Source organism: Oenanthe melanoleuca, chromosome Z, assembly GCF_029582105.1.
Source record: "Oenanthe melanoleuca isolate GR-GAL-2019-014 chromosome Z, OMel1.0, whole genome shotgun sequence".
NCBI lineage: Eukaryota > Metazoa > Chordata > Aves > Passeriformes > Muscicapidae > Oenanthe > Oenanthe melanoleuca.
The window spans coordinates 120,789-262,630 of record NC_079362.1 but is presented as its reverse complement, the minus strand read 5'-3'; the positions used below and the strand labels follow the sequence as shown (position 1 = coordinate 262,630).

The 141,842-nt window shown below is 45.6% G+C and overlaps 5 protein-coding genes across 5 annotated transcripts; 3 read left to right on the top strand and 2 right to left on the bottom strand.

Annotated features, from left to right (window-relative positions):
- Window positions 1-5,289: 5,289 nt before the first annotated feature.
- Window positions 5,290-16,909, bottom strand: LOC130265556 (uncharacterized). Its single transcript, XM_056514708.1, has 11 exons — window positions 16,808-16,909; window positions 15,531-15,610; window positions 12,636-12,768; window positions 11,266-11,440; window positions 9,376-9,423; window positions 9,059-9,121; window positions 7,519-7,629; window positions 7,339-7,401; window positions 6,702-6,812; window positions 6,502-6,564; window positions 5,290-5,979 (listed from the first exon to the last, which is right to left on the bottom strand). The coding sequence occupies exons 2-11, from the start codon at window positions 15,575-15,577 to the stop codon at window positions 5,402-5,404; spliced, it is 1,392 nt and encodes a 463-aa protein (XP_056370683.1). The 5' UTR covers window positions 15,578-15,610; window positions 16,808-16,909; the 3' UTR covers window positions 5,290-5,401.
- Window positions 16,910-23,067: 6,158 nt separating this feature from the next.
- On the top strand, window positions 23,068-34,354 carry LOC130265560 (uncharacterized). The gene is made up of 9 exons (XM_056514715.1): window positions 23,068-23,193; window positions 24,587-24,666; window positions 27,461-27,599; window positions 28,843-29,017; window positions 30,725-30,772; window positions 31,027-31,089; window positions 32,542-32,652; window positions 32,789-32,845; window positions 33,374-34,354. The coding sequence occupies exons 2-9, from the start codon at window positions 24,620-24,622 to the stop codon at window positions 33,499-33,501; spliced, it is 768 nt and encodes a 255-aa protein (XP_056370690.1). The 5' UTR covers window positions 23,068-23,193; window positions 24,587-24,619; the 3' UTR covers window positions 33,502-34,354.
- Window positions 34,355-50,777: 16,423 nt separating this feature from the next.
- LOC130265557 (uncharacterized) lies at window positions 50,778-63,319 on the top strand. The gene is made up of 16 exons (XM_056514709.1): window positions 50,778-50,954; window positions 51,325-51,362; window positions 51,799-51,924; window positions 54,563-54,697; window positions 54,975-55,313; window positions 55,594-55,756; window positions 57,290-57,353; window positions 57,923-57,971; window positions 58,721-58,833; window positions 59,492-59,609; window positions 60,065-60,164; window positions 60,599-60,694; window positions 61,541-61,635; window positions 62,070-62,177; window positions 62,586-62,684; window positions 63,054-63,319. Exons 1-11 carry the CDS (start codon window positions 50,876-50,878, stop codon window positions 60,110-60,112), a joined length of 1,272 nt encoding a protein of 423 aa, XP_056370684.1. The 5' UTR covers window positions 50,778-50,875; the 3' UTR covers window positions 60,113-60,164; window positions 60,599-60,694; window positions 61,541-61,635; window positions 62,070-62,177; window positions 62,586-62,684; window positions 63,054-63,319.
- On the top strand, window positions 62,209-131,818 carry LOC130264894 (uncharacterized). Its single transcript, XM_056513517.1, has 3 exons — window positions 62,209-62,236; window positions 129,953-131,657; window positions 131,798-131,818. The coding sequence occupies exons 2-3, from the start codon at window positions 130,140-130,142 to the stop codon at window positions 131,816-131,818; spliced, it is 1,539 nt and encodes a 512-aa protein (XP_056369492.1). The 5' UTR covers window positions 62,209-62,236; window positions 129,953-130,139.
- Window positions 101,535-120,251, bottom strand: LOC130265562 (serine/threonine-protein kinase PAK 3-like). Its single transcript, XM_056514717.1, has 12 exons — window positions 120,069-120,251; window positions 119,644-119,681; window positions 119,082-119,207; window positions 116,431-116,565; window positions 115,815-116,153; window positions 112,330-112,408; window positions 105,504-105,549; window positions 104,733-104,850; window positions 104,179-104,278; window positions 103,548-103,744; window positions 102,163-102,300; window positions 101,535-101,720 (listed from the first exon to the last, which is right to left on the bottom strand). Exons 1-12 carry the CDS (start codon window positions 120,145-120,147, stop codon window positions 101,592-101,594), a joined length of 1,524 nt encoding a protein of 507 aa, XP_056370692.1. The 5' UTR covers window positions 120,148-120,251; the 3' UTR covers window positions 101,535-101,591.
- Window positions 131,819-141,842: the final 10,024 nt, after the last annotated feature.

Genomic DNA, 141,842 nt, shown 5'->3' with positions numbered 1-141,842 from the left:
AATATTTGGACAATTTTTCATTCTCCAGAAGGGGTTTATTCCTTTTTCAGCGCATTCATGTAGCCAGTACCCCTCGTGGTCAATGCACCCTTTTACTTTCCTTCCAATGGACCAATATTGATTTGGCTCTTGGGGAATCCACTTAGTGCCTACATCCTTTGTTATCAGATATCTTTTACAGGCCATTTTTCCTACTAGGGTCTTATACCTCTTCCCTGTCCTCATAATACATTCTTCACCAATGACCTTTGACTTCAAGTCCCATTGCTCTTTTGTTCTTTACCCTGGGATTTGAGGTTTTTGTTCTACTTGTTTCCATCTTAAAATCTCTAGTGGTCCTAGACTAATCCCTTCCCAAGGCCAAATTTCTGTCATTTGAGTATTTCCGCAAACCCAACAGTTGGTTAAATTTAACTCTTTACTGATTCTTCAACTAAATCTATGAATAGATTTTTCCCCAGGGGTATTTCTAAGTCATCTTTTTCTTTGGTTACTACTGTTAATTGCTTTTCTTTTACTAGGTCAGTTAATCCTTCTTGGTTGGATTCATGTTCGAAGCAGAACCAGGCCTCTCCTACAGGGAATTCCCCAAGCAAGTGCTGTCTAAATTAGGCTGATTTTTTGCAGTCCAATAAACTTTCCCGTCCTCTTGACAGGTGGCTAACTGGGAGTGATTAAAACAGCTTGAGTTTAAGTTGGTATGGACCCTTATTAGAAACCTGAGATTTTCCCCATCATAGAGAGGGTGATAACACTTAGTACATGCAGTTTCTCTATGGTGCTACTTATGAGCAGGGCTAACATTAGCCCTCCCAGGAGTCCAGTACAAGCCATTTTCAGTGTGGTGGACTTCACTCACTTACCTGGTATTGCCTCTTGGGACTGGGGAATTCTCCGGGGAGGGTAACAGTGTCTTTCCTTTACCCCACTTCTTCATTAATTTAGTGGCTCTTAGGAAATGTTCTGTAGGAGATTTAGTCTAAGTTGAAATTTAGGTTTTTAGAAGAGGTGTCTTAATTCTTAAGAACAGTACGACTTCTGTTAGCAGTAAGGACTTTGACTAACTTGAAAACTCCAGAAATATCTATCAAACTTGAACAACAATATCTATCAACTTGAACTTATAACAATAATTACAAATCTTAAGAATAATACCTAGAACTTTTTACTAGTATATCAATCTTTAACGTATTTAATAACTAGTTTGTTGGTTTGTAGTGATCTTTAGCCACCTTTGGCTTTCTTTTAAAAGTTACTTTGAGGTCTCCTGGAATTGCAACTCACTCAGGAGGATTTGTAGGTGACATTGCTGAGTCCAGTTCGCTGTCAGGGGGTAGCACTGGTCCTTTGACTCGGGTGATGTGGGTCCAGCCTCTTTCTTGTGTTTGCACTGTGGTGTGTGTGCTGAGTAACACCTGGAAGGGACCTTCAAATTTGGGGGTTAATGGGGTGGTATTCCATGATTTGACTATTATCCAATCCTCAGGGCTCATATGGTGTACGTCAGTGTGGAGGATACAACGGTCCCTGAAAATGGCCCTTGGGATCTTGTGCTCTGAGACAATGAAACCTTTCATAAGTGATGCCCTGCCAAATCCCCTGTTATCATTTAGGATTTCTATTGGTCTTTAACTTTACTAGATGATTGGTCTTTTCTCACCTAGAATCTTAAAGTAATTGGATAGTTTCTCAACTTGCAATTTTACTGGTTAGAAATTCAATCCCCCTGAAATCTATAAAGACCCCTTGCTGTGCTATGTAAGTGGATTTTGCTGGTAGAACCCTTTGAAGAGATAAAGATACCCTAGTCTCAGCAGCTACAGTTGGCACCTGAACTCTGCGTGAAGCTCTGATCACTGCAGGTGTGAGCGGCATTCGCTGAACAGTTCCGCCCTCGGAGACGCCGACACCTTGGCTGGCAGATCTCTGTTCTGTAAAGATCTGCCCCAACCAAGGACAGTGCAACAGCCTCAGGACCCGGCCCTGAGACTGGACCAAGCTAGCAGCAGCCAGCAGCCCTGACCCATTGGCTGAGATCTGGTGAGCATCTCGAGCCTCTCTCTAAGCGCACTTTTCATGTTAGGGTCACCAGTGGGTTTTTGGTTTTTTTCGGGTTTTTTTTCCTCGTTTTTCTGCTGGCCTGCCATAGGTTCCATGGGGAATCTGCTTTAGAATCTGCTTGTCAAACCCTTCCTTAACTCCATAGAAACAGACTTCTATTCCCAAACCTTAACTCTCCTATCTTCTAACAATTTCAAGTTTTCTACAGGAAATCTTTTGAAAACTAACCTTAAAAAATTCATAAAATGGCTTTTTACCCAATTTCCTGATATTAACCCCCAGTCTATCACTCTAACAGCCTTTTGGAACCAAGTTGGAACTCACATTTACTCTTTACAAACCCAGAGCAATTTCAAAGTTACCTCTTTCATTCCTTTATTTCAAGAAATAATCCGAGCACGTAGAAAACAAGTTTCTTCCTCCCCTAAACCACCTACACCCCCAGCGCGCACGGCACCCCCAGCACAGAGCCACCCACAGCCCTCAGGCTCTGTGCCTGCCTCTTCCTGCCCACAGCAGCAACACCAGCACGTCCAGCAACAGCTATGAATACAAACTCTCTGGCAATAGTAAAAAAAAGTCATTGCTAGAAAAGTTTTAGGAACTGTCAAATAGTTTGATATGAAAAATAGATATGGATTCATCACCTGGAATGATACCAAAGAAAATGTGCATGTCCATCAAACTGCAATAAAAAAAAAAATAACCCCAGAAAAAAAACGGCCCTGTCAATTGGCGGAACAAGGGCCTAAGGCCTACTGGAATCAACCTTTCTTAGACTTGCTGGAATTTCCTGAGGAATTATTTGTGCCCCTCATCTTTTTCAAGAGCTACAATATCCCATGTACATAGGAAAGAGGAACCTAAGCAAGTATCTAGAGTTTCCTGAAAAGAACAAACGTTTTGGACAGGAAGCAGCATTCGCACAGAAGTGGCAGGGTAAAAATCTCAGCAAACTGCAGACACCTTGATGAATGGATTAGTGGCATTATGGGCCACGTTTGCCCATGATGGCTATGTTGCCTTTTTCCCAATCTGAAAATGAAAGTTGAGATGCTTTTAGTAAGGAGGTAATATAAAAGTGGATCTTTATTTGAAGGTTTTCATGAGCAGTTTCATAAAGATGTCCACGAAAGTCCACTCCTTCCAGGGATGACTACATATTTATAGGTTTTAGGAAACTAGCATAATTGATAGAAGGCACCAGCTAGGAGAACAAGTGGTTATGCAATTCTCCCCCAGGTCAAGTTCCTTATCTGGACTCCCCCCTTCAGCACTGGCTTTGTCCATGGAAAGGTATCTGGAAGAATTGCTCTCAACCTTGGTTCCCAGGAAGAACCAAGATAGCACTGGGGCCTTGTACCCCTCCCAGCTTGGAGCACTGGAATTTGTCTTTCTGCTTAGGGAGACGCCTTGGAAAAGTACTGGGAAAACTGGTCACTAATACAATAGGCCACAGAGCTACAAATATATGCATGAAGAATAGAGAGAACGAAAGAATAGAGAGGGGAAAGCAAAAAAGGAAAAACCTAAACGGCATCAGCAAGATCCTGGGCATGAGCACATAGATTCAGATGGTCTTCTCAGCCAATCAGTTGAGCCTCTCTGCATCCTGATGCCTCTGTTTGCTGCAGCAAAACAGTTTATGGCAGGCAGAAGACACTGACACATCCAGTACCAGCTATGAGTGGGAATCAGAACAAAAACTCTCTTAAACACAATTCCATTGGAAGATTCCCTTCCTTTTCACTGTGTGAATAAGCTCTACATTCACTTCTGAATTGTCAATTGTTTGTTAAGTATGAGAAGTTTTTTTTTTATGATTTTTTAAATGTGGTTTGGAATTGGATAAGGGTCTCGTTCATTCACAAACTCCAGACCAAACTGCCTTTGGAATATGGCCCGGCCACGGTACTTGTAGATAAGAAAGCAAGGGCAATGGTATTTGCAGCCAAAATCCAATAAAGTGTGGGAAAGCCAAAACATGCTGTGGAGATAAAGGCCTCCAGCTCTTACTAGAAATCAACAGAGCTCCTGCCAAGTGATTATGTATTAGTAAGTGCAATCTGTTTGCCCGGATGAGAGTCTTGCTCAACTGAAAAAGCAGAAAGATCAGCAAAGGCAGCTTCCAAAAAGCAGAAAGATCAGCTTCCAAAGGCCCATCACATGGTTTTTATTTTGCTCATCTGTCTTAAGTTTGCAACTAAATGTGTGTCTGCAGCTGAGCTGATGAGAGCAGGGAAATAAAAAAAAAAAAAAAATAAAAAATAAAGCGACTCATGGCAGGGCCGTGACATTCCACAAGAGGAATCACTGGTGTACATTTCATGGACCCCTCTCAACCCTTTTAAAGTATTGTAGTCCTAGTTTAAAATAGACATGTATGAAAAAACTTTAAGAGACAGAGACTAAAAGGGCTTGTGGATTTTTTTTAAGAATGAGGAGAACTACCCAAAAGGTGTTTGTTTATAACATTTTAAAATGTTGTCCTGGGTTGGTGTTTTGTCTGCTCCTCTCCCGCCCCCACACCTTGCTGTCTGCATGGAGCTGCCGCCGGTGCCCTTTCCCCCCTCCCGGAGGGGGGTGGTGCCCCGGGGCTGTGCTTGCTTGGCTTGCCCTGCTGCCCCGGCTGCTGCTGCTCTTGCTGCTACCCCCAGCCACTGCTTCTGCCCCATTGCTTTTGCCCTATTGCTTCTGCCCCGCTGCTGCTGCTGCCCCGGCTCTGCCCTGGCTGCTGCTGCCTTCCCCTCTCCCTTTCTCTCCTTCAGCTCCAAGATCTGTACCAGCTCCGGACAGGACCTGAGCATCAGAGACTGCCTCCGGAGCCTGCCCAAGAAGCTTCTCGCCCTTCCCAGCAGCGACCGTCCCTCACTTCGGTGAAAACATTTCTTTTGTCATCTGGGATTGTACTTCTCTGTTGCTGGGAAGTGCTTTTTCTTGTGTTTGTTAATAAACAAGTTTTTTTCCACTTTTCCCCCTGAGTAAAATTCTCTCCGAGCCCAGTGGGGGGAGGAATTGTGAGGGGGGTTTATTCTGGGGGGCTCCTTTGGAGGCTTTCCCCCAGTGTTGTCCTAAACTGGGACAAATGTACTACATAAAAATTAACAACTGCAATAAATAAGAGTTTAAAAATTGTTTTGGTGTATGAATAATTAGAAACAGAATATATGGATGCACATTTTCATAAAAATATGAAATTACAGACAAATGATACACCGAACTACAATACAAAGGTAGGTAAAGCTGTACTTTATTTAGCTCTTTTTTAATTTCTAGGACTTTTTCCCTTCTGAAGCTGAGATATTCCTTAGGAAAACTGTCACAGCCAAGACTCCGACAATTAAATGTCCTGAGTACTTCTGGGGTTGGATGACGTATCCTGGCTGACAGATTTGAATGGAGGCAAAGAATGGGCTCTGCGTTGTCTGCCCCTGAAGGATGCATTAACTGGAGCAGGAGGATGAACTGGAGCACCAACTGGAGCTCTAATCCTTTCCCAGGAGGGAGTGGACATGGTGAAAGTACTTAATGGCCTAATACGGGAGGAATCATCCAGCCATGAGATAGTTTCGATTCTGCTTGGGCAAACTTGGACATACGTGGTCGTTGTTGGTCGTTGCAAACTGTAAGTCTTGCCACTCCTGCCACTGGGGAGGGGGATTTTAAGCAGACTTGGTTCACGAGTTATCCAGAGAACGTCATATAAGTCAGTGTCACTTCTTCGGTAGTGAATCAAATCTGTGGTTTCGTTGGTTGCAGGTCGCAGCAGTCCGAAATGTCGGCTGTAACTCGGGTCAAACTCACTTTCTGCCCCGCTGGTAAAAACTTCATCACTAAGCTCTCTCCCAGGGGTAAAAACTTCATCACTAAGCTCTCTCCCAGAGGTAAAGACTTCATCACTAAGCTCTCTCCAACATGCTAGAATGAAAAAAAAAACAAGTGAAGAGAGTATCTACATTTGCTGTTCAATATCTCTCACAGAGGTATGTATTTGAAGTACTTATAACTGTTTGCTTGTTTGAAGGGTACAGCAACAGGTTATAGATATTAATCTTTATTGGACAAAGGATAATAGTATAAGCAATCTGCCCTAGGAAGTGATGGGAAACAACAGCTCTTTATTTGAAGTGCTACAAATATGTGCTGACATCTTTTAATCCTTATCATTATAGTTGCTAGGTTGTGGTTTTTTATTCCAGTAAACAAACTTATTTTACAGTCGCCCTGACAAAAATTTTCATTCCTGTGTAAGCTTTCACCACCCCCTTTCTTTCCTGAAAAATGTCTCAGAACATTTTTGCTAGCATGAATTTTATTACTCCATTATCTTTACAAATAATTATTGTTGTTATTTGCCTAGAGAAACTGTGCAGCATGAAGGGAGATGCTGGCTCTGAACCCACATCTAAGTGACTAAAACTACTTCAAAAGCAGACTTACCATCAGGAGCAGGAGCAACAGGAGTACTGACTCCCCGGGGTATGAAGAAACTTGGAACAGAATCTGCCAGAGAAAATAAATTAACTTCAGAGAATGTCAATAATAAAGCCAGGGCAATACAACAGATCTGAAACAGTTATGGTTGGAAGGGAAGGCTGTGTTGGTTCCAGACACAGTATAGGTTTTGTAGGGTGACACACCAGTGGTTGTGTCGCTTCCAGTCGAAGAGGAGATTCCGTAGGATGCTCTACCAGAGGGTGTGCCACTTTCTGACAAATAATAAGTTATGTGTGTAGGCTGTCCCCAGTGTACTGGAATTAAAAAAGGAATAAAAACAAATCAAGACAGAATCTACAATTGCTGTTAAACACCTCCCACAAAGACACATTTTGCTTGTTTGCTTCTTGTCTTAAGTGCTCATTTGAAAAACACGGCACCTGATTAGAGATATTAATCTTTATAGGACAAAGGACATTAGCACATGTATCCTGCCCTAGGAAGTGTTGGAAAACAATAGCACTTTATTTTAAGTGAGACAAATATGTAAACACATCTTTTACTCCTCATCATTGCTAGCATGTGTTTTGGCAATCCAGTAAACGAACTAATTTAACAGTCGCCCTGACAAAAATTTTCATGCCTGTGTTAGCTTTCACCACCCCCTTTCTTCTCTGGAACAAGTCTCTCAAAGTTTCTTATAGTACTTACTTTATTGCTGCATTGTCTTTGCGCTTAACTACTTTTGTTAATTGCCTACAGAAGCTGTGCACCATGAAGGGAAATGCTGCCCAGGAGCCCATATACAAGTGACTGTAACTGCTTGAAAAATAAACTTACCATGACGAGCAGGAGCACGAGGTGAACTGATTCCTTGAGGTACAAATGGAGGCTGAAAGGATTCTGTTAAGAAGAAGCAAAATTTAAAAAGCAAGGAAATGCACATAATTGATATTATTATGGTTGGAAGGAATAGCTGTGTTAGTTCCAGACACAGTATAGGTCTGTAGAGTGACACACCAGAGGCTGTGCTGGTTCCAGGTGAAGGGCAGGTTACGTAGAGTGTCCCAGGAGAGGGTACGTCAGATCCTGAGAAAGTGCAGTGTCTCTGTCTAGGCTGCACCCTGTGTACTAGAATTAAAAAAAAAAAGAATAAAAACAAATCAAGACAGAATCTACATTTGCTGTTAAACACCTCTGACAAAGGCACATATGTGAAATACTTATAACAGTTTACTTCTTAAGTGCTTATTTGAAACACATGGCACCGGATTATAGATATTAATCTTCATTGCACAAAGGACATTAGCACAAGTATCCTGCCTTGGAAGTGCTGGGAAACAATAGCACTTTATTTTAAGAGAGATATTTGCACACATCTTTTACTCCTCATGATTGCTAGGGTGTGTTTCAGTAATCCAGTAAACAAACATATTTTAGCTTTCACCACCTCCTTTCTCCTCTGAAACAAGTCTCAGAACATTTCTGATAGTTCTTACTTGATTGCTGCAATATCTTTGCAATGAACTACTGTTGTTATTTGACTACAGAAGCTGTGCAGCATGAAGGGAGATACAGTCTAGGAACTCATATCCAAATGGCTCCAACTGCTTGAAAAGGAAACTTACCATCACGTGGAGAAGCAGAAGCAGGTAGAGGAAGTGAACGGGCTGCTTCAGGTTCAAAGTGAACCCGCAAATATTTTGTTCATAGAAAATAAATTTTAAAAAGCAAGAAAATGCACAAAACTGAAGTGGTTATGATTGCAAGGAAATGTTATTACAAAAATGTTGATGATTTATGACAGAAAGAAAAGCAAAAGTCTTCATGAAAAAAGAAAGAAATAAATAAGAAATTGCGGTAATGGTCAACAGCCAACAAAACATGAGCCAGCAGTGTGCCCAGGTGGCCAAGAAGATCACTGGCCCCTGGCCTGTATCAGGAATAGTGTGGCAAGCAGGAGCAGGGAGGTCATTCTTTCCCTGTACTTGGCACCAGTGAGGCCCCATCTTGAGTGCTGTGTCCAGCTGTGACCCCCCAGTGCAGGGAGGACGTTGAAACACTTGAGTGCATCCAGAGGAGAGCAACAAGGCTGGTGAGGGGCTTGGAGTCCTATGAGGAATGGCTGAGGGAGCTGGGGTTGTTTATCCTGGAGAAAAGGAGACTCAGGGGTGACCTTATCACTCTTTACAATTTTCTGAAATGTGGGTGTGGTCAGCTCAGGTTTGTTCTCTTTCTCCAGGTACCAACTGACAGATTGAAAGGACACGGTCTTAAGTTGCACCAAGTGAAATATAAAAGGGATCTTAGGAAAAATTATTTTTATGGAAAGCGTGATAAAGTACTGGAATGGTCTTCCCAGGGAGGTGGTGGAATCACCATGCCTGGATGTGTTTAAAAAAAGGCTGCATATGGCACTCGGTGCCAGAGTTCTGTTGAGCTGGTAGGGCATGGGTTGGACTTGATGATCTTGAAGGTCTCTTCCAAACTTGTGATTCTGTGATATGCTGGCTAGGAACCCACATTCAAGTGACTAGAATTTGTTGAAAAGCAGACTTACCATCAGGAGCAGGACCACGAGGTGTAACGTTTTCTTCGTGTGGAAACGAAAACCAAATGGATTCTGTCAGAGAAAGTAAATTTACTTCAGAGGAAGTAAACTTTTAAAATTTTAGAAATGCAAAGAACTGGCATAGTTATGGTTGGAAGGGAAGGCTATGTTGGTTCCAGACACAGTATAGGTTCTTTAGGGTGACACACCAGAGGGTAAATCCATCCCAGACCCAGAGTTGGTTCCGTGGCACAGTTCCTCAATGCTTAGGTCACCTTCAGCTAGCATTTGCAGGAAATATGGACTATAACTCTGGCCAAACTTACCTTCTGATCCATATGTAAGAGTGTGCTGTCTGGGCTCACTGCTGCGTGCTGGAATAAAATAGAAGAATAAAAAAACAAGTCAAGAGAGAATCTACATCTCCTGTTAAATCCCTCTCACAAAGGTACGTGTGTGAAGTACTCATGACTGTGTGGTTCTTGTCTTAAGTGCTTATTTGAAACACAGGGCACCTGACTACAGATATTAATCTTCAGTAGGCAGAGGACATTACAACAAGTATCCTGCCCTTGGAAATGGTGGAAAACAGCAGCACTTTATTTGAAGTGCTACAAATATTTACAGAGATCTTTTACCCGTCATCATTATAGTTACTAGGGTGTGTTTTTAAACAAATTTATTCTCCAATCTCCCTTTCACTGTTATTAGGAAACACATGCACTGTTAGCCACTGAAGGGAGTCCTTTCCATTTGGACATATTTCACCATCAACTGAAATCAACACTTCATACTCTTCAAATATTAGTCAGGTATAATGTTACAGACAACATTTAAATTAAATCACTGTAATATTGAAATATGTTACAGTAGTGTGACAAGTTAAAAGTTCCCATACCTAGAATACTGAGTACCAAACAATTTTTGCATAGAAAAGGCACTTTCTTTACCAAATAGCAAGTGTGGTGTTGAACGACTGTGTTTCTGAACACCTTGCGTTAAGATACATAATATGATTTTTAATATAATATAATTTTCAAATTGTTATTATTTTAATCTGTGTGATTTTTACAATTTGGTTACAAGTACAGCTTGTGTAAGGAAAGCTGCATGATAAGGAGAGCATTTGTACCAGGAGACCTGCATTCCTTGGCTATGCAATAATGTTGGCAAGTGACACCCAACTGATTAAAATCAGGTAAGAAGATTTTTATAATTTGTGTGCTCTCCAAATGAGTGAAAGTGCAGATATCTTATTATCTTTAAAAAAAATCTGGCAGTGTAAGAGCACTAACAAGTTTCAGAGTCTCCTTCCATCCTTGTGAGGTTACAAGCTCCAGGAGTGCTCCAGTCTTTTCAGTGGACACCAAAGGGTCACAAATACATATCCTATACTAAATTTAAAGAGTATTATATTTACATAGGTAATAAAAAATGCATTAGCCCAACCTTTAAGTGTGAGAAATCTCTCACTGCTTGAGAAGGATTAATAAAATTTGAATTTCTGAATGCAGAACTAGTAGGGGAAAAAATGCCTTGGTAAACCCCTTCATTTCAACATACTGCATGTATAATATATATATAATACATATACATATACATATACATATACATATACATATACATATACATATACATATACATATACATATACATATACAAATGTAATACACTACATGTATAACACACATTGTTTGTATAAAAAGAAAAGCAAAGATGACACGAAGAGGCCAGATAAAAAGAATTAAAAGCCAGAAATATGTGAAATAATAAAAGAAAAATGTGGTACAATGAGAACTCCTGCTGGGAAAGAAAGTTTTTGGAAAGAGTGTAAACAAATAAGCAGGACTGGATTTTATTTGTTTTCCCCCCTGAAATGGAAAAGGAAGAACTGCTGGACATAGTGATAAGCAGGGTGCAGAGAGGGACCCCTTAATTCCAATTCTGTACACACCGAAGGCAGGAGTAACAGAAGGTAAGGAGCAAGAGACAAAAGAGGGATTGATAGGTTTAGCAGGTTATAATTAATTCATATGAGACAGCAAGGGTTCTGTAAACTCTTAGGAGCTTGCAAAAGAAGATGAGTAAGACCTGGGAAAATAAGAGGCTTCCAAAAAACATAGTAGCCATGAAACTTTGTGCAATCTCTGCTTGTTTGAATGACTTGGGACTGATGTAGCCTCTGGTCCATGTGTTTATGTCTTTTTTAAACTTACCTTGCAGTTCCAAAAGCTTGGCTTTTGCATCACATATCTCATCCTCTGCAGAATACATCTGCACCTGAGCATCTTTTCTAGCCAAGGACATTTCACTCTCCAGAACTCGACGAAGAGCCTCTCCTCTCTCCAGTTCTAACCTTAATTTCATTAAATCTTTTTCATAGTGTGACATCTAGAAAATAAATATTTCAGAAATTACATTCACAGCTGTTGTCTTATCAGGTCTGAATTTGAAATACAATCTTGAAACTTTGCATTCTGGACACTTTTTTTAAAATGCAAAATGATCCTCTTCTTATATATTAAACATACCCTTCTATTCTCTGAAAGATACTTCTGCCTTAAGACAATAAAAGTTATAATTATATTCCACAGGCAATTCTCTGATAACTGTATTTAATAACTAGAAAAACTGTCATGTTGGATTCTAGATTATCAGACACCTAGGAACTCATTATGGAAACACAAACTTCAGTCCAATGAAGTTCAGCAGTCAAGCTATTAAACACTACAAACAAAACAAAGAAAACACTTCAAAAAAGGCTGCTATCTGGTATAAGGAAGAAAGTCTAGTCACTGCTGCCAGAAATTGCCACATTCAAGCCATTTGATTGCAAGAAGGTGGAAAGTAAAACATGCATTTCTTCAGAACATCTACAAAGCAGCAGCATCCTTATTAACAGGAGCACCATTATTGGCAAATAATTTAATCCCGTGGCAAACTAGTACCTAAATGAAGGAGCAGTAAGAAAATACTTTGTAGAAATTTTCTTTATTTTGAATTATGATTACTGCTACAAATAACAATACTGCCATTAGCAGTTTGTTAGGGGCAGCTGCTGTGGGTGCTCATTCATCTGCTTTAGCTTAAATGCAGCCAATAAACCAAGTTTTTTGTTCCATATCCATTTTTTAAAGTTCCTGCTTCTTACACAGTGATTTGCTCTTGTTGTGCTCCCGTTGCTCCATCAATGGTGGGGTGATTCTCTAAAATGGATCCCTGGAATTACCATGATTAAAACACTCAAACTAACAAACAATGTCTTACATGGAGAATTCCAAAGCTGGGGGTGAAAAATATTCTCCTGCATCACTTTGCTGTTGTGTAGTGCTGAAGTTACTTACACACACCTTCAAAAATTAGCAATGACACTAAAAGATGTACATCAGTTCCTGCAGACAGGCATGAGAGGTCTGTGCAGTGCTGCTGCTTTCTTATTTTCCAACAAGTGACTGTGAATTTGATTCACCCGATGAGAGGATTATTTCAAGGAAACACATTGCATTTAAGGAAATAAATTACATTTATTTCAAGGGTAAAAGCAAGCAAACAAGCAAGCAAGCAAGCAAGCAAACAAACTACTTACATCTTGATTGTGTTGTTTGGTTAATTCCAATTTTTTTTTCTCAAGTGCCTGGAGTTTCTTTCTCAGATCTTCAATGGTGTCCATTTCTGGTTGATTTCTGTCTTGAGGAGGTCCTTGTATATCACTGCCTGATCTGAAAAATGTATTTTCAAAATCACATGAATATTCCTTTAAAGTTTCAATGTTTCTTTACTTCAATTACCCAAGCATGGACCAGGAGTTTTCAACATTCACATAAGTAAAATTACTTTGTGCAGTTTTCATCTACCATTGCTCTTTGAAGAAAGGATTATATAGAATTGCTTATTTTGCAAGATATGAGAGATATAGCAGCAGGAACTTAAAAAAGAGATGCACTTTGAATTAACAAAGTTGATTTCAGCATAATGTGTTCATTATTCTTTTTCAGTATCTTAATTTTCGATAATGAACTTCCATGATTTTTGATATTTAATTTCCAAGTGGCTTAGAAATGTCATTCCAATCATGCAAGTTAAAATAAAATACCTGGCAAGCTTTTTGCCTCCACAGTAAGTCTCATTTTTTAACATGAGTTACCATCTCAAAACCATCTCTGTCGTGAAACAATTCACAGATGTAGAAATACCCTCTCTTTTACATACTATGTCTTCAGAGATACACACACTCAGACTACAGACATGCAACTGATCACAAACACAACAAAATTAAAGGTTTGGTCCTCCAATTACACTGTTTTATCTTAATTTCCACTACTATTTCAGCTATAAAAAATCTACCTGGAAATTAGCAGAATCAGCCCCTCAAGCACTCCAAGCAGTAATAAAAGATGTAAAACAAAGCTTCTGTATATTAAGTGAGAAATCTAAATGTAAAATATACAAATGTCTATATAAACACACATAAATATGTACAGATACACATAAATATATATACATACATGAATGTATGCATATTAAAACATTTCTTAACTACTTAAATAACTTTAAGTGAAATTATTATAACTTCAAACTTGTAAGTTATTTCAGTATTCAAAATCAGTGTTCACATTATTTGATATATGCTGGTTTTTACATTATTTTAAGTATATAAGAAAGACTGCAGTAACTGTTTCTTCCACACAAAACTGTAAGAGTTTATGGGCAATAAATGTGAAATACACCAATAAAAGGAATAGGATTAAATTAAGCACTAAATTGGTATCATATAATACAGAAATGTAAATACTAAAGTACTGTACCTTTGTCTACATGAAGCATTTTTTTATAGAAATTATATTGTACTGCCATTTATTAATAGATCTTTCTAAATACAAAAAGTGACCACTTTTCTTCTACATTTATGTATAGGCATAATAAACATTTTTCATGACCAAAATGACAGGTTAGCTCATGGTTTTTTTCTTTGGCTAAAAAGACACAAATGCCATCAAGGAGGGGATTGGTAACTTAGATTAAGTCTTGCCTTTAAAGACATTACTACTATTAAAGGATAAAATTTCAGATTTTTAGCTGCATATGATAAATATTTCAATATAAAAATTATATGACACCACAGGACTTAGCAAATTAAGGATGCTATGGCAATGAAAAACGCATATTAGAGCATTAAAACAGAGAATATTATATAATGTGCTAGAAAAAAAAGCATTAGACATCTTTTTGAAATAGCATATTATGAACAGCTCCTGAACACAAAATGCAATTGGTAGAAACTTTAAAACAACAAAAAAAACCCCAAAAACAAACCAAGAAAGAAAAAAAAAAAACCAAACAAACCAGGCAGCCAGTGACAGAACTACTGAACTACTGAACTACTGAACTACTGAACTACTGCTGAACTACTATTATGTAAACCACTTCATTTTGGTTGTCTACCTAAACATTTTCTAATAAAATAGAAACTAGACTTAAGAATTTTTATTTCTGCGATACTTTCCATAATTATCACAGCATGGCCCACAGATGCAGCACTTTATGAAATCTTCCTACTACCACTTGGAGATTTTTACTTTCATCTTCATGTAACAACTAGATGTGCTACAACCATAAAGCTCTCTGAAGATTCAAAGAAAAAACTACAATAAAGCACTGAAAGTTTCAAAACATGCACTGTTTAAAGTCTTACAAATTTCAGAAAATGTTTTCTACTTCCATTTTCATATATTACTAGTTCATCAACTCCTGGTTTTGAACTAAAACGTTTTTTACCAATTGTAGTTTTTATCTAAGACAACATTTTTAGCAAGACTTTAAGAATCTTCAAGAAAGCATATGAGCAGATGAAAGAGCTCTTGAGTCCTACACTCCAGAAGATATTTTGTAGTTCAAAACCTAAATTCTCAGTGTTCACAAGTCTGATGGTTACACTCAGCATTGACCATTGCACAAATCCAGCTTCTCACTGGCTTCAATTCCACAGCTGGCCGAAAATGCAGACTAATTTTGCAACAGAGAGAAATGTTCTTTCTCTTACTACCTAGCAGTGTCATTTTGCTAAATTTCTGCAGCTGAAGGAGCTGACTGCAGTCTGATTTTCTAACCAAAGTCCTTATCTGTGGAATTTGGCTCTTCCTATGTAACTGGCAGTTGTGTACAGACTAAAGACAGAAAAATAGTTTGTGCTAGAGATCAAACCCCTATTAAGTTATAAAACACAGGGGTCATGGGTAAGACTTAAAGCCAAGCTCTACCACCTCAATTAATGTGAAAACCCTCCTGTGCCTCCTGGGCAGGATTCCTATGTGCTGGCAGAAACTCTCTCTGCCTCCTGATGATTCTATGACAGCTTGCATGTATCACACCATATCTGGTTCCTCCTCAGCCTGAACTGCATCATTTCAGGCATCTAGAAAATAAAGAAGCCACAAAAGCAGGAAATGAACTGCTAAACTTAAAAATCCAGAACTGGGCTCACCGATTAGCTTCCCCAGAAGAGATGTTGACTGAAGTCTGTGAACTCATGGTGGTGAAAATACAGCTTTCAAAGTCTATAAACTGTGGGGAATTAAGAACATAGTTAACCATATATACTTTTACTTGATGAGCATCAAAGATTAGTCTGTTCTACATCATAAAACCATTAAGGCCTCTAGCAGAGACATGCTTTACTTTATTTGTCAACCCTCTAAAATATTAAGCTTTTAACCACTCATGAGCAATTTCACAGTGTCACTACCATGCCACTTGAGCAATCACCACAACTGCAATTTTACATGGGCTTTAGAAAACAGAATTGTACTGCTAGTCCTCCAAGCTTGAATATTGTAGACAAATAAATATATATATAGCAGAATATCCCATGTCAGAGTTTTCAGAACACCAATAAAAAACTGTTATGTTTGTGTCAATTGAGCAGCATTCTCCTAAGCAGATTGCAACTTCTGCTTCTCTTCAAACCAATTCTAAGGGAGATAAATGATAGTACTATGATTTTTAAGTAGATCAAATAGACAAGGTTGCCTGTCTAATAGAACAATTGCGAGATTAAAGGCTGCTATGTCTTTCACAAAGTGCACACAAGATTTGCATAAAGATGTAGGAAAATCAGGAAAAGCGAAAACCAAATCTGAATAGTATCAACTGGGAATGCTAAAGATTTTGAATATGCAATATTCCTCTGTTAAAATAGGTATCAATAGCTTACTAGCACACAAGGGGATAAATTTAAAACGCATGCTATTTCTCCTAAAAAACCAAGAAAAAAATTCAGTGCCATGGAATGGCTTAGAGGAGTTCCATAATTAAACAAAACAGCAAAGAAAGTTTTTTTGCTGGAGGAATGTGTTTGATGTGTCATTAAAAACTTGTGTCAGTTTCTTCTTGCAAATATCTGAATATATGCTGAATACTTCAGAACAGGCCACTGATTTAGAATAGATATGAGGAAGAAATTCTCCTCATTGAGGGTGCTCAGGCCCCGGCATAGGCTGTTCAGAGCAGCTGTGGCTGTCCCATCCCTGCAAGTGTCCAAGGTCAGGATGGACAGGGCTGGGAGCAGCAACCTGGGAGAGCAGAAGGTATCCCTGCCCATGGCAGGGCTGGAACAGGACATTTGAAGGTGCCAGAACATTGAAGGTGCCAGACACCACTCAAGGGTAAACCTGAACGTGATCTTAAAAACTCGAACGGCGCTGAGTTAAAGCAGGCAAAGCCTGGAGCAGCAACAAGCGGCAGTGGAAGCGCAGAACTCACCGGACAGGCTGCCGGCGGTGCCTGGAGCGGTGGCGATGCTGCTCCTCCTCCAGCACGACGAGCTGGACGGTCGGAGGGCAGCGGCTCCGGCACCGCAGGAACTGCAGGGCTGGGACCAGCTGCGACAAACGCGGAGCCGCAGCGGGAATTCCACGGTTGCCACGGACGCGCAGGTGATGCCACAATGCCCCGAACCGAGCCGGGCTCTGCCGGCTCCCGCTGCTCTCCCGCCCTCCCAAACTGTGCTAAGGATTAAGGGCTCCCGACGGAACAAGTAAAAGTGCAGGACATTGAAAGCACCGACTGACACCAAAGCCACACTGAGATGCTGCGAATCCTCAGGACAGCGCACTCTTCGGCCAGAGAGAGGAGCAAACAGCCAGAAAGTTCCGGATGTCTGTGCACAGAATTCAAAGCAGGGCGCTCTCTGGACCAGAGGAGCTCATTCCCTCCATGAGGAGGGAGTCGAGCATTAGGAAAGGTTCTCGTGGAACCTCCTTGAACCGAGAGATTTCGAGCCCCGATCTGAGCGTGTATGTCAAACAACAGCTGAATAAACGGCACCCTCCAGGATCCTGGAAAAGCACTTGCTTCTACCCTGAGCACTGCTCTACTTTCTGCAGCTCTGTTTTTAAAGTTCCTGATAAATTCTCTAGTCTGCACACCTAGCATGCAGATGATTTAACTCTTTGCTGGCACCAGCCACTGTATCCTGAGCTTCTTTCAGGTTTTGTCTTGCAGCCCACATCCATCCGGATACCTGGGATATATCCTTAAGACTGAAGGTTTGAATTGCAAAAAGATAAAAGCTCCATAGCATTTCACACTGTCTGGAATAAGTCTCAAAACTTCATTCCCATGTGTGACTTCATCTCTGTAACTGGCTTCCAGCTGAGGTTTTGCTTATTCTGCTTCATGTAGTTATTTAAAATATATTGTGCCAAATGAAAGAAGGGAGGATGGAGGGTATGTTGTGTGTTGTTTCTTTTTTTCATTATTATTTCTGTGAGACTTTAATGCACAAAGTTGTGATTTTAAAACAAATAAAATAATAAAGTAGAGAGTAAGACAACAACTAACTCCATGGACAAATCACAGAGAAGTGAAGTTTAAGTTTGGATTTCTGAAATAAAGATTGTGTTATAAAATGCAGACCTTCCCACAGTTGTCTTCTCTTTCCTTCTGTGAGGAGAAGAAGTTGTCAGGTCTAGTCCATGGCCAGATGTTCTCTATGTGTCTTCTTTTAAGAAGAGTTTCATGTAAGACTTGGCTTTCATCTGCTGCTTCACTGGGGAGCAACTCTAGTTTTTTGTTGGACTCCTGTGCTCTTGCTCCTGTTCATTCAAAGTGCTTGTGCTGATGCTTCTAACGTGTTCGTTATTTAATCCTCCTGCTGTCAAACCTCTCACGGGTGATGAATTTCTGCTGAAGCATGTTTAATTGCTCTCACGGACTCTGGGCTGTTTCAGGCTTCTTTTTTTTCATCTTACTCAGATTCCATTTAGGTGCAGTGAGTGGTGTTCCATCTGTGCTACATGAAGCCTCTCTGAAAATTGAAATATTGGCTTCTGCAATTGTTTTCCATACTGGACACTTTGTCACACAATCCATGCTCCAGACCAGGAGCACCTGCTGTGAGCCAGTGGAACTGCCTCCATTATTACATTCAGCTTGTCCATAATTCTGAAAAGAAGCTTCTGGCTGCACCTACTTGAAAGTGTTCACAAAGCCAGGACTTTAGTTTGTTAAAACCATTCTGCAGTTCAGTGTCCTAGTTTGAAGGACAGGTGTCTGCCGATGAAGGCAGAAATTTTCCTTTGAAACAGAGACTTTAATTCCACTCCCCCCCAAGTATTATAATTGTTTGAATCAAGGACTCTGAGGCAGAGATAAGGGGGTAGGAATAACAGCTCTTTTACTAATATATCTAACCGTACAAGCAGAAACAACAGCAGTTGTTAAAATTACCAACAAAACAGAACAGATGACTCGGTTCCAGTCCTTTCTTTAGCTGCAGGCACGCTCTCTCTCGGCGGGAGCGGAGGCGGGAGGGGGCGGGAGCTGCCGCGCCGGTCTCGGGTGGGAGCGGCTGGAGCGGCAGCTCCTCGCTCACCGTTCGTGTCCGGGTGATTCTCTGTGTCCGCAGAGGCAGGAGGCTGCAGCGGGGCAGGTGCAGGGCAGGGGATCGCAGAGGGTCTGGCTCTCCTGCCTTCGGCCGCGTGGCTGCAGACCGGGGATCCTCCTCCGAGCTCCCGGAAACACAAATCCCCCCTCTGGAAGCCCGAGAGCCCCTCCTGAAGCCGCTCCCACCTACCCCTTTTGTCCAGAGTTATCAAGGGTCCTGGGTGTAACCCGGCCAGCTCCATTGGCATGATAATGGGAAAAATTCTTTAAATTGACACAGCAATAGAAAAACACTCAACCCCCAACATTATGTCATGGAACTGGTTATTTCAACATGGAAATTAACTGGGAAACCAGCTGAGTGCTTCAAAGCAGTCAGTTTCTTCCTCTTCACAAACTGGCAGCTTATGCCTGTGTTTGGATTCTCCTACAAACACTCGAAATCCAGCACTTCTTTTTAAGCCCCTTGTCCAGGACAAAGAGGGAACAAGAAGACTGGACTAAAGCTTTAAGCCTTTTAGCTGCCAAAACTGCAATCACAGCTCCTCAGAATACATAAACCAGGCCTTTGATTCTTCTTTTCCTCAGTCTTGCTTCATCTTGATTGCTTTCCTTGTCACTAAGGAGAGCATTATTTAGGCTCCTGATTTTCTGTTTCATGGATTTGTGGATGTTGACCTGGTCCTGGAGAGAGTCTCTTTGGGAAGACATAAGCACACAGCTGGCAGTAGAAGGGACTCAGCCATACCACACTCCTTTTTGCCTGCTCCTATTCATTGCATTCTCTAAATCCTTTTTTAAATTGCCTGCTAATGTTCTGGAGATCGCCACAGGTTCATAAATAAGAAGAATTAGAAGCCTATGGAAGTTTTGTATACAGGAAGAGAAGAATGCCACTATTAAGTACAGGTACAAATAAGGAAGAATAAACTAAAGAGCAACTGCACAGCCACTCTTGCATACAAAATATGGAAGATTTTGTTTCCACAACAGGACCCAGCTACAGAGGATTTGGAAGTCAGCAGATCTGTTTGTGGCAGCTCACCATTACTCTAGAGCCCAGTAATCACAGGCCCTATCACACTGAGTATCTCCTTCAGAAGGAAAATATGCCAGAAAAAAATCATCTTCTTCCACAGGCCACTCTGAATTCTGCAGAAATAAAAATTATTTGTTTTTTTCTGAGGCACTTAGCTGGTGGGAAGTGAAATCCTCATGAAAGCATGATAGCTATAAATTGGACAAGTTAATATTCATCCTAGGAAGCTGAGTTTTGAAGTATTCATCAGTTTACTCTCCATTCATCAGCACCTGAGGCATGGACAGTGCAAAATTAGAGACAGGAGGAGAATTGGAATAGAGAGCCTGGAGATTTCAGCACAAAATGATGGGGAGGTTTTAGCCTTAAACCTTACTGCTGACAGCAAAACTACTTCCTTAATAATCACATTATTAATCTCTGGGGCAGCCAAGGATTTTAGCAACATTTAACCCTGACTTCAATCTCCCTGATCCATGAGAGGAAAGGACTAGTTTCTTTGCTAGAAAACATGCCCTGCTTGCTAGCCTGCTGTCATCACTGTCGCAGGTGCTGGTATGGGAGAAGATGCCTTTGGGTTTGATCTCATCAGCCAGATTTTCAGCTGCAAAAAGGCAGTTTAAACATCACTGACCACTGCTGAAATTCAAGATGCAATTTTTTTTTAAGATGTAAGCAAATGGTACAAGTGTTTTGCTAGAAATTAATTAATCTCTCTCTGACTTGTATATCCTGTAGGATAAAAGTATAGCTCTAAGAAACAAGAATGTTTCTAGGATACAATCTTCTGCTTCCTTGCCTTCCTTGCTCAGGGTCCCAAACAGCTGATTTTATTTTGCATTTCACCAGACGCTTTTTCATCCCTTTCCTTAGTCTTGTAGTTATGCTCTGAGCGTCTCTGGGCAATAAGAGGCTCCACTTTGTTCCTCAAAATGTTCCACCTGGTCCTGGACATCTGCAGGTGAGCCTACCTTGGTGTGGGTGATATCTAACTCCTCCCACCAAAACCATCCATGTCCATCAGGAGCTGCGTGCACCAAAAGCCAATGTCCAGCACTGCCTGAATCAGGTCCTTAAGGACCAGCTCTACTGATTCCAAAGGGCTGGGACTGGGGGCTCAAAGCCCACCTGCAAGGCCTGGGGCCACTGGAGAATTCCTCAGAGCAAATCTGGCTGGATCTGCCAGGACTGAGCCTTGCAGGTGACACAGGGACTGAGATTACCTGGAGTACAGCCCAGGGAAACACTGCAGCTGCAATCTTCCACTGCAGCAAGAAGGACAACTTCTGCCTCTCCTCAGCTGACATTGGAATGACATCAGCACTGCTGCCCTCTGCCAGAGCAGGAAAATGATGAAAACACTTTCCTGAACAAATGATCCCTTGCAAAGATGGATAAAATCATTCTGATGACTCATTTGCTCTCCAGTCCTCTAAACATACTGGGAGTTGTTTGTGCCAGGGCTGCAGGGAGGACATTGAACTTCATGCCCCAATTTATAGGAACTGGAGAATGGTAGAATTACCCCAGCATCTTCAGTAAACCCCTGGGAATTCTTCACCATGGTTCTTCCTGGGTCAGTCCCCATTCACTGTCATTACCAACCGAGTAGTCCACCAATAATCCCTGCCTTGCACAGCAGGACAATAGAGTGAAGCTGATCTGCTGTTCTTTATTCACAACTGAGCCCCACTCTCTGGTCAGACTTGAGGGTTGGTGTTTCTGACCAGCAGGGCCCATGGCTGGACGAGAGAGCAAATCAGAAAAGTCAGAGATGTAGATGGGAAAGAAAAATCTCAGACTGGCATTTGAAATCAGCACTCATTCTGTAAGAAAATGCATCACACACCCACAACTCCACAGTTCTGCAGAACAGAGGGAAGAAGGCAAAAAGCGAGTGCAAAACGAGCAGGAGGGATTGTGCTCACCCAGCTCATGGTCAAGCTCAGAGCTCCATCTCGTGGGTGCTGCCACCAGCAGCGGCCACTGGCCAAGGGGGCCGGAGGCCATCAAATCTCTTGGGGATCTGGAGTTCAGTGGGGCTGTCAGAGCCATGGATACACTTTCTGGTGGCCTTTTTACTACTGCTTTATAACACTGAGATATGCAGCATGGGTGCCATTGAGTCTCTCTTAAATGTCCACCTCGGAGTCGCTGATGGACAAACCTGCACGTCTGGCAGGGCTGTTTGTGAGCTCTTCCTGCTCTGCCGTGGCTCAGGGCTGCCTTATCTCAGCACAGTAGTGAATGGGAAAACATTTGTCATCTTTGAGCTGAGATGCTGCCCTCATCCTTCCAGAGGCACTGGGTCGGCTGACTCAGGCCTTCCAAAGTTGTTCATATGTGTGTGTCTGTATATCAGCTGCAAAGTACAGCCCACTATAAATGTATTGTAGCACATCAGCTACAGCCTTTGCTTCAGAGAGAACCAGGACAAAGCCGTGAGAGAGTGGGATGGAGCCTCTACCAGGTGTGTGCATCAGCAATAACAATGGGGCAGAGGTGAGTGGAAAGCTGCTGGAGAAACACAGTGTATCATGGATTGCTCAATGCACATTTCCTGCAGAAGAAATCTCTCCATGGAAAGAGATGTAAAAAGCTGAGTTGATGTTCAGTAACATGAAACTAGTGGTGAGCATTGCTGACTTGGAGGGATTATGGACAAAGTGTGGAAACCCTGCCCTGGAAAACAAAAGATGTAATTTAATCCTCTGGACAAAGAATATTTCACAGTGAGTATTTATTCTTAAGGCACAGCCAAGTAAAAATGGCTTTAATTCCTTAAGGATCTTTTAGACAGATCCATGCAAAACAATTTACAGAAAAAGAATTAAAAAAATTAAAAGCCATCCCTCTACAGCACCGATAAATGAGCAGAAGCTACAGTTTTGTAATTAAAACACAAGTTAATGGCAAACATCCAAGAAAGATTCAGCTGGCAGCATCTGGCAACATGTCCCTGGGTACAAGAGCCTTAGCACAGTTTGGGAGGGCGGGAGAGCAGCGGGAGCCGGCAGAGCCCGGCTCGGTTCGGGGCATTGTGGCATCACCTGCGCGTCCGTGGCAACCGTGGAATTCCCGCTGCGGCTCCGCGTTTGTCGCAGCTGGTCCCAGCCCTGCAGTTCCTGCGGTGCCGGAGCCGCTGCCCTCCGACCGTCCAGCTCGTCGTGCTGGAGGAGGAGCAGCATCGCCACCGCTCCAGGCACCGCCGGCAGCCTGTCCGGTGAGTTCTGCGCTTCCACTGCCGCTTGTTGCTGCTCCAGGCTTTGCCTGCTTTAACTCAGCGCCGTTCGAGTTTTTAAGATCACGTTTAGGTTTACCCTTGAGTGGTGTCTGTCACCTTCAAATGTCCTGTTCCAGCCCTGCCATGGCAGGGACACCTTCTGCTCTCCCAGGTTGCTGCTCCCAGCCCTGTCCATCCTGACCTTGGACACTTGCAGGGATGGAACAGCCACAGCTGCTCTGAACAACCTATGCCGGGGCCTCAGCACCCTCAATGAGGAGAATTTCTTCCTCATATCTGTTCTAAATCAGTGGCCTGTTCTAAAGTATTCAGCATATATTCAGAAATTTGCAAGAAGAAACTGACACAAGTTATTAAAGACACATCAAACATAATTCCGCAAACAGAAGCTTGGTCTGCTGTTTCGTTTAATTATAGAACTCCCACAAGCTGCTCTGTGGCACTGGAGTTTTCTTTTTTTCCTGGGTGAAACAGCATGCTTTTTGAAATTATCCCTTTGTGTGGTAGTGAGCTATTGATGCCTATTTGAACAGAGGAATATTGCATATTCAAAATTTTTGGCATTCCCAGGTGACACTATTCAGGGTTAGTTTTCTCTTTTCCTCTATGTGACTTCAGAGTAAATTTAAGAAGTTTTAAAACTTCAGAATGATGTGGATGTGACCAAAAACATTTTGATTCTGTAATGAAACTACAGTTTTGTTGGCTTTGTTTTGGTGGATTTTGTTTTTTGTGGGTTTTTTTTTTTTTTTTCTGTTCATTATGAGACTCTGGTGTAACTTGCAATAATAAAGGGGACTAGTGTTACAAAAATACCTAATTTCTTAGGTCTCAGGGCTACATCTGAATGGAAAACTTCTGTGCAATTTCTGACAGACTTAGCAGGCTTTAACATAGTGTTCTGTTAGACAGGCAACCTTGTCTATTTTGTCTACTTCAAAATCATAGTACTATCATTTATCTCCCTTAGAATTGGTTTGAAGAGAAGCAGAGGTTGCAATCTGCTTAGGAGAATGCAGCTCGATCTACACAAACAACAATTTTTTATTGGTGTTCTGAAAACTCTGATATGGGATATTCTGCTATACATATATGTTTATTTGTCTACAATATTCAGGTTTGGAGGACTAGCAGTACAATTCTGTTTTCTAAAGCCAACGTCCAACTGCACTTGTGGTGATTGCTCAAGTGGCATGGTAGTGACACTGTGAAATTGCTCATGAGTGGTTAAAAATTTAATATGTTAGAGGGTTGACAAATAAAGCACATCTCTGCTGGAGGCCTTAATGCTTTTATGATGTAGAATAGACTAATCTTTGATGCTCATCAAGTAAAAGTATATATGGTTAACTATGTTCTTAATTCCCCACAGTTTATAGACTTTGAAAGCTGTATTTTCACCACCATGAGCTCACAGACTTCAGTCAACATCTCTTCTGGGGAAGCTACTCGGTGAGCCCAGTTCTGGATTTTTAAGTCTAGCAGTTCATTTCCTGCTTTTGTGGCTTCTTTATTTTCTAGATGCCTGAAATGATGCAGTTCAGGCTGAGGAGGAACCAGATATGGTGTGATACATGCAAGCTGTCATAGAATCATCAGGAGGCAGAGAGAGTTTCTGCCAGCACATAGGAATCCTGCCCAGGAGGCACAGGAGGGTTTTCACATTAATTGAGGTGGTAGAGCTTGGCTTTAAGTCTTACCCATGACTCCTGTGTTTTATAACTTAATAGGGGTTTGATCTCTAGCACAAACTATTTTTCTGTCTTTCGTCTGTACACAACTGCCAGTTACATAGGAAGAGCCAAATTCCACAGATAAGGACTTTGGTTAGAAAATCAGACTGCAGTCTGCTCCTTCAGCTGCAGAAGTTTAGCAAAATGACACTGCTAGGTAGTAAGTGAAAGAACATTTCTCTCTGTTGCAAAATTTTCTGCCAGCTGTGGAATTGAAGCCAGTGAGAAGCTGGATTTGTGCAATGGTCAATGCTGAGTGTAACCATCAGACTTGTGAAGTGAACACTGAGAATTTAGGTTTTGAACTCCTGCAGTGTAGGACTCAAGAGCTATTTCACCTGCTCATATGCTTTCCTGAACATTTTAAAGTCCTGCTAAAAATGTTGTCTTAGATAAAAACTGTAGTTGGTAAAAAGCATGTTTTAGTTCAAAACCAGGAGTTGATGAACTAGTAATATATGAAAATGGAAGTAGAAAACATTCTCTGAAGTTTGTGAGGCTGTAAATTGTGCATTGTTTGAAACTTTCCACACTTTTATGTGATTTTTTTCTTTGAATCTTCAGAGAGCTTTATGGTTGTAGCACTTCTAGTTGTTCCATGAAGAATGAGGGAAAAATCTCCAAGTGGTAGTAGGAAGCTTTCATAAAGTACTGCATTTGTTGGCCACACTGTGATAATTAAATTAAGTATCAGAGAAACAAAAATTCTTAAGTCTAGTTTCTATTTTATTTGAAAATGTTTAGGTAGACAACCAAAATGAAGTGGCTAACACAATAATAGTTCAGCAATTCTGTCACTGGTTGGGTGGGGGGGCTTTTGTTTGTTTGTTTATTTGTTTGGTTGGTTGGTTGGTTTTGATTTGGGGTTTTTTTGGTTCTGTACAAAGAAAGAAATTAGGGTTTTCTAATATATATTTTTAAGTTTCCACCTATTGCCTTATGAGTTCAGAAGCTGTTCATAAAATGCTATTTCAAAGAGGTTTCTAATGCAATTTTAGTCCAGTACGTAATATAATATTCTCTGTTTCAATGCTCTAATGCACATTTTTCATTTCCATAGCATCCTTAATTTGCTAATGCTTGTGGTGCCATATAATTTTTATATTTAAATATTTATAGTTTGCACCTAAAAACCTGAAATTTTATCCCTTAATAGTATGAATGTCTTTAGAGGCAAGATTTAATCTAAATTACCAACCCCCTTCTTGGTGGCATTTGTGTCTTTTTTGCTAGTCAAAAAAAACCCAACAACATTAGAAAACATACATCATTTTGGTCATGAAATTGTTTATTGTGCCTATACAAAAATGTAGAAGAAAAGTGGTCATTTTTTATATAAATATATTTAATATCTCTTAATTAAATGGCAGTATAGTATCATTTCTCTGAAAAATGCTTCATGTAGACAAAGGTATGATACTTTAGTATTTACATTTCTGTATTATATGATACCAATTTAGTGCTTAATTTAATCATATTTCTTGTATCAGTGTATTTCATATTTCTTGCCCATAAACTTGCAGTTTTGCATGGAGAAAACAGTTACTGCAGTCTTTCTTACATACTTAAAGATTGTGAAAACCAACATACATCAAATAATGTGAACACTGATTTTCAAGTACTTAAACAACTTAAAAGTTTTCAAGTTTGAAGTTATAATAATTTCACTTCAAGTTATTTAACTAGTTAATTAATATTTTTAATATGTATACATATATGTGCATATATATATGTATCTGTACCTATTTATGTGTGTGTATATTCAGAAATTTGCATATTCTATGTTTAGATTTTTCACTTCATATACAGAAACTTGGTTTTGACTCTTTTATTACTGTTTGGGGTGCTTGAGGGCTGATTCTGCTGACTTCCAAGTAGATTTTGTTATAGCTGAAATAGTAGTGGAAATTAAGATAAAACAGAGTAGTTTGGAGGACTAAACCTTTCATTTGTGTTGTGTTTAGTGATCAGTTGCATGTCTGTAGGCTGAATGTGAGTCTCTGTGAAGACCAAGTATGTAAAAGAGAGGTTTTTTTCCACATCTGTGAGTTTGTTTCACGACAGAGATGGTTTTGAGATGGTAACTCAAAGAAAAGAAATAGAAAATAGAAAATAGACTTACTGTGGAGACAAAAAAGCTTGCCAGTTATTTTAACTTGCATGATTGGAATGCTGTCTTTAAACCACCTGGAAATTAATTATCAAAAATTATGGAAGTTCATTATCAAAAATAAAGATACTGAAAAAGAATAATGAACACATTATGCTTACATCAACGTTGTTAATCCAAAGTGCATCTCTCTTCAAGTTCCTGCTGCCATTTCTCTCATACACTGCAAAATAAACAATTTTATATAATTCTTTCTTCAAAGAGCAATAGCAGACAAAAACTGCACAAAGTAATTTTACTTATGTGAATGTTTAAATCCCAGGGTCCGCGCTTGGGTAATTGAAGTGAAGAAACATTGAATTTTTAAAGGAATACTCATTTTAAAGGAAAACACATTTTTCAGGTCAGGCACTGATATACAAGAACCACTGTTACCACAGGACAGAAATCAACCAGAAATAGACATCATTGAAGATATAAGAATGAAACTCCAGGCACTTGAGAAAAGAAACTTGGAATCAACCAGGCGATACAATCGAGATGTAAGGAGTTTGTTTGTTTGCTTGCTTGCTTGCTTGCTTGCTTTTATCCTTAAAATAAATGTAATTTGTTTCCTTAGATGCAATTATTTCAAGTTTCCTTGAAATAATCCTCTCATCAGGTGAATCAAATTCACAGTCACTAGTTGGAAAATAAGAAAGCAGCAGCACTGCACAGACCTCTCATGCCTGTCTGCAGGAACTGATGTAACTTTTAGTGTCATTGCTAATAGCTGAAGGTGTGTGTAAGAAACTGGAGCACTACACAACAGCAAAGTCATGCAGGAAAATATTTTACATCCCCAGCTTTGGAATTCTCAGTGTAAGACATGGTTTGTTGGTTTGAGTGTTTTAATCATGGTAATTCCAGGGATCAATTTTAGAGAATCACCCCACCATTGATGGAGCAACGGGAGCACGACAAGAGCAAATCACTGTGTAAGAAGCAGGAACTTTAAAAAATGGATATGGAACAACAAACTTGGTTTATTGGCTGCACTTAACCTAAAAGAGAGGAATGAGCACCCACAGCAGCTGCCCCTAACAAACTGCTAAGAGCAGAATTGTTACTTGTAGCAGTAATCATAATTCAAACTAAAGAAAATTTTAACAAAGTATTTTCTCACTGCTACTTGATTTAGGTACTAGTTTGCCACAAGAGCATCAGGGAGAACCTTTTTAATGGGGTTAAATTATTTGCCATTAATGGTGCTCCTGTTAATAAGGATGCTGCTGCTTTGTAGATGTTCTGAAGAAATGCATGTTTTACTTTCCACCTTCTTGAATTCAAATGGCTTGAATGGGGTAATTTCTGGCAGCAGTGACTAGACTTTCTTTCTTATACCAGATAACAGCCTTTTTTAGAAGTGTTTTCTTTGTTTTGTTTGTAGTGTTTAATAGCATTCTGCTTGACTGCTGAACATCATTGGACTGAAGTTTGTGTTTCCATAATGAGTTCCTAGGTGTCTGATAATCTAGAATCCAACATGACTGTTTTTCTAGTTGTTAAATACAGTTATTAGAAAATTGCCTGTGGAATATAATTATAACCTTATTGTCTTAAGGCAGAAGTATCTTTGGGAAAACAGAGAGATATGTTTAAGGTAAATGAAAAGGATATAAGAACAGGATCAGTTTGCATTTTAAAAAAAGTATCTAAAATATGAAGTTTCAAGACTGTATTTCAAATTCAGACTGTGATAAGACAACAGCTGTGAATGCAATTTCTGAAATATTTATTTTCTAGATGTCTTACTATAAAAAAGAATTAATGAAATTAAGGTTAGAACTGGAGAGAGGAGAGGCTCTTCGTCGAGTTCTGGAGAGTGAAATGTCCTTGGCTAGAAAAGATGCTCAGGTGCAGATGTATTCTGCAGAGGATGAGCTATGTGATGCAAAAGCCAAGCTTTTGGAACTGCAAGGTCAGTTTAAAAAAGACATAAACACATGGACCAGAGGCTACATCAGTCCCAAGTCATTCAAACAAGCAGAGATTGCACAAAGTTTCATGGCTACTATGTTTTTTGGAAGCCTCTTATTTTCCCATGTCTTACTCATCTGCTTTTGCAAGCTCCTAAGAGTTTACAGAGCCCTTGCTGTCTCATGTGAATTAAATATAACCTGCTAAACCTATCAATCCCTCTTTTGTCTCTTGCTCCTTACCTTCTGTTACTCCTGCCTTCGGTGTGTACAGAATTGCAATTAAGGGGTCCCTCTCTGCACCCTGCTTATCACTATGTCCAGCAGTTCTTCCTTTTCCATTTCAGGGGGGAAAACAAATAAAATTTAGTCCTGCTTATTTGTTTAAACTCTATAAAAACTTTTTTTCCCCAAGAGTTCTCATCATATTACTTTTTTCTTTTATCTTTTCACATATTTCTAGCTTTTCATCGTTTTTATCAGGCCTCTTTGTGTCATCTTTTCATATATATAATGTGTACTATGACAGTAGTATGTGGAAAGGAAGGGGTTTACCTAGACATTTCTTTCCCCTACTAGTTCTGCATTCAGAAATTCAAATTTTATGAATCCTTCTCAAGCAGTGAGAGATTTCTCACACTTAAAGCTTTGTTGATGCTTTTTTTTATTACTTATGTAAGTATAATACTCTTTAAATTTAGTATAGGAGGTGAATTTGTGAACCTTTAGTGTCCACTGAAAAGACTGAAGAACTCCTGGAGTTTGTAACCTTACAAGGATGGAAGGAGACTTTGAAACTTCCAAGTGCACTTACACTGCCAGATTTTTTTTAAAGATAATAAGAAATCTGCACTTTCACTCATTTGGAGAGCACACAAATTATAAAAATCTTCTTACCTGATTTTAATCAACTGGGTGTCACTTGCCAACATTATTGCATAGCCAAGGAATGCAGGTCTCCTGGTACAAATGCTCTCCTTATCCTGTGGCTTTCCTTACACAAGCAGTACTTGTAACCAAATTGTATAAATCACACAGTTTAAAATAATAACAATATGAAACTTATATTATAAATCATATTATGTAACTTAGGACAAGGTGTTCAGAAACACAGTCGTTCAACACCACACTTGCTATTTGGCAAACAAAGTGCCTTTTCTATGCAAAAATTGTTTGGTACTCAGTATTCTAGGTATGGGAACTTTTAACTTGTCAGATTATTGTAACATACTTGAATATTACAGTGATTTAATTTAAATGTTGTCTGTAACATTATACCTGACTAATATTTGAAGAGTATGAAGTGTTGATTTCAGTTGATGGTGAAATATGTCCAAATGTAAAGGACTCCCTTCGGTGGCTAACAGAGCATGTGCTCCCTAATTAGAGTGAAAGGGAGAATAAATTTGTTTAAAAACACACCCTAGCAACTCTAATGATAAGGGGTAAAAGATCTCTGTAAATATTTGTAGCACTTCAAATAAAGTGCTGCTGTTTTCCACCATTTCCAAGGGCAGGATACTTGTTGTAATGTCCTCTGCCTACTGAAGATTAATATCTGTAGTCAGGTGCCCTGTGTTTCAAATAAGCACTTAAGACAAGAACCACACAGTCATGAGTACTTCACACACGTACCTTTGTGAGAGGAATTTAACAGGAGATGTAGATTCTCTCTTGACTTGTTTTTTTATTCTTCTATTTTATTCCAGCACGCAGCAGTGAGCCCAGACAGCACACTCTTACATACGGATCAGAAGGTAAGTTTGGTCAGAGTTATAGTCCATATTTCCTGCAAATGCTAGCTGAAGGTGACCTAAGCATTGAGGAACTGTGCCACGGAACCAACTCTGGGTCTGGGATGGATTTACCCTCTGGTGTGTCACCCTAAAGAACCTATACTGTGTCTGGAACCAACATAGCCTTCCCTTCCAACCATAACTATGCCAGTTCTCTGCTATTCCATAGTTTTAAAAATTTGCTTCCTCTGAAGTAAATTTACTTTCTCTGACAGAATCCATTTGGTTTTCGTTTCCACACGAAGAAAACGTTACACCTCGTGGTCCTGCTCCTGATGGTAAGTCTGCTTTTCAACAGATTTTAGTCACTTGAATGTGGGTTCCTAGCCAGCATATCACAGAATCACAAGGTTGGAAGAGATCTTCAGCATCATCAAGTCCAACCCATGCCCTACCAGCTCAACAGAACTCTGGCACCGAGTGCCATATGCAGCCTTTTTTTAAACACATCCAGAGATGGTGACTCCACCACCTCCCTGGGAAGACCATTCCAGTACTTTCTCACTCTTTCCATAAAAAACCGTTTCCTAATATCCATTTTATATTTCCCTTGGTGCAACTTAAGACTGTATCCTCTTATTCTGTCACTTGGTGCCTGGAGAAAGAGACCAACCCCCACCTGATCACAACCTCCTTTCAGGAAGTTGTAAAGAGTTATAAGGTCACCCCTAAGTCTCCTTTTCTCCAGGATAAACAACCCCAGCTCCCTCAGCCACTCCTTACAGGGTTTGTGCTCCAAGCCCCTCACCAGCCTCATTGCTCTCCTCTGGACGTGCTCAAGCATCTCAACATCCTCCCTGAACTGGGGGGTCACAGCTGGACACAGCACTCAAGATGCAGCCCCACTGGTGCCAAGTACAGGGAAAGAATGACCTCCCTGCTCCTGCTGGCCACACTATTCCTGATACAGGCCAGGGGCCAGTGACCTTCTTGGCCATCTGGGCACACTGCTGGCTCATGTTTTGTTGCTGTTGACCATTACCCCAATTTCTTATTTCTTTCTTTTTTTTTCATGAAGACTTTTGCTTTTCTTTCTGTCATAAATCATTAACATTTTGTAATAACCTTTCCTTGCAATCATAACCACTTCGGTTCTGTGCATTTCTCTGCTTTTCAAAATTTACTTTCTATGAACTTTCTACTTTCTATGCGGGGTCACTTTGAATCTGAAGCAGCCCGTTCAATTTCTCTACCTGCTCCTGCTTCTCCACGTGAGAACCACTTGGATATGGGTTCCTAGGCAGTATCTCCCTTCATGCTGCACAGCTTCTGTAAGGCAAATAACAACAGTAGTAAGTGCAAAGATAATGCAGCAATAATGTAAGAACTATCAGAAACGTTCTGAGACTTGTTCCAGAGGAGAAAGGAGGTGGTGAAAGCTAACACAGGGATGAAAATTTTTGTCAGGATGACTGCAAAATTAGTTTGTTTTACTGGATTACCAAAACACACCCTAGCAATATTGAGCAGTAAAAGATATCTGTAAGCAATTGTAGCACTACAAATAAAGTACCACTGTTTTCCAACACTTCCTAGGGCAGTATATTTGTGCTAATGTCCTTTGTCCATTAAAGATTAATATCTATAATCAAGCACCCTGTGTTTCAAATAAGCACTTAAGACAAGAAGTCAACAGTTATAAGTTCTTCACATATGTGCCTTTGTGAGTGGTATTTAACAGCAAATGTAGATTCTGTCTTGATTTGGGTTTTATTCTTTTTTTATTCCAGTATGCTGGGGACCATCTAGACACAGATACTCCCCTTACCCACGACCTGCCATAACCTCTGGTGGGACACTCTATGTAACCTGCCCTACGCCTGGAACGGACACAACCTCTGGTGTGTCACCTTACAGACCCTATAGTGTGTCTGGAACCAGCACAGCCTTCCCTTCCAACCATAACTGTTCCAGTTCTGTGCATTTCCTTGGTTTTAATATTTACATTCTCTGAAGTTAATTTACTTTCTCTGGCAGAATCTGTTCCGAGTTACTTCATACCCCGAGGAATCAGCACTCCTCTTCGTCCTGATGGTAAGTCTGCTTTTCAGGCAGTTTTGGTCACTTAGATGTGGGTTCAGAGCCAGCATCTCCCTTCATGCTGCACAGCTGCTCTAGGCAAATAATAACAGTGGTTAAGTGCAAAGATAATGGAGTAATAAAGTAAGTACTATCAGAAACGTTCTGAGACTTGTTTCAGAGAAGAAGGGAGGTGATGAAAGCTAACACAGGCCTGAAAACTTTTGTCAGGTGACTGAGAAATTAGTTTGTTTACTGGATTAAAAAAATACACCCTAACAACAATAATGATGAGAAGTAGAAGATGTGCATAAATATTTGTAGCACTTCAATAGTGCTGTTGTTTTCCAACACTTCCTAAAGCAGAATGCTTGTGTTATTGTCCTTTATCAAATAAAAATTAATATCTATAATAAGTTGCCATTTGCTTCAAATAAGCACCTAGGACAAGAAGCAAACAGTTACAAGTACTTCACATACTTACCTCTGTGAGAGTTATTTAACAGCAAATGAAGATACTCTCTTGATTTGTTTGTTTTTCAGTTCCAGCAAGTTGGAGAGACCTTAGTGATGACGTTATTCCGTCAAGTTGGAGAAACCTAAGTGATGAAGTTTTTACTCCTGCAAGACCAATTAGTGATGAAGTTTTTACCCCATGGGAGACCAATTAGTGATGAAGTTTTTACCCCTGGGAGACCGATTAGTGATGAAGTTTTTACCCCTGGGAGACCGATTAGTGATGGAGTTTTTATCCCTGGGACACAGCTTAGTGATGAAGTTTTTACTCCTGGGAGACCGATTAGTGATGAAGTTTTTACTCCTGGGAGACCGATTAGTGATGAAGTTTTTACCCCTGGGAGACCGATTAGTGATGAAGTTTTTACCCCAGGAGGGAGAGAGCTCAGCGATAAAGTTTTTACCAGCGGGTCAAGAAGTGAGTTTGACTGGAATTACAGCCGACATTTCGGGCCGCTGCGACCTCTAGCGAACCGAACCGCCGATCGGATGTACTACACAAGAAGCGACTCTGACTTGCACTCAGACTCAGTCTGGGTATATCGCCAGCCTAGTGTGATTAGAATCCCCATCCCCTGTGGCAGGAGCAGCAAAGCTTACAGCTTTCGACGACCAATAACGAGCATGTATGTCCAAGTTAGCCCAACCGGAATCGGAAGTACCTCATGGGTGGATGATTCCTCCCGTATTAGGCCATTAAGTACTTTCACCATGTCCACTCCCTCCTGGGAAAGGATTAGAGCTCCAGTTGGTGCTCCAGTTCATCCTCCTGCTCCAGTCAATCGCACCCTTCGTTGTCACACGACGCAGAGCCCGTTCTTTGCCTCCGTTCAGATCTGCCAGCCGGGGTATCTCACCCAACACCAGAAGACTCCATGAAATTTAATTATTGGCTTCTTGGCTGCAACAGTTTTCTTAAGGAATATCCCAGCTTGTCTTGAGAGGGAAAAAGCTCTAGAAATGTAAAAAGAGCTAATTAAAGTACAGCTTTACCTACCTTTATATTGTAGTTCAGTGTGTCTTTTAGTCTGGAATTTCATATTTTTATGGAAATGTGCATTCATATCTTCACATTTCTCTGTTTCTAATTAATCATACACCAAAACAATTTTTAAACTCTTATTTATTGCAGTTGTTAATTTTTTATGTAGTATATTTTAAAATGTTATAAACCAACACCTTTTGGGTAGTTTTCTTAATTCTTAAAAAAAAAATCCACAAGCCCTTTTAGTCTCTGTCTCTCAAAGTTTTTTCATACGTGTCTATTTTAAACCAGGACTACAATACTTTAATAGGGTTGAGAGGGGTCCATGAAATGTACACCAGTGATTCCTCTTGTGGAATGTCACGGCCCTGCCATGAGTTGCTTTTTTTTTTTTTTTTTTTCCCTGCTCTCATCAGCTCAGCTGCAGACACACATTTAGTTGCAAACTTAAGACAGATGAGCAAAATAAAAACCATGTGATGGGCCTTTGGAAGCACCCTTGCTGATCTTTCTGTTTCTTCAGTTGAGCAAGACTCTCATCCAGGCAGACAGATTGCACTTACTAATACATAATCATTTGGCAGGAGCTCTGTTGATTTCTAGTAAGAGCTGGAGGCCTTTATCTCCTCAGGATGTTTTGGCTTTCCCACACTTTATTGGATTTTGGCTGCAAATACCATTGCCCTTGCTTTCTTATCTACAAGTACCGTGGCTGTGTTGCCGTGGAAAAGTTTCGGAGCGGCAAGAAAAAACAGCAACAAGACACTCTCTTGCTTGGTGCAAGAAAGAGCAAAAAAGAGCCATTTATTGAAGGAAGCCATAGCTTTAAATAAGGTTCTTCATGAAAAACAATACAGACAGTTCATTGGACAGAGAAAGAGACACCTCTTCTCCCTGGCTTTCCTATGGGTCTAGCAGGTGTTTATCTCTGTTATCATTCTTTGTCTTATGTTTACAGTAAAGAAAAAGTCTCCAGCCTGGGATAAATCCTGGCTGGAGCTGAGAAGGTTTCACAGCCTGAGAAAAAGACTCAGAACCTGAGAAAAAGGCCTGGCAGATTTTGCCTAGGCCTTCAGCAGTGTCCACATGTCTGGGCAAAAGCTGCTCAGTGGGCCATATTCCAAAGGCAGTTTGGTCTGGAATTTGTGAACAAAGGAGAATTATCCAATTCCAAACCATATTTAAAAAATCATAAAAGAGAACTTTCATACTTTAGAAACAACTGACAATTCAGAAGTGATCGTAGAGCTTATTTACACAGTGGAAAGGAAGGGAATCTTCCAATGGAGTTGTGTTTAAGAGAGTTTTTGTTCTGACTCCCACTCATAGCTGGCACTGGAGAAAGCCATGTCCCCTGGAAGTATCAGTGTCTTCTGTCTGCCATAAACTGTTTTGCTGCAGAGGCATCAGTCTAGAGAGAGGCTTAACTCATGATAGGAACAGGAGCTGCTCCAAGGACAAAAGAAGAAATAAACTCTTACTTCCCAAACCCATCTCCCCACAGACTCCAGCAGGATTCCTCTGGTTCCCAGAAATATGCAGAAATAAGGCTGAGAAGACCATCTGAATCTATGTGCTCATGCCCTGGATCTTCCTGATGCCATTTAGGTTTTTCCTGTTTTTTCTTTCCCCTCTCTATTCTTTCGTTCTCTCTATTCTTCACACATATATTTGTAGCTCTGTGGCCTATTGTCTTAGTGACTAGTTTTCCCAGTACATTTCCACAGCGTCTCCCTAAGCAGAAAGACAAATTCCAGTGCTCCAAGCTGGGAGGGGTACAAGGCCCCAGTGCTATCTTGGTTCTTCCTGGGAACCAAGGTTGAGAGCAATTCTTCCAGATACCTTTCCATGGACAAAGCCAGTGCTGAGGGGAGGACTCCAGAGAAGGAACTTGACCTCGGGGGGAATTGCATAACCACTTGTCCTCCTAGCTGGTGCCTTCTATCAATTATGCTAGTTTCCTAAACCTATAAATATGTAGTCATCCCTGGAAGGAGTGGACTTTCGTGGACATCTTTATGAAACTGCTCATGAAAACCTTCAAATAAAAATCCACTTTTATATTACCTCCTTACTAAAAGCATCTCAACCTTCATTTTCAGATTGGGAAAAAGGCAACATAGCCATCATGGGCAAACGTGGCCCATAATGCCACTAATCCATTCATCAAGGTGTCTGCAGTTTGCTGAGATTTTTACCCTGCCACTTCTGTGCGAATGCTGCTTGCTGTCCAAGAAGTTTGTTCTTTTCAGGAAACTCTAGATACTTGCTTAGGTTCCTCTTTCCTATGTACATGGGATATTGTAGCTCTTGAAAAAGATGAGGGGCACAAATAATTCCTCAGGAAATTCCAGCAAGTCTAAGAAAGGTTGATTCCAGTAGGCCTTAGGCCCGTGTTCCGCCAATTGACAGGGGCGTTTTAAAGGACACAGACACCAAAGGAAACAAAGGTCATATTTTACTAGGAATATTTAGGCAACCAAAAAGTAAAACGATATTACATGCTTGGCTTTAGCAACAAGCAGATCCAAGCAAGGTCATCTCATTACTACATGAGAGACAGGATAGTGACTGAGAAAGATCCATCACCAATGGCCAAAACACTTTACCATCATCCAGAGTCCACCCAGAGCTGCTGTGGAGCCCCATTTCAGAGAGAGCAGCTGGAGAACTCTTCCCAGCAACTGGGAAAATCCCACATGGTGCATCCACCTGTAGCTGAGGTCTCCAAATTCACCCTGAAAGTGGGTCCAGCTTTTATGGCTCAAATCACCAAGTCAAAGTGACTTGATCACATTTTTAGCACAGAAACACCTGGCTCTGATGGCACACTTTCTGACCAGCAGTCCAATTTTAGGTGCCCAACAGTAAATTTCATGGTCAGATAAGCTATTCAGAGTAATGTGACACAGACCATTCTGTAAAGTTTCTACCATTTCTGCCAGTGTTTATCTCCAAATGGACAACAGGCCTGTTAGAAAAGCTGCCAGCAGTAGATTCCCTTCAGAAAGATGCTGAAAAGAATGAAAAGGTAAACAAAATGAAGGAGTTCCTTCCTTCTTCTTCTCTTATGTTTCACGTCCTTACTCACCATTTTTACTTGAGTTCATCTCATCAAAAAATCCACTGTAATCCTCAAAAGTATTTTCTCTCTGTATTGGAGAGCTTTATTTATTATCTGATGGTTCTCTGCAATAAAACCCGATTTTTTGCTGACTCTGTTCCCTCAGTTGCATCCTCATTTCTCTCAAACCCTTTATTCTTCTTTGCTTTATTTGGTTCTTCTCACGTGGGAATCAGAGTAGTGATTTTTCCTGCCAAGTTAGTGGTGTTGCATGGACAGTGTGTAAATCCTGTGAGGAGCTCAGTAAGAGTTAAAGCCTTCAAAATTTTGTAAAACTCATTGCAAGCTGGGTTATGCTTTGTTGCAGTTGGTGTTGCTCAGGGTGAAAGCAAGTAAATGAGCTGGAAGGGCCTTTGCAGGGGTTTTACAGAGATCTTTATTTCAGCCAGGGGCGTGCACCCTCCATGGTTCAGAGAACAAAAGGCCAGGTACTTTGTAAGGGTCCAGGTTAAATAGATGGGATGAGCAGGGCGGGGAAGAGCATCAGGCACCAATTACCAGGGGATATGGAGGTGTCACAAGGGTGGGCTAGGGCAGAGGGGCCAACAAGGAAACGGGGTGAGAGTGACCAGAAGGCTGACAGACAGAGAGAGGACACAGGGCTAACCCAGGGAACAGAACAGGAGTTGCTCTCCCTGATTGGGAATGCCTTTGGTCTCCACAACTCCTCGTTTCTTTATTAATTAAGAATGTTTCTTTTAAGGATTTAAATTTTAATGGTTGAGGCAACTAAATGAACACAACATGACAAAAACAACCAAAAGCATTCATGAAACAATTTTCAAAATGTAAGCCATTTTTTGAGTCCCCAATGTCTGAACAGATTTTTGAAGCATCTTGGAACTGGTAGGAAGAGAGGTGAGGTTTTCTCAGCATGGCTTGTGAGGAAACTGAGTCAGGAAAGGGATTCTTCAGCATGGACTGGCACTCTGGTGGCTGTGAGCAATGTGGTTAGCTGTGATTGAGCCTGTACGAGGTAGAATGGGGGTGGAGTACCTGCTGCAACTTCAAATAGAAGTCATTAATTTTGAAGAAAAAACAAAGGTTGTTACTTTGGGAGATTTTTCTTTTTTTCCCCACCTCACATCATCCCCCCCTTTGTATTAAAAACTAACCTTGTGAAAAGGATTAGCAACTAGGGAGCAAAGGTAGGGAGAAGCATGGCTGTGGCAGGGAGACTAGGGAGGGAAAGGGGGGTAGGAATTTGAGGGAGCAAAAAGAAAGGGTAATAGGATTTGGGGAAATTTTGAAGGGACTTATATTGTGGATGAAAAAAGGGGAAAGTGGAAGGGAAGTTGGGAGGCAGTAGGCAATAGGGGAAGGCACTTGAAGGAGTATGACTTATTCGTTTGACAGGTCCTGCAAATAGAGGAATGGACTTTTGGTTGCAGAACTGCTGATTGGTGTTTTGTGCTGTCTTTGCCTTTGGGCTGCTACTGTAATTTGATAGCTGTTGGCTTTGGGCTTTATCTCTTTGGTTGTTGTGTGAGGGACAATGTTTTTCAGGATGTGGATAGTAGTTGCAGTTTGGTGCTGAATGCTTCCTTGCACCAGGAATTCACTAGATCCTGTAACACTGGCTGCTTGGGGGCCTTTTCTTCCTTGTACTATGTCAAATTGCACTGTTTCTCCATCTCCTACACAGTAGAGACATTTTCTGGGTTTTTTTTTTTTTTTTTTATTGCAGTTTGATGGACATGCACATTTTCTTTGGTATCATTCCAGGTGATGAATCCATATCTATTTTTCATATCGAACTATTTGACAGTTCCTAAAACTTTTCTAGCAATGACTTTTTTTTACTTTTGCCAGAGAGTTTGTATTCATAGCTGTTGCTGGACGTGCTGGTGTTGCTGATGTGGGCAGGAAGAGGCAGGCACAGAGCCTGAGGGCTGTGGGTGGCTCTGTGCTGGGGGTGCCGTGCGCGCTGGGGGTGTAGGTGGTTTAGGGGAGGAAGAAACTTGTTTTCTACGTGCTCGGACTATTTCTTGAAATAAAGGAATGAAAGAGGTAACTTTGAAATTGCTCTGGGTTTGTAAAGAGTAAATGTGAGTTCCAACTTGGTTCCAAAAGGCTGTTAGAGTGATAGACTGGGAGTTAATATCAGGAAATTGGGTAAAAAGCCATTTTATGAATTTTTTAAGGTTAGTTTTCGAAAGATTTCCTGCAGAATACTTGAAATTGTTAGAAGATAGGAGAGTTAAGGTTTGGGAATAGAAGTCTGTTTCCATGGAGTTAAGGAAAGGTCTGACGAGCAGATTCTAAAGCAGATTCCCCATGGAACCTATGGCAGGCCAGCAGAAAAACAAGGAAAAAAAAACCCGAAAAAACCAAAAACCCACTGGTGACCCTAACATGAAAAGTGCGCTTAGAGAGAGGCTCGAGATGCTCACCAGATCTCAGCCAATGGGTCAGGGCTGCTGGCTGCTGCTAGCTTGGTCCAGTCTCAGGTGTGGATCCTGAGGCTGTTGCACTGTCCTTGGTTGGGGCAGATCTTTACAGAACAGAGATCTGCCAGCCAAGGTGTCGGCGTCTCCGAGGGCGGAACTGTTCAGCGAATGCCGCTCACACCTGCAGTGGTCAGAGCTTCACGCAGAGTTCAGGTGCCAACTGTAGCTGCTGAGACTAGGGTATCTTTATCTCTTCAAAGGGTTCTACCAGCAAAATCCACTTACATAGCACAGCAAGGGGTCTTTATAGATTTCAGGGGGATTGAATTTCTAACCAGTAAAATTGCAAGTTGAGAAACTATCCAATTACTTTAAGATTCTAGGTGAGAAAAGACCAATCATCTAGTAAAGTTAAAGACCAATAGAAATCCTAAATGATAACAGGGGATTTGGCAGGGCATCACTTATGAAAGGTTTCATTGTCTCAGGGCACAAGATCCCAAGGGCCTTTTTCAGGGACCGTTGTATCCTCCACACTGACGTACACCATATGAGCCCTGAGGATTGGATAATAGTCAAATCATGGAATAACACCCCATTAACCCCCAAATTTGAAGGTCCCTTCCAGGTGTTACTCAGCACACACACCACAGTGCAAACACAAGAAAGAGGCTGGACCCACATCACCCGAGTCAAAGGACCAGTGCTACCCCCTGACAGCGAACTGGACTCAGCAATGTCACCTACAAATCCTCCTGAGTGAGTTGCAATTCCAGGTTCAGGGACCTCAAAGTAGATTTTAAAAGAAAGCCAAAGGTGGCTAAAGATCACTACAAACTGACAAACTAGTTATTAAATACGTTAAAGATTGATATACTAGTTAAAGAGTTCTAGTAACTATTGTTAAGATTTGTAATTATTGTTATAAGTTCATGTTGATAGATATTGTTGTTCAAGTTTGATAGATATTTCTGGAGTTTTCAAGTTAGTCAAAGTCCTTACTGCTAACAGAAGTCGTACTGTTCTTAAGAATTAAGACACCTCTTCTAAAAACCTAAATTTCAACTTAGACTAAATCTCCTACAGAACATTTCCTAAGAGCCACTAAATTAATGAAGAAGTGGGGTAAAGGAAAGACTCTGTTACCCCCCCCAGAGAATTCCCCAGTCCCAAGAGGCAAGAGCAGGTAAGTGAGTGAAGTCCACCACACTGAAAATGGCTTGTACTGGACTCCTGGGAGGGCTAATGTTAGCCCTGCTCATAAGTAGCACCATAGAGAAACTGCATGTACTAAGTGTTATCACCCTCTCTATGATGGGGAAAATCTCAGGTTTCTAATAAGGGTCCATACCAACTTAAACTCAAGCTGTTTTAATCACTCCCAGTTAGCCACCTGTCAAGAGGACGGGAAAGTTTATTGGACTGCAAAAAATCAGCCTAATTTAGACAGCACTTGCTTGGGGAATGCCCTGTAGGAGAGGCCTGGTTCTGCTTCGAACATGAATCCAACCAAGAAGGATTAACTGACCTAGTAAAAGAAAAGCAATTAACAGTAGTAACCAAAGAAAAAGATGACTTAGAAATACCCCTGGGGAAAAATCTATTCATAGATTTAGTTGAAGAATCAGTAAAGAGTTAAATTTAACCAACTGTTGGGTTTGCGGAAATACTCAAATGACAGAAATTTGGCCTTGGGAAGGGATTAGTCTAGGACCACTAGAGATTTTAAGATGGAAACAAGTAGAACAAAAACCTCAAATCCCAGGGTAAAGAACAAAAGAGCAATGGGACTTGAAGTCAAAGGTCATTGGTGAAGAATGTATTATGAGGACAGGGAAGAGGTATAAGACCCTAGTAGGAAAAATGGCCTGTAAAGGATATCTGATAACAAAGGATTTAGGCACCAAGTGGATTCCCCAAGAGCCAAATCAATACTGGTCCATTGGAAGGAAAGTAAAAGGGTGCATTTACCACGAGGGGTACTGGCTACATGAATGCACTGAAAAAGGAATAAACCCCTTCTGGAGAATAAAAAATTGTCCAAATATTGGAAATATCTCTCAGAAAAAAAGGATAATTTTGTCTACCCAGTCAGTCATTGTTTTTAATAGTATCAGTTAATTACTGAATGTTTAATTACCTGTTGTTAATGTTCTTAGATCACTTCTTCGTTAATTGTTAATATTCTTAACTATTTATCCCCAACAAGTTAAGATTTTAAGTGTTGATTGCCACCTACCTTGTGCCTGTATCCCTTTTTCCGTCAGGTATCGCTTCCATTGCTTCCCAAAGGGGACGTTAGTAACTGAGAAAAGAATAATGCCCAAGGTTATATGTAAACTAGAAGACATCTAATACCATCCAGAGAAAAGAAGCCCTAGAACAACTAGCCAGTATGAAACCAAAGACTAAAAATGATACTCCTAAACCGGGAAAACAGTGAAGAATATCAGATCACCAACCAGAGCTCTGCGCCTCGTCGCCGTGACCTGACAGCACGCGATCGGCGTGATACCCCCAGAGCAAGAGACAGCAAGTGCCTTCCTAGGGACTCTCGTGAAGAGGGAAGCCCCAGCTCTGTCATGTGCAAAGCTGAGCTCCTCCTCCACTGCGTTGTCCACAGGAGCAGTGACTGTGTGCATGACCCCTCGGGCTCCCTGCTCAGAGCTGACCTTAATAAAGGCGTTAAAAAGGAGCTGGTCTCCTGACCCGTCCTTAACACTGGGCACAGCACACACTGCTGGCACTGGCCGTCTGCAGGCTGCCCAGCAGCAGAGAAAGGCAAACAGCAGCCCAGGGCTGCTGGCCTGGCTGAGCATTGCTGCTCTAGTGCCGGCTGCCCTGGCACTCCTGGGCAGGGCCAGCAGTGTGTGCAGCACTCTGGGCACAGCGGGAGGGAGCCGGGCTGCTCCGCAGGCTCCAGCACAGGGCAGCGTCCTTCAGGCACGGCACTTGTGCCAGGGAACCGAGGCCAGCGGGAGGCACTGACAGCTTGTCAGCTCACATCTGCAGCAGACAGTGCCTCACACAGCTCTGGCAGGGAGCGCCTGCAATCCTGCACTTGTGCACTGAGCCAGAGCAAAGGTGTGAAATGCAGAGTGTTGAGCAGAAATAGTCAGGGGCACCAGGCCAGCCTGCTTTGTGCTCTCTGGAGCACTGCAAGCACTGTGCAAGGCAGCTCTGAGCTGCTGGGAGACAGGGAATATTGGGATGTGTCTGAGGTTTGGGCTTGAGTAATGAACTGATTTGGAAGGGAGCACAAGGGTATTGGCAGACAATTTTGTTCTCTTTATTAATTTCTGAAGGAAAGATGCAATGTGGCTTCATTCAACCGAAGCACTTGCATGGTACATTGACCAAAGGCTTGTCTTAAATTCCCAGATAACAGAGGAGAGGCTCTGGGGAAATGTTAAAGTGTAATAAATACGGGTTAATCTTGTGAATTCCTGTAGCTTTAACACGGAGTGCTTAGTCCTGTATTCCCCCATTGCAGTGAAAATAATGTGCAAGTGGCTGCCTTTGCCTGTGGACGCCATTGAAGCCTCAGACTGAAAATTGCTAGAACTTGAAACTTTTCTCATGCAGGGGAAGCTTTCCCAGGCTGAGACAGTTTCTCTCTCATGCACGGGAAGCTTTCCCAGGCTGAGACAGTTTCTCAGTTCCAGCCTGAGCCTTTCCCAGGATGATAACACTGGGGAAAAATAAAAAGGAATTAATAACAAGATTAACACCTGGGCTTCAATGATAAACAGTTCTCACGGTTTGTGAGAAAGTTTTGTTTTCTTCAATTATCCAATAGACTGCTGTTCTGTTTGTAGTTTGCGGAACACACTATAAGAGTGCTCCGGGTCGTTCAATAAACCGCTTCTTTAGCCACCTAGCTAGAGGAGTCCGTGTTGTTATTTTTGCGAAATACATCGCAAGTAGCGACATTTGGAGGTTCCACCGAGATCGCCTTTCATCGGAGCAGCGCGATCGGGACCGGCTTTGGAGCCTCGGATTGGCGAGCGAAGTCCCGCAGCCCGTGGAGCCGAGTGCCGATCAAGCCCGGACGGGGAGAGCCGCGGACTGTTTTCCTTCCCCGCGAGAGAGGTACTGCGCTTTCCCCCTCCCTCCCAGCATAGCGGCTAGGTGGGAAATTCCGGGATGATGGGGAATCAGCAATCTAAGCGAGAACGAACCGTACTGTCCTGATGGAGGGACGTTCTTGAAGGCTTGGATGCCCCAATTCCAGACCAGGACTTGGTAGCCTTATTAGAATGGGCAAAAGAAGTTGATAGCCCTTCGTGAGTTAGTGCAAGAACAGTTACAACAGGGACACATAGAACCCTCTACTAGGTCCCTGGAATTCCCCAGTTTTTGTAATTAAGAAAAAATCAGGTAAATGGAGGTTGTTACAGGACCTCAGAAAAATTAATGCAGTTATGGAAAGCATGGGGGCTTTACAGCCTGGTATGTCCTCACCCACCATGCTCCCTGCTGGATGGGAAATTTTGGTCATTGATTTGAAGGACTGTTTTTTTACAATCCCCTTGTGCCCTGAGGACAGACCAAAATTCGCGTTTACTGTGCCCGCAGTGAACAATTCTGAGCCAGGACAGAGGTATCAATGGAAGGTCCTACCACAAGGTTGTCGTAATAGCCCAACTATTTGTCAATGGTACGTGGCTTGGGCTTTGTCTGGAGTCCGTGAGCAGTTCCCTGATGTGTACTGTTATCATTACATGGATGACATTTTAGTAGCAGCTTCTACTCAAGATGAGCTGCTGAGGATAGAACCTCAGCTGCTTGCTGCTCTGCACAATTATGGACTGCAAGTGGCTCCAGAAAAAGTCCAGCGGCAACCTCCTTGGAGATATTTGGGAGTCAGAATTTTGGATCAAATAATTCAGCATCAGGAGGTGCAATTCGTTGATTCCATTCAGACTCTGAATGACGCTCAGAAATTGCTGGGTGTCATTGGTTGGTTGCGTCCCTATTTGGGACTGACCACACAGCAGTTGTCCCCACTGTTTGACATATTAAAAGGGGACTCCCGATTGGATTCACCTCGGATGCTGACCCCTGAGGCACGAAAAGCGCTGCAGCAGGTGCAGCATGCTCTCTCTACTCGACAGGTATACCGAGTAGACCCTTCCATTGACATCACTGTGTTTATCACTGCTCCAGATTTACACCCCACAGGTATCATTGGCTAGTGGTATGAAGCATGGTCCGATCCCTTGCACATTTTGGAGTGGGTCTTTTTGCCGCATCAGCTTAAAAAGACAATAACTACGGTGTTTGAGTTGTTTGCCCGGTTGATACTCAAATGCCGTCAACGATGTGTGCAATTGATAGCAGCGGACCCCGCAAAAATTGTGTTGCCAGTAGAGCGGGAGTTCTTTGAAGGGGGCTTGGTAAACAGTGTTCCTTTGCAAAGTGCGCTGCTAGATTTTACAGGGCAAATTGCTTATCAGCTGCCCAGCCATAAGTTATTGCATATGGCAAAGACGCTTAAGTTGTCTTTAAGACCCAAGCACAGTCGGGTGCCAGTGCAAGGCCCTACAGTTTTTACGGACGGCTCTGGAAAAACAGGGAAGGCCGTTGTTACCTGGGAGGATGAATCTGGTTGGCAATCGCTGGAAGGCCATGAGACAGGTTCTGCTCAGATTATTGAGCTGAAGGCAGTCACAATGGCATTCCAACGATTTTCTCAGGTACCTCTGAATTTGGTCACTGACTCTGCTTATGTTGCAGACATTACTCAGCGTCTGGATTGCTCACTCCTGAAAGAGGTTGATAACGCTAACTTGTTCCGGCTGCTGAAGGCCCTGTGGTGCGCAATCCAAGACCGAGTTCATCCTTATTATGTACTGCACATACGGAGTCACACAGATTTGCCAGGTTTTCTAACAGAAGGTAATGCCAGGGCTGATAGGCTGGCTAATCCTGCATGGGTGGCACCTCAGCCTGACAAGATCGCGCAAGCCCGAGCTTCGCATGGTTTTTTCCATCAAAATGCACACACCCTGCAAAAACAATTTCATTTAACAGCCAATGAGGCTCGTGACATTGTCACTTCTTGTGATGCTTGTCATGGCCTTGCTGCACCTTTACCAGCGGGGGTGAACCCTAGGGGCTTACGAGCCCTGCAGCTTTGGCAGACAGATGTCACTCATATTCCTGAATTTGGCAGGTTCAAGTATGTGCATGTGTCTATTGACACCTTTTCCTCCGCCATGTGGGCATCTGTTCACACGGGGGAGAAAAGCCGTGACGTGATTGCCCATTGGAGAATGGCCTTTGCAACCTTGGGCATACCTTCTGCTGTGAAAACCGACAATGGCCCCGCTTACGTCTCTCAAAAGACGAGGCAGTTTTTGCAAATGTGGGGAGTGTCCCATAATTTTGGCACTCCACATTCACCAACAGGTCAGGCCATTGTCGAGCGTGCTCACGGTACTTTGAAGCGTGTTCTTGAAAAACAAAAAAAGTGGAATGGCTGGTGAAACACCACACAGCCGCTTGGAGAAAGCCTTGTATACTATTAATCACCTCACTGTGCCACAAGATTCCAATAATCCTGTTATTGTGAATCATTTCACTTCATTACAGACTGCAGATGGGACACGCATGCCTCGAGCGAAGGTTTTTATACGGGACTTGACCACTAACAAGTGGGAAGGCCCACAAGAACTCATCGTTTGGGGTCGTGGGTATGCTTGCATCTCAACAAATAACGGGGTACGCTGGCTGCCCACAAGGTGTGTCCGTCCAGACCTGCGACATCAGAGACAGGATGCAGCCGAGGCACAGCCCTTCAAATGCTGACCAACAGACCGATCACCAGCCAGATGGCCCCTCCACAAGCAGAGGATGAATTTTCCTGTTTCTTTGGAAATGTTTTTAGCTTTGGGACATTGTTAAATGAGCTCTTTTGAAATATATTAAGAAATTATAAGTTTGGAAAATGGTGATGGGTTTTGCTATCATGTTAGCACTGAGTTTCTTAAAAAAGCACCAGGTGTGAAGATTTCCCTGAGTGCTTCAGGCATCCACAAATCTCCAGAGTGGTGTTTGTTCTCCTCCACGTAGTGCCCCCGTGGAGGACTACAAGCACTTCTTTTCTTTTCTTTTCTTTCTTTTCTTTTCTTTTCTTTTCTTTTCTTTTCTTTTCTTTTCTTTTCTTTTCTTTTCTTTTCTTTTCTTTTCTTTTCTTTTCTTTTCTTTTCTTTTCTTTTCTTTTCTTTTCTTTTCTTTTCTTTTCTTTTCTTTTCTTTTCTTTTCTTTTCTTTTCTTTTCTTTTCTTTTCTTTTCTTTTCTTTTTTAAAAACTATAAGAGGGACTTGTGGACGCCATTGAAGCCTCAGGACTGAAAATTGCGAGGACTTGAAACTTTTCTCATGCAGGGGAAGCTTTCCAGGCTGAGACAGTTTCTCTCTCATGCACGGGGAAGCTTTCCCAGGCTGAGACAGTTTCCTCAGTTCCAGCCTGAGCCTTTCCCAGGATGATAACACTGGGGAAAAATAAAAAGGAATTAATAACAAGATTAACACCTGGGCTTCAATGATAAACAGTTCTCACAGTTTGTGAGAAAGTTTTGTTTTCTTCAATTATCCAATAGACTGCTGTTCTGTTTGTAGTTTGCGGAACACACTATAAGAGTGCTCCGGGTCGTTCAATAAACCGCTTCTTTAGCCACCTAGCTAGAGGAGTCCGTGTCGTTATTTTGCGAAATACATCGCGAGTAGCGACATTTGCCTTGAGAATAAAGACAATAGTCCTGTTAAGAAGGTAGCTGGAATGCATTCAAGGGATGACAGTGGTTTTAGGAGGCTCTTGACCACCACAGGAGAATCTGAAGAATGGGATGTTCCCCAAATGACTTTGTCAGGGACCCGAGTCCTGGCTGAGGCCCTGCCATATTTGTACTATGCTTGAGCAGGTCGTCAAGGTCATGAAGAAAATGATATTGTTTAATGGGTGGGAAGTGGACCCTTGAAAGAGAAACAATGTATTGGTGATACGGTGGCAATTCACCTTTGAAAAAGGAACAATGCATGATGGAGCCATTGCTGGCATGGAGTCAGTATCATGAGCCATTGTGGCCTCCTCTCACGCGATGGCCATGTGTGAGCTGAGCTGTAACTGGGAAAATTCCAGTCCTGAGTAGGAGACAGAAGGCCTGGTTTAGGGGTGGAGGGGTGAGAAGGACAAGATGCACTGGTTTGATCCAGGGGATGTCCTGAAAATGCACTGCCTACCTGCCCCTCCTGCTGAGCACCACACTCCATCTCCTTCTCCTGCTCAGTGGATTTTTGGGAATCCAGGGCTTAGTATGTATTATTTGACTCTGCAATTAATAGAATAAATTTGTTTTGCAACCCCTATTGTGTTTTAGGAGTTTTGTGCACGTCTCCTCCTGAACCTGTGACAGCAACCATCAGAGACCCTCAGGACATCCATACTCTCATGACAATAAATTCTGAGAAGTGATTTAAATTTGTCAAATAATTTGGGGAATTGTGTAGCCTGTTAGTTTCAGCAAAGCAGTGAATATAACTTAGTTCCACGGATACAGACTAGTAGGTGAGATTGCTGGGTTTGCATGTGTTAGGGAAGTGCTTCCCCACACACCCAGTGCTGAAATAAAGTAATGCCTCCTTTATAACCTCTAGCTGGCAGTGGGGAACTGGCCCGCTTGGTAACTTTTATTTTGGCCATTTCTATTGAACAGTTGTTGAAACCTTTCCAGCTGTTTCCCTCTGATTTACCCCTCTGCCAGCCCAAGCTCTGTGCTGCAGGTGGCCTGGGTGTGTGCAGAGCAATGCAGCCCCACAAACCCCTCGGTTTTCCCACACATGGTCATAACCTGTCCCCAGGTGTGCCCAGCTGTGGCAGCACAAAGAGCCGCAGCGCAGTGGGCGCCGTGCCCTGCCCAGCCAGGGGCTCTGTGCACGGAGCAGCAGCAGCGCCAGCACCTTTGAACCCGCTCCTGCCTTGGCTTCACCTGGCAGACAGAAGCCTCTGGGAATCAGCACCGCCAGTCACGTTCCCAGCTTGGAGCAGCTCCTGCTGGAGGGCAGATCCTGCCAGTTCTACTTCCAAAGAGGATGAGTTGGCTTGGCACAGCCTGTTTTTTGTAGCGGGATGTGGGCCATAGGGGTAGCTTCTGTGCAAAGCTCTTAGAAGCTTCCACCACAACCAACAGAGACAATCTCGGATGTCTCTGATGATGGGCATGCTGCTGGCCCAATTAGAGAGGTCGGTAATGCCTCAGTGGTGACATATTTAAGAAGAAAACCAAAGGGTAGGCCAGTGGGCTGCTGCCAGGGGCCGTCCCTGCCGTGGTGGCAGCAATGCGCAGCAGCCACCGCTGTCTCGGCGCAGCCCGCGGCGAGCCTTGCCTGCCCGGCCGCCCCTGCCCAGCTGAGCTGAGGGAGGAAGGCAGGGGTGCTGGTGGCAGCTTGTCCTTCCCAGAGCCCCCATGAAGAGAGGTGTTAATAGTGCCAGTGCTGCAGCAGCCACCACTGCCTGTGCCGTGGCAGCAGGGCCGCCTGGCCGGCAGTGGAAGCGTGACAAGGGATTCTTCCACACAGAACCCAAATGAGATCAACTTCTGGGCACTGTGGGATCTTACAAAATCTTTGAATTAGTAGAACTTGTTGACAATGGTACCTACAAGCAGCACTTTCCTTCTAGTCAAAAAAGGAGAGGAAATGAGGACATTATGAGGGAAACAACATGGCAACACCAAGGTCAGTGGAAAAGAAAGAGAGGGATGAAGTGAATTCGAGAGCTGGATCAAGATTCCTCTGTAAGGCATGGTGAGGATCATGGTAAAACAAATTGCCCCCTTGTAATCCAGTGAAGTCAATGGGGGATGCAGAAATCCACTTGCAGCCAAGGAGAAAAGTGCTTGTGCTAGAGCAGGTGGATATTAGAGACAGCTGTGGTCTAGTGGGAGACCTGAACAGAGAGAGAGGGCCGCTGCTTTCAGATATGGAGAGAGATCCCTTGCTTCCAAACTAGATCAGCCTATTCTAAAAAGGCTGCACCCTATGCATGATGGTTTTGGGATGACTGTTTGCCCATGGGAGTGACCCCATGGCACAGCAGAAGAAAGACTACTCTCCCTGAGCAAACAAAAAGATCTCAAGTAATGCACTGGCCAAAACCCCCATAGCCTGTCTTCTTGTGCTGTTAGTGAAAAGGAGGGAGGGGCTGGGGGAAAAGAAGGTGTTTTAAAGGCCTATTTTTATTTCTCATTATTCTCCTCTCACTCTGTTAATAAGTTACTTTACCCCTTAAACTTGAACCTGTTTTGCCCTAGAATATTTTCTCCCAGTCCGTATCTCAACTCATGAGCCCTTCCTTAGTTTTTTTTCCCCTCTCCTCTGCTCAACTCTAGCAAAAGAAGGTAAGGAAACGACTTTCATGGCTACCAGGAGTTTGGGAAGTGTCAAACATTGACAGAAGAACAAAGGCAGAGGCAGAGATGTACATACAGGGGAGCCCTGGGCATGTGCAATAAATCTGCAAATATGTGGAGACATTTGTTCGGAATTATTTCAGCTCTTATGCCAACAGTGCCTTCTCTCCTAGTTCCGTCCAATGCTTTGGGCCATTTTCTTGGTGTGGTTTCCTTTGCTTTGGTCCCATCTGAATGCTCAGTTCAGGTACAGGCTGTAGGAGCTTGGGCACTCTTGGAGTTACTCTTGGATCCCTTGAACAACAGGGTTTGTCCCACCAGGGGAGTTTGTGCTGCTTTATGATGCAGGAGAACTTCCCAGGCTAATTTGTGTTTGCTGGAGGGAAGGTTGGGCTGCTTTGCATAAAGTCACAGACCAATGCAGAACGTTTGCTTTGTGATGTCAGGGCAGGGTTGCCACGTTGTTGTGGTGACATCAGAAGCTGCCTTGGTGCACAAAGGGCCTCAGGGCCAGAGCAGCTCTTGGGCATTCTCAGTGCAGGAGCATCCCACTGACAAGAGCCTTGTTTGCTCTTGTGCTTCAACACAGTCTGCAAACTTGCACAGCAGTGCTACAATGGATGAGAAACTTGTTGCTGCAATTTGCACTCTTTACAGCATTGGTTATTCCAGCTATTACCTGACTAACCTGGGCCGTAAGTAGAGATTTTCCATGGGTGTAACCTAACCTGGCTTTTGTTTGTCTTCCTGCTCTTTCCTGGTGCTGGGTTGATTTTGAAACAGAAAGAGCATTAGGATGCCACTGATTTGGTAAAGCTCCTGTTAACACCTTTCCCTAAAAACAGGGTGTCTGTAGCCAGCATTTGCAAGGGAAGCTGCAGGGGTTGCATTCCCTCCATGGGAGAGTCTGTGGCAGCAGAGTCTGACATTTCTTCAGTCTGCCAGATCGAGCAGGACAACTTTGAAAATGCAAACTGGGAGACCTTCTCAGAAGGCCTTCTGAAAACAATACGGTTCTCTCCAGTTTTCTCAAAGAATTTGGTTCATTTTCCCTGCCCACTACAGGTCACCTGAGACGTGTATTCAGAGATGCTGCTCGTGAGGTGAGTGAGAAAAGAACCTTTGATGTTCCTTGTATTTAAGAATTGCGAAGCAAACTGTGAGCTTGGCCTGTGGTAGTAGAGTGTGGAGGGCTAGCTGGGTAGACTAAGAGAAAATCCATTTCCATGTGTGCAGCAGCAAATGCAAAGGCATTGCTGCAATTTCCTAATTTTCCATTTCAGCGCTTTAAAAGAACTGAAACCCTGGTTTTGCAGAGTGAATGTTGCTTGCTGATAGTAGCCAGGGTGAAATACCTAATTCAGAGCAATTTTCAGTACTGTTGATTCAGCCCATTGTGATTTAGTGGGAATGACTTAGAATCCCCTTGCTGTCAAAATTTATGATTTGTCCTTAGTAGACCTGGTTGTAGAGCTGAACAGAAAGAAGGTTATAAATGATAGGTAACTCCCTGCTCCTCATGCTACTGTCTGTCCACAGAGCACAGAACCAACAGCAGACTCTCCTCTGGTTCCCACTGCTCCTGGAGAAGAGGCCAAAGATGAGGCCAAAGAGGAGCACAAGCCTCCAGCCGTGGTCACAGCACAGCCTGAATATTCCGAGCTGGTAAGTCAGTTCTGGCTGGTGCTGTCTTTAGTGCAAGACAGGGCTGCAAGTTTCTGACCAGGCAGCAGTTGCTGTCAGTGGCTGAGGATGCTGAGTGCTGGAGTCCTGCCAGGACCTGGCAATTCCCAGTGCCAGTGAGATCTGGAAAATGGGCTTGGATCTGTCATGTTGAGGGACCAAAGAGCTGCTGCCTCTGGGTGAGCATCTGGCTCCTTGGCTCAGTGTAGCTCTGTCTCTTGGCTTCTGCAGTGCTATGGCCAAAGGCACATATGGTAGTGCTGGAGACCACAAGGCTTTGTTTGTTTTATCTTTCTGGAAACCTGTGTTTGTCGCTTGTGGGACTGTTCTGCAGTTTTCTTGAGTAATTCTGCACATCTGCAGAGTGTTTTGGTCCACCTGTTTTGGCTTTTGATAAGCTGCAAAGAGATGATTGTGTTGTCCATGAAGCTCTTTGGGACCGACCATTCTTGTCCCTTGCTGCAAAAGAAACAAAGTGCATACTTCTGAACTCTTCTTCTAAGACAAAAACCAGAAAAGGCAAGTTTCTGTTGATACATTTTGTATTTTGTGGTGAAGTGTGCAGCTTTGCTCCATTGGAGCCCCAAGTAGGAGTGAAGATGCAAGTCCTTGACTGCTCTCTTGTGTTGCTAAGAACAGCAAAGACACATTGAAATTCTGGATGCAATATTTTAAATCAAATGTGCAACTTTGTGTTTGGGGAGATTCCTGGACAAAAGGAGCCAGGGGTGCCAACCAACAGCAGCTGAACATGAGGCAGCATGTGCCCAGGGGGCCAAGAAGGCCAAGGACATCCTGGCCTGTGTCAGCAATAGTGGGGCAGCAGGAGCAGGGCAGTGAGCTGTGCCCTGTGCTGGCACCGCTGCGGCCGCTGCTCGAGTGCTGTGTCCAGTTCTGGCCCCTCTGGAGCAGAAAGACACTGAGGGGCTGGAGCGTGTCCAGAGAAGGGCAAGGGAGCTGGGGAGGGTGGGAACACAAGCCCAAGGAGGAGGTGCTGAGGGAGCTTTAGCCTGGGGAAAGGGAGGCTCATGAGGGACATTCCAGGCACACTTCCAGAAATGCCTACCTGACAGTGCTCCCCACAAGGGCCGTTCCCATGCCAAGCATCCCCTCACTGCATCCAGATGCTTTAGGCACTGGAGTAGGTGACTCTTCCATTTCTCGGTTTGTTGGATTGTTGATTTGCTAGGATGGGCAGGACTCTTTGTTCTCTCTTTGGCCAGCAAGAAAAGGTGCTTTTGTTCTGATGCCAGGCCAGTCAGTAGGGCCTTGCACATCACTTTCAGGTTAGCAGTGCCTGTGCCTTTTGGTAGCCCAGGGAATCAGTATGTGTTGCGTTTGGGAATTGAGCAGGAAATCAACACCCTTGCATTCCAAGTGGTCTTCAGAGATCAGAGGAGCTGATAGGGGCTGGGTTTCATTTCTGATTACAGCCACTTTAGCACTGTCAGTGTGGCTGTGACCAAGAGAAGAACCTGCCCCAGCACAGATGCATAAAGAGTGCAATTCCCAGTGCAGTGCTCAGGGTCTGTATGCATTCCATAAGGACCTACACGCTCCAGATTCCTTAAGAGTGTGGTTAATTGAAGCAACAGGAGTGCAAGTTCAGGATTTCTGCTGTTTGGGGCACTTGCTACTGAGTGTAGATGTGTGTAGTGCCAGAAAGTACAGTAAGAGAGATATTACAATAGTGAGATCTGTCTATTTATCTATACATCGATCTGCCTATCTGTCTGTCTGTCTATCTGAAACTTCCCAGCCATGCACTTTGCACACCCAAAGGGTGTGCAAAGTTCCCCTAAAGGCATCCTTTCAGGGGGAGAGGTGGAGACACACATTCTGTCCACAAGGTCTTGGCAGGCAGATGTTTCGCCCTCCAGAAATGGCTGTGTTTTCCCCTCAGAGGGCTTCTCCTCCTCCAGCATCTTCTGCCCTGAAGCCCACTGTTTATCCTGTAAGTTTCTGCCTTTCCTAGTGAGGTGGAACAATCTTATGTACCGGGTGGGTTTTAGTGACTTTGGTCATACATGAATGAGAGAATTCTCAGTTGACAAAGGAGGAAGAATAAACACCTTGGTCTTCCTCCATATGCTGAGGTGGCTGTAGAGGCTCTCTGACCTCCATCACAGGATCTTTACATGCATCCTTATCTCCTGAATGAGCAGGATTTCTAACAAGGGTCTAGATGTCAGAAAGGCAGGAATGGTGGTACAAGACTGAAGAGAACATGAACTCCAGAAGTGTCTCTCACAGAAAGTGAGTCCACACTGGAAGCCACCTGCAGAGCCAGGATGGAGCTGTGAGACAGGGCAGGGGGTCAGTCACAATGGAATGACAAAGGGGACACAGCAGAAGTAGAGGGAGGCCCTCAGCAGAGCCTTGAGAAGTGCCACCCCTTCCCTGCCAGCTGCCTGAGAGGCTGTTGGAGCTTCAGTCCCAGATGGACCCTGATTGTACTGCCAGTGTCACTTTGGAATCTGTGCCTCCCCATGGGTAGAGAATGTCCCAGGAGAGCAGCAGCACAGTGCTTTGGGAACGTGTGAGCCCATCACTCTTAGAGACTTGGCCCACAAATGCTGTCTGGGAAGGTGAAGCCCATCTTCTCTTGTTTTCTGTGCAGGCCCTTCTGGAGAGAGAGCATGAGCAGATTGCTTTAGCAGAGGTGCCATTCCAGACTCAGGGACTGCTGTTCCCAGCCCGGGAGCAGGAAGAGCAGCTGAGGCAGCGAGAGGAGGAGCAGCAGGAGAATGGCCAGGTAAGCCTGGCTCACAGGGTGACAGAGTGAGGGGCAGGAACAGGAGCATAAAACAGAGCTCTTGGGACTGAGGAGGCCAGCAGTCCCAGAGGCACTCAAAGCACAGAGCCTTGTAATCCACAGAGATCAGCACTGGGATGGGAAGGTTACAATGGAAGCAGAAGTGGGTAGGGAAGCAGAAATGAGTGGCAGAATGAATTTGATTTTGAGGCTGAAAGAGCAAAAAGCTGAGCCTGGTGGCAGCTCCCTGTCACCTGCTCTGCATTTGCGTTTGCAGAACGTCAAGGCAGAGCCACAAGCAGAGCTGCCCAAAGCTCAGATTCCCATCATGGCAGTGAAGACGAGGAACAAGGAAGACATGAGAAGAATTCAAGATCACTGGAATCTCCATCGACAGAGGGGTGATCTACAAAAGCAGGTACGTGTAAGAGTGGCTGCCACTCCACTCAAGAAACTTTCTCTCTCTTCTTTACAGAACTTCAATGAGAAGCTGCCCGCAGAGCTGCAGGAAACTCAGGCTGTGCTCAAGGCAACGGAGATGAGGCTGAAGAAAGAAATGAAAATTGTCAAAGAGAAAATTAATCTCCATCAGGAGCAAGACGCTCGAGAAAAGCCAGTGAGTGAAAGAGTGATAGCCACTGCAGTCACCAAAGTGGTGCTTGCTGCCCTCCTTGCCTTTCCTCTGCAGAGCAGTGGGGCTGGGGTGATGCCTCTGAGTGCCATCCTGCTTTGGTCCCTATCACAGCTGCTCTTAAGGACACTTCCTGGGCTGCTGAATCTCAGCTGCTGCCCTGGATGTGGCTGACAGCACCTTCCTAAGGGCTTGCATTTGAAATGGGATCTCAGAGCAATTTCTGCCAGCCGCCTTTCTGACACAAACTCATTTCTTCTCTCAGATCTACACATGCTCTGTCATGCAACCTGCTGCAGCAGCAGTGTTGTTTCATGACACCCCCAGTCCCCAGGATGAGAAGTGGAGCCTTTTCAGCTCATTTAGGTCCAGTGTGGCCGCAGCTGCTCAGAAACACGAGATGGAGGAGAAGTACCTGGAGCTACTGAGTACGTCTGGTGTATTTCTTGTCTGAGGGACAGTGTGTTGTGTGCATGTGTCAGCATAGCTGTACCAAATGTTCCTCCTCAGTTTGGTGTTGCAGGGACATTTAGGACTCCCCAGAGGAACTGCTGTGCTCTGAGGCAGCAAGAGAGCATCCTGGGTGCTCCTGCTGCCTCTAAGGGCAGTTCAGTCTGGCTTGGGGTTTTTAAAATTTGCTTTTGGAAGTTTTTGAGTGCCATTTTTCTTTCTGTGGAGTTGGTTTTTATTGTCCTCCACCCCAAAAGAGGCCTCCTACCACAGGTGTGTTACTGCATCATGGACTACCACTACTATATCTACAATTTCTTTTTATCAGAATGCTACATTTTTGTCCTTCTCAAAGTAGAACTCCTTTGAAATAACATCGACCAAACAGAGAGCACGGTGTGTTTTTATTGTGCCCCCAAAGAAAAGCAAGATACCTGTATAACAATCTGTATTTAATATCCTCCTTTTATGCTTATAAAGATGTGTCCAAGAGAAACATTGATGTGGTGTGATCAGATAAAACTGCACTGCAGGCATTTCTCAGGAGCAAGCCTCCAGCTACTTCACTGTATATTCCTCAGATCCATGACACTTTTTCATACCTGATTCCCAGTCATTCCCATGTCATTAAAATCCTACCCTTTGGCCCAATCCCTGCTCAGATCAGTATCTAGGAAAACACATAAAGCCCTTGATGATTCGGCAGCGTAGCTCATTTAATCTGCTTCTTGTCCACAACAGCTGCCAGTGCTGTGGCAGACCTGGTGGGGCTGAGAACAGAGCCCAGCTGATTCTGTGTCTACCACCACCTGCTAGGACAAGAAGGGCATTGATCTGCACCTCGGTGTGTCTGATCTCCAAGCCAATCCTGTTGTGTCCTGAATGGGGCAACAGCTTGTAAAGGGCTCAGGCTGGCTCTGGCTTCTTCCCTTTGCTTGTCCGTGCTCGTGCTTGGGCTTTGCCAGCCCTGTTGTGGTGGCTGCCCTGCCCCTGATGGCTGGTGTGACTGCAGAGGCTGGAGCCTTCCTCAGCTGGCAGAGTCCTGCTGCTGCCCGCAGCACAGAGCTGCCCCGAGGCAGCAGCCCCTCCTCTGGGCTGGCTTCTGCATGGCAGGGCCTGGACTCACCAGAGGGTCAGCATCTCCTCTGGGCAGCTGTCCGTGTCACGCTGGCACCTGAGGAGCACTGCTGTCCTTGCTGTCCCTGCCCGCTGTGCCGAGCTGGGAAGATGGGGACGTGTGAGGTGCTGAGAGGGAGAGTCCAATGGGAGTGACTGATCTGCGCTGTCAGGGTGAAGAGAAGCAGTGTGGCTCTTAGCATGGGGCACTGGCAAGGCCCTCTGTGAGCTCAGCCTGCTCATAAAGGGTGAGGGTCCTGATGCTGAAAGCCCTGTTGGGATTGCTTATAGTGTGAGCTGCTCTGCTTTACAAATGGAAAGGCATTCTTCTGGCAAACTGCTGTAAGGTGGGATCTCAGCTTTAAAGTGAGCATCTTGCATTTTGTTTCCCTCAGGGAAAATGGTGAATATGGAAAATCCCCTGATGAAATACATTGAACTGGGAAATATCGGCAGTGGGTGAGTCCAACCGCAGTTACTTCTACACAACCACGGGCCAGGGGATTTGCTGGTGGAATATCTACTAAGTGTGAAGACAGGCAAGCTGCAAACATATTCAGACAGTGGGGTTAGACTGCTTGACCGCTGAGTGCCAGTCAGAATTTTTAAGTGTGAGCAGAAGGTATGGTCAAAGACACTTCTATCTTCATTTCCAGAAAGAGCAACCTACCCCTATAACAGGGGCAGCTATGCCCCTATCATAGCTGTAAGAAAACAGTTTCCAGGAACATTTCTTTCCAAGAGTTTGTTGAAGGAAATACTCCCAGGTCAGGATAAGAACTGAACAGTTTAGAAACTGCAACCCAAGATCAAAGAATGAGCTCTCTTTTTTACCTGAGGCAGTAAACCCCAACACTTCAGGAAAAGGCCCAGTGCCCGTGAACTTGAGAGGAAAATACATCATCTGCCTTCTGGCTGGCCCCTCCTGCATCCTGCAGGTTTTAGGCATTTACAGCACAGATCTCCTGCATGGGCTGGCTTTCACTCCAAATTCTAAATGGCTTCTCTTTGCTTTGCTTTGTTTCTAGGACTTTTGGAGAGGTTTGTAGAGCATTCGACACTGCCACAGGAGAAGAGGTAAATGTCAACAGCCCCTGCAGACTCTGCAGCTCTTGAGGGCTTTCCCCTCTGGCTGGAGCTTTGGGTAGAGCTCTGCAGTAAAGGCACAAGAAGCACAGACTGGTGCCAGCCTGAAAATTGCACTTGGGACAGTTTTTGTCCTTCTCAGCTGCCAGAAGGAAGGCGAGGAGGGCAGCGGTTCCTTTGAGAGAAGGACGCGCTCACTCGCTCTCATTTGCTGAAACAAAGGTGGTGCCCCAGAGCATCTCACTGCTCTTTGCGGCTACAGCTTCAGAGCTGTATTGTCATTTCTGGCTGCCAGCAAATACATCTGAATGTTCCTGGTAGTTCCTTAGCCACCTGCAGTGCTGCACTTAGGAACTGCACATAGGGAGAGATCTGCAAGGCGTCCCTAAAAGCCCGAAGCCCTCTGATAGCTCAGGATGTATCCACAGAGTAACAAGGCATGGATTACTTCTGAATCCCAGACAGAGCAGCAGAGAGTGTGGTCAGAGCTTTGTGGGTTATAGTTGAGACATCTTTGTTACCAAGCGGACAACGCAAAACATCAGTGGCCACGTGTCCTGAAACTGGCCTCCAAGGGAGCAGAGAAATGGGCTGTTGGAATGTCAGTTCACAATAACTCCAATGTCTAATCACAAGGCACTTTGGCTCAGCTCAGATGTGTCATTGCAAAATCCACTCCATGTGCTCTGTGGTCTTGTGCCAGCAACTTCTCAAGTTACTGCTTTTCAATGTCATTTTAGGTGGCCATAAAGAAAATAAATCTTCAAGGACTGACTAGTAAGGAAGTAATCATCAATGAAGTCATGGTCATGAAGAACAATAGGAATCCCAACCTGGTCAACTATTTAGACAGGTGAATTGTTGTGCTTTTATCCCATGACTGTTTGTTTACATACTTCAAAAATGCAAGGTAAAAACCCACTTTGGTCACTGGCAGAAAATAGAGCTGTTAATTTTTGCACAATCATTATTTCTCTGCTCATCTCAAATAGATGGGAAGAGAGTGCATCTTGTCTACATGAGTCTTCCCTGGCACAGATAGTTTAAAAATTGTTCAAAAACCTGGATCAGCCCTATCATAGTACATCAACAGCCTCTAAGTACACTGCCTTCATGTTCTTATGGGACTTGAGTGTTTTCAAGTCTCTTACATGCTGATGAATCATCCTAGAGAGAATTTCCCTTGGATTGTGTCCCCTCTTATCCATTGCTGCGCATTCCAGGGACACTAGGTGCTTATTTCCAGAAATACCATGTGTGACAGTTTTTTCATCTGGGCCATTACTAAACTGCACTTTCCGCTTGCTGGCCATCTAACACATCTGTTTTTCACAGACGTGTCATTCTCCTTGAGACAGCACAGACTGCAAACGCAGCCTACAAGGAACATCTATTCCTTTTGATCTGTCCTTGTCACAAAGAGACCCAGAAAAAAAAATCAACCCTTGTCTTTTCCAAACAACAACATAGCCATGGATGTTCATATCCACGCCCTTGTTTCCTTCTTTCAGCTACCTTGTGGATAACCAGTTCTGGCTGGTTATGGAGTACATGGATGGAGGCACTCTGAGCGATCTCATCAGCAAGACTCACATGACTGAAGGAGAGATTGCAGCTGTCAGTCGGGAGGTCAGGGATCCCACCTGTGCTTCCGAGGGCTTGGGCAGGATTGTCTGGGAAACTGAGGCTCAGAATTGGGCAGATTTCATGTGCCAAGCTTTGTTTCTGTGTTACTAGAATGCTTTGGGCAAGCAAGAGCATTTCAAGTGAATTGTGTGGCAATCTGCCTATATTCACTGTACTCTGTTCTTATACTCTGATCTCCTGCTGTTAAATTCTAGCTCTGTCTCTTGTATTTGCTCTTCTCCACGCTGCCTCTCTAAATGTTTACCTCGAGCCTGTCTGCATTGCATTCCTTGCCTGTAAAAGCAAAGGTACTGGTGGCAGAATTTGAAAGTAATGGCAAAGAAAAATATTCATTTCTCTCAGTCCTCAGCTGAAAAGGATAAGAGTTCACCCCAAATGGCATTTAATTCTGAAAAGTGAGTAATGTGACACCCTCCTGTTTCTGTTTTCTCTCTCAGTGCCTGCAAGGACTGGATTTTCTTCGCTCGAATCTCATGATCCACTGAGATGTGAAGAGCTGCAACATTCTTCTCAGAACTGATGGCTCTGTCAAACTGGGTACATTCTTGGTCAGGTGCAAGATTCTGGGGATGTGGGGTGTGGAGCTGCTTTTGAGTGACTGCTGCTTCCCCCAAAGTGGTGCTGGTGGCAGCGCAGGGGTGCCTGCTGCAAACTGAAGGCACAGTTGCAACGTGCACAGAGGTATCACAAGGAACATGCTGTCCAGAGAGTCACTGCTTTGTATGTGTCCCTTCCAGAGGGACGGAGCTACAATCTAAAGCTTCAGGGGAATAAAATCCACTGCTGAGAGCAATGTAAAAAATGTGGGGATTTTTGAAGTGGCCAGTTCCAGGTTTCCTTGGCTAAAGTCCTGAGGAAACAGAGCAGGGACGGATTTTAGCAGGGGAGACTGAACAGCACACTCTCAGACTTAGAGTGGGGAGTTCTTTTGCTTGGTTTCCTAATTGCACAGTATTTTTTGTTCTCCCCAGCTGATTTTGGCCTTTCTGCTCAGCTCATCCCTGAGCAGAATCAAAGGTGCTCCATGACCGGGACTGCTGGGTGGATGGCACCTGAAGTTGTGACAGGTCAAGTAGATCAAGCTGCAAGGATAGGGGTGTCGAAGATAGACTTAGATTGGGAACACAAGGGAGAATTGTTCCTAGCTCAATGGGCCCATGATGCCTCGGGTCATCAGGGCAGAGATGCCACCTACAAGTGGGCACGAGACCGAGGGGTGGATCTAACCATGGACAGCATCTCTCAGGTTATCCACAACTGTGACACGTGCGCTGCCATTAAGCAAGCCAAGCGGGTGAAGCCCCTCTGGTATGGGGGGCAATGGTCTAAGTATACGTACGGAGAGGCCTGGCAGATTGATTACATCACACTGCCTCAGACCCGCCAGGGCAAGCGCTATGTCCTGACCATGGTGGAAGCCACAACTGGATGGTTAGAGACGTACCCAGTGTCTCATGCTACAGCCCGCAACACCATCCTGGGCCTGGAAAAGCAGGTCCTGTGGAGGCATGGAACCCCTGAGAGAATTGAGTCAGACAATGGGACTCATTTTAAGAACAATCTCATTAACACCTGGGCTAGAGAACATGGCATTGAGTGGGTGTACCACATCCCTTACCATGCACCAGCTGCAGGTAAAGTGGAAAGGTACAATGGATTACTGAAAACCACCTTGAAGGCATTAGGTGGGGGGTCTTTTAAGAACTGGGAACAACATCTAGCAAAGGCTACTTGGTTAGTTAACACCAGAGGTTCCATCAACCAAGCAGGTCCTGCCCAGTCTGACTCCCTTAATATAGTGGATGGAGATAAAGTCCCAGTGGCCCATGTCAGAGGTCTGTTAGGAAAGGCAGTATGGGTTAATCCTGCCTCGAGTACAGGCAAACCCATTCGTGGAATTGTCTTTGCTCAAGGACCAGGATGCACGTGGTGGATAATGCAGGAAGATGGAACAACACGGTGTATACCACAGGGAGAACTGATTGTAGGATGAGACAGAAAGACTTATGTAAGTGTTGAAGGTCTGAGTAAGTGAAATGAGAGGAAATGTGTAAGTGATGAAGGTTTGAACAAGTCGGATGAAAGCTTTTACGTTGTAGTGAGTGGGTGTATATCCCAATCATGTGTAACGTTCACGATGTGGGATAAGGGGTGGAATGTCCTGGGTTGGTGTTTTGTCTGCTCCTCTCCCGTTCCCACACCTCTCTGTCTGCATGGAGCTGCTGCCAGTGCCCTTTCTCCCCCCTGGGGGGGTGGTGCCCCGGGGCTGTGCTTGCTTGGCTTGCCCTGCTGCCCCGGCTGCCGCTGCTGCTTGCTGCGCTAGCTACCCCGGTCGCTGCTTCTGCCCCGCTGCTTTTGCCCTATTGCTTCTGCCCCGCTGCTGCTGCTGCCCCGGCTCTGCCCTGGCTGCTGCTGCCTTCCCCTCCCCCTTCTCTCCTTCAGCTCCAAGATCTGTACCGGCTCCGGTCGGGACCTGAGCATCAGAGACTGCCTCCGGAGCCTGCCCAAGAAGCTTCTCGCCCTTCCCAGCAGCGACCGTCTCTCACTTTGGTGAAAACATTTCTTTTGTCATCTGGTATTTTCCTGTTGCTGGGAAGTGTTTTTCTTGTGTTTGTTAATAAACAAGTTTTTTCCACTTTTCCCCCCGAGTAAAATTCTCTCCGAGCCCAGTGGGGGGGAGGAATTGTGAGGGGGGATTATTTTGGGGGGCTCCTTTGGAGGCTTTCCCCCAGTTTTGTCCTAAACTTGGACAACAAGCTAAAGAGATTGTACAAACGTGCCCTGATTGTCAGATGGTGCAACCACCAATCTCCATGGGAGCAGTTAACCCACGGGGATTGGAAAGCCTTCAATTATGGCAGGCGAATGTTACAAAGTACCCACCTTTTGGAAAACTAAAAAATATTCATGTTTCAGTTAACACCTTTTCAGGTGCAATTTTTGCCTCCTTGCATACAGGACAGACGGCACAGCATGCGTGTAGACATTTTCTACAGGCATTTGCATCTTTAGGCGTGCCTCAAGAGATCAAAACAGACAATGGTCCAACTTACATAGGTAAGGTTTTAGACAAGTTTCTAAAAAGGTGGGGTGTCAAACATACTTTTGGCATTCCTCATTCATCAACAGGACAGGCAATTATAGAAAGAACATATCACACTTTAAAAACGCTCCTTGAAAAACAAAAAAAGGGGGAGCCAGAGGCTACGCCTCACATGCGATTGAACAAAGCGTTGTATGTGTTAAACTTTCTAAATGGCTCATTCTCAAAACCGACTCCGCCGATCATAAGACATTTTATGAATAATAAAAGAGCTAAGCTAAAGGAAAATCCTTTAGTGATGAAAAAAAATTTAGAATCGGGAAAAATTAAGAGACCGTTCAAATTAATCACTTGAGGAAAGGGTTTTGCTTGTGTCTCCACAGATGTAGGATTGAAGTGGGTGCCTGCAAAGTGTGTCAAACCATATCGGGCCCCAACAACAACGCAAGCAGAGACTGATCTCGGGAGTGAAGAACGAAACGCACAGACCGAGTCACAAGCAGGCGATGCGAATTCGTCTTCAGACAAAACGACAAGAACTTAAAGATTTAAAATTCACCATGTTTTTCTATGTAATTTTGTATTCTATCTTTTTGTCAGTTATGTTAGGTATCGAAACAAAATTACCAATAATGCAACCAAGAGCAAACGTGTGGAAAAATTTGGCTCACACAGTGGGGTTGGACACAATCTGTCTGACACATTCCAAACCAAGGAAACCATTTTCAACATGTTTGGTCGGACAGCCCGTGAGAAAATGGCCAATTCCGAAAAACATCCCTCCAAAGGTGTTGCAAGCTATGACAACTCCTGTGGACGGATAGCACGTGTGAGTCAAATTTCTCCCCGTGACTTCAGTTAAACCAAAGGAATTGAAGATTCTAGTTTCAACAAGAATGAATTTTTGTATTAAATTCAGTTTTCCAGGAGTGACAAAGAACAAAACTCTAAATGTTACTCCAAATCATGAGGTTTACAAAAATGGTTCTTTTTGGTGTAATCACACGGTGGTTTCAAGCAAACCATCCTTCCAAGTTCATGCAAAATTGCCACGGGGAATCTTTTTCATTTGTGGGGACAGAATTTGGCCTGCTATCCCTGCAAACATCACTAGAGGTCCATGCAGCATTGGGAGACTTTCGTTGTTATCACCTAATAAGAAAATGTTGACAGAACTGAGAAATAGAGAAAAAAGAGACATCAAACAATACGATCCAAACTGCGATGACAGCTTTTATACATTGAACAAGGCCCAGAGAATTTCTGCAGCTATATTCTCTCCCCAAGTAGCATCGGGGATGGCCTTGACTCAGTTGGATCGTTTGGGTTGCTGGTTGAGCAAAAACACCAAACCTATCTCTGACGCACTGAGTGACATGTTAACAAATGTCAGCAGTATGAGAAGAGCAACCCTTCAGAACAGGGCAGCAATTGATTATCTGTTGCTAACTCACGGGCATGGGTGTCTCAAGTTTAAAGGAATGTGTTGCATAAACCTCTCGAACCATTCTAAATCAATTCATAAAGATATTAAACAGTTAAGGCAAGAAGTGGCGAAAATTGGACAATCTACTGAATCTTGGATGGATAGTCTGTTTGACTTTTTTAATCTTTCTTCCTTCTGGAGAAAAATTCTAAAAGTAGGGTTTTACATTTTAGTGGAGATTGCTATTTTCTCTATTCTATTCTTAATTATCTTACCTTGCATTTTTCACTGTATTCGGAAGGCTTTGGACACAACTATAAAAAATGTGGTTTTGGTGCAAACAGAGGGGGGAGATGTGGGGGTCCAGAAAGTCCCTCTGAACCCTCTGTGGGTGAGAAAATCCCCCTGTCAAACCCCTAAAAAACCCCCAAATAAAGCCAGGGGGGTCAGAAAGCTGGGTCCTGCACCATGGGAACATCTGCCTTCTCTCAGAGAAGAAATGCAACCGTTAAGTGAATCTAAAGTGTGAATTAGATAGTTAGCATGTAGAAAAGGTAGTTTTTAGGATTGTTTATATTAGCAGCCACGAAGCCAAGATGGAGAATTTGGGGTGTGGTGTCTTCTTTCTTTTTCTTCTTCTTGTTCTCCATGTTGGTGAGGGATGCTGGGAATCACAAATTGGTTAGGGACAAAACTAGACATAGTAATAAGGTATTGTAGTATTGGAAAAATAGTGTAAACATAAAATACGTAGTTTAAGGTATAAAAAATAAGTCCTGCCTTTCGTGGGCAAACTTTCGTCCTGGACGCGGTGCTAATCAAACTGCTGCTCGCAAGCGTAAACACTGTATCAATAAAAAATAAAAAACAAACCTTAAGACCGGACAATTGTCTCCTGCAGCCTTTCTTCGGCAGCTTCAAGAATACCCTGAGCCTTAAACCACCATCCTATGTCCATCTAAGTGGTCTTAGGCACAAGAAACCCTCAAACAGTGACAGGACTGGGGGCTCAAAGCCCACCTGCAAGGCCTGGGGCCACTGGAGAATTCCTCAGAGCAAATCTGGCTGGATCTGCCAGGACTGAGCCTTGCAGGTGACACAGGGACTGAGATTACCTGGAGTACAGCCCAGGGAAACACTGCAGCTGCAATCTTCCACTGCAGCAAGAAGGAGAACTTCTGCCTTTCCTCAGCTGACATTGGAATGACATCACACTGCTGCCCTCTGCCAGAGCAGGAAAATAATGAAAACACTTTCCTGAACAAATGATCCCTTGCAAAGATGGGTAAAATCATTCTGATGACTGATTCTGATTGGTCTCCAGGCCTCTAAACATACTGGGAGTTTTTCATGCCAGGGCTGCAAGGAGGACACTGAACTTCATGCCACAATTTATAGGAACTGGAGAATGGTAGAATTACCCCAGCATCTTCAGTAAACCCATGGAAATTCTTCACCGTGGTTCTGCATGAAAGAGGAAACTTACTTCAGGCAAGGACAATGTTGTAAGCAAGGAAATGCACAGGACTGAAATGGTTGTGTTTGCAAGGAAAGGCTATTATAAAAATGTTAATGATTTATAAGAGAAAGAAAAGTATATGCCTTTAGAAGAAAAAAACAAAGAGAAAAATGTTAGCGTTTCCCATTTCCTTTCTCTTCTGAAAAAAGTCTCAGAACATTTCTGTTTGCACTAAATTTACTGCTCCATTATGTTTACAATTAAGTATTGTTACATTTGCGAGCAAGGAATCTGTGCATCACAAAGGGAGATGCACCTAGGAGGCCCCTGGCCTGATGGAATCGCATGGGCTCCATTTCTCTGTTAAGAGCAGAAGGATTTGTAGCTCATGAACTGGCAGAACTCCTTGAGAGGGCTGTAAACTAGGTTTGAAGAGGAAGGGAATGCAGCTGGGATGCCTGGAAGCAGACACAAGGGTGGTAAGCCTGAGCTAGAGATGAAATCAGTAGCTCAGCTGAGGTGCATGTACACCAATGCACACAGCATGGGTAACAAACAAGAAGAGCTGGAGGCTGTGGTGCCACAGCAAAGCTGTGATGCAGTCACTATCATGGAAATGTAGTGGGACAACTGACACAGCTGGAGCACTGCACTGGATGGCCACAAGCTCTTCATAGGAGACAGGAAATGGGGAAGAAGTGAAGGGGTGGCTCTTTATATTAGGGAAGATTTTGATTCCATGGAAATTGCAACGAAAGATGATGAAGATGAAAGCCTGTGGGTAAGAATTAAGGCAGGGGCGGCCGGGCAGGCAAGGCTCGCCGCGGGCTGCGCCGAGACAGCGGTGGCTGCTGCGCATTGCTGCCACCACGGCAGGGACGGCCCCTGGCAGCAGCCCATGGCTACCCTTTGGTTTTCTTCTTAAATATGTCACCACTGAGGCATTACCGACCTCTCTAATTGGGCCAGCAGCATGCCCATCATCAGAGACATCTGAGATTGTCTCTGTTGGTCGTGGTGGAAGCTTCTAACAGCTTTGCACAGAAGCTACCCCTATGGCCCACATCCCGCTACAAAAAACAGGCTGTGCCAAGCCAACTCATCCTCTTTGGAAGTTGAACTGGCAGGATCTGTCCTCCAGCAGGAGCTGCTCCAAGCTGGGAACGTGACTGGCGGTGCTGATTCCCAGAGGCTTCTGTCTGCCAGGTGAAGCCAAGGCAGGAGCGGGTTGAAAGGTGCTGGCGCTGCTGCTGCTCCGTGCACAGAGCCCCGGCTGGGCAGGGCACGGCGCCCACTGCGCTGCGGCTCTTTGTGCTGCTACAGCTGGGCACACCTGGGGACAGGTTATGACCACGTGTGGGAAAACCGAGGGGTTTGTGGGGGCTGCATTGCTCTGCACACACCCAGGCCACCTGCAGCGCAGAGCTTGGGCTGGCAGAGGGGTAAATCAGAGGGAAACAGCTGGAAAGGTTTCAATAACTGTTCAATAGAAATGGCCAAAATAAAAGTTACCAAGTGGGCCAGTCCCCACTGCCAGCTAGAGGTTATAAGGGAGGCATTACTTTATTTCAGCACTGGGTGTGTGGGGAAGCACTTCCCTAACACATGCAAATCCAACAATCTCACCTACTAGTCTGTATCCATGGAACTAAGTTATATTCACTACTTTGCTGAAACTAATCGCCCAAATTATCTGACAAATTTAAATCACTTCTCAGAATTTATTGTCATGAGAGTATGGATGTCCTGAGGGTCTCTGATGGTTGTTGTCACAACAGGTTCAGGAGAAGACCCATTCACAGGAAAACCTAAAACACAACAGGGGCTGCAAAACAAATTTATTCTATTAGTTGCAGTAGCAAATAACACATACCAAGTCCTGGATTCCCAAAAATCCACTGAGCAGGAGAAGGAGATGGAGTGTGGTGCTCAGCAGGAGGGGCAGGTAGGCAGTGCATTTTCAGGACATCCCCTGGATCAAACCAGTGCATCTTGTCCTTCTCACCCCTCCACCCCTAAACCAGGCCTTCTGTCTCCTAGTCAGGACTGGAATTTTCCCAGGTACAGCTCAGCTCACACATGGCCATCGCGTGAGAGGAGGCCACAATGGCTCACGATACTGACTCCATGCCAGCAATGGCTCCATCATGCATTGTTCCTTTTTCAAAGGTGAATTGTCACGGATTAACCAATACATTGTTTCTCTTTCAAGGGTCCACTTCCCACCCAATTAAACAATACCGTTTTCTTCATTATCTTGTTGACCTGCTCAAACATGGTTCAAATATGGCAGGGCCTCAGCCACAACTCTGCTCCCTGACACAGTCATTTGGGGAACATCCCATTCTTCAGATTCTCCTGTGGTGGTCAAGAGTCTCCTAAATCCACAGTCATTCCCTCAAATGCATTCCGGCTACCTTCTTAACAGGACCACTCTCTTTATTCTAAAGGCAAAGACAGTCACTTGCACACATTAATCACTGCAAAGGCGGCATGCAGGACTAAGCACTGGTAAAGCTAAAGGAATTCACAATTTGTTACAGTCAAATATTTTCCCAACGTTTTCCACTGCATTCTATTGCCAGCAGATATCCCCACCCTGCTCCATTCCCCTTGCAGAACCCTGTATCTACTATCCATGGGCACCAGGGAAGGAGCAGCTGTCACACAGGAGATGCCCCTGCTGCACTGGCAGGAATCAAAACGCTCTCGAGTCACAGCTGCAGGCCTGCATCTGCACAGGATGCTCTGGCTGCCCCACTCCTCATCGGAATTTAGCATTTGGAAATGCAATTGCACTTTCTGCCTCATGTACAAGTACCATGGTTGTGCAAAAACTGGGCAATGTGCCGTATCCCAAAGGCACTGCAGTGTGGAGGAAGTGATGTCCTAATGATTGAGGAAAAAAACCCGACCCACTTTCGAGACAATATTAGTATAGGAGGTAATATCAAATCTGGTCTTTAACTGGAGGCCTCCAGGGGCAGATATGGAAAAATGACCTCCCCACATAGGGTGAGTATGGTTTTATAAGTTTGGAAAATTAGCATAATTGACAAGAATTCCCAATTAGAAGCACAGTAATTAGGAAATTTCCACCTTTTCGTTTCACCTCTTCTGGAGCCCCTCTTTCCTGCTACTAGCTGTACTAGCTGTGCATGCTATAACTAGTTTATCATAAAGTGTGTTGGAGATGTGTTTTTCCCTTGTTTCCCAGAGGAGGTAAGACAGGATAGGAGCCTTTGGAAGTGTTTTGTCTTTCTGCCTATCAGGGGATGAAAAGCACTGAAGTTACCTCGGAACTATATAACTATACAACAACAGTCCATGCATCTATGAATATATATGAAGGAAATAAAAAAGCAAAAATAATTTTGGCATCGGAAGGAGACCCCTCCCCAGTTCCTAACCATACCAAACCCACCATAAACAGGACTTTCTAACTTGAAAAAAAAACCACTGACAATTTAGAAAGTTCATGTAGAGCTTATTCACAGGATGACAAGGAAAGGAATTTTCCTCTTACCTTGGTGGATCCCAGGGAAAATTCTGGGCACAGTGACAGACAATCTGCTTGTCCAAGAGATTGATGACTCCACTCACAAGGAGCTCAGCACATCCAGAGCTTGAGCAATCATTGTGGGAACAGCTGAGGATTCCATTGCAGCTAAAGGGGACAGGATCACTGCTTGTGAAAGGACAATTCCAGTGAAGTACTAAGTCCTCAACAACAAGCCCTAAGCCAAAGTTGACCTCCAGATGAACCTTCCAGCCAATTATTATCTTTACATTCACATATTAACAAAATATGCATGATCATTACCAGCATATATATGAATCCGCTTATTAGTGAAACAGGCCTTTACCTTTGTACACTTAGAAGCAAGAAAAGGCCACAAAGCCAGATATCTCTATCTGGTTTTGTTTGAAGTTATATGATCAAAGTAAACTCCCTTGGTTCCTCCCTGAGCCCTGGCCAAGAGAGGATGAAACCAGATGTTCCCGCACTAGAAGTCATGGTGGCTTGTTTATTCAATTGTGTAAAATCTGGGCCCTCTCCCAGCAATGTTGGCGGCCTCGTCTGCAGGTGTGCAAACTGTATAGGAATTCCCAGTTAGTGCGAGTGCATCTCCAACCCTTTGCTGTGACAGGGACTCCCCAGCGGATGTGTGTGTCAGGACGATGGCCAAGTATTAAAGTAACTGGTAAGATATTAGGGTGATTTCCTTGATCCCTACAAGCAATCTTTTGTAGTAATAATCCAGTGCATTGCTTACCTTATCCTTTTGCATTTCTTTGCTGCTTTGCACTTCAGTAAATGACACTTATTGCATAAGCTGATGTTGTCTTTGGTGCTAACCCTGCCTGCCAGCTAAACAGCAACCCATTCCCTTCAGAGCTGGACTTCGTGGCCACACACAAGATGGGAGCCGGGGCTGAAGCAGATACACACCAGATGGGGGCCAGGGCTGAGGAAGCCACACTAATGATGCTGCCTGGGGTTTAGGCAGATTGTGGCTGAGGCAGCCACACACAAGATGGCTACCGTGACTGAAATGGGCACACACAAGGTGGCGGCTCGGATTGAGGCAGCCACACACAAGATGGTGACCAGGGCTGAGGAAGATGATGGCTGAGGCAGCCACACACATGATGGTGGCTGGGGGCTGAGGCAGCCACACACAAGATGGCGGCAAGGCTTAAGTAGCCACACACAAGATGGTGGCCAGGGCTGAGGCAGCCACACACAAGACGGTGTCCGCGGCTGAGGCAGCCATACACTAAATGGCGACCGGGACAGGACCCTGCTGGATCTCACCGAGGCACAGCCCACTGATGTGGTGATTACTCTCCTGCGTGTGGCCCCATCGTGTGACAGGTATAGGGCCTGCATGCCCAGAGGGCTCAGGCTCACCAGCCCATCACCCTGTACAGCCTGTTCCAGGTCTGTCTGACCAACAGAGAGCTCCAGGGCCCTCTGGCTGCTCCATTTCCCAGCCCTGGCATGTCAGCCCCCAAGCCTGCTGCTATGTCCCTCCCTGCCCCTCAGGAGCCTGTCCCCATGGGGCTGGGCTGTCTGGGTGCTGCCAGCAAGGGACAATGGGCAGAGGCAGAGCTGGCAGCCAGCTCAGGTCCCTGCTGCTGCCCAGTCCACGGTGCTGTGTCTGAGACCGTCCTGAGACAGAGCTTTGACCCCACAGAGCTGCTGAGACCATATGGAAGACAATCTTGTGCTCGAGCAGGACTGCAGTGTCAGTGCAGCTGAGACTCCTGGATGTGCTGGGGAACTGGCCAGAGCACAGCACATGCACCTCTGATAGGGACACAACAAGAGTCTTTGCCCTGGCTGTGACTTTCTGGAACTGGCCTTTGCTCACCCCAAGGCCGCCTCTCCAGCAGCTCTCCATCCTCCTTTCCCCACTGCATCTCCCAGCCTCAGGTGCTGGGCTGAATCCTGGCCTAGGGGCAGTTCCAGGGGCACCAGGCCCGGTGCTCCCCCTGTGTCTCCCCAGCCCCTCCCTGCCACGCTCGGGCCCTGCCGCACGGACACCTCGGCACTGAGCGCTGCCTCGGGGTGTTTGTCCTTTGCAGGCAACTGTGGTGATGTGGAAGATCCTCAGGTGCCCTATGTCCCACATGTAGTGACACTGGATTTCACCCGCCTGTTTGTCCACCTCCTCTTCCAAGTGTTCTTCAGCACTTTGGACATGCCAGAGGAGGTTGATAAATTCTGGAAGGGATGCCAGCAGCAACACGGCCTTGCTGCCAGACCCAACAGGTTCTCTGTCCCAGTCCTTCTGTCCCTGCCATGTGCCCAGGGAAGGAGCCAGTGCTCCCAGCATGACCAGAGCTTTGATTTGCACACAGGTTTGCAGTGCAGACCCTGAAGTCCCTGCTCTGCAGAATGCAGTGTGAGGGTGTGGTGATGGCAATGGAGCGCAAGTATGGCTGGGACACGCTGCTGTGTGCTGACACCCACCACTATGCCGTGGGTCTGCTGGCCAGGTGAGACTCCCTGCTCTCCACTGCCCCTGGCATTTTTGCTCTGTTTCTCAGGTCCCCACACAGTACTTGTATCCAAGGGCCAGAGGGCCTTGTCACTGAGCAAGGCCAAGCAGACTGGAAAAGGCTGGGAGAGGAGGGTGCCCAAAAGGAGCTGCCTCCCAAATGGCCCAGGTCCCCTTGCAGGATGGTGGGGAAAGACCAGACCTCTGGGAATCAGTCCTGGGAGAGGTTTGTCCCCCAGGTCCTGGTCCCTTTTTCCTCCTTTCAGAGTAATGCGCTCTTCATCCATAGCCTTGTGTTCTGGGATTGCATTGTACCTGCTAAGGCTGCTCAGCATGGAGATGCCATGCTGGGATCTTGCTGCCCTGGCATTCATTGTGGAGGTGAGCCTGATGGCCAGCACTGCCTCGCTGAGCTGCCTCCCAGCTCTCTGTCCTCTAGTAGCCACAGCTGCCTGGGACGGTGCCCGTGCCCTGTGCTGCTGTCTGGGCCTAGCCCTGTGCGGTTCTGGGCTCCTGCTGGCCGGGTCCCCTGTCACTGCCCTGTGCCTTTCAGGTCCTGGAATGCTTGGACGTGACCAAATATGGGACCAGTCTCCTGGAGATCATCTCAAAGAACCTGCAAGAGCGAGTGCAGGGAGAGGTGTCACCTGGCACTCAGAGGCCTTGTGGTGCTTGGCCCCATGAATCCCCGCATGGTGAAAAGGGGCAGCTGCTGAAGCCCTGCCAGCAGCGTGAGGCTGGGGTATGCAGTTACTTGGGCATGGCTGGGCTTCAGGTGCTGAGGCAGCTGCTCCCATCTCTCCTGCCTCCCAGTTCATCAGCCCGAGTTCTTCAGGACAGGCCTTTGGCCTCTAGGCCCTGAGGCAGCAGGGGGGCCTTTCACACAGTTATGTTCCATACAGGCAAAAGAAATGTGGAGCATGACTTGTGGAGCTCCTGCAGGAAAACGACAGCGACGTGGTCCGGATGAGCATTTGTACTGAGATATTTGTTCCTGTGTAATGGTGCCCCTCTACGCAGACCCATCGCCCTGCGGCTGGCTGAGGCGCTCCTGCCACTCTTTGACAGCGTAAGGCTCTGTGCCCCTGCCCACGGACACCGGCTGCGGCCCGGACACTTTGTGCCCTGTGGATTTCAACACTGGTGGGCCTGAAGGAGCCAATGCTTAGGTCTTTTTTTTCTTTCCTTTCATACAGGATGATAGCCAGGTGCAGCTGTGTTCAATGAATGTGTTTCAAGACATGATGGAGTTATTAATGGAAGAGGAAAGAAAGGCCCTGAAATCGCACATGCGCCAGAGCCTGTTCCCACTCACTTTCCACTGCCACAATGAGAATCCGTATGTAACAGAGGTGAGAACTTGTGGGCTGCCCGTGTCCCCCTGGGAGGGAGCTCGGCTGCCTCCTGCCCTGGTGCCTGGTGGGCTGCAGCCTCCTCCAGGCCTTGGCACAGGGACACGAGTCCTGTGCCCCGGCTGTGAGGCCATCTCTGTGTCTCTGCTGCTCTTCAGGCCTCTTGGGAAACGCTGCATTGTTCATCAAGATTTCTGAAGAGGAGGGATATTAAACACATGCTGCAGGTGGATGAGACATGGAACTTCGCCGAGTGCCTGGTAAGGACGGCCTGGAAGCGCCAGGCTCAGGCTGCAGCAGCCCCCTGAGCGCGGCGCTCACTGTGTGCGCTTGGCAGCTGTGGCCCTGCCCAGTGCTGCACGCAGCGGCCGCACGGGCTCTTCTCCAGGCTCCTGCGGCCCCGAGCCGGCTGCCCACGGAGCCCCGGCCCAGCGGGGCTGCAGGGCGGGGCGGCACCGCGGCTCCCCGGGCACAGCCGGCCCTGTGCCCCTGCAGAGCCCGGCCCAGCGGCTGCTGGCCGCGCCTCAGCGCTGTGCGGGCAGGGGAGGCCGGGGCCGGGCGCGGGCAGCGCCTGGCAAAGGGGCAGAGCCCGCCCCGAGCCTTCCCTCTCGCCGCTCTCCGCAGCTGGCAGAGGACAGGAGCCGAGCGGCCGAGCACCTGCGCCAGGCCCTGCCGTACCTGGAGAGCCCACAGGAGCCCCTGCGAGAGGCGGCCGTCAGGTTCATGGGTGAGCCCGGGCTCCCTCCCCGCCCCGCCGCAGCTCGGCCCCAGCCCCGCCTGCTGCCCCGGCAGCTTCTGCCATCCGGACCGGCGCCGCTGAGCCCCGGCTGCCCTCGGGGCTGCTGCCGCCTTCTCGCAGCCGAGCCCTTGGGCGGCAGCATGCGGCAAGGGCCCGGGCTGAGCCCTGCCGGCCACGAGGGCGAGTGGCCACAGGGCTGGCAGCGCCGCTGGCAGGGAGCTGTGCCGCTGGGCAGAGCCGTGACAAGGTCTGTGTTCTCAGGGATGGCCGGGCAGAGCCTGAGAGGGCAGAAGGAAGAACTCCAGCTCATCTGTGAGGGTGAGTGAGGGCAGCGGGCTGGCAGCGGGGCTGGCAGGAGGAGCTGCAGGCCCTGCCCCGGCTGCGGAGGGCTCTGCTCCCTGTGCGGACGGGGGGCGGCGTGGGCAGAGCACACAGAGATTTCAGGGGCCCATGGGGGAGTCGTGGCCAGCAGCTTCGTGCTGATCCCGGTGGTCCCTGCTCCCTCCTGGCCATGGTTAGAGCGGGATGGAATGGCCCTAGCACGGGAGTCTCCTCGGGTCCCCATAGATCTGGGAACTGACCGTGGCTCTGTTCCTTTCACTTCCAGCCCTCGAAGATATGACAGCAGCCCTGCCATTAGAAACCTTTCAGCTGAAACAGCGTTCATCCTCCGGGCAATACAAGGAGCTCCGTACTCATTGCGGAAGCTGCAAGACCGATTCCGCGGGGCATGCAAGAGACGGCCTCGTCTGTGCAGCAGTGCCTGGCTGTGCTGCTGGAGCTCTGCAGAGAGCTGATCTTGTAGGCTCTGCCTGTTGGAGCCACTTGAACCAGCGAGGCAGCTGGATTTTTCCTTTCTTCAAGTTTGTTCTCCTTTTGTTTTACTTTATTATAGAAATGTAGGATTTGTTGCAATAGACAGACTCTCAGCAGCTTTCTTTTGCTGTCCAGGGTCTGCAGGGCACTGGGGAAGAGGGAGAGATGGGTGCTTGTGCTCAGCAAGCTGCCCAGGCGTGCAGTGTTACAGGGAAATGGCCAGAAGCCCTTTGGCCTTTGCTGGTTGTGCTGAAGCCTTTGTGCTGGCGACAGAGCGGGTGGGCAGGGGCCGGAGCTGCGGGGATCCCTGTGAGATGGTGCCTGGAGATGGCCACGACCCTGTCCCAGCCAGGAACTGCCATCAGTGTCCTCCTGCTCGGGTGTTCCTGGCTGGATTGCTGAGGGCTCCGTGGTGCCTCTTTCTCGGGCTTCTCTGGAGCTCCTGTGGGGCTGCAGCGCTGCTGCCGGGCAGGTTGGCCGGGCTGGGGGAGATCCTGAAGGTACGGGGTGCTGGGAGACTGTGAAGGGATGAGGGGCTATGGAGGCCCTGATGGGACAAGGCAGTGGGAAGGAACGAGGGGGATGTGTGAGGGAGTGGGTGCCAGGAGGCACAAGGGGACAGGAGGCACCTGAGGGGCTGGGGCGGTGGGAAGCCCTGAGGAATTTGGTGTCAGAGGCCATAAGCAGCCCCTGGGCAGCCACCTTGTTCCTGACACCTGCCTGCTCTGATGCTTCCCCAAAGCCTCCCCCAGGCCTGTGGCAGAAGCCTTAGCAGGAGGGTGGGGACACTGCTGAGGTGTCCCTCGGGCTTGCTGGCTGGGGACAAGGAGGGCAAGGCTCCCATGCTGGGGGATGGGACAAGGTTTGCTCTTTGTCGATGCCCAAGGCATGTCACTGGTTTGTTCAGATACATTGCCTGCCTTTAGGCAAGCATTTCTGATACCTTCAGAAACCTTACACTGGCCCATGCTAGTGTTACAAAGGATACTTATACTAAAGTGCCCAGTACAAATGGTTGAGTATTCTGAGTACCTCAGCCCATAAAAGAACGTAGTTGTGCTCTCAGGATTCCATGCATATCTGGGTCACCAACACATGGTCATGGAATTGGGAACGATATACACTCATGTGATTATTATGTTCCTGGCTACCCCTGCAACTTGATTAGATGGCCTGGAATATCCCAAGAATGAAATTCAATTCTCAAAAGCACATCCTCCATGAGATCTGTTCCATATACTAAGTGCACGACCAGTACAATTTTTTATTGGAGTTGCACAAGAGCTGGTTGTTGGAAACAAGATTTCTTGGGCGGGATTCCTGGTGGGCTCGGTTACTATATCTCTACATGATGACAGTCTTCTCACCTATGTGTCACAGAAGAAGGGGACTATCTTGCAGTAGGTTATGGTCTCCCATTTTAATTTGCATAATGCAAAAATCCTGATAGGAATCACACGAAAATGAATGCACACACTGCTTGTTAGAAATGTCACAGATGCACATAGTCACCATAGTAATCTCCTTTACAAGAGGTTTGTGAGTTTCAAATTTACAAGCCATAGAGATCTTACTTTGAGGCTGGACAGCAAAGGCAGGCATGGAGTCAGGTTTCCTCAATCTTCAACTGCTTGTCATTAATTCTTAAAATGGTGTAAAGTTGTTTTACCTTTTCAATCCCTTTTAGCCCGTTAGGTCCTGAATATTTTTAAGTGTTCTATCCACCAGGGTCTTGCAGGCCAAGGAGATCTTGATGGTAATGACAGTTGTCTACTGTGGCTTGGATTCCAATTAGAAGTATCAGGAAGATGATGACCATGTGAAACACATCTTGGTTTCTCCTGCTTTTTCTGAGGTCTAGTATTTGGACTCCACTTGCCTTTTACAGAAGTCTTTTGATTCTGGAATAAGGTATCCAAGAGGTTAACGCTTTAAGCTTTAAAGGCTGTATAAGTGATTAAAAGTACTAAATAGAGTTCTTTCCATTTTGGCAAAAGACAGTTTCCCTCAGGGATTTTACGTATATCTGGTCTCCAGGCTGGAATTGTGCGGAGGAGCAACCTCTTGCTCTTGTGCTTGAAATGTGTTGATTACCTTGCTGCAGCTTTCCCTGAGGCATTGCAAAAACACTATGGTTTCGTTCTGCTCGCAAATCCTTTGCTAATTCTACATCTTTCTGAGTATATGATACATATATCATGGTCACATTGTTCCTCACCTTTGGGAATTACTGCCTGAGTCTCAGCATGGCTTTGTTCTGCTACTCTTTTTGCAGCCTGATCAGCCAACCTGTTACCTCTTTTGGGGTTTATTTCTCCTTTCTGATGTCCTTTGCAGTGCATAATTGCAACCTATTGAGGTAGTAGCACTGCCTCCAGCAATTTTAAGATTTTCTCAGAATGCTTTATCTGCTTTCCTTGAGCTCTCAACAATCCTTTTTCTTTCCAAACTGCTTCATGGGCATGTATTACTCTGAAGGCATACGTGGAATCTGTTCATCAATTGATGCTTTTTCCTCAGGCTGGTCAGAGGGCACAGGTTAAAGTGATTATCTCTGCCTTCTGAGCTGACTCGTAGAGGTAGGGCTTCTATCCCCTATTGCTCCGTGCTAATAGTATATCCTGATTTTGCTTGATCTTACAAAGCCACTCCCATCTGTGTACCAACATTCTGCTCCTGGAATTGGGGTTTCTTTAAGATCTGGGTGGATGGAATAAAGTGGACTTAATGGCTTTGATAGTTATGTTACATAGGTTCCTCATCTCTCTGGTGAGTAGCTGGGAATAGCTGTTGGATTAACTAGAGGAGAGATTACTTTTGTAATTCCATGTTGTTGCACCAAAACTGCAAGATATTGCAGTACTGCAAGGAATCCTGAGGGTGATAGCCAACGCCTACCCTTTGGCTCAAGGATTGCTGCCCTTGAAAGTGAGATAAACACAGTTATTTGTTGACCTAGAGTGAATTTCCAGGCTTCTTGGGCATTTGAAACAAGAGCAGCAACTGCTTGCAGACAGTCGGGCCATCCCCTACTTACCTCACCCAGTTGTTTTGAAAAGTGTGCTGCTGCTATCTTGTATGGCCAGTTGTTTGAGCCAGTGCTCCTAATGCCATCCCTCGCCTCTCCAAAGAGAAAAGCTAAAACGTTCTGAGAAATCTGGCAGGCCCAGAGCAGGTGCCCTTTTCAATTACTCCTTCAGCTCTTGAAAGGCTTTCTTACCTTTGGATGTCCATTCCAGGTCTCTGGGATTGTTTTTGAACAGCTGGTACAGTGGCTTAAGCAGCAGCCCACAGTTAACACCACAGTTAATACAGCCTCCAGTCATTCCCAGAAAGGTTCTCAATTCTTTGGCATTAGTAGGTTCTGGGGTCCAGTGTATGGTTCCTTTGCGTTCCTGTCTTAGTCCCTGCTGCCCTTGGGATATTTTGTATCCTGGGTAAGCGACTCCTTGTTTGATTACTTGAGCTTGATTTCTGGATACAACCACTTAGTCCCAAGTCATTTCATAGGCTTACTGTCCATTCCAAACAGTCTTTTTTTCCTTTCAGTGACTATAAGTAGATCATCTACCTATTGCAACACAATTCCTTTTGTGGACACAAACACAGTTCCAATGTTGTGGAAAACTGGGCTTACCCAATTTTCAAGGTCCTTAGCAAACTGTTTTCCAAATATGGCCGGACTATTCTTGAATCCTTTTGGTCATACAGTCCAGGTAAGTTGAGTTCTCCTTCCAATCTCTGGGTTTCCCCATTCAAAGGCAAACAGGTTTTGGCTGCCAGGGTCCAAGGGTGTACAGAAGAAAGCATCCTCGAGATCTGACACGGAAAACCATCCGTATTCATTTTTAATTTGGCTAGCAAGGCATATGGACTTGCAACCACTGGCTTGAGATCTCCAGCTATTTTGTTAAGAGCCTGTAGGGATTGAACCAGACTGTAGTTCAAGCCATTAGGCTTTCGTACAGGTAAAATGGGTACATTATATTCAGATTTACAGATTCCAGTAACAATCCAAATTTTACAAAATTGTCTATGATAGGCTTAACACTTTTCATGTTTTCCACCTGAAGTGGATATTGTTTAATTCTTACTGGTTGCATTCTGTGGGACTCCAGGGTATTCCCCTGGCTTCCCTGAATGCCTCGAGACCCCCCCTGGCAAGGATCTCAGAGGCCCTGGCATGGTGCCCAGGATTCCTGGGGATTGGATTTAAGTCCCTGGAGAAACTTACCAACATTGCAGGAAGAATTACAAGCCACAAAAAATAAGTAGAGTATAAATTAGACTGTTAGAAAAAGTGGCTTTCTAGGAATATTAATATTAGGGAGTTCATGGCTAACATAGAGGATTTTGGGTGTGGTACTTCTTTTTCTCCTTCTTCTTTATGCCATCCATGTTGAGTGCCACCCTGGCGTTCTTTGATTGGTTTAAGACAGAGTTGGTCAATGTAATAAAATTGTCATGTATTGGAAAATAGTTGTAAATATTAGGTATGTAATTTGTAGTATATAAGATAAGACTGGCCCTCTGGCAGGCAGACTGTGCCCTGGATCACGTGCTGAACAGACTGCTGTTAGCTAGAGGAAGAATTCCTTAGATAAGGAACAATAAACAGCCTTGAAAACCTCAGAGAACAGCTTCCTGCAGTTTCTTCAGCGCTGGGGCTGGGAAGAACATGGACTTTAAAAACCACCAACGTGTCCTGCTGTGGATATCTCAGGTATGAAGAGACCCCAGCAGACAGTGACAGTGCTCCAGGTTTAAGTTTCGTGATTACAGGTTGTGCTGCTCTGGCCTTACCAGGTGTCCAATCCACCCAGACTTTTGGACTAAGAACTGGTGCCTCTTCAGTTTTGGACAAATCTGTAATGAGAACCAGACTTAGAACATTATAATTTTTTGTCATTGACTTTGATATGAACTCCACCGGGGTAAACTTCATTTCAGCCTACAATTTCTTCGAAAAATCCCTTCCTATGAGGATTTTTGGGGCCATAGGCATATATAGGAACTCATGTATTCCTACTTTTTTTCCCAGTTTATAAGATTGTGATTTGAAAAAGGATACCTTCTGCTGTTGACTTGTGGCTCCAGTAATATTCACAACTTTACCAGGATCAGTTTCTCCCAACTTTACATTTAATACATAATTTCTTGCACCCGTATTCCCCAGACATTTCATTTTCCTCCTCTTTTCCCCCAATTCTCTTTTGTCGAGAGGATTTTCTGGGGGGATGCCCTCCAATCAGCCCTTGCATTGACTCAGTACTGCAACCACCTTGGGTTTGAGTTGTGGGCAGTCTCTCCTCCAATGCCCTTCTTTCTTAAAACAGGCACACTGAGTGGTGCAGAGTATAGGACAGGTCTCTGCCCACCCTGGTCATTTCTTTGTCCTGAGCAGGGGCTTCTCCAGTTGCTTATCCTCTTCCTCACTAAGATTTCTATGAACTTACCATGCTTCTTCTTGCACTTTTTCTATACTTGGTTTTCCCTTTTTAATTTTTAGTTTCTACCTAATATTAGAGGATTGGCCCAGGAAAAGGGAAATGAGTTGGTTTTTGCCACAATCATCTGATGGATCTAGAGCAGTGTATTACACATGACTTCCCATAATTAGTTCCAAAATTCAGTTGGGGTTTTAAGAGGCCCTTGTCTCACTTCCTATAGCACACCAAATTAGAGCCTTAGGGATACCATTTCCCAAAACTAACCCAATTCCCAATACCTCAGCAGGAGTTGATAGTGACCAGAATTATTACAGTCCCAGGGAGATTTTGTGAGAGGCCGTGTTTCTTCTGTATTTTCTCCTGCCCACAGCCTGGTTCTTCCAAAATTCCATGCAGTTTTTAATACCAGCTCTTTCCCTGGTTAAAGCATCTAGCTTTACATCTGGCATCGCTATCCTCCCAGTCTGGGTCCAGGCCTTTAACAATTGCCCTGAATCTTTTGGCTAGTCCTGATGGATCATCCCAGTATTGACTAGCCACAGATTTCCAGGTTTCTAAATCAGCTAATGAGAGCGGTACCTTTATTTTGATGAGACTCACTGAGGTCCTGTTGCCTCCCATAACTGTACCTGAATGACCATCTCCCAAAATGATGGTGATCTTCCTCAAATCTTCCTGCAAACGAGTCCGAGGGGGGACACTGAATGGTGACAATACCATGACTTCCTTTCTGCCTTTGGTTCTATACTGCGAGTTCTTCCTCTTTCAAGTTCTGGAGAGGAAGGGAGGCTCAAAGGCAATTTTCTCAGCAGTATTTACCAGGGATTTCGAATGCCTTCCCTGTCCTCCCTCTTCCCATGACTCAAAAGGAGCAACCAAAATCCTCCATCCTTCCTCATTCTCTTTTTATTTTAAACACCTTTGTCCTGTGGAACATGAGAACAACACCTAAGTCCTCCCTTTCCTTCTGTTTTGCAATCTTTTTCCAAAGCAAACACAAAAGAAACCCTTGGGGCCAAATTAAAACCACGCTTCTGCTGCAATTCAGGGTGATCCTTTGGATAAAAAATACATATTCAGGTATACAGCCTCATCTCATTTTCCTTCTTTTCCCAAAAATAGCAGTAACTGCAAAAAGGTGTTATATCTCAGGGTTCAGTTTATTGGCTTCTTCTCCCTGTCTTCTGATCTATAAAGGGTTCCCTATTTATCACAATATTTAATCAGGGTTTTCTTAGTCTCCTTGCCCCCTGGTGCCCTTCTTATCTTTTTCCATTGTTTCAATGTGCATCCCAAGGGGCTCGGATCTATGGGCTTGCTGGCTGACACGCACATCCTCTATTTATCTCTGCTTACACTCTGTTTATTTTTAATGATACTTAAGTTTCCACACTGGATGTTATACATTATTGTTTTCTATCTCCTCCTTGCCCATGTTACTTTTACACCACAATTGGTACACACAGGCATCTTTGGGCTGCCCTGCACCAATATTCTCTCCTGCAACTAAAGCAATGTATATAAACAAAATGACTACAATCTCTATGCCCCCTACACCACAATCAAGGTATGGGAGGGTTACAAGGAGGATAGGGCATCAGTCACTGATGAGCACCCTGAAGCCCCTGGGTTTTAGAAGAGACAACCTTAGTATGATCTGAACGCAGCTGGGAGGGATTCCATGGCAAACATGCACAGAGGGCAAAGGAGCTTGGAATGCTGGAAGGTTTCAAGAACAGCTTCCTGAAGGCAGAGCAATGCTCCATCCCTGCACAGGGTCAGGAAGAGGGCAGAACCAGGGAGCATCAGGGCTTCACAGAGAGCTTTGGGTGTTCCAAAGAGCAAATGAAGCAGCAGTACAGTGCCCGAGACTTGGACGTGTGACCGTGCCAGTGTCCGGAGCGCTGCCAGGCAGTGCCGGGATCCTGGGTGCGGTTCTGGTCCCCACAAGTGAGGAATGGCAGCCCCTGCCTCAGAGCCAGTCAGAAAAGCCAAGCAAGTGGGACCAGAGGGAGGGCACCCTTCCAGTCTCTCTGGGCATGGCTGCAAAGCAGCCCATGCCTCTTCTTCCTCCGCCTGTGCTCGGGGTGTGCTGGTGGCAGAGCCAGGCAGAAAGAACAAAACATGAGGCTAGCAAAAAATGTAGGTGAGAAGTTGTTTGTTTATGAGCATTTATTCAGCCGATAATTCATACCTGTACATATATACATTGATTTTAGATATCAGTGTATTTAACCAAGGGTTTACAAAGTGATGTGAACTAACTACCAGGTCATTGCTTTAAAAGATTTGCTCTCTTCCCTTCCTTTAACCTTTCTGTTCCTGAGAACCATAGGGAGTTGTAAATGATAAAGAAGTTCCATGGTATCAATGAGTCCAGTGAATTACTGACATTAAAATCAAAATCAAAAGTATACACATGCCTTGTTTACTAGCAAAAAAGAGAACAGAAGAGAAATCTCAGTTTTGATTCCTGGACATTAATCAGATTTAAAGGAAATATTGCACAGAATGAAATGAAATTTTAAACCAGCCCTGCAATTCTCACCGTTAATCATTTTAGCAAAGTGTTTTTATACTATAGGTACTTTAGAAAATAATTGGAAATAAAGATCTATGGAACCATGCTGTTGTAAAACAACTACCCTTTCTTAAGTTTAGCCTTTCTTCGCAGAGAAGAATGAATATTCTATAAATCTGCTAAAGGACAGAATGCATGGTTTAAGATGCTGAGCACTGCCTTTTGAGACACAGAGTGTACTTAATGCAGAGATAGTCTAAGAAATTCAAAAATCAGTATTAGCAGAGGGACAACAAGTTCTGAAGTCTTAGAATTGGTATAATTTATAATCAGGTCTGCTCTCTGCAGTGGGTTTGAGCTCCAAATGCCAAGCAGAGCCTGCAGGACAGGGAGCTGAGCTGTACCTGCAGTTCCGGGAGGGGTCCCGTTGGTGGCTCAGGAGCAGCTCCGGTGTCCATCAGCAATGTGCCCGCTCCTCCCGCCTGCTGCCAGTCCTTCCCTTGCAGTGCAGCAGGAGCTGCTCCCTGCCCCTGGCCAGCTCCTTTGCCTGCAGTCCCTTCCAGTGCTGGCACTACAAGCTCCCTCCTGCCTTGAGCCAAATGCCAGCCTGCACCTTGGGCTGCCTTTGCCAGGTCTCTTTTCCCAAGTGTTGGACTCCCAGACTTCAGCCCCAGCCCATTGGTTATTTCCATCACCAGGTAGTTTCCCACAATGAACCATTTTTGGTTTTACCTAAGAGGTGAATCATTGAGACTGTGGTGCTTTCTTGCACCCAATGTCCTGTTAAGACCATGAACAAGCTGTTTCTGCAGCTTAGTTTGTGGCTATTGCTACATCATTTTATTCCACACTGAATGAAAGAAAATCTGTCCTTTTCCTTACTAAGTTGAGGCTGCAGCTTAGTGTAAATATGTGCGTGTCCTGGTTCGAAAAGAGAGTTGTGCTAGGGAAAAGCAGGGCTTCCCTCAAAATGGAGCTAATAAACACTTCCTTCTGAATAAATATAATTTTGAAATTAAGGGGCTATCAGGCAAAGATATGGGGATAGGAATAACAGTTCTTTACTAGTCTATCTAGCAATTCAAACAAAACAACCACAACTATGAAATTAACAATAAACAGGGCAGTCACCCAGTTCCAGCCCTTCTTGGCCGCAGGCTCCCTTCCCTGTGCTGCAGCTCCCGGTGCTGGGCAGGGGCAGATCCCGCGCAGCTGCAGGAGTGCTGGGGCTGAGAGCGGGGCTGTCCCAGATGGGAAAGGGATGGAGGAGAGACTTTTGCTCACAGTGTCGGTCGTGGTGCTCAGCAGGGTGCTTGGAGACAGCAGGCTGAAGCGAGAAGGCAGCAGTGCGGGCTCCAAGAACAGAAAAGGGGCTCCCGGCGTTGGGATGGCGGGGATCGGGCAGCAGCAGCGCAGCAGCAGCAGCAGCAGCCTCTGACTGCAAGAGCGAGCGAGGGAGCAAATGCCTTCCCCCTTCTTTACCTGATCCTGATCTTGTGGTGTTCCCCCTTTCCCCCACCCCTTTGAGAGAAACTCTGAAAAAAAACCGAAATGGAATCACCCTCTCTCCTGTCACTAGCTATCAGTGCTGCTTAGCATGTCAATGGCAAAAAATTCCACAGAGAAGTTAGGAAAAGAAACCAACCCCAAACAGTGTGAAAAGAGAATAAATGTCATAATCCCCTTACATTTTTTCCCCTCCCCTCCCCAACCACAGTGCTGCCTGAGGGGGACCACAACTCACAGACAAATAACCTCAGTCAGGTTCTATTACCCACAGATTGACAGACCTGTGAGGAATTGGCTGCCACAGCCTGTCACACATTCACCAAAGCTTAAGGATGAGTGAAAAAATAGGGACAAATATTGATGTGGTCGCTCATCATGGAAATGAGAAGTGCCCCAAAGCCAATGTCAGTTTCAAAGGGAAATTTATCACAGATTGTTACAACTGCCCTGCTTATATATGATGACAAATTTCAGTTCAAAGATGGCTACAGAATGGCACAACTCTGCCGACTCTATAAATGTCCATTTCAGTTCCCACAATCAAGTATGTTCCAGGTCACTAAGTACTGCCCACATATATTTCCATATATGTGTATATATGAATGTGTGTATACAAAGAACCAAACATCAATGGAATGATCTGAAAATCCACGGAGCAGGAGTTCTTTGCTCACTGGAGTCCCGGAGTTTTCTCAGCTGCCTTTGCCTGGCAGTTCTCAGCCAACGTGTGGCTCTGCTGCCATCCCAAATCTGCGCTTCCCTTGCCCAGCCTGAGTGCACGTGAGGCACATGCTGGGCATGGCTGGAGATTTCCATGGCCAAAATCCCCCAATCATCACCTTTACATCTGCTCATTGCTTTGGATAGCACAGAGCACACAACACCCAGCTCAGCTGGCAAATGTCATTTCTTGCAGATTTGCTACAGTCCCACTGCTGGTCGACAAATACGCGAGAATCGATTTCAGTTGAAAAATGTAATTTATTACAAATTGCTACACCTGCGCTGACAATACAGAACATACAAATCTCAGTTAAGGATAAAAAAGGGAATTTATTACATTAGTATTACAATGCTATGCAAAAATATATAAATATCAACTTGAGTTAACAAACACTTAATTTATTGTCAAACTCTACAACAACTCACTATTACACAAAGATCAATTAGGTATTTAACAACTTAATTTATTACATACAAGCCTACAGCCCATATAGAAACACAAAAATATGCATTCCCTCTCTAAATAGCCCTACACTAAGAACCCATCAGATAAAGTTATACAACTATACTACTTCATACATGTTTAAACAGAATTAAATACATATTTATGCACATATAAATAAATGCATATACAACTATAACAATCTACAGCTGTAAATATAGATTAAACATTACATATTACATTTTGTATGTAAGTAGATATATAAACCAAACCTATCAATATACAAATATCACTGTACCAATCTAAATATCCGTGCAACTGCATCAATACAAATATACAGCTATACATTTCTACACATCTGTAAACGCAGTTACACATAGAAATAGATCAATATACATCAAAAATATAAAAACAGAATACATGTACCTAAGGAAATACCAATATATGCATTTAAAAGAGTCATATACCTATAACTACATCAGTAGAAATAGATACCTACACAACTGAAAACCCAGGAAATAGAACTAAAGTCAGATATAACAACATACATGCATACTTAGAAACATATATATACATACATGTAATTACACACATATATGCATATATACAAATATATACATAGCACATCCAGAAATATAAAAGACATATGGAAACACTCCTATACAAATAGCAACCTACACATGTCAATATCCATCTAATTTTCCCTCTCTATATGCAAGTCCATATATCTATAAAGAGAGCTCTAAGCAGAAAATGGGATCCCAACAGCGCCATCTTCAAAGCCGCTCCCTCTGGCTCTTGGTCCTGTGCAGAGCAGCTCTCCTGGACAGGGACAGCAGATGGCACATCTGGGAAGCAAAGAGAGTCTGACACTGAGTCAGGAGCAGGGCCTTTCCCTTGCACCTGCACTTCTGTCAGGGAAGAGAAAATCTCAGGGCCTCCCCAGGAGGGCTGGAAAGGAAAAGCAGGCCGAGGGGCCAGGCTGTGGCGAGCGCAGCGCGGCGGGACTGTCCCGCAGCCCCCGGCACAGCCGGCACAGCTCCCGGGCCCTGCCAGCACAGCTGCCTTGCCCCAGGACAGCCCCTGTGCCGGCCGGGGCAGCTGCGCTGAGCAGCCCCAGCACGGGCAGGGCCGCTCCTGCCCCTGTGCCGGGCACTGCCCACGGCCACAGCCCACGGCACCCTCACCCCACCCGGCCTCACCGGCCCTGGGGCCTCACCCAGGCTCTGTGCCAGCAGCAGCTCCCTGCTCCTGCTCGTGGCCTTCAGCTTCTCCCTGCTGGCTCCTGTCAGTCCTCCTGCTGTCTTCAGGATCTTCAGTGCAGCTGAGGCGAAAACGGAGGCTCAGGAATTGGTTCCAAGGCCTGGCAGAGCTGCAGTTCCAGACCCCTCTGTGCTCCCTGCTGGCCCCTCCATCCCCTCAGCCCCGCCATGCTCTCGGCAAACCCCGAGTCCCCTTCAGTTTCTTCAGACCCCGCAGTCCTCTCACCCTCCCCTCAGTCCCTTCTGACCCATCCCGTCCCCTCAGAGCCGCCACCCCCCTCAGCCTGTGCCCCTTCCCTGTCACCTCAGTGCCACCATCACCCTTAGCTGCCCCACACCCTCAGCCCCAGCAGCACCTCAAAGTCACCGTCCCTTCAGTGCCAGCGCCTCCTCAGCCCCTCAGCCCCCTCAGTGTCACCGTCCCTCAGCAGCTCCTCAGGGGACACTGCCTGCGGCCACCGGCAGCTGCCACCGCTCCAGGGACACCCGGGGCTGGAACTGCTGCTCCACCCGGCCCGGCCGCCAGCTCGGGCCCAGCACAGCAACAGGAGACAGAGGGGAAAACAAGAGATTAAGAAGGCATCCGTGGAGGGAAAGAGGTAAATAAGGCCTGAATTTATACAGATATCAATCTTTGTAATGAAACTCCCATATATAAATACAACTATGCCTATTTATAAACTTAACTATATACATGTAAATGTAACTATACATATGTATGAATCCATCTAGGCCCATCTATAACTTCACATATAAAAATATAACTATATACAACTATATAAATATAAATATATAAATATAAATTAAACTATACATATCTATAAATACAACTATATAGATGGATAAACATAACTATATAGACATAAATACACCTATATAAATCTATAAACATATAAGCTATATAGATATATAAATATAACTATACTTGTCTACAAATACGGCTATTGGCAGAGGGATTTCACCTGCCTGATGGTCACAGGTCCTCCCTCTGTCTCTTGCTGCCACACAGGGCAGCCCTCCTGGAGAGGTCCATCAGATGAGATCTGGGAAGCAAAGGGAACACTGAGTCAGTCTTGGCCCTTGGGCACCAACTGTGCTTCTGTCAGGGACTGTTCAAGATGGTCTGAAAGGCAGACTCTCACTTGGAATTTGAAGCCTGCTCTTTAGAGAACAGGGACCCTTCAAAACAGTGTAAAGCACTGAAGTATCTCGATAAAGTCTCAGCACTCACAGTGCAAATGGCACCCATGAGAGCTTGAAGCACAGACTGTCCCAGCTCCCACAGAGAAGCCCAGCCTTGTTCTTTCTCTGCGCTGACAGAGAGACCTTAGTCCTCACTGAAATGGCTGAAGTTGAAGGGTGCTGTCAGCTGAGTTATGAAACCAAATTGGGACACCCAGCTTCATGACATAACTCTGAAGGGGTCAGCTTTATTCCCTGCTCTCTTGCCACAGCAGAGGACTCAGTGTCAGAGCCTCTGGAGAAACGTGGAGGGGAAGGGCTAGGGGAGGTTTTGTCAGTGCAGGATCTGAACTAAAGGCACAGGGAACCATCAGCTCTTCAGACAAGAACTCAACTCCTCTGATCACCCATCCTGTGAGAGGCAGGCTCAGAGCAGCTGTCTCACACCTCCCTAAACCTTTGGGCTCTGTCCTTAACAGGCTCCTCATGCTCAGGGGAACTCTTCCCACAGCTCTCGGGGCCAGAGGAAGCTTCCTCTGCTGCAGCCCTGTTGAGAGCATCCTCTCCTGAAGACTCAGGCGCAACATTAACATTCCCCTTGAAAGAGAAACAGAAAGAAACAAACCCAAAGATCAATTACCATTTTTTTCTTTTTGTAATCATATCAGAGATACAGGAACTCTCCTTCTCCACTCCCAGGAGATGTGGAGCACAAGGGAGCCCACACGGTTCCACATGACAAGCATTTTAAACTCAGAATTTGGGGGGCAAAGATGAAACTGAAGCTCTTACAAATGACCTTTAAGGCCAAACATGAACACAGAAAACCAGAAGACACCAAGTGAGGGGACTTGCCCTCACGTTCTGACCCTTGCTTATCCCATGAACTGCAAGAAATCAGCCAGCAGAAAGCCAGGGGCCCTCCTTGTTGAAAAAACAGCTTTCTGCAATGGCAGGGCTCAGTCCCAGCACTGCCCAGGGCTGTGTGCTGCAAACCCACATGAAAAGCACACATTTCATTTCTGGCTGGGAATCTCACCACCCCCACCCAACCGCTCACACAATCCATCACCAGGTGCTGCTTTTTAGAGCCCTCTGCTGCTGCCACATATGTACGACCCAGACAAACATTTCTGGATCTAGGTTATTTCCAGGATCATTTATAATGAGCGCAATGGGCCATAAAATATCGAATAACAATTTAAAGATTTATTGGTTACAGAAAGCAAAAGCAAATTCAGCGCTGGGCAGCAGAGTCTCGCTCCATTAACTACTGCTGCACCCCACCCCCTTAGTTTGTTTCTTTTATGCTGTTCAGTTTTCGGGTTACGTGCTCCTCCTCCAGTAGTTCAGCGCATGCTCCTCCAGTTGCTAGGGGGTCTTTTTCTGCCTTCTGGTGGTCGGGGGATGAGGGTGAGTAGTCTTCCTCAGCCACTGACTCCTTTCTTGGCACTTAAAACAATATGTGATTATGCAAGCAAAGCAAAACACATTCTGGCTTTTTACTTTAAGGCCTATCAAGCAGAGCAAAACTATTAACATGTTCTAGCGATATCATTTTCAAGGTCTGTCTGTCAGAGGATCAAAGCAGAACAACCCACATTCTGGCCTCACAAATCTTGGTGATATTCCTCCAAGGTCTAAAGTCTGTCAGGCGAACAAAAGGGCTCTTATTTATTACAAGTCCCCCCTTTTTCTATATTATTACTTTTGTTCGCTAAATCTTTGTAATTCCCTCTTACTTAACTCCAGGTAATCTTTTTCCTCTTCCTCATTTAAGGCTTCATATTTTGCTCGTATTAACATGAGGTGAGCGGCTTCTAACCTGCTTTTTACAATGCTAATTATTTTGTTGAAAATACAGGGGCCGAAAGCAAGCCCTAAAATTATTAAAATTACTGGTCCAGCGAAGGTCGACAAGAGGGTCGTTAGCCAGGGTGAATATTTAAACCAAGACTCATACCAATTTTGCTGGGCCTCCCTTTCTCTCTTGCGCTGCTCCAGTTGTTTTCGGAGCTCAGCCATGGTGTCAGTTACTATCCCAGTTTGGTCTGCATAGGTGCAACACTCCTCTCGCAAAGCCACACACAGTCCCCCTTGCTGTAAAAACAACAGGTCTAATCCCCGTCTATTCTGCAATACAACTTCTGAAAGAGATCTTACTGATTTTACGAGACCGTCTATTGCCTTCTCTATTTTACTTAAATCTTCATCTACTGAAATTCTGAGATCCTTAAATCCTTGCTGTTGGTTCACTAAGGAAGCCACTCCTGTCCCCACCCCAGCACTTCCTATACTTAATAATACAGCAACTGTGAGGGCTGTAAACGGTTCTCGTTTGTCTAAGTGGTGTTTTGGAGTGAATTGATGAGCATACACATAGTCTTTCGGGTGGTACACAATCCGGGGAACTACCATGACCTGAATGCAGTATTCGGATGTTTCATTGAAATTAGATACTGATATACACGGGGTTACCCCTAATGTGTTGCAGACCCATTTGGTGTTCGCAGCAGGGATCAGCCATTGAGCCGGCTTGCGGGAGTCGGTTACAGCCATTTTTACCTGACAAAGATGATCTTTATCTCGAGGTATGTTGCCTATGCACCTTCCTTTTCCACTTACTTGTGCCATTGATATTCCTGGGATACTTTCTTTCCCCGTTTTCCAAAGGCACTCCCGCAGATTTGATCCATTGACACGTTTGGATTTTGCTGCGGACCCCAAAGCTTCATAAAAAGGTGGGTTAATGGTATAACATAGCCAGCACTCTTTGGTTAGATTTGGATATGTACTGTTGAGGACCCCAAAGGTAGCTTGCATTACTTTCCAGAGCGTCCCATGCTTTGGTGGTAACACAGTGGCAGGCATAATTACAGATCTATTAGTGGCCACTGTTGTGTTTTCCCTCATAGCCTCATTCCAATTTTCCTCTATTTTTTGGGTACCTATTACTGGATTTGGCCCTACAGGTACCGGATCATGTGGAATTGGTTCCCTCTTGATTAGGAAATGTCCTCCCCTATCTTTTCCAGGTTCCCATGCTCTAGCTCCCCAGGTTTTGCCAATTGTCCATACCCCGTCTCTGACCTTATTGTTTGTAACATTGATTTGTATTCCATGGCAGTTGCCAGGGTTTCCCACTCCCTGATCTTTTCCTATTTCAGGGGAAATGCATCCTGCAGGCCACCACCCTACAGATATATACTGATCCTTTCCTCCTCCCGGGGAAAATCTGAAAGCCACTGTCTCACATCCCCAGTATCCGCAATAAAATTCTCCAGGATAATTACAATAAGGTTTTCCTGGATTGGGTGCCGGACAAAAATAAAATCCCCCCTTGTTCAAGCATGGGTGCGTTTGGGTTAAGTCACAAAGGTAGCAGTTAAACGAGGGGGCTCCTGAAGTCACCACTGTACTAAGTACTTTCTGGTCCTCCCACCTTATTAATGACCATTTAAAAGGTTCATGGCTTGCAAGCGCAGATTTCAAAAGCATTATATATAGGATTCCTAATTGGAGGTGGTAGCTTCCCCATTTTCCACAACTGCTCTTTTATTTTCCTCCCAATTTACCTCAGACTTTTCCCTTTTCCTGGACTCTTGATAGCTCTGGGTACCTGTTCCTCGTTTTCCCCTTTTGCTCGGGCTCCCCCCTCCACTGCTCTCATCTCCTCTGCCTTGCCCATCAACTCGTTTGCATCGAGCTATGGGGAGTTCCATCTTCTCGGCAGCAGGAGTATTCTTCAGGAGGGGTGTTTGACCCATGCTTTTTGATACGTTTTATGTATTTATACCACTTGCAGTTCTTAATTGGAGGGGTATAGCAACTGAGTTCAGGTACCCACCGTTTGCACAGGGCGGCTACTATCTTGGCCACAAATGGGGCAGGTTCATTAGAGTGATAACAATAGAACTGGGGGTTTATCCCCTTTGTAAAAATTTTCCACCACTCTTCAGACCCTCTTAAAAGTTCTCTGGCAGCCACTTTGGTAGCCAGGACCTGAGAGGTGAGTAGCCTTTGGTCCGAATAACAATTTTTACACACTCCCCTTGGAGGGTAACTGTTGCTGCAATGGGTCCACCACTCCTCCTTACAAACTAAACAAATAAAGCATACAAAAGGGTTACAATTTCCCCAGCAATTTTCAGCATTAAATCTTATTCTTACTGCTGCATTTAGCAGATCTTCCCCCCCTCCAGTTGGTGCTCGTGTTGCTTGGAGCTCTGCCAGGAAGGAATAGTATGTTGGATCCCACAGTCTATCTCCCATGTGGAAAAAGTCTCATACCTGTGGTGGGGTGGGAATAATGTAATTTGTCTTTTAATTAGAGCTTACTCGCTTCTTAAGTGTCAGTTTCAGGCTCCCAGGTGTGCCCTTCACTTCCCACCCGGGGTCGTTGGTGAATTTAGACGGATCTACTGGTCCCTTGATTCGGCTTGCGTGAGTCCACCCTTTTTCCACAGTGCGTACTGCTGTGTCTGTTGTAAGCAACACCTGGTAAGGTCCTTCCCACTTGGGTGTTATCGGATTTTCCTTCCAACTTCGGATCAGTACCCAGTCCCCGGGCTGAACCTGATGTAATACAAGATCTAAGGGTGGTCTCTGAACCAACATTCCTTTTTCCCATAACTGTTTTTTGAATCTCATCAGAGCTATTAAATACTCGTTAATGTATCGTTCACTAACATTTGGGTTTGTCTGTGCCTTTTCTAAACTATAGGGCATGCCATATAACATCTCGAATGGGGAAATTCCCAAATCCGCCCGGGGTTGAGTCCAAATGTTCAGCAAGGTTAGGGGAATGCATTTAACCCATGATAATTTTGTTTCTAGTACCAATTTAGTAAGTTGTTTTTTTATTTCTCCATTCATCCTTTCTACCCGGCCTGAACTTTGAGGGTGCCAAGGAGTATGTTGTTCCCATTTTATTCCTAATGCTGCTGCCAGCTCCTGAGTTACCTTTGATGTAAAGTGCGGCCCCTTATCAGAGTCAATTGTTTCTGGTACACCATACCTGGGGACTATCTCTTCCAGCAGGGCTTTTACTACTGTTCGTGCGGTTTCCCTTGATGTCGGGAAGGCTTCCACATAATGAGTAAGATGATCTACTACCACTAAAAGATATTTAATCCTCCCCACCTTTGGCAATTCGGTAAAATCCACTTGAATATTTGCAAAGGGTTGTTTTGCTAGAGGCCTTCCCCCATAGGGTAATTTTCTGAGGTTGCTTCGATTTACCCGCAAACAGGTAGGACATCCCTTTGTGATATGTTTAGCTATATCGTGGAGCCCGATGCTCATGTACCTAGAGGCAAAGTGATCCACCAGCCCCTGGGCTCCCCAATGAGTTTTCTGATGTAACTTATACAATACCCTCTGAGCTATTGCCTTTGGTAGCACTTCCCGGCCGTCTGCTAATATCCACTTTCCTGCTTCCTCTGTAACACCCATTCTTCTAAGTCTCTCTTTCTCCTCATTCGTAAAAATTGTGTCAGTGTTTTCACCGTCCTTGACTCCATCTTTTCCCCTTTGCCCCCCTTTTTCTTTTAGGACCATTTCCTTTAGGGCTGCCCGTTTTGCCTCCTGATCTGCAGCGTTATTCCCCCTGCTTTTTAAATCTATTCCTCGTTGGTGTCCCTTTAAATGAACCACTGCTAACCTTGTCGGCCCTCTCAGGGCTTTTAATATCTCAACTATAAGTTTCTGGTGTATCAAATCCTTCCCCTGTGAGTTAATAAGGCCCCTTTCTTCCCATAGCTTTCCAAATGTATGGACTACCCCAAATCCATATCTAGAATCAGTATATATTGTCCCCTCCTTCCCCTCAAGAAGTTTCAAGGCCCTTAATATTGCATATAATTCACATGCCTGGGCAGACCATGATCTATCTAATGCACCCGACTCTACCACCTGTAAGTTCGGACCCTGCACTATTGCATACCCTGATTTTCTTTTCCCTTCTATTACCCTGGAGGATCCATCCACGAAAAGTCTTTCACCACTTTCTAATTCCTCTTCTTCTAAATCCGGTCTAATCTTCGTCTGCTCCTCTATTGTAGCTATACAGTCATGGGTCAAAAACTCATGCTCCGGTCCCCCGTATAAAAATGTGGCTGGGTTCTGTAGTGCAGTGGTTTCTAACGTCAAATTGGGTGCCTCTACCAAAATTCCTTCATACTTTAGAAGCCTAGCATCTGAAATCCATTTTTCTGCTTTTTGCTGTAATACGCTCCGGATGTTGTGAGGGGACATTACTTTGAGATTACCATTAAAAGTAATTTTTCTAGCTTCTTCCACCAATAGGGCACATCCGGCCACTATTTGTAAACAGGTTGGCCAGCCCCTACTCACAGGATCTAAAATTTTTGATAAATATGCAACAGGCTTCTTTTTCCCTGCCCAATCCTGAGTAAGTACCCCAAATGCAATACCCTCTTCTATGTTTACAAATGAGAAAAATGGTTTCCTCACATCCGGGAGGCTTAAGACCGGGGCATGGACCAAACTTTCCTTTAATTCCTGAAGTTTCTCTGTGTCTTCTTGACTCCATTTCATTAGCCCTTCCTGTGTTAATTTATGGTAAAGAAATCTAGCTTTACTGCTATAATTTTCAATCCACTGTCTGCAGTACCTGGTAAGTCCTAAAATTTGACGAACTTGTCTCTTGTTTTTTGGAATAGGTAGTGACATAATTGCTTGGATCCTTTCAGGGTCTATTCTTTTCTCTCCCTTCTTTAAATAGTGCCCCAAATATTTTACCTCCTCCTCTACAAACTGAAGTTTAGTCTTAGAAACTTTTAACCCCTTAAGTCCCAGAAAATTCAACAGCCTTATACTTTCTTTCCTTACATCCTCCTCATGTTCCCCTGCCAGAAGCAGATCATCTACATATTGTATCAGAGTTACTCCCGGTCCTGTTTGGTAATCTTGCAAAATTTGTTCCAATGCCTGTCCAAACAAATTTGGAGATTCTGTGAACCCCTGGGGTAACACTGTCCACCTCAGCTGTTGCCTCCTCCCTGTATCGGGGTCCTCCCATTCAAATGCAAAGTACTCCCGGCTTGCCTCGTCGAGAGGGCAAGCCCAAAAGGCATCCTTTAAATCTATGACACTATACCATAAGTTATTAGGCCCCAATTTACTTAAAAGTGTCTATGGATTTGCCACCACGGGGAACCGAGCCACTGTGCGTTTATTAATTTCCCTTAAGTCGTGCACTAACCGGTAAGTGCCATCTGATTTGCGCACAGGGAGTATCGTATGTTGAAGGGTGACATGCATGGTTCTAGCAGCCCCTTGCTCAACAATCTATCTACCTCAGGTTTTAATCCTCGTCGACCCTCAGGGGATATGGGATACTGCTTTATTTTTACCGGGACGTCCGGATTTCTAATAATCACCGAAAATGGGGCTATTTTTAGCTGCCCCACGTTTCCTGGATTATACCATACTTCAGGGTTTATCTTTTCTTCGTCCTCCACTCTGAGAGGACAGAGTTTAATTTGCAGTTCCTTCTCTACTACTTCTATCCTAATTCCTAGTTCTATAATCATGTCTCTCCCCAATAAATTATATTCAGATTCTGATACTAACAAAAAGTCTCCCAACCCGATTCTTGATTCTGATTCAACTGTCACCCTTTTAATAACCCCCACCTCAAAGGGTTCTCCCTTTGCTCCTACTACCGTGGCAGTCTCTTTAGGACTACATCCTTTTGGCAAAAACTGAATAGTTGATCTTTCAGCTCCTGTGTCAACCAGAAAAACTATTTCCTGGCCATGGGGACCCACCTTCAGTTTTATCAAGGGCTCCTTATGATGTTTCCGTGTCCCCAAGAGATAGAGCCCCTGACCCCTCTAATCTGTCTTGAACTCCTTTTCATCCCGAATCCTGACCCTACACTCTTTCTTGAAATGTCCTTTTTTCCCACAATAAAAACACACCTTAATGTCCTGTCTCTCCCTTGAATCCCTAGACTCCTTAAGCTCTCTTACTGGCCGCCTCTGTGTCTGTTCCCTACTTTCTCGTACCGCAGCAACCATCATTCTAACTTGCCGTTTCTGACTTTCCTCTTCCCTTCGGACATACACCTTTTGGGCCTCTCTTAATAGCTCATCGAAGCCTCTATCCTGCCAATCTTCCAGCTTTTGTATCATCTTCCTTATATCTTCCCAAGATTTAGACACAAAATGTACCTTCAACACTGCCTGTCCCATTTGACCATCTGGATCCATTCCTGAATAAAGCTGGAAATTCTTTCTCAACCTCTCTAACCACTCTGTGAGGGTTTCATCCTTCTTTTGTCTCTCATTAAATGCTTTATTAATGTTCTGGCCTCTTGGGACTGATTCCCTAATTCCCTGAACTATGATTGTCCTCAGGTCCTGCATGTGTGTTCGATGTGCAGGATTCTGATGATCCCACTGAGGATTTTGAAGGGGCCATTTGGTGTTAACTGCAGGACCCTGAGCGTGTTGGGCGTCCCAGATACGCATGCCCTCCCTCCTAATCATATTTTTCTCTTCGGCCGTAAACAGGATGTTCAAAATGGCCTGTAATTCATCCCAGGTATACATATTAGGACCCAGAAATTGGTCCACTCATTCAGCAACTCCCAGTGGGTCTTCTAATAAGTGTCCCATTTCCTTCTTAAATTCCCTAACATCCCCTGAACTGAGGGGCACAGATATAAATCCTATTCCTGCCTGAGGACCCCCCATAGGCATTTCTCTTAATGGAAATAATTTTTCTTGTTTTTTCCTAGATCTCCCTCTAGTGACTGGTCCTGAGTAGCTCGAATGATCTGAATCCGAATCCTCCTCTGGGGGAGGTACACTGGGGGCAGGGGCCTGCGGTGGGGGCACATGTGGAGGGGGTACCATTATAGGATTTCTTCTTTCCTACCTCCCTTTTTCTTATTTTTGTTATTCCCTTTTTCAGTCAATTTAAAGATAAAAACCTCAGGACGGGCTATCCAGATTTTTGCATACTCACTTTCCTCCAAACAAACAGGTTTTTTTGTATTTACCCAAATATTTAATCTCTGTTTTATCCAATCCTCTGTTGACCCAAATATTGGCCAGAACACGTTTCTTGAAATATCCTTCCCACCCCAGACCTCTACACAGTAATATATCATTTTTGCCTTATCCTTCCCTTCCGTTCCAGGGAAATGGTCCCAATTTTCTAGTAAAAATCCTAAGGGACTATCTCTAGGTATGGGTGGGAGTTTAACACTTGCAGGAGGTTTACTCTTCCCCTGCCCCATTTCCTCCGGAGTACCTTCACTCACACCAAAAATCACTTTCGCTTCCCCTGTTTCGTGGCCCACGCCCTCGTGGGTCAATGGGAACCGCACTACTAAGGGTCCGCACTCGCTTGGGGAATCTGGCTGCCAGTCCCCCTCTCACACACACACCACACGTTGTACTCCGGGATCCCGACCCCGCCCGAACGGATCCCTTATACTTACGCATCCTGCGTCTTCGTCCGGATTTTGTGCACAAAATTTAAGGGGTCAACCGGGCCCTCCTACCTTTGCTTTTGCTTTCTTAATTTTAGGTTCGTCGGTCGAGGCTGGGATAGGACTCCCATCCCCGGGGCCACCAAAATGGTGGGGCGCGCCTCCCCGCAGGCAGAGAGCCCCTCCAAAATCTCGATCCGAGTCACGTGCCAAATTTGTTATAAATGAGCGCAATGGGCCATAAAAGATCAAATAACAATTTAAAGATTTATTGGTTACAGAAAGCAAAAGCAAATTCAGCGCTGGGCAGCAGAGTCTTGCTCCATTAACTACTGCTGCACCCCACCCCCTTAGTTTGTTTCTTTTATGCTGTTCAGTTTTCGGGTTACGTGCTCCTCCTCCAGTAGCTCTGCGCATGCTCCTCCAGTTGCTAGGGGGTCTTTTTCTGCTTTCTGGTGGTCGGGGGATGAGGGCGAGTAGTCTTTCTCAGCCACTGACTCCTTTCTTGGCACTTAAAACAATATGTGATTATGCAAGCAGAACACATTCTGGCTTTTTACTTTAAGGCCTATCAAGCAGAGCAAAACTATTAACAAGTTCTAGCGATATCTTTTTCAAGGTCTGTCTGTCAGAGGATCAAAGCAGAACAACCCACATTCTGGCCTCACAAATCTTGGTGATATTCCTCCAAGGTCTAAAGTCTGTCAGGCGAACAAAAGCCTCTTATTTATTACAGCATCCGTGAGGATGAGAGGCGTAGGTCTGCCTGTGATGACTAGAGCTGAACAATTTTTCTGCTCTGTGTCGTCTTTCGGGAGCAGGAGCAGTGTGTGCAGTTGTTTGGGTTGCCTGCCCAGAGCTGATCTCAAATGAAGGTCTTATAAATGAGCAGGTCTCCTGGCCCGTTTATTTCACTGGTGTTCTTGTCTTTGGTGCTGACCCTGCCGGCTGGCAAAACAGCAACCCATTTCCTTCAGAGTTGGTGGAGGGACAAAGTGGTGGCCGGGGCTGAGGCACCACACACACGATGGTGGCTGGAGCTGAGGCACCACACACAAGATGGTGGCCGGGGCTGAGGCACCACACACAAGGTGGTGGCCGGGGCTGAGGCACCACACACAAGCTGGTGGCCGGGGCTGAGGCACCACACACAAGGTGGTGGCTGGGGCTGAAGCTGTCCCTCCCAGTGAGCTCTGCAGCCCCTGCTGGACCAGCCCCAGCCCCGGAGCAGCGCGGGGTGGGCAGAATCCCCATTTCAGCCCTCTGCTTAAATGGACATGAACAGACAGCCAGGGACACAGTGTGGCACCTTTGGTGTGTGTGCACAAACATCCACCAGCCAGTTTGTAACGTCAGCAGGCAGAATTTTGATGTCAAACCAATTCAAATAGGTGAAAATGGGAAGAAACTCCAGGATTTAGATGTTTTTAAAATAAAACCTTCCCTCCCTCCCCCACCAAAGTGGGCCAAGAGCATTTTCTGTGCAGATGGGCTTCATTCAGTGCTCCGTGCACAGGGCTCTGGCTGGGCAGGGCACGGCGCCCACTGCGCTGCGGCTCTTTGTGCTGCCGTAGCTGGGCACACCTGGAGACAGGTTATGAGCACTTATGGGAAAACTGAGGGGTTTGTGGGGGCCGCATTGCTCTGCACACACCCAGGCCACCTGTGGCGCAGAGCTTTGGGCCTCAAAAAGGTAAACCAGAGGGAATGGCTGGAAAAGATTTGATTTTCAGTTTTCAATAGAAGTGACTACAATCAAAGTTACCCAACAGGGCCCAATCCCCACTGCCAGCTCAGGGTTAGAAAGGAGGTATTAATTTATTTCAATGCTGGGGGCTTGGGGAATCACTTTTCTAAACACGTACTCACTCAGAAATCTCACCTACTAGTGTGTAACCATGGAACTAAGACACACTCATTACTTTACGGAAACTCACGTGCTCAGCATTCCCCCGAATTACTTGACATATTTCAATGACTTCTCAGAAGTTATTGACAGGACAGTGGGGGTCTCTTAGGGGTCTCTGGTGGTCATTTGAGGAACATCCCATTCCTCAAATTCTCCTCAGATGGTCAAGAGCCTCGTCAAACCACCTTCTTCCCCCTGAATGCATTCCAGCTACCTTCTCAGGAGGACCACGCTTTTTCTTCTCAAAGCTAACATTGGCACTTGCACACATTCATCACTGCACTGAAGGAAGAAAGTGCTTAACGCTGTCTGTTAAAGCTAAAGGAATTCACAATTCATTACAGTCAAACATTTTCTCAACCCCTTCCTTCTCTGGGAATTGTGCACAGGCATTTTGTCAATGCACCTTGAAAATGCTTTTGCAGACTGAAACCACTTTGCAGCTTTGCTTCAGAAATTAAAAATGAAAGCACAGATTGCCTACTGAAACCCTTCTGCTCCCTTCCAAATCAGTTCACTGCTCGAGCACAAGCCTCAGGCTCAGCTTCGATTCCCTCTGTGAGATATGAGGTAATATTTTGCTGCAGCCGAAAGGCTGTTAGAAAAAAAGAATGAAAGGTGTTGGTTCTAGGTATTGTTATTTATGGTTTGGATTTGTTCTAGTTAATTTGTTGGGTGTTACTGTGCGCTGAGTGGAGTGGGGTTGAACACCAGACCAAGAAGAAAGTAGGATAAAAAAAATAGGCGGTCAGAAGAGAATGTAAATTTCCTGCTATGCAGCCGATGGGAAAGGGGACAGGGATCGCCCTCAGCCGGGAAAGGAAATAAAAAGATGCATTTTGTTGGAGTGTGTGCATGTTCAGCTTTTGGGGGAGGGACAAGCACACCCGGCTCTGCTGAATCTGTACAAAGGAACGGTTCTCCTTTGTTTTGATGAGTTTGTCCCCATTTAATTGTATCCAAGAGTTGGTTCATTTCTAAAATCTCTCTCCCAGAAGCTCAGAGCTGCCCTGCACAGTGCTTGCAGTGCTGCAGAGAGCACAAAGCAGGCTGGCCTGGTGCCCCTGACTATTTCTGCACAACACTCTGCATTTCACACCTTTGCTCTGGCTCAGTGCACAAGTGCAGGATTGCAGGCGCTCCCTGCCAGAGCCGTGTGAGGCACTGTCTGCTGCAGATGTGAGCTGACAAGCTGTCAGTGCCTCCCGCTGGCCTCGGTTCCCTGGCACAAGTGCCGTGCCTGAAGGACGCTGCCCTGTGCTGGAGCCTGCGGAGCAGCCCGGCTCCCTCCCGCTGTGCCCCGAGTGCTGCACACACTGCTGGCCCTGCCCAGGAGTGCCAGGGCAGCCGGCACTAGAGCAGCAATGCTCAGCCAGGCCAGCAGCCCTGGGCTGCTGTTTGCCTTTCTCTGCTGCTGGGCAGCCTGCAGACGGCCAGTGCCAGCAGTGTGTGCAGTGCCCAGCACGGCTGCGCTTCCCCTGGCACCAGCCAGCTGCCAGTTTGGCTCTGAGAGCAGAGGATTCGCCCGGTGCCAGCAGGAGGCACCCAGGGCCGGGCTGCTGCCTCTGGCAGCTACAAGGGCCTCCTTCCAGCCTGCCTCTGCCCAGGCACCACTCAAGGCCTGCACCTGTGCTGTTTGGGCTGCCCCACTCCTTTGGTTTTGCCTGCAAATGTCAGTGCCTTTTCTGCCTTAAAAAGAAGCACCAGGGCTGGGCAAAACCTGCCAGTAGGCCATATTCCAAAGGCAGCATGGTCTGGAGACGATGAATGAAGGAGAGCCTTCCCCACTTTCAAAGTACACCAAATATGGGGAATAAATTCCCAAACTCAAGTTTTTCTCTACAAGGCATCCACCCAGTTGACTATAGTTTTTATTAATGTTTGTGTTGATGTGTGTCCACCCAGTTGACCATAATTGTGATGTTTGTGTTGACTATTTCTTGTTCAGATTTTATGTCTTTGTAAATACTCCTGGCTGTTTGTCCCTTACCCCCTCCCAGTATCCTCTCTCTCATCCACACACACCTCCCCTACCCGCTCCAAAATGGCGTGCGACAGCAAGTGCTCATGGGATACCACTCAGTGATAAAAACCTCTAAAACAACGAGACAATATAACATCTCAGACTAAAAAAAATGGTACTGCCAGGTGGGCAAAACAGTGGAGAAGATGGAATCACCAAACAGAGCTTTTTTGCCTTGTCGCCATGACTTCAACAGCACTCGGTTGACGTGACACCCCTAGACCAAGAACTAGCAAGTGTTTTCCTAGGGACTATTGTGAGGACAGAAGTGCCAGCTCTGTTGTTTGGCAAAGCTGAATTTCTTCTCCTTTGTGTTGTCCAGCGGGAACAGTGGTGGTGTGTGCAACCCCTTGGGTTCCCCACCCAAAGCTGACCTTTGATAGAGGCCTTTAAAAAGAAACTGCTTTCCTGGCCCATTTATTTCTCCAAAGAAGCCAGAAATGTCACTTTGCAGCATTAAGAGACAACTGACAATTCAGAAGGCAATGCTGAACTTTTTCAGAGTCAGAAGGAGGGGAATCTTCCAAATGAGTTGAGGTTTAAAAAACCTTATTTATTTATTTGCAATCCTATTCTATAGTCCTACTATGGAATCCTACTCTACAATCCTACTCTGCAATCTTTCTCTACAATCCTACTCTAGACTGGTATTGGACAAAATGGTCCTGAATGGATTGCCACTCTCGTTCTCCCTCCACTTCTTCAGTGACAGGATTAGTGGCACCAGGCTGGATGCAGGCTTGGCTGATGTTACAAATTTATGCTGCACAAAGCAAAAAAGAAAAAAAAAAAGAGCAATGGACCATGACTTTCGAAACTTGGTGTTTCAAAGGTGAGAGTAATATTTTTAAGTGAAAAGGGGATTGAGTCCAAGTATGTCTAAGAACCGTGCTTCAACACTGGTACAGGTTGTCCAACCACCTGGCAAACACCCCATCTATAGAAACATTCCAGCTCCAGTGGGAAGGGGCTCTGAGCAACCTGATCTCTAAAGATGTCCCTGCTCATTTCAGGCCATTTGGACCAGATGACTTTTACAGCTTCCTGCCAGCCCAGCCTAGTCTAGGATTTCTCACCGTTTTCACTTGAATTGAGCACCAAGATTGGAGGTGAGGAGGAAGGGGCTCATCTGATGCCTTGGACTTGAGTGGTGGAGGAGCCCATCCCTGGGACACTGTTCCACCTGCAGCCCCTTTGCATTTTACCTGCAGGAGCTCCTTGGCAGACCAGCGCCGCGCCTCGTCTGTCTGCAGGCAGCAGTTCAGGAAGTCCCGCAGCAAAGGCGAGAAGAGCTTGGGCTGCCGCAGCTGTGGGGTCTCTCCTATGGCTGTCAGGAGTTGAGCCTGGAGAAAAAGGAAACACGAGGCTCAGCCTGCTTCTTTCCCATCTGTAACTGCTCTCCCAGATCCCATTGTTTAACCTCCACTCTGCACTGGCAGTTTCTGCCCTGGCAGAGAGGCAGAGATGACTTTCCTATACCACCAAAACACCCAAACCCCAAAGCAGCCACAGCTTTTCCAACATCCAGGGGAGTCTTGCCTTGTCAGCTGATTTCATTGACTGACCTAGTTAGTGGGAGCTACATCACCAAAAGCATATTGGCTTCCCTGAGGATTCACACCAGCTTGACAGGCTCTTTGGAACAGGGACTTTAACTGTTTTCAAGTATTATTATATAAAAGGGAGTTACTGCTCAGGTATGGAAACAAACATTTGGAATCTCATGTTCAACACAGACACATTAAGATGCATGCACAAATGTATTAGGATGAAAAAGCCTGTTTGGGCACATAGGAAACACTTGCAGCTCTGTCTCTTAGCAGTCTGAAAATTTCAGCTTCCAGTATGCAGAAAAGAAAGACTTTCTATGCTCTAAACAGAAGAAGGAGAAGTGCCATCCCTTTGGTAATTCTCTGCTCGTTTGGATACTCAAGTGAATGCATTCATGGTATGCCCATCCCAGAAAGTGCCAGGAAACAAATGGGAGGTTTTGGCAGGCTCTCCCCATCACCAGGCTCTGGCTTGGTGATGTGGGGAATGTGGCTTGGGCTATGAAAGAAATATGGTCACTAAGTTTTCAGCAACACTGCACAAGAAGCAGAAGAGACTCTGTGGCCTTTACACACTCATGGCCAGGTTTCAGGCAAGTTTCCCACTGATAAGGAACCACGCAGGAGATGTACGTAATCTCTAAAAGCCACTGTTCTAGAAACTTGGTTTATTTTGGGTTTCTTTGCTTCCTTTCTGCATAGATAACACTAGCTCCGAGACTCATGTTTTGATATTAGGGCCATCTACACAGACAGAAGAGGTGGAATGACTTGAAACTCAAAACAAGTGTTGCCTGAGAAGAGCTGGGGAGTGTTTGTATGTGGTAAGGCTTGAGTTCCCCCACTGAACTGAACTGATTCAATTGCCAATCACTGAACCACTGAACCAAACTATAACAGATGCTGATGTGCTGCAGGGACATTTTTAGAAGGGGACCTTGGTGGAAGTGGTGCCAGCAGATGGCAATGGGATTTTGTCCAGTGGCACACAGAACATGGCACAGGTGAGGAAGACAGCAGGATCAGTATTTGCTCCTTACCCGGGCAGGAGTTTGGTTCCAGTAAGGAACTTCTCGTTCCACCATTTCAATGCCCACAATTCCAAGAGACCATATGTCCACTTTGGGGCCATATGGTTGACCTGTCACAACTTCAGGTGCCATCCACCCAGCAGTCCCGGTCATGGAGCACCTTTGATTCTGCTCAGGGATGAGCTGAGCAGAAAGGCCAAAATCAGCTGGGGAGAACAAAAAATACTGTGCAATGAGGAAACCAAGCAAAAGAACTCCCCACTCTAAGTCTGAGAGTGCGCTGTTCAGTCTCCCCTGCTAAAATCCGTCCCTGCTCTGTTTCCTCAGGACTTTAGCCAAGGAAACCTGGAACTGGCCACTTCAAAAATCCCCACATCTTTTACACTGCTCTCAGCAGTGGATTTTATTCCCCTGAAGCTTTAGATTGTAGCTCTGTCTCTCTGGAAGGGACACATACAAAGCAGTGACTCTCTGGACAGCGTGTTCCTTGTGATACCTCTGTGCATGTTGCAACTGTGCCTTCAGTTTGCAGCAGGCACCCCTGCGCTGCCACCAGCACCACTTTGGGGGAAGCAGCAGTCACTCAAAAGCAGCTCCACACCCCACATCCCCAGAATCTTGTACCTGACCAAGAATGTACCCAGTTTGACAGAGCCATCAGTTCTGAGAAGAATGTTGCAGCTCTTCACATCTCGGTGGATCACGAGATTCGAGTGAAGAAAATCCAGTCCTTGCAGGCACTGAGAGAGAAAACAGAAACAGGAGGGTGTCACATTACTCACTTTTCAGAATTAAATGCCATTTGGGGTGAACTCTTATCCTTTTCAGCTGAGGACTGAGAGAAATGAATATTTTTCTTTGCCATTACTTTCAAATTCTGCCACCAGTACCTTTGCTTTTACAGGCAAGGAATGCAATGCAGACAGGCTCGAGGTAAACATTTAGAGAGGCAGCGTGGAGAAGAGCAAATACAAGAGACAGAGCTAGAATTTACAGCAGGAGATCAGAGTATAAGAACAGAGTACAGTGAATATAGGCAGACTGCCACACAATTCACTTGAAATGCTCTTGCTTGCCCAAAGCATTCTAGTAACACAGAAACAAAGCTTGGCACATGAAATCTGCCCAATTCTGAGCCTCAGTTTCCCAGACAATCCTGCCCAAGCCCTCGGAAGCACAGGTGGGATCCCTGACCTCCCGACTGACAGCTGCAATCTCTCCTTCAGTCATGTGAGTCTTGCTGATGAGATCGCTCAGAGTGCCTCCATCCATGTACTCCATAACCAGCCAGAACTGGTTATCCACAAGGAAGCTGAAAGAAGGAAACAAGGGCGTGATATGAACATCCATGGCTATGTTGTTGTTTGGAAAAGACAAGGGTTGATTTTTGTTTCTGGGTCTCTTTGTGACAAGGACAGATCAAAAGGAATAGATGTTCCTTGTAGGCTGCGTTTGCAGTCTGTGCTGTCTCAAGGAGAATGACACGTCTGTGAAAAACAGATGTGTTAGATGGCCAGCAAGCGGAAAGTGCAGTTTAGTAATGGCCCAGATGAAAAAACTGTCACACATGGTATTTCTGGAAATAAGCACCTAGTGTGCCTGGAATGCGCAGCAATGGATAAGAGGGGACACAATCCAAGGGAAATTCTCTCTAGGATGATTCATCAGCATGTAAGAGACTTGAAAATACTCAAGTCCCATAAGAACATGAAGGCAGTGCACTTAGAGGCTGTTGACGTATTATGATAGGGCTGATCCAGGTTTTTGAACAATTTTTAAACTATCTGTGCCAGGGAAGACTCATGCAGACAAGATGCACTCTCTTCCCATCTATTTGAGATGAGCAGAGAAATAATGATTATGCAAAAATTAACAGCTCTATTTTCTGCCAGTGACCAAAGTGGGTTTTTACCTTGCATTTTTGAAGTATGTAAACAAACATGGGATAAAAGCACAACAATTCACCTGTCTAAATAGTTGACCAGGTTGGGATTCCTATTGTTCTTCATGACTGTCCTAGTTTGGACAAACTTAGGGGAAAAAACCCCCAGAAGAGCTCCCCAGGGAATAAACCCCCAATTCTTTATCCCACTGGACTTAAGAAAAAAAATACTTCACTCAGGGGAAAAGTGGAAAAAACCTATTTATTTACACATACAAGGGAAACACTTCCCAGCACAGATCCAGATGAAAAAAAAAAATTTCACCGAGGGAGAAACAAAGAGACGTGGACGATTCGATCTTCACCAGAAGGACGAGATGCTTCTCTGGCCGGTGTCCAGAGGCAGACCAGTGTCCAGAGGCAGGCCGCAGGGTTCCTCTGGAGCGAGCTGGTGCTGATCCTCGGGAGGTGAGGGGGGGGGGGGGAACGGAGAGGGAGAGAGAGAGAAAGGAAAGAAAAAAACAGCCAGCAAGCCTTAAACAACAGCGAGCTAAAACAAATAATTCAAGCGATATATAGCCAAAAAAAAAAATCAAGGAAAAAAAACAGCAAACTAACAAACCAGGCAACGAACTACTACCACAGCAGCGAAAAGCCAGCAGCAGCAGCAGCAGCAGCAGCAGCCAGAGCCAAGCGAGCCACCGCAAGAAGCGAGAGAAAAAAACCAAGGCCAGTCCACAGAGCCGAGCCCAGGCGGCCCCTCCCCCGGGAGCAGACAGCTTCATGGCCAAGGGGGGCAGGGTGAGGAGTCAGTCAAAACACCAACCCAGGACATTCCACCCCTTATCCCATATCGTGATCATTGACACACGATTGGGATATACACTCATTAAACACAATATGAACACTTCCTCTGACTTGCTCAAACCTTCAACATTTACATATTCCTTCTGTCTCATCCCACAGTCAGATCTCCCTGAGGTACACAGCGGGTTGTTCCATCTTTCTGCATTATCCACCAAGTACATCCAGGTCCTTGAGCAAAGGCAATCCCCCGAATGGGTTTGCCTGTACTCGAGGTAGGATTAATCCATACTGTCTTCCCTAGCAATCCTCTGACATGGGCCACTGGGACTTTGTCTCCATCTACTGTATTAAGGCACTCAGATTGGGCAGGACCTGCTCGGTTGGTGGAACCTCGAGTGTTGACTAACCAAGTGGCCTTTGCCAAATGCTGCTCCCAATTCTTAAAGGATCCCCCACCCAATGCCTTTAAGGTGGTCTTTAACAATCCATTGTACCTCTCCACTTTACCTGCAGCTGGTGCATGGTAAGGGATGTGGTACACCCACTCAATACCGTGTTCCCTAGCCCAGGTGTTGACAAGGTTATTCTTAAAATGAGTCCCATTGTCTGACTCGATCCTCTCAGGAGTACCATGCCTCCAAAGGACCTGTTTTTCCAGGCCCAGGATGGTGTTGCGGGCAGTGGCATGAGATACAGGGTAAGTCTCCAACCATCCGGTGGTGGCTTCCACCATGGTCAGCACATAACGTTTACCCTGGCGGGTCTGAGGCAGTGCAATGTAATCAATCTGCCAAACCTCCCCATACCTGTACTTGGACCACCGTCCTCCATACCAGAGGGGCTTCACCCGCTTGGCCTGCTTGATAGCAGCGCAAGTGTCACAATCATGAATAACTTGAGTAATGCTGTCCATGGTTAGATCCACCCCTCGGTCTCGTGCCCACTTGTAGGTAGCATCCCTCCCCTGATGGCCTGAGGCATCATGGGCCCATCAAGCCAGGAACAACTCTCCCTTATGTTTCCAATCTAAATCTATTTCCAACCCCCCTATTTTTGCTGCTTGATCTACTTGATGGTTATTTTGCTGTTCTTCGTTAGCTCTACTTCTGGGGACATGGGCGTCCACATGGCGAACCTTCACGGGTAGCTTGTCTAACCGAGTAGCGATGTCTTTCCACTCTTCTGCAGCCCAGATTGGTCTTCCTCTGCGCTGCCAGTTCGTCTCTTTCCATCTCTGCAGCCATCCCCACAAAGCGTTGGCTACCATCCAGGAATCAGTGTAAAGATAGAGCTTTGGCCACCTTTCTCTTTCGGCAATATTCAAAGCCAGTTGGACAGCTTTGAGTTCAGCGAATTGACTAGACCCTCCTTCTCCTTCAGTAGCTTCTGCAACCCGTCGTGTAGGGCTCCATACAGCTGCTTTCCATTTCCGATTTGTCCCTACAATGCGACAGGAACCGTCGGTGAACAGGGCATAACGGATTTCCTCTGCCGGTAGCTGGTTGTAAGGTGGTGCTTCTTCAGCCTGGGTCACTGGTTCTTGTTCCTCGTCTGTCACACCAAAACTTTCTCCCTCTGGCCAGTTGGTAATTATTTCTAAGATCCCTGGGCGATTTAATTTCCCGATCCGGGCGCGCTGCGTAATGAGGGCTATCCACTTGCTCCATGTGGCACTGGTGGCATGGTGGGTGGAGGGAACCTTCCCACTGAACATCCACCCCAGCACTGGCAACCGGGGTGCCAGAAAGAGTTGTGCTTCTGTGCCAATCACCTCTGAAGCAGCTTGGACTCCCTCATAAGCAGCCAGGATTTCCTTTTCTGTCGGGGTATAATTACCTTCAGACCCTCTGTAACTTCTGCTCCAGAATCCCAGGGGTCGGCCTCGGGTCTCACCTGACACCTTCTGCCACAGACTCCAAGACAGACCGTGGTTTCCAGCTGCAGAATAGAGCACATTCTTCACATCTGGCCCCGTCCTGACGGGACCAAGAGCTACTGCATGGGCGATCTCTTGTTTAATCTGGATGAAGGCTTGTTGTTGTTCTGGGCCCCAATGAAAATCATTCTTCTTCCGAGTAACCTGGTAAAGAGGGCTCACAATCTGACTGTACTCGGGGATGTGCATTCTCCAAAAGCCTATAGCACCCAAGAAAGCTTGTGTCTCCTTCTTGTTAGTAGGTGGAGACATAGCTGTGATTTTATTAATAACATCAGTAGGAATCTGACGTCTTCCATCTTGCCACTTCACTCCTAGGAACTGGATCTCACGAGCAGGTCCCTTAACTTTATTCTTTTTGATGGCAAAACCGGCTTCCAGGAGAATTCGGATAATTTCCTTTCCTTTCTCAAACACTTCTTCTGCTGTGTTTCCCCACACAATGATGTCATCGATGTACTGCAAATGTTCTGGAGCCTCACCCTTTTCCAGTGCAGCCTGGATCAGCCCATGGCAGATGGTGGGGCTGTGTTTCCACCCCTGGGGCAGTCGGTTCCAGGTGTACTGCACGCCCCTCCAGGTGAAAGCAAACTGCGGCCTGCACTCTGCTGCCAAAGGAATGGAGAAAAACGCATTGGCGATGTCAATGGTGGCATACCACCTTGCTGCCTTGGACTCCAGCTCGTACTGCAGCTCCAGCATGTCCGGCACGGCAGCGCTCAGCGGTGGGGTGACTTCATTCAATGCACGGTAGTCTACTGTCAATCTCCATTCTCCTTCAGACTTGCGCACAGGCCAGATGGGGCTGTTGAAGGGTGAGTGGGTTTTGCTCACCACCCCTTGGCGCTCCAGCTCCCGGATCATCTTATGGATCGGGATCACAGCATCCCGAGTTGTCCTATATTGCCGGCGATGTACTATTGAAGTGGCAATCGGTACCCTCTGCTCCTCTACCCTCAGGAGTCCCACGGCAATTGGATTCTCACATAGTCCGGGCAGGGTGTTCAATTGCTGGATTCTCTCCGCCATCACAGCCGCTATCCCAAATGCCCACTTGAAGCCTTTTGGGTCCTTAAAATACCCACTTCGAAGGAAATCTATTCCCAAAATACACGGGGCCTCTGGGCCAGTCACAATCGAGTATCTCTTCCACTCTCCTCCAGTTAGACTCATTTCCGCTTCCACTATGGTAAAGTCCTGTGATCCACCGTTACACCAGCAATAGAAACGGTCTCTTCTCCGACACATCCTGATGGAAATATAGTACATTGCGATCCAGTGTCCACTAAAGCTTTATACTTCTGTGGTTTCAATGTGCCAGGCCACCGAATCCACACGGTCCAAAACACTCGGTTTTCCCTGGCCTCACCCTGGCTAGAGGCAGGGTCTCCCTAAGCCTGTTTATCCTTTTTGACGGGGGCATAGGTCTTAGAAGTTCCTTCAAGTGAATCAGACATGTCGTCATCATCCTCCTCATACGTGGCACTGTGATTCCGGGCGACTGGAGCTGCTCTCTTTCTGATGGAACCTTCTTGTTGAGCCTTGTCTTCCTTCAAATCACGCACTCGTCGTGCCAGAACAGCTGTGGGCTTTCCATCCCACCTCTTCATGTTTTCTCCGCAGTCACGCAAGAAAAACCACAACTCCGCACGTGGGGTGTACCTTCTCTCCTCAGCAGAGGAGCGTCTGCGTTGACTGCCAGGACGTCCGATTTGCACAGCTGAGATTTGGAGGAGATCCTCCTTGATTTCCTCTCTCAGCTTCTTATGGTTTTGCTCCAACTTATCCTCCAAGTTCTGTAAACGTGTTTCTACGGCTGCAATCCTGGCATGCGTTGGGCCATGCACAGCATCAGCGTACGCCCGAAGCTTCTTTGCCATATCAAGCACTGTCTCGTATATGTCTTCTCGTTTCATGATTGCAAGAGCTGAGGCATATTCAGATGGTCCAAGCCTCACAAGCTTCCTCCACATAATCGGTGTGCATGGTACCAGATCTGGATTTCTAGTTGTTACGTCATCTGAGAAAATAATTTCTGTCACCGCCATCTCTCTCAAACGTTGGACTCCCTGCTCGATGGTTTTCCATTTGGTCTGCTGCATGTACAGGTCATCAGCGCAGAGATATCTTTGTGCCACACTGTCCAATACACGTGACCAGAGGCTCTGAGGATTAGCTCCCCTCATCATACCTTGATCGATGACTGGATCTTGAGACAGGGATCCCAAATGTCTCGCTTCCATGCCATCCAGGATGGTTGCCTCACCAGCCGCATCCCAAAGCCGGACTAGCCAACTAATTATGGATTCATCAGGTCGCCTTGTATAGTCTTTTCTTAGACCACGAAGATCTTTCAGAGAAAGGGACTCATTATTAGTTTCTGATCTCCCATCAGTCACTTTAGCTTCAGATTTTACATCAGGGGGAGTTGAAGGTCCTTCTCCTGCATCCTCCTCATCCTCATCCTCCCCCGGCCGATCTGTTTTCTTTGTGCACTTCCTACTCCTGGTACTGGTAGCCACAGCCATAGGTTGAAGCTTGCTGTCTAATTTTGCCCCTGTCCTGGAGCCTGAGGAGTTAACTGCAGTCTGAGTAACTGGAATAGTAGCTACGTTATCTCCCTGTTCCCTCTCCTTTGTTTGTTGTCCTGCACTATCTAACAGGGTTCGATAAGCGTACGCCAGAGCCCAGCTCACTGCAGTGATTTTCTTTTCCTTAGAATTGTCCTGACACTTTTCTTTTAAGTACTTTGCAATCTTGACTGGGTCTTGAATTTGTTCAGATGAAAAATCCCAGATTATAGGTTCAGAAAACTCTTTTAGAATTTGGCCCAGTTCCTCCCATTTGCCACACCACTCAGAATTCTTCCTACTCTGCTTTGCTACCAAATCAGGGGTTGTAACACCTGCATCCCTAGAAATCTCAGCTTTCATTCTGTATAAACTGCAGACAGTATAGAAAAAACTTACTAAATTAAATACCAGAAAGATGGTTTCCTTTACACTCAGGGAGAGCTGAACATTTTCTAACAGAGATGTAAATAATTCAGGGGAGAAGAAGGAAAATAAAGGCAAGAAATCCTCTTTGCTTGCTTCTCCTCTAATGAATTGAGTGCACAACACAAACCACGACTTGTACATCCCTGAAGTGGATTCTAACACCTTCATAAACTTCTGGCAGATCATAACAACCAAGCCTAGCCCAATGAGTATTTTGGTTAATACCCCTTTCATGAAAAAACTACGTGCTAGAGACAACACTGGGGCTATCTCTGAGTAAGAGAACAGGCCCAAAGACCACAGGGGTATTAAGATTTCAAAAAACTCTAAAGAGCAAACATACAGACAGGCTTCCAATCCAAAAGACATCATGGCTTCAAAAAACATACTGATATCAATACAGGCAAATTAAAAACAAGATGTTATTAAAGTTTTTTCCACTTTCTCCTTCCCCGTACGGGCCACCAAATAAGAAATGTCCTAGTTTGGACAAACTTAGGGGAAAAAACCCCCAGAAGAGCTCCCCAGGGAATAAACCCCCAATTCTTTATCCCACTGGACTTAAGGAAAAAAATACTTCACTCAGGGGAAAAGTGGAAAAAACCTATTTATTTACACATACAAGGGAAACACTTCCCAGCACAGATCCAGATGAAAAAAAAAAATTTCACCGAGGGAGAAACAAAGAGACGTGGACGATTCGATCTTCACCAGAAGGACGAGATGCTTCTCTGGCCGGTGTCCAGAGGCAGACCGGTGTCCAGAGGCAGGCCGCAGGGTTCCTCTGGAGCGAGCTGGTGCTGATCCTCGGGAGGTGAGGGGAGGGGGTGAACGGAGAGGGAGAGAGAGAGAAAGGAAAGAAAAAAACAGCCAGCAAGCCTTAAACAACAGCGAGCTAAAACAAATAATTCAAGCAATATATAGCCAAAAAAAAAATCAAGGAAAAAAAACAGCAAACTAACAAACCAGGCAACGAACTACTACCACAGCAGCGAAAAGCCAGCAGCAGCAGCAGCAGCAGCAGCCAGAGCCAAGCGAGCCACCGCAAGAAGCGAGAGAAAAAAACCAAGGCCAGTCCACAGAGCCGAGCCCAGGCGGCCCCTCCCCCGGGAGCAGACAGCTTCATGGCCAAGGGGGGCAGGGTGAGGAGTCAGTCAAAACACCAACCCAGGACAATGACCATGACTTCATTGATGATTACTTCCTTACTAGTCAGTCCTTGAAGATTTATTTTCTTTATGGCCACCTAAAATGACATTGAAAAGCAGTAACTTGAGAAGTTGCTGGCACGAGACCACAGAGCACATGGAGTGGATTTTGCAATGACACATCTGAGCTGAGCCAAAGTGCCTTGTGATTAGACATTGGAGTTATTGTGAACTGACATTCCAACAGCCCATTTCTCTGCTCCCTTGGAGGCCAGTTTCAGGACACGTGGCCACTGATGTTTTGCGTTGTCCGCTTGGTAACAAAGATGTCTCAACTATAACCCACAAAGCTCTGACCACACTCTCTGCTGCTCTGTCTGGGATTCAGAAGTAATCCATGCCTTGTTACTCTGTGGATACATCCTGAGCTATAAGAGGGCTTCGGGCTTTTAGGGACGCCTTGCAGATCTCTCCCTATGTGCAGTTCCCAAGTGCAGCACTGCAGGTGGCTAAGGAACTACCAGGAACATTCAGATGTATTTGCTGGCAGCCAGAAATGACAATACAGCTCTGAAGCTGTAGCCGCAAAGAGCAGTGAGATGCTCTGGGGCACCACCTTCGTTTCAGCAAATGAGAGCGAGTGAGCGCGTCCTTCTCTCAAAGGAACCGCTGCCCTCCTCGCCTTCCTTCTGGCAGCTGAGAAGGACAAAAACTGTCCCAAGTGCAATTTTCAGGCTGGCACCAGTCTGTGCTTCTTGTGCCTTTACTGCAGAGCTCTACCCAAAGCTCCAGCCAGAGGGGAAAGCCCTCAAGAGCTGCAGAGTCTGCAGGGGCTGTTGACATTTACCTCTTCTCCTGTGGCAGTGTCGAATGCTCTACAAACCTCTCCAAAAGTCCTAGAAACAAAGCAAAGCAAAGAGAAGCCATTTAGAATTTGGAGTGAAAGCCAGCCCAGGCAGGAGATCTGTGCTGTAAATGCCTAAAACCTGCAGGATGCAGGAGGGGCCAGCCAGAAGGCAGATGATGTATTTTCCTCTCAAGTTCACGGGCACTGGGCCTTTTCCTGAGGTGTTGGGTTTACTGCCTCAGGTAAAAAAGAGAGCTCATTCTTTGATCTTGGGTTGCAGTTTCTAAACTGTTCAGTTCTTATCCTGACCAGGGAGTATTTCCTTCAGCAAACTCTTGGAAAGAAATGTTCCTGGAAACTGTTTTCTTACAGCTATGATAGGGGCATAGCTGCCCCTGTTATAGGGGTAGGTTGCTCTTTCTGGAAATGAAGATAGAAGTGTCTTTGACCATACCTTCTGCTCACACTGAAAAATTCTGACTGGCACTCAGAGGTCAAGCAGTCTAACCCCACTGTCTGAATATGTTTGCAGCTTGCCTGACTTCACACTTAGTAGATATTCCACCAGCAAATCCCCTGGCCCGTGGTTGTGTAGAAGTAACTGCGGTTGGACTCACCCACTGCCGATATTTCCCAGTTCAATGTATTTCATCAGGGGATTTTCCATATTCACCATTTTCCCTGAGGGAAACAAAATGCAAGATGCTCACTTTAAAGCTGAGATCCCACCTTACAGCAGTTTGCCAGAAGAATGCCTTTCCATTTGTAAACCAGAACAGCTCACACTATAAGCAATCCCAACAGGGCTTTCAGCATCAGGACCCTCACCCTTTATGAGCAGGCTGAGCTCACAGACGGCCTTGCCAGTGCCCCATGTTAAGAGCCACACTGCTTCTCTTCACCCTGACAGCGCAGATCAGTCACTCCCATTGGACTCTCCCTCTCAGCACCTCACACGTCCCCATCTTCCCAGCTCGGCACAGCGGGCAGGGACAGCAAGGACAGCAGTGCTCCTCAGGTGCCAGCGTGACACGGACAGCTGCCCAGAGGAGATGCTGACCCTCTGCTGAGTCCAGGCCCTGCCATGCAGAAGCCAGCCCAGAGGAGGGGCTGCTGCCTCGGGGCAGCTCTGTGCTGCGGGCAGCAGCAGGACTCTGCCAGCTGAGGAAGGCTCCAGCCTCTGCAGTCACACCAGCCATCAGGGGCAGGGCAGCCACCACAACAGGCTGGCAAAGCCCAAGCACGAGCACGGACAAGCAAAGGGAAGAAGCCACAGCCAGCCTGAGCCCTTTACAAGCTGTTGCCCCCATTCAGGACACAACAGGATTGGCCTGGAGATCAGACACACCAAGGTGCAGATCAATGCCCTTCTTGTCCTAGCAGGTGGTGGTAGACACAGAATCAGCTGGGCTCTGTTCTCAGCCCCACCAGGTCTGCCACAGCACTGGCAGCTGTTGTGGACAAGAAGCAGATTAAATGAGTTACGCTGCCAAATCATCAAGGGCTTTATGTGTTTTCCTAGATACTGATCTGAGCAGGGATTGGGCCAAAGGGTAGGATTTTAATGACATGGGAATGACTGGGAATCAGGTATGAAAAAGTGTCATGGATCTGAGGAATATACAGTGAAGTAGCTGGAGGCTCACTCCTGAGAAATGCCTGCAGTGCAGTTTTATCTGATCACACCACATCGATGTTTCTCTTGGACACATATTTATAAGCATAAAAGGAGGATAATAAATACAGATTGTTATACAGATATCTTGCTTTTCTTTGGGGGCATAGTAAAAACACACCTTGCTCTCTGTTTGGTCGATGTTGTTTCAAAGGAGTTCTACTTTGAGGAGGACAAAAATGTAGCATTCTCATAAAAACAAATTGTAGATATAGTAGTGGTAGTCCATGATGCAGTAACACACCTGTGGTAGGAGGGCTCCTTTGGGATGGAGGACAATAAAAACCAACTCCACAGAAAGAAAAATGGCACCCAAAAACTTCCAAAAGCAAATTTTAAAAACCCCAAGCCAGACTGAGCTGCCCTTAGAGGCAGCAGGAGCACCCAGGATGCTCTCTTGCTGCCTCAGAGCACAGCAGTTCCTCTGGGGAGTCCTAAATGTCCCTGCAACACCAAACTGAGGAGGAACATTTGGTACAGCTATGCTGACACATGCACACAACACACTGTCCCTCAGACAAGAAATACACCAGACGTACTCAGTAGCTCCAGGTACTTCTCCTCCATCTCGTGTTTCTGAGCAGCTGCGGCCACACTGGACCTAAATGAGCTGAAAAGGCTCCACTTCTCATCCTGGGGACTGGGGTTGTCATGAAACAACACTGCTGCTGCAGCAGGTTGCATGACAGAGTATGTGTAGATCTAAGAGAAGAAATGAGTTTGTGTCAGAAAGGCGGCTGGCAGAAATTGCCCTGAGATCCCATTTCAAATGCAAGCCTTTAGGAAGGTGCTGTCAGCCACATCCAGGGCAGCAGCTGAGATTCAGCAGCCCAGGAAGTGTCCTTAAGAGCAGCTGTGATAGGGACCAAAGCAGGATGGCACTCAGAGGCATCACCCCAGCCCTGCTGCTCTGCAGAGGAAAGGCAAGGAGGGCAGCAAGCACCACTTTGGTGACTGCAGTGGCTATCACTCTTTCACTCACTGGCTTTTCTCGAGCCTCTTGCTCCTGAAGGAGATTAATTTTCTCTTTGACAATTTTCATTTCTTTCTTCAGCCTCATCTCCGTTGCCTTGAGCACAGCCTGAGTTTCCTGCGGCTCTGCGGGCAGCTTCTCATTGAAGTTCTGTAAAGAAGAGAGAGAAAGTTTCTTGAGTGGAGTGGCAGCCACTCTTACACTTACCTGCTTTTGTAGATCACGCCTCTGTCGATGGAGATTCCAGTGATCTTGAATTCTTCTCATGTCTTCCTTGTTCCTCATCTTCACTGCCATGATGGGAATCTGAGCTTTGGGCAGCTCTGCTTGTGGCTCTGCCTTGACGTTCTGCAAACGCAAATGCAGAGCAGGTGACAGGGAGCTGCCACCAGGCTCAGCTTTTTCCTCTTTCAGCCTCAAAATCAAATTCATTCTGCCACTCATTTCTGCTTCCCTACCCACTTCTGCTTCCATTGTAACCTTCCCATCCCAGTGCTGATCTCTGTGGATTACAAGGCTCTGTGCTTTGAGTGCCTCTGGGACTGCTGGCCTCCTCAGTCCCAAGAGCTCTGTTTTATGCCCCTGTTCCTGCCCCTCACTCTGTCACCCTGTGAGCCAGGCCTACCTGGCCATTCTCCTGCTGCTCCTCCTCTCGCTGCCTCAGCTGCTCTTCCTGCTCTCGGGCTGGGAACAGCAGTCCCTGAGTCTGGAATGGCACCTCTGCTAAAGCAATCTGCTCATGCTCTCTCTCCAGAAGGGCCTGCACAGAAAGCAAGAGAAGATGGGCTTCACCTTCCCAGACAGCATTTGTGGGCCAAGTCTCTAAGAGTGATGGGCTCACACGTTCCCAAAGCACTGTGCTCCTGCTCTCCTGGGACATTCTCTGCCCATGGGGAGGCACAGATTCCAAAGTGACACTGGCTGTACAATCAGGGTCCATCTGGGACTGAAGCTCCAACAGCCTCTCAGGCAGCTGACAGGGAAGGGGTGGCATTTCTCAAGGCTCTGCTGAGGGCCTCCCTCCACTTCTGCTGTGTCCCCTTTGTCATTCCATTGTGACTGACCCCCTGCCCTGTCCCACAGCTCCATCCTGGCTCTGCAGGTGGCTTCCAGTGTGGGCTCACTTCCTGTGAGAGACACTTCTGGAGTTCATTTCTCTTCAGTCCTGCACCACCATTCCTGCCTTTCTGACATCTAGACCCTGTTAGAAATCCTGCTCATTCAGGAGATAAGGATGCATGTAAAGATCCTGTGTTCCACCTCACTAGGAAAGGCAGAAACTTACAGGATAAACAGTGGGCTTGAGGGCAGAGGATGCTGGAGGAGGAGAAGCCCTCTGAGGGGAAAACACAGCCATTTCTGGAGGGCAAAACATCTGCCTGCCAAGACTTTGTGGACAGAATGTGTGTCTCCTCCTCTCCCCCTGAATAGATGCCTTTAGGGGAACTTTGCACACCCTTTGGGTGTGCAAAGTGCATGGCTGGGAAGTTTCAGATAGACAGACAGATAGATAGACAGACAGATAGGCAGATCGATGTATAGATAAATAGACAGATCTCACTATTGTAATATCTCTCTTACTGTACTTTCTGGCACTACACATATCTACATTCAGTAGCAAGTGCCCCAAACAGCAGAAATCCTGAATTTGCACTCCTTTTGCTTCAATTAACCACACCCTTATGGAATCTGGAGCGTGTAGGTCCTTATGGAATGCATACAGACCCTGAGCATTGCACTGGGAATTGCACTCTATGCATCTGTGCTGGGGCAGGTTCTTCTCTTGGTCACAGCCACACTGACAGTGCTAAAGTGGCTGTAATCAGAAATGAAGCCCAGCCCCTATCAGCTCCTCTGATCTCTGAAGACCACTTGGAATGCAAGGGTGTTGATTTCCTGCTCAATTCCCAAACGCAACACATACTGATTCCCTGGGCTACCAAAAGGCACAGGCACTGCTAACCTGAAAGTGATGTGCAAGGCCCTACTGACTGGCCTGGCATCAGAACAAAAGCACCTTTTCTTGCTGGCCAAAGAGAGAACAAAGAGTCCTGCCCATCCTAGCAAATCAACAATCCAACAAACAGAGAAATGGAAGAGTCACCTACTCCAGTGCCTAAAGCATCTGGATGCAGTGAGGGGATGCTTGGCACAGGAACAGCCCTTGTGGGGAGCACTGTCAGGCAGGCATTTCTGGAAGTGTGCCTGGAATGTCCCTCATGAGCCTGCCTTTCCCCAGGCTAAAGCTCCCTCAGCACCTCCTCTTTGGGCTTGTGCTCCCACCCTCCCCAGCTCCCTTGCCCTTCTCTGGACACGCTCCAGCCCCTCAGTGTCTTTCTGCTCCAGAGGGGCCAGAACTGGACACAGCACTCGAGCAGCGGCCGCAGCGGTGCCAGCACAGGGCACAGCTCACTGCCCTGCTCCTGCTGCCCCACTATTGCTGACACAGGCCAGGATGCCCTTGGCCTTCTTGGCCCCCTGGGCACACGCTGCCTCATGTTCAGCTGCTGTTGGTTGGCACCCCTGGCTCCTTTTGTCCCAGGAATCTCCCCAAACACAAAGTTGCACATTTGATTTAAAATATTGCATCCAGAATTTCAATGTGTCTTTGCTGTTCTTAGCAACACAAGAGATCAGTCAAGGACTTGCATCTTCACCCCTACTTGGGGCTCCAATGCAGCAAAGCTGGACACTGTACACTTCACCACAAAATACAAAATGTATCAACAGAAACTTGCCTTTTCTGGCTTTTGTCTTAGAAGAAAAGTTCAGAAGTATGCACTTTGTTTCTTTTGCAGCAAAGGACAAGAATGGTCGGTCCCCAACAGCTTCATGGACAACACAATAATCTCTTTGCAGCTTATCAAAAGCCAAAACATAGCTGGACCAAAACACTCTGCAGATGTGAAGAATTACTCAAGAAAACTGCAGAACAGTCCCACAAGCGACAAACACAGGTTCCAGAAAGATAAAACAAACAAAGCCTTGTGGTCTCCAGCACTACCACATGTGCCTTTGGCCATAGCACTGCAGAAGCCAAAAGACAGAGCTACACTGAGCCAAGGAGCCAGATGCTCACCCAGAGGCAGCAGCTCTTTGGTCCCTCAACATGACAGATCCAAGCCCATTTTCCAGATCTCACTGGCACGGGGAATTGCCAGGTCCTGGCAGGTCTCCAGCATTCAGCATCCTCAGCCACCGACAGCAACTGCTGCCTGGTCAGAAACTTGCAGCCCTGTCTTGCACTAAAGACAGCACCAGCCAGAACTGACTTACCAGCTCGGAATATTCAGGCTGTGCTGTGACCACGGCTGGAGGCTTGTGCTCCTCTTTGGCCTCATCTTTGGCCTCTTCTCCAGGAGCAGTGGGAACCAGAGGAGAGTCTGCTGTTGGTTCTGTGCTCTGTGGACAGACAGTAGCATGAGGAACAGGGAGTTACCTATCATTTATAACCTTCTTTCTGTTCAGCTCTACAACCAGGTCTACTAAGGACAAATCATAAATTTTGACAGCAAGGGGATTCTAAGTCATTCCCACTAAATTACAATGGGCTGAATCAACAGTACTGAAAATTGCACTGAATTAGATATTTCACCCTGGCTACTATCAGCAAGCAACATTCACTCTGCAAAACCAGGGTTTCAGTTCTTTTAAAGCGCTGAAATGGAAAATTAGGAAATTGCAGCAATGCCTTTGCATTTGCTGCTGCACACATGGAAATGGATTTTCTCTTAGTCTACCCAGCTAGCCCTCCACACTCTACTACCAAAGGCCAAGCTCACAGCTTGCTTCACAATTGTTAAATACAAGGAACATTAAAAGTTCTTTTCTCACTCACCTCACGAGCAGCATCTCTGAATACACGTCTCAGGTGACCTGTAGTGGGCAGGGAAAATGAACCAAATTCTTTGAGAAAACTGGAGAGAACCGTATTGTTTTCAGAAGGCCTTCTGAGAAGGTCTCCCAGTTTGCATTTTCAAAGTTGTCCTGCTCGATCTGGCAGACTGAGGAAATGTCAGACTCTGCTGCCACAGACTCTCCCATGGAGGGAATGCAACCCCTGCAGCTTCCCTTGCAAATGCTGCCCACAGCACAATGCTGGCTACAGACACCCTGTTTTGAAGGGAAGGTGTTAACAGGAGCTTTACCAAATCAGTGGCATCCTAATACTCTTTCTGTTTCAAAATCAACCCAGAACTAGGAAAGAGCAGGAAGACAAACAAAAGCCAGGTTAGATTACACCCATGGATAATCTCTACTTACGTCCCAGGTTAGTCAGGTAATAGCTGGAATAACCAATGCCATAAAGAGTGCAAATTGCAGCAATAAGTTCCTCATCCATTGTAGCACTGCTGTGCAAGTTTTCAGACTGTGTTGAAGCACAAGAGCAAACAAGGCTCTTGTCAGTGCATAGCTGCCCACTGACAAATCGTGGGATGCTCCTGCACTGAGAATGCCCAAGAGCTGCTCTGGCACTGAGGCCCTTTGTGCACCAAGGCAGCTTCTGATGTCACCACAACAACGTGGCAACCCTGCCCTGACATCACAAAGCAAACGTTCTGCATTGGTCTGTGACTTTATGCAAAGCAGCCCAACATTCCCTCCAGCAAACACAAAATTAGCCTGGGAAGTTCTCCTGCATCACAAAGCAGCACAAACTCCCCTGGTGGGACAAACCCTGTTGTTCAAGGGATCCAAGAGTAACTCCAAGAGTGCCCCAAGCTCCTACAGCCTGTACCTGAACTGAGCATTCAGATGGGACCAAAGCAAAGGAAACCACACCAAGAAAATGGCCCAAAGCATTGGACGGAACTAGGAGAGAAGGCACTGTTGGCATAAGAGCTGAAATAATTCCGAACAAATGTCTCCACATATTTGAACACTTATTGGACATGCCCAGGGCTCCCCTGTATGTACATCTCTGCCTTTGCCTTGTTCTTCTGTCAATGTTTGACACTTCCCAAACTCCTGGTAGCCATGAAAGTAGTTTCCTTACCTTCTTTTGCTGGAGTTGAGCAGAGGAGAGGGGAAAAAAGACTAAGGAAGGGCTCATGAGTTGAGATACGGACTGGGAGAAAATATTCTAGGGCAAAACAGGTTCAAATTTAAGGGGTAAAGTAACCTATTAACAGAGTGAGAGGAGAATAATGAGAAATAAAAATAGGCCTTTAAAACACCTTCTTTTTCCCCAGCCCCTCCCTCCTTTTCACTAACAGCACAGGAAGACAGGCTATGGGGGTTTTGGCCAGTGCATTACTTGAGATCTTTTTGTTTGCTCAGGGAGAGTAGTCTGTCTTCTGCTGTGCCATGGGGTCACTCCCATGGGCAAACAGTCATCTCAAAACCATCATCCATAGGGTGCAGCCTTTTTAGAAGAGGCTGACCTAGTTTTGAAGCAAGGGATCTCTCTCCATATCTGAAAGCAGCGGCCCTCTCTCTCTTTTCAGGTCTCCCACTAGACCACAGCTGTCTCTAATATCCACCTGCTCTAGCACAAGCACTTTTCTCCTTGGCTGCAAGTGGATTTCTGCATCCCCCATTGACTTCATGGATTACAAGGGCACAGTTTGTTTTACCATGATCCTCACCATGCCTTACAGAGGAATCTTGATCCAGCTCTCGAATCACTTCATCCCTCTCTTTCTTTTCCACTGACCTTGGTGTTGCCATGTTGTTACCCTCACATGTCCTCATTTCCTCTCCTATGACTAGAAGGAAAGTGCTGCTTGTAGGTACCATTGTCAACAAGTTCTACTAATTCAAAGATTTTGCAAGATCCCACAGTGCCCAGAAGTTGATCTCATTTGGGTTCCGTGAGGAGGAATCCCTTGTCACGCTTCCGCTGCCGGCCAGGCGGCCCTGCTGCCACGGCACAGGCAGTGGTGGCTGCTGCAGCACTGGCACTATTAACACCTCTCTTCATGGGGGCTCTGGGAAGGACAAGCTGCCACCAGCACCCCTGCCTTCCTCCCTCAGCTCAGCTGGGCAGGGGCGGCCGGGCAGGCAAGGCTCGCCGCGGGCTGCGCCGAGACAGCGGTGGCTGCTGTGCATTGCTGCCACCACGGCAGGGATGGCCCCTGGCAGCAGCCCATGGCCACCCTTTGGTTTTCTTCTTAAATATGTCACCACTGAGGCATTACCGACCTCTCTAATTGGGCCAGCAGCATGCCCATCATCAGAGACATCCGAGATTGTCTCTGTTGGTCGTGGTGGAAGCTTCTAACAGCTTTGCACAGAAGCTACCCCTATGGCCCACATCCCGCTACAAAAAACAGGCTGTGCCAAGCCAACTCATCCTCTTTGTAAGTAGAACTGGCAGGATCTGCCCTCCAGCAGGAGCTGCTACAAGCTGGGAACGTGACTGGTGGTGCTGATTCCCAGAGGCTTCTGTCTGCCAGGTGAAGCCAAGGCAGGAGCGGGTTGAAAGGTGCTGGCGCTGCTGCTGCTCCGTGCACAGAGCCCTGGCTGGGCAGGGCACGGCGCCCACTGTGCTGCGGCTCTTTGTGCTGCCACAGCTGGGCACACCTGGGACAGGTTATGACCACGTGTGGGAAAACCGAGGGGTTTGTGGGGCTGCATTGCTCTGCACACACCCAGGCCACCTGCAGCACAGAGCTTGGGCTGGCAGAGGGGTAAATCAGAGGGAAACAGCTGGGAAAGGTTTCAATAACTGTTCAATAGAAATGGCCAAAATAAAAGTTACGAAGCGGGCCAGTTCCCCACTGCCAGCTAGAGATTATAAAGGAGGCATTACTTTATTTCAGCATTGGGTGTGTGGGGAAGCACTTCCCTAACACATGCAAACCCAGCAATCTCACCTACTAGTCTGTATCCGTGGAACTAAGTTATATTCACTAATTTGCTGAAACTAACAGGCTACACAATTCCCCAAATTATTTGACAAATTTAAATCACTTCTCAGAATTTATTGTCATGTGAGTATGGATGTCCTGAAGGTCTCTGATGGTTGTTGTCACAACAGGTCCAGGAGGAGACATGCACAAAACCACTAAAACACAATAGGGGTTGCAAAACAAATTTATTCTGTTAATTGCAGAGTCAAATAATACATACCAAGCCCTGGATTCCCAAAAATCCACTGAGCAGGAGAAGGAGTTGGAGTGTGGTGCTCAGCAGGAGGGGCAGGTAGGCAGTGCATTTTCAGGACATTCCCTGGATCAAACCAGTGCATCTTGTCCTTCTCATCCCTCCACCCCTAAACCAGGCCTTCTGTCTCCTAGTCAGGACTGGAATTTTCCCAGTTACAGCTCAGCTCACACATGGCTATCGCGTGAGAGGAGGCCACAATGGCTCATGATACTGACTCCATGCCAGCAATGGCTCCATCATGCATTGTTCCTTTTTCAAAGGTGAATTGCCACAGATTAACCAATACATTGTTTCTCTTTCAAGGGTCCACTTCCCACCCAATTAAACAATACCGTTTTCTTCATGACCTTGACGACCTGCTCAAGCATAGTACAAATATGGGAGGGCCTCAGCCAGGACTCGATTCCCTGACAAAGTGATTTGGGGAACATCCCATTCCTCAAATTCTCCTGTGGTGGTCAAGAGCCTCCTAAAACCACTGTCATCCCTTGAATGCATTCCAGCTACCTTCTTAACAGGACTGTTGTCTTTATTCTCAAGGCGAAGGCAGCCACTTGCACACATTATTTTCACTGCAGTGGGGGAATACAGGACTAAGCACTCCGTGTTAAAGCTAAAGGAATTCACAAGATTAACCCGTATTTATTACACTTTAACATTTCCCCAAAGCCTCTTCTCTACTATCTGGGAATTTAAGACAAGCCTTTGGTCAATGTACCATGCAAGTGCTTCGGTTGAATGAAGCCACATTGCATCTTTCCTTGAGAAATTAAAAAAGAGAACAAAATCGTCTACCAATACCCTTGTGCTCCCTTCCAAATCGGTTCATTACTCAAGCCCAAACCTCAGACACATCCCAATATTCCCTGTCTCCCAGAAGCTCAGAGCTGCCCTGCACAGTGCTTGCAGTGCTGCAGAGAGCACAAAGCGGGCTGGCCTGGTGCCCCTGACTATTTCTGCACAACACTCTGCATTTCACACCTTTGCTCTGGCTCAGTGCACAAGTGCAGGATTGCAGGCGCTCCCTGCCAGAGCCGTGTGAGGCACTGTCTGCTGCAGATGTGAGCTGACAAGCTGTCAGTGCCTCCCGCTGGCCTCGGTTCCCTGGCACAAGTGCCGTGCCTGAAGGACGCTGCCCTGTGCTGGAGCCTGCGGAGCAGCCCGGCTCCCTCCCGCTGTGCCCCGAGTGCTGCACACACTGCTGGCCCTGCCCAGGAGTGCCAGGGCAGCCGGCACTAGAGCAGCAATGCTCAGCCAGGCCAGCAGCCCTGGGCTGCTGTTTGCCTTTCTCTGCTGCTGGGCAGCCTGCAGACGGCCAGTGCCAGCAGTGTGTGCTGTGCCCAGTGTTAAGGACGGGTCAGGAGACCAGCTCCTTTTTAACGCCTTTATTAAGGTCAGCTCTGAGCAGGGAGCCCGAGGGGTCATGCACACAGTCACTGCTCCTGTGGACAACGCAGTGGAGGAGGAGCTCAGCTTTGCACATGACAGAGCTGGGGCTTCCCTCTTCACGAGAGTCCCTAGGAAGGCACTTGCTGTCTCTTGCTCTGGGGGTATCACGCCGATCGCGTGCTGTCAGGTCTGCGACGAGGCGCAGAGCTCTGGTTGGTGATCTGATATTCTTCACTCTTTTCCCGGTTTAGGAGTATCATTTTTAGTCTTTGGTTTCATACTGGCTAGTTGTTCTAGGGCTTCTTTTCTCTGGATGGTATTAGATGTCTTCTAGTTTACATATAACCTTGGGCATTATTTTTTTCTCAGTTACTAACGTCCCCTTTGGGAAGCAATGGAAGCGATACCTGACGGAAAAAGGGATACAGGCACAAGGTAGGTGGCAATCAACACTTAAAATCTTAACTTGTTGGGGATAAATAGTTAAAAATATTAACAATTAATGAAGAAGTGATCTAAGAACATTAACAACAGGTAATTAAACACTCAGTAATTAATTGATACTATTAAAAACAATGACTGACTGGGTAGACAAAATCATCCTTTATTTCTGAGAGATATTTCCAATATTTGGACAATTTTTCATTCTCCAGAAGGGGTTTATTCCTTTTTCAGCGCATTCATGTAGCCAGTACCCCTCGTGGTCAATGCACCCTTTTACTTTCCTTCCAATGGACCAGTATTGATTTGGCTCTTGGGGAATCCACTTGGTGCCTAAATCCTTTGTTATCAGATATCTTTTACAGGCCATTTTTCCTACTAGGGTCTTATACCTCTTCCCTGTCCTCATAATACATTCTTCACCAATGACCTTTGACTTCAAGTCCCATTGCTCTTTTGTTCTTTCCCCTGGGATTTGAGGTTTTTGTTCTACTTGTTTCCATCTTAAAATCTCTAGTGGTCCTAGATTAATCCCTTCCCAAGGCCAAATTTCTGTCATTTGAGTATTTCCGCAAACCCAACAGTTGGTTAAATTTAACTCTTTACTGATTCTTCAACTAAATCTATGAATAGATTTTTCCCCAGGGGTATTTCTAAGTCATCTTTTTCTTTGGTTACTACTGTTAATTGCTTTTCTTTTACTAGGTCAGTTAATCCTTCTTGGTTGGATTCATGTTCGAAGCAGAACCAGGCCTCTCCTACAGGGAATTCCCCAAGCAAGTGCTGTCTAAATTAGGCTGATTTTTTGCAGTCCAATAAACTTTCCCGTCCTCTTGACAGGTGGCTAACTGGGAGTGATTAAAACAGCTTGAGTTTAAGTTGGTATGGACCCTTATTAGAAACCTGAGATTTTCCCCATCATAGAGAGGGTGATAACACTTAGTACATGCAGTTTCTCTATGGTGCTACTTATGAGCAGGGCTAACATTAGCCCTCCCAGGAGTCCAGTACAAGCCATTTTCAGTGTGGTGGACTTCACTCACTTACCTGGTATTGCCTCTTGGGACTGGGGAATTCTCTGGGGAGGGTAACAGAGTCTTTCCTTTACCCCACTTCTTCATTAATTTAGTGGCTCTTAGGAAATGTTCTGTAGGAGATTTAGTCTAAGTTGAAATTTAGGTTTTTAGAAGAGGTGTCTTAATTCTTAAGAACAGTACGACTTCTGTTAGCAGTAAGGACTTTGACTAACTTGAAAACTCCAGAAATATCTATCAAACTTGAACAACAATATCTATCAACATGAACTTATAACAATAATTATAAATCTTAACAATAATAACTAGAACTCTTTAACTAGTATATCAATCTTTAACGTATTTAATAACTAGTTTGTCGGTTTGTAGTGATCTTTAGCCACCTTTGGCTTTAAAATCTACTTTGAGGTCTCCTGAACCTGGAATTGCAACTCACTCAGGAGGATTTGTAGGTGACATTGCTGAGTCCAGTTCGCTGTCAGGGGGTAGCACTGGTCCTTTGACTCGGGTGATGTGGGTCCAGCCTCTTTCTTGTGTTTGCACTGTGGTGTGTGTGCTGAGTAACACCTGGAAGGGACCTTCAAATTTGGGGGTTAATGGGGTGGTATTCCATGATTTGACTATTATCCAATCCTCAGGGCTCATATGGTGTACGTCAGTGTGGAGGATACAACGGTCCCTGAAAAAGGCCCTTGGGATCTTGTGCCCTGAGACAATGAAACCTTTCATAAGTGATGCCCTGCCAAATCCCGTTATCATTTAGGATTTCTATTGGTCTTTAACTTTACTAGATGATTGGTCTTTTCTCACCTAGAATCTTAAAGTAATTGGATAGTTTCTCAACTTGCAATTTTACTGGTTAGAAATTCAATCCCCCTGAAATCTATAAAGACCCCTTGCTGTGCTATGTAAGTGGATTTTGCTGGTAGAACCCTTCGAAGAGATAAAGATACCCTAGTCTCAGCAGCTACAGCTGGCACCTGAACTCTGCGTGAAGCTCTGACCACTGCAGGTGTGAGTGGCATTCGCTGAACAGTTCCGCCCTCGGAGACGCCGACACCTTGGCTGGCAGATCTCTGTTCTGTAAAGATCTGCCCCAACCAAGGACAGTGCAACAGCCTCAGGATCCACACCTGAGACTGGACCAAGCTAGCAGCAGCCAGCAGCCCTGACCCATTGGCTGAGATCTGGTGAGCATCTCGAGCCTCTCTCTAAGCGCACTTTTCATGTTAGGGTCACCAGTGGGTTTTTTGGTTTTTTTCGGGTTTTTTTTCCTCGTTTTTCTGCTGGCCTGCCATAGGTTCCATGGGGAATCTGCTTTAGAATCTGCTCGTCAGACCCTTCCTTAACTCCATGGAAACAGACTTCTATTCCCAAACCTTAACTCTCCTATCTTCTAACAATTTCAAGTTTTCTACAGGAAATCTTTTGAAAACTAACCTTAAAAAATTCATAAAATGGCTTTTTACCCAATTTCCTGATATTAACCCCCAGTCTATCACTCTAACAGCCTTTTGGAACCAAGTTGGAACTCACATTTACTCTTTACAAACCCAGGGCAATTTCAAAGTTACCTCTTTCATTCCTTTATTTCAAGAAATAGTCCGAGCACGTAGAAAACAAGTTTCTTCCTCCCCTAAACCACCTACACCCCCAGCGCGCACGGCACCCCCAGCACAGAGCCACCCACAGCCCTCAGGCTCTGTGCCTGCCTCTTCCTGCCCACATCAGCAACACCAGCACGTCCAGCAACAGCTATGAATACAAACTCTCTGGTAAAAGTAAAAAAAAGTCATTGCTAGAAAAGTTTTAGGAACTGTCAAATAGTTTGATATGAAAAATAGATATGGATTCATCACCTGGAATGATACCAAAGAAAATGTGCATGTCCATCAAACTGCAATAAAAAAAAAAATAACCCCAGAAAAAAAACGGCCCTGTCAATTGGCGGAACAAGGGCCTAAGGCCTACTGGAATCAACCTTTCTTAGACTTGCTGGAATTTCCTGAGGAATTATTTGTGCCCCTCATCTTTTTCAAGAGCTACAATATCCCATGTACATAGGAAAGAGGAACCTAAGCAAGTATCTTGAGTTTCCTGAAAAGAACAAACATTTTGGACAGCAAGCAGCATTCGCACAGAAGTGGCAGGGTAAAAATCTCAGCAAACTGCAGACACCTTGATGAATGGATTAGTGGCATTATGGGCCACGTTTGCCCATGATGGCTATGTTGCCTTTTTCCCAATCTGAAAATGAAAGTTGAGATGCTTTTAGTAAGGAGGTAATATAAAAGTGGATCTTTATTTGAAGGTTTTCATGAGCAGTTTCATAAAGATGTCCACAAAAGTCCACTCCTTCCAGGGATGACTACATATTTATAGGTTTTAGGAAACTAGCATAATTGATAGAAGGCACCAGCTAGGAGAACAAGTGGTTATGCAATTCTCCCCCAGGTCAAGTTCCTTCTCTGGAGTCCCCCCTTCAGCACTGGCTTTGTCCATGGAAAGGTATCTGGAAGAATTGCTCTCAACCTTGGTTCCCAGGAAGAACCAAGATAGCACTGGGGCCTTGTACCCCTCCCAGCTTGGAGCACTGGAATTTGTCTTTCTGCTTAGGAAAAGTACTTGGAAAAGTACTGGGAAAACTAGTCACTAAGACAATAGGCCACAGAGCTACAAATATATGCATGAAGAATAGAGAGAACGAAAGAATAGAGAGGGGAAAGCAAAAAAGGAAAAACCTAAACGGCATCAGCAAGATTCTGGGCATGAGCACATAGATTCAGATGGTCTTCTCAGCCAATCAGTTGAGCCTCTCTGTATCCTGATGCCTCTGTTTGCTGCAGCAAAACAGTTTATGGCAGGCAGAAGACACTGATACATCCAGTACCAGCTATGAGTGGGAATCAGAACAAAAACTCTCTTAAACACAATTCCATTGGAAGATTCCCTTCCTTTTCACTGTGTGAATAAGCTCTACATTCACTTCTGAATTGTCAATTGTTTGTTAAGTATGAGAAGTTTTTTTTTTATGATTTTTTAAATGTGGTTTGGAATTGGATAAGGGTCTCGTTCATTCACAAACTCCAGACCAAACTGCCTTTGGAATATGGCCCGGCCACGGTACTTGTAGATAAGAAAGCAAGGGCAATGATATTTGCAGCCAAAATCCAATAAAGTGTGGGAAAGCCAAAACATGCTGTGGAGATAAAGGCCTCCAGCTCTTACTAGAAATCAACAGAGCTCCTGCCAAGTGATTATGTATTAGTAAGTGCAATCTGTTTGCCCGGATGAGAGTCTTGCTCAACTGAAAAAGCAGAAAGATCAGCAAAGGCAGCTTCCAAAAAGCAGAAAGATCAGCTTCCAAAGGCCCATCACATGGTTTTTATTTTGCTCATCTGTCTTAAGTTTGCAACTAAATGTGTGTCTGCAGCTGAGCTGATGAGAGCAGGGAAATAAAAAAACAAAAAAAAAAAAAAAAATAAAGCGACTCATGGCAGGGCCGTGACATTCCACAAGAGGAATCACTGGTGTACATTTCATGGACCCCTCTCAACCCTTTTAAAGTATTGTAGTCCTAGTTTAAAATAGACATGTATGAAAAAACTTTAAGAGACAGAGACTAAAAGGGCTTGTGGATTTTTTTTAAGAATGAGGAGAACTACCCAAAAGGTGTTTGTTTATAACATTTTAAAATGTTGTCCTGGGTTGGTGTTTTGTCTGCTCCTCTCCCGCCCCCACACCTTGCTGTCTGCATGGAGCTGCCGCCGGTGCCCTTTCCCCCCTCCCGGAGGGGGGTGGTGCCCCGGGGCTGTGCTTGCTTGGCTTGCCCTGCTGCCCCGGCTGCTGCTGCTGCTTGCTGCTACCCCCAGCCACTGCTTCTGCCCCATTGCTTTTGCGCTATTGCTTCTGCCCCGCTGCTGCTGCTGCCCCGGCTCTGCCCTGGCTGCTGCTGCCTTCCCCTCTCCCTTTCTCTCCTTCAGCTCCAAGATCTGTACCGGCTCCGGACGGGACCTGAGCATCAGAGACTGCCTCCGGAGCCTGCCCAAGAAGCTTCTCGCCCTTCCCAGCAGCGACCGTCCCTCACTTCGGTGAAAACATTTCTTTTGTCATCCGGGATTGTACTTCTCTGTTGCTGGGAAATGTTTTTTCTTGTGTTTGTTAATAAACAAGTTTTTTCCACTTTTCCCCCTGAGTAAAATTCTCTCCGAGCCCAGTGGGGGGAGGAATTGTGAGGGGGGTTTATTCTGGGGGACTCCTTTGGAGGCTTTCCCCCAGTTTTGTCCTAAACTGGGACAAATAATTTGGTGGCCCGTACGGGGAACTGAAGAAAGTGGAAAAAACTGTGTAACTATATATAATGCTGTTTGGAATGGATTTCAGTATGTGGTTCTGGATAGTGGGGTTTTTTGAGGTTTTAATGCCTCTTTGGTCTCTGGGGTTATTTTCCTGCCCGGAAATAGCTCCAGTACTGTCCTTTATTTGTAGTTTTTATACTAGAGGGATAATGACCAAAATATTGATTGGACTGGGCTTGGTTGCAATGGCTTGTAAGAGGTTTATGAAAATGCTGGAATCGGTTCCAGGGATATCTTCTGGATCCTGGTTATGGATATGCATCCAGTTTATTAGAGGAGAAGCAGGGGAGGAGGCTTTTCAGCCTTTGCTTCCCTTTGTCTCCTCTGAATTTTTTACATCGTTATTAGGATATGTGCAGTTCTCCTTTAGTATTAAAGAGATCATCTTTCTGATGTTTAATGTTGTAAGCTTCCTCTACACAGTTTACAGTTTATATAAAATCAGGGCTGAGATTTCTAGAGGTGCTGGTGCGACTCCTGATTTAGCAGCAGGACAAAGTGTGAGGAGTCCTGAGTGGTGTGGAAAATGGCAGGACCTGGGCCAGATGTTAAAGGAATTTTCTGATCCTATGGTTTGGGATTTTTCACATGAGCAAATTCAGAACCCAGCTGAGGTGGTAAAATATTTGAAAGAGCAATGCCACAATAGCTCCAGGGAAAAAAAGATTACTGCAGTGAGCTGGGCTCTGGCGTATGCTTATCGTACCCTGTTAGATAGTGGAGAACAACAAACAAAGGAAAGGGAACAGGTAGATAACATAGCTACTATGCCAGCTACTCAGGCTGTAGTTAACACCCCAGGCTCGAGGACAGGGATGAAATTAGAAAGCAAGCTTCAACCAATGGCTGTGGCTACCAGTACAAGGAGTGGGAAGTGCACCAAGAAGACCGATTGGCCAGTGGAGGATGATGATGAGGATGCAGGAGAAGGACCTTCAACACCTCCTGATGTAAAATCAAGAGTTAAAACCACTGGTGTGAGATCAGAAACTAATAATGAGTCCCTGTCCTTAAAAGATCTTCGTGGTTTAAGAAAGGATTATACAAGACAGCCTGATGAATCCATAATTAGTTGGCTAGTTCGGCTTTGGGATGCAGCAGGCGAGGCTACCATCCTAGATGGCACTGAGGTGAGACACCTGGGATCCCTGTCTCATGATCCGGTCATCGATCAAGGTATGATGAGGAAGGCTAACCCTCAAAGCCTCTGGGCATGTGTTTTAAACAGCGTAGCACAAAGATATCTGTGTGCCGATGACCTGTATATGCAGCAGACCAAGTGGAAAACCATAGAGCAAGGGATCCAACGTTTGAGGGAGATGGCAGTGGCGGAGATTATTTTTTCAGATGATATAACAACTAGGAACCCAGACCTGGTACCATGCACACCTGTAATGTGGAGGAAGCTGGTGCGACTCGGGCCATCTGAATATGCGTCTGCTTTGGCAATAATGAAGCGGGAAGAGGTATATGAAACGGTGCTGGACATGGCGAAGAAGCTCTGGGCATACGCGGATGCTGTGCATGGCCCAACCCATGCCAGAGTTGCCGCCGTGGAAACACGATTACAAAATTTAGAGGACAAGATAGAGGAAAATCATAAGAGGCTCAGGGAGGAAATTAAGGAGGACCTCCTCCAAATTTCAGCTGTGCAAATTAGACGTCCTGGCAACCAACGTAGACGTTCTCCCGATGGGGAGAGGAGGTACACTCCCCGGGCCGAGCTATGGTTTTTCCTGCAGGATTCTGGAGAGAACATGAGGAGGTGGGATGGAAAGCCTACGGCTGCTCTGGCACGAGGGGTGAGGGATTTGAAGGAAGGCAAGATTGAAAGCGGAAGTTCCATCCGAAGGAGAGCCACTCCTGTTGCCCGTACCCAAAGTGCCAAATATGATAGTGATAATGACATGTCTGACCCTCTCGAAGGAACTTCTAAGATGCATGCCCCAGGGAAGAAAGATAAACAGGCTTAGAGGGGCCCTGCCTCTAGCCAGGGTGAGGCGAGGGAAAATCGTGTCTTTTGGACTGTGTGGATTCGGTGGCCTGGCACATCGAAACCACAGAAGTACAGAGCTTTAGTGGACACAGATGCCCAATGTACGATAATTCCATCAAGATTTGTGGGGGAAGAATCCGTTTCCATCGTTGGTGTAACGGGTGGCTCGCAGGACTTCACCCTGGTGGAAGCTGAAGTGAGTTTAACTGGAAGGGAATGGAAGAAACATCTTATTGTGACTGGTCCAGAGGCCCCATGCATTTTGGCGATTACCTTCGGAGCGGGTATTTTAAGCATCCAAAAGGCCTTAAGTGGGCATTCGGGATAGCGACTGTAATGGCAGAACACATCCGGCAATTGAACACCCTGCCTGGACTAGCTGAGAATCCCATTACATTAGGACTTCTGAAAGGAGAAGAGCAACGAGTACCAATTGCCACTTCAATAGTACATCGCCGGCAATATAGGACGACTCGAGATGCTGTGATCCCCATTCACAAGATGATCCGTGAGCTGGAGAGCCAAGGGGTGGTGAGCAAAACCCACTCACCCTTCAACAGCCCCATCTGGCCTGTGCAAAAATCTAATGGAGAATGGAGACTAACTGTGGACTATCGTGCCTTGAATGAAGTGACTCCACCGCTGAGCGCTGCCGTGCCGGACATGCTGGAGCTGCAGTACGAGCTGGAGTCCAAGGCAGCAAGGTGGTATGCCACCATTGACATCGCCAATGTGTTTTTCTCCATTCCTCTGGCCGCAGAGTGCAGACCTCAGTTTGCTTTCACCTGGAGGGGCGTGCAGTACACCTGGAACCTACTGCCCCAGGGGTGGAAGCACAGCCCCACCATCTGTCATGGACTGATCCAGGCTGCACTGGAAAAGGGTGAGGCTCCGGAACATCTACAATATATTGATGACATCATCGTATGGGGGAACAAAGCAGCAGAAGTGTTTGAGAAGGGAGAGAAAATTATCCAAATTCTCCTGGAAGCCGGCTTCGCCATCAATAAGAGTAAGGTTAAGGGACCTGCACGTGAGATCCAGTTCCTGGGAGTGAAGTGGCAAGATGGACGGCGTCAGATTCCTACTGATGTCATTAACAAAATTACAGCTATGTCCCCACCTACCAACAAGAAAGAGACCCAAGCTTTCCTAGGTGCCATAGGCTTTTGGAGAATGCACATCCCTGAGTACAGCCAGATTGTAAGCCCTCTCTACCAGGTCACTCGCAAGAAGAACGATTTCCACTGGGGCCCTGAACAACAGCAAGCTTTTGCCCAGATCAAGCAGGAGATCGCTCATGCAGTGGCCTTTGGCCCAGTCAGGACAGGACCAGAGGTAAAGAATGTGCTCTACTCTGCAGCTGGGAACCATGGTCTGTCCTGGAGCCTGTGGCAGAAGGTGCCTGGTGAGACCCGAGGCCGACCCCTGGGATTTTGGAGCAGAAGTTACAGAGGGTCTGAAGGCAATTACACCCCAACGGAGAAGGAAATTTTGGCCGCCTATGAGGGAGTCCAAGCCGCCTCAGAAGTCATTGGTATGGAAGCACAGCTTCTCCTGGCACCCTGACTACCGGTGCTGGGGTGGATGTTCAGCGGAAAGGTTCCCTCAACCCACCATGCCACCAGTGCCACGTGGAGCAAGTGGATTGCCCTCATCACTCAGCGTGCCAGAATCGGGAAACTAAATCGTCCTGGGATTCTGGAAATAATTACAAACTGGCCCAAAGGTGAAAGTTTCGGTGTCGCGGATGAAGAACAAGAACCAGTGACACGGGCTGAAGAAGCTCCACCATACAACGAGCTACCGGCAGAGGAAACACGCTATGCTCTATTCACTGATGGTTCCTGTCACGTCGTGGGGATGAACCAGAGATGGAAAGCGGCTGTATGGAGCCCCACACGACGGGTTGCAGAGGCCACTGAAGGAGAGGGTGGATCCAGTCAATTCGCCGAACTCAAAGCTGTCCAACTGGCTCTTAACATCGCAGAGAGAGAGAAATGGCCGAAACTCTATTTATACACTGATTCCTGGGTGGTAGCCAATGCTCTGTGGGGATGGTTAAAGAAATGGAAAGAGATGAACTGGCAGCGCAGAGGAAAACCAATTTGGGCTGCTGAAGAGTGGAAAGACATCGCTACTCGATTAGAGAAACTACCTGTAAAAGTTCGCCATGTAGATGCCCATGTCCCCAGAAAGAGAGCCAATGAGGAGCAGCAACATAATCAGCAAGTAGATCAGGCTGCAAAGATAGGGGTGTCGAAGATAGACTTGGATTGGGAACACAAGGGAGAATTGTTCCTAGCTCGATGGGCCCATGACGCCTCGGGTCATCAGGGCAGAGATGCCACCTACAAGTGGGCACGAGACCGAGGGGTGGATCTAACCATGGACAGCATCTCTCAGGTTATCCATGACTGTGACACGTGCGCTGCCATTAAGCAGGCCAAGCGGGTGAAGCCCCTCTGGTATGGGGGGCAATGGTCTAAGTATAAGTACGGAGAGGCCTGGCAGATTGATTATATCACACTGCCTCAGACCCGCCAGGGCAAGCGCTATGTCCTGACCATGGTGGAAGCCACAACTGGATGGTTAGAACGTACCCAGTGTCTCATGCTACAGCCCGCAACACCATCCTGGGCCTGGAAAAGCAGGTCCTGTGGAGGCATGGCACCCCTGAGAGAATTGAGTCAGACAATGGGACTCATTTTAAGAACAATCTCATTAACACCTGGGCTAGAGAACATGGTATTGAGTGGGTGTACCACATCCCTTACCATGCACCAGCTGCAGGTAAAGTGGAGAGGTACAATGGATTGCTGAAAACCACCTTGAAGGCATTGGTGGGGGGGGGTCATTTAAAAACTGGGAACAATATCTAGCAAAGGCTACTTGGTTAGTTAACACCAGAGGTTCCATCAACCGAGCAGGTCCTGCCCAGTCTGACTCCCTGGATGGAGATAAAGTCCCAGTGGCCCATGTCAGAGGTTTGTTAGGAAAGACAGTATGGGTTAATCCTGCCTCGAGTACAGGCAAACCCATTCGTGGGATTGTCTTTGCTCAAGGACCAGGATGCACGTGGTGGATAATGCAGGAAGATGGAACAACACGGTGTATACCACAGGGAGAACTGATTGTAGGATGAGACAGAAAGACATATGTAAGTGTTGAAAGTCTGAGTAAGTGAAATGAGAGGAAATGTGTAAGTGATGAAGGTTTGCGGAAGTCGGATGAAAGCTTTACGTTGTAGTTAGTGGGTGTATATCCCAATCGTGTGTAACGTTCACGATGTGGGATAAGGGGTGGAATGTCCTGGGTTGGTGTTTTGTCTGCTCCTCTCCCGCCCCCACCTCGCTGTCTGCATGGAGCTGCCGCCGGTGCCCTTTTCCCTTTCCCGGGGGGGGGTGGTGCCAGGGCTGTGCTTGCTTGGCTTGCCCTGCTGCCCCGGCTGCTGCTGCTGCTTGCTGCTACCCCCGGCCACTGCTTCTGCCCCATTGCTTTTGCGCTATTGCTTCTGCCCCGCTGCTGCTGCTGCCCCGGCTCTGCCCTGGCTGCTGCTGCCTTCCCCTCCCCCTTTCTCTCCTTCAGCTCCAAGATCTGTACCAGCTCCGGACAGGACCTGAGCATCAGAGACTGCCTCCGGAGCCTGCCCAAGAAGCTTCTCGCCCTTCCCAGCAGCGACCGTCCCTCACTTCGGTGAAAACATTTCTTTTGTCATCCGGGATTGTACTTCTCTGTTGCTGGGAAATGTTTTTTCTTGTGTTTGTTAATAAACAAGTTTTTTCCACTTTTCCCCCTGAGTAAAATTCTCTCCGAGCCCAGTGGGGGGAGGAATTGTGAGGGGGGTTTATTCTGGGGGGCTCCTTTGGAGGCTTTCCCCCAGTGTTGTCCTAAACTGGGACAAATGTACTACATAAAAATTAACAACTGCAATAAATAAGAGTTTAAAAATTGTTTTGGTGTATGAATAATTAGAAACAGAATATATGGATGCACATTTTCATAAAAATATGAAATTACAGACAAATGATACACTGAACTACAATACAAAGGTAGGTAAAGCTGTACTTTAATTAGCTCTTTTTTAATTTCTAGGACTTTTTCCCTTCTGAAGCTGAGATATTCCTTAGGAAAACTGTCACAGCCAAGACTCCGACAATTAAATGTCCTGAGTACTTCTGGGGTTGGATGACTTATCCTGGCTGACAGATTTGAATGGAGGCAAAGAATGGGCTCTGCGTTGTCTGCCCCTGAAGGATGCATTAACTGGAGCAGGAGGATGAACTGGAGCACCAACTGGAGCTCTAATCCTTTCCCAGGAGGGAGTGGACATGGTGAAAGTACTTAATGGCCTAATACTGGGAGGAATCATCCAGCCATGAGATAGTTTCGATTCCACTTGGGCAAACTTGGACATACGTGGTCGTTGTTGGTTGTTGCAAGCTGTAAGTCTTGCCACTCCTGCCACTGGGGAGGGGGATTTTAAGCAGACTTGGTTCATGAGTTATCCAGAGAACGTCATATAAGTCAGTGTCGCTTTTTCTGTAGTGCATCAAATCTGTGGTTTCGTTGGTTGCAGGTCGCAGCAGTCCGAAATGTCGACTGTAACTCGGGTCAAACTCACTTTCTGCCCCGCTGGTAAAAACTTCATCACTAAGCTCTCTCCCAGAGGTAAAGACTTCATCACTAAGCTCTCTCCAACATGCTAGAATGAAAAAAAAAACAAGTGAAGAGAGTATCTACATTTACATATCTCTCACAGAGGTATGTATTTGAAGTACTTATAACTGTTTGCTTGTTTGAAGGGTACAGCAACAGGTTATAGATATTAATCTTTATTGGACAAAGGATAATAGTATAAGCAATCTGCCCTAGGAAGTGATGGGAAACAACAGCTCTTTATTTGAAGTGCTACAAATATGTGCTGACATCTTTTAATCCTTATCATTATAGTTGCTAGGTTGTGGTTTTTTATTCCAGTAAACAAACTTATTTTACAGTCGCCCTGACAAAAATTTTCATTCCTGTTACAGCTTTCACCACCCCCTTTCTTTCCTGAAAAATGTCTCAGAACATTTTTGCTAGCATGAATTTTATTACTCCATTATCTTTACAAATAATTATTGTTGTTATTTGCCTAGAGAAACTGTGCAGCATGAAGGGAGATGCTGGCTCTGAACCCACATCTAAGTGACTAAAACTACTTCAAAAGCAGACTTACCATCAGGAGCAGGAGCAACAGGAGTACTGACTCCCCGGGGTATGAAGAAACTTGGAACAGAATCTGCCAGAGAAAATAAATTAACTTCAGAGAATGTCAATAATAAAGCCAGGGCAATACAACAGATCTGAAACAGTTATGGTTGGAAGGGAAGGCTGTGTTGGTTCCAGACACAGTATAGGTTTTGTAGGGTGACACACCAGTGGTTGTGTCGCTTCCAGTCGAAGAGGAGATTCCGTAGGATGCTCTACCAGAGGGTGTGCCACTTTCTGACAAATAATAAGTTACTGTGTGTAGGCTGTCCCCAGTGTACTGGAATTAAAAAAGGAATAAAAACAAATCAAGACAGAATCTACAATTGCTGTTAAACACCTCCCACAAAGACACATTTTGCTTGTTTGCTTCTTGTCTTAAGTGCTCATTTGAAAAACACGGCACCTGATTAGAGATATTAATCTTTATAGGACAAAGGACATTAGCACATGTATCCTGCCCTAGGAAGTGTTGGAAAACAATAGCACTTTATTTTAAGTGAGACAAATATGTAAACACATCTTTTACTCCTCATCATTGCTAGCATGTGTTTTGGCAATCCAGTAAACGAACTAATTTAACAGTCGCCCTGACAAAAATTTTCATGCCTGTGTTAGCTTTCACCACCCCCTTTCTTCTCTGGAACAAGGTTCTCAAAGTTCCTTATAGTACTTACTTTATTGCTGCATTGTCTTTGCGCTTAACTACTTTTGTTAATTGCCTACAGAAGCTGTGCACCATGAAGGGAGATGCTGCCCAGGAGCCCATATACAAGTGACTGTAACTGCTTGAAAAATAAACTTACCATGACGAGCAGGAGCACGAGGTGAACTGATTCCTTGAGGTACAAATGGAGGCTGAAAGGATTCTGTTAAGAAGAAGCAAAATTTAAAAAGCAAGGAAATGCACATAATTGATATTATTATGGTTGGAAGGAATAGCTGTGTTAGTTCCAGACACAGTATAGGTCTGTAGAGTGACACACCAGAGGCTGTGCTGGTTCCAGGTGAAGGGCAGGTTACGTAGAGTGTCCCAGGAGAGGGTACGTCAGATCCTGAGAAAGTGCAGGTGTCTCTGTCTAGGCTGCACCCTGTGTACTAGAATTAAAAAAAAAAAGAATAAAAACAAATCAAGACAGAATCTACATTTGCTGTTAAACACCTCTGACAAAGGCACATATGTGAAATACTTATAACAGTTTACTTCTTAAGTGCTTATTTGAAACACATGGCACCGGATTATAGATATTAATCTTCATTGCACAAAGGACATTAGCACAAGTATCCTACCTTGGAAGTGCTGGGAAACAATAGCACTTTATTTTAAGAGAGATATTTGCACACATCTTTTACTCCTCATGATTGCTAGGGTGTGTTTCAGTAATCCAGTAAACAAACATATTTTAGCTTTCACCACCTCCTTTCTCCTCTGAAACAAGTCTCAGAATATTTCTGATAGTTCTTACTTGATTGCTGCAATATCTTTGCAATGAACTACTGTTGTTATTTGCCTACAGAAGCTGTGCAGCATGAAGGGAGATACAGTCTAGGAACTCATATCCAAATGGCTCCAACTGCTTGAAAAGGAAACTTACCATCACGTGGAGAAGCAGAAGCAGGTAGAGGAAGTGAACGGGCTGCTTCAGGTTCAAAGTGAACCCGCAAATATTTTGTTCATAGAAAATAAATTTTAAAAAGCAAGGAAATGCACAAAACTGAAGTGGTTATGATTGCAAGGAAATGTTATTACAAAAATGTTGATGATTTATGACAGAAAGAAAAGCAAAAGTCTTCATGAAAAAAGAAAGAAATAAATAAGAAATTGGGGTAATGGTCAACAGCCAACAAAACATGAGCCAGCAGTGTGCCCAGGTGGCCAAGAAGGTCACTGGCCCCTGGCCTGTATCAGGAATAGTGTGGCCAGCAGGAGCAGGGAGGTCATTCTTTCCCTGTACTTGGCACCAGTGAGGCCCCATCTTGAGTGCTGTGTCCAGCTGTGACCCCCCAGTTCAGGGAGGACGTTGAAACACTTGAGTGCATCCAGAGGAGAGCAACAAGGCTGGTGAGGGGCTTGGAGTCCTATGAGGAATGGCTGAGGGAGCTGGGGTTGTTTATCCTGGAGAAAAGGAGACTCAGGGGTGACCTTATCACTCTTTACAATTTTCTGAAATGTGGGTGTGGTCAGCTCAGGTTTGTTCTCTTTCTCCAGGTACCAACTGACAGATTGAAAGGACACGGTCTTAAGTTGCACCAAGTGAAATATAAAAGGGATCTTAGGAAAAAGTATTTTTATGGAAAGCGTGATAAAGTACTGGAATGGTCTTCCCAGGGAGGTGGTGGAATCACCATGCCTGGATGTGTTTAAAAAAAGGCTGCATATGGCACTCGGTGCCAGAGTTCTGTTGAGCTGGTAGGGCATGGGTTGGACTTGATGATCTTGAAGGTCTCTTCCAAACTTGTGATTCTGTGATATGCTGGCTAGGAACCCACATTCAAGTGACTAGAATTTGTTGAAAAGCAGACTTACCATCAGGAGCACGACCACGAGGTGTAACGTTTTCTTCGTGTGGAAACGAAAACCAAATGGATTCTGTCAGAGAAAGTAAATTTACTTCAGAGGAAGTAAACTTTTAAAATTTTAGAATTGCAAAGAACTGGCATAGTTATGGTTGGAAGGGAAGGCTATGTTGGTTCCAGACACAGTATAGGTTCTTTAGGGTGACACACCAGAGGGTAAATCCATCCCAGACCCAGAGTTGGTTCCGTGGCACAGTTCCTCAATGCTTAGGTCACCTTCAGCTAGCATTTGCAGGAAATATGGACTATAACTCTGGCCAAACTTACCTTCTGATCCGTATGTAAGAGTGTGCTGTCTGGGCTCACTGCTGCGTGCTGGAATAAAATAGAAGAATAAAAAAACAAGTCAAGAGAGAATCTACATCTCCTGTTAAATCCCTCTCACAAAGGTACGTGTGTGAAGTACTCGTGACTGTGTGGTTCTTGTCTTAAGTGCTTATTTGAAACACAGGGCACCTGACTACAGATATTAATCTTCAGTAGGCAGAGGACATTACAACAAGTATCCTGCCCTTGGAAATGGTGGAAAACAGCAGCACTTTATTTGAAGTGCTACAAATATTTACAGAGATCTTTTACCCGTCATCATTATAGTTACTAGGGTGTGTTTTTAAACAAATTTATTCTACAATCTCCCTTTCACTGTTATTAGGAAACACATGCACTGTTAGCCACCGAAGGGAGTCCTTTACATTTGGACATATTTCACCACCAACTGAAATCAACACTTCATACTCTTCAAATATTAGTCAGGTATAATGTTACAGACAACATTTAAATTAAATCACTGTAATATTCAAGTATGTTACAATAGTCTGACAAGTTAAAAGTTTCAATACCTAGAATACTGAGTACCAAACAATTTTTGCATAGAAAAGGCACTTTCTTTACCAAATAGCAAGTGTGGTGTTGAACGACTGTGTTTCTGAACACCTTGCGTTAAGATACATAATATGATTTTTAATATAATATAATTTTCAAATTGTTATTATTTTAAACTGTGTGATTTATACAATTTGGTTACAAGTACAGCTTGTGTAAGGAAAGCCTGCATGATGAGGAGAGCATTTCTACCAGGAGACCTGCATTCCTTGGCTATGCAATAATGTTGGCAAGTGACACCCATTTGATTAAAATCAGGTAAGAAGATTTTTGTAACTTTTGTGCTCTCCAAATGAGTGAAAATGCAGATATCTTATTATCTTTAAAAAAAATCTGGCAGTGTAAGAGCACTAACAAGTTTCATAGTCTCCTTCCATCCTTGTGAGGTTACAAACTCCAGGAGAGCTCCAGTCTTTTCAGTGGACACCAAAGGGTCACAAATACATCTCCTATACTAAATTTAAAGAGTATTATATTTACATAGGTAATAAAAAATGCATTGGCCCAACCTTTAAGTGTGAGAAATCTCTCACTGCTTGAGAAGGATTAATAAAATTTGAATTTCTGAATGCAGAACTAGTAGGGGAAAAAAATGTCTTGGTAAACCCCTTCATTTCAACATACTGCATGTATAATATATATATAATACATATACATATACATATACATATACATATACATATACATATACATATACATATACAAATGTAATACACTACATGTATAACACACATTGTTTGTATAAAAAGAAAAGCAAAGATGACACGAAGAGGCCAGATAAAAAGAATTAAAAGCCAGAAATATGTGAAATAATAAAAGAAAAATGTGGTACAATGAGAACTCTTGCTGGGAAAGAAAGTTTTTGGAAAGAGTGTAAACAAATAAGCAGGACTGGATTTTATTTGTTTTCCCCCCTGAAATGGAAAAGGAAGAACTGCTGGACATAGTGATAAGCAGGGTGCAGAGAGGGACCCCTTAATTCCAATTCTGTACACAC

Excerpts from the sequence above, each read along its gene's own strand:
- LOC130265556 (XM_056514708.1), bottom strand. The coding sequence starts at position 15,577 with ATGAGTTCACAGACTTCAGTCAACATCTCTTCTGGGGAAGCTAATCG. Across the intron at positions 9,424-11,265 it reads CAAGCTTTTGGAACTGCAAG|CACGCAGCAGTGAGCCCAGA; the intron begins GTAAGTTTAAAA and ends ATTTTATTCCAG. Across the intron at positions 6,565-6,701 it reads TGGAAGCGACACAACCACTG|ATTCTGTTCCAAGTTTCTTC; the intron begins GTGTGTCACCCT and ends TTTCTCTGGCAG.
- LOC130264894 (XM_056513517.1), top strand. The coding sequence starts at position 130,140 with ATGCTGTTTGGAATGGATTTCAGTATGTGGTTCTGGATAGTGGGGTTT. Across the intron at positions 131,658-131,797 it reads TCTGGGCATACGCGGATGCT|ACGTCCTGGCAACCAACGTA; the intron begins GTGCATGGCCCA and ends TGTGCAAATTAG.
- LOC130265557 (XM_056514709.1), top strand. The coding sequence starts at position 50,876 with ATGGATGAGAAACTTGTTGCTGCAATTTGCACTCTTTACAGCATTGGT. Across the intron at positions 55,314-55,593 it reads AAGACGCTCGAGAAAAGCCA|ATCTACACATGCTCTGTCAT; the intron begins GTGAGTGAAAGA and ends TTCTTCTCTCAG. Across the intron at positions 55,757-57,289 it reads GAAGTACCTGGAGCTACTGA|GGAAAATGGTGAATATGGAA; the intron begins GTACGTCTGGTG and ends TGTTTCCCTCAG.
- LOC130265562 (XM_056514717.1), bottom strand. The coding sequence starts at position 120,147 with ATGGATGAGGAACTTATTGCTGCAATTTGCACTCTTTATGGCATTGGT. Across the intron at positions 119,682-120,068 it reads TTACCTGACTAACCTGGGAC|GTCACCTGAGACGTGTATTC; the intron begins GTAAGTAGAGAT and ends TGCCCACTACAG. Across the intron at positions 101,721-102,162 it reads CTGCCAAGGAGCTCCTGCAG|CATAAATTTGTAACATCAGC; the intron begins GTAAAATGCAAA and ends TGCTTTGTGCAG.
- LOC130265560 (XM_056514715.1), top strand. The coding sequence starts at position 24,620 with ATGAGCTCACAGACTTCAGTCAACATCTCTTCTGGGGAAGCTACTCG. Across the intron at positions 30,773-31,026 it reads TCTTACATACGGATCAGAAG|AATCCATTTGGTTTTCGTTT; the intron begins GTAAGTTTGGTC and ends TTTCTCTGACAG. Across the intron at positions 31,090-32,541 it reads TCGTGGTCCTGCTCCTGATG|TATGCTGGGGACCATCTAGA; the intron begins GTAAGTCTGCTT and ends TTTTTATTCCAG.